A 144,179-nucleotide genomic window follows, 5' to 3' on the forward strand; every position below is an offset into this window, starting at 1 on the left:
ACACACACACACACACACACACACACACACACACACGTAAGGTATGTATGTATTTGTATGTACTTGACCATGGCCTCTTAAATACTTCAATAAATGTTTCAAATTCATTTAGTTGAAAGCAAATGGTGCGTAATCTGTGCTTTTCTCTTTTTGTAACATAACATAATAATTTCAACAATATTAACAATATTTAACACCAACAAAAGGATAAAATGATGCTGGACTTGCCTCTATAACTGAATAAAAACTCCTCAAATCCTTCTTGCAGTGTTTTTTTTCCCACTTAAGGATTTTGTCCAGACTTTTTCTGCAGTCTGTGAATATGTAGATACATACGCTGTCTGTTGGCCCAACCCAACATCTCCTGCTGGCTCCCTGAGAGCAGCTTGGCTCGGGCCGGTGGCTTCAACCTGCAGGCAGCCATAGGACAGCCCAAGCGGAGCTGTCTGCCACTCCTGTGCTTCATTAGGAAACAAAATATAAGGTTTCCACTCCATTAGGAATGACTTTAGGAGTGAAAGCACATAAGACGCCGACTCACCTCATCAACAATGCATTGCAATAACGGCTGAGGATGAATGAGAGCAAGCAGAGAGGGGAGAGGGGGGAAAACAGCATTAGCCTGTACGCAGTGTCTACAGCAGAGTGGAAGGGGAAGAAAAAAATCATTAATGCAATAAAATGTGGTCAGATTAATCAAACGCTTCAAACTCTTATGAAAATATTACAGGGAGAGAATTTTCTATTACATCTAATGGTATCTAATTTAATACTGGCGGTTAAGGGTTTGGGCATCTATTTATTGTGAAACACAATTTAGAAAGTTTCAAAGGGAAGCAGTGAAGCGTGCCAGCAGCATAGCCGTCAGGAACATAGGTAGAGATTTATTTTTTCCAGCCATTTTCTTTCTAACATCTCATAAAAGCTAACCATTACAAAATATGTTGGTTTTTTTTATGAAAAAGGACAAATACACAAACCAGAGAGCCAATATGTAATTAGTGTGTCATAATCAAAATGACCCACTCGGACACTTTATGATCACCAAGACAGAATGGCTGCACCAGCAGTGGGAATCTGTGGGTATGTGCTAACACCATTAGCATAATGAAAACACACAAATGTTAATAGCTCGCCTCTTGATGCGGACAAGGAGCTGAGACACAATGTTAATTTCACTGACTGCTCTTGTGCTAACCTGCAGGTTATTGTGTGCAAACATTCAGAAACAAGCGATACCTCTGTAGAAATGACTCAGAGGAAGAAGAAAAAAAGCTTTCTAGTCTTTTTAAAACAATCTGTGAAAAGTATCATTCCCCTGCCACACATCTCCTGCGAGAGAGACTCTATGGAAGATCTCATTTTCAATTAAAATCTCATTTGCCTCAAAGTTGAGATGAAATCATGTTGTGAATTAGCACATGAATTTACATACTGGGATGCCTGCCAGTGTGCAGGGGGACTAATTTACCTTAAAGATTGATTTTCTTTAAAAGATTTTAGCAATGGCGTGAGTGCAATGATGCATGTGTGAGATGTGAGGAAACACTTACCCCCCCAAAAAAAAAAAAAAATCCAGCTGCAGAAAAAATACTCGATGGTACAAAGCGGCGAGCGAGGAATAACAAACTCTGTGAGTTAGTGAAAAGTTAAAACAAGGACGAAAAAAATAATAATACAGAATTCAAACCTCCACAAGGACACAAATATTCGTGCCATTAGGAGTAAGTGTTTCTGTTAAAGGCACCGACAGAATAGATCACTTCAAATTTGGAAGGACGTGTTGAAATTACTTATTCTTTATTATCGATTTAAAAATATTCACACGTTTCAATAAAAAAGCCGCAAATGATCTTTATCATCTGGAGTGGAGAAAAAGACGGTGCTGCCACATTTTGGCTGCCACTCCTCATTGATGAAACTTGAATAGTAAGTCTTTGTGGTTCTGAAGTTTTTTTGAGATATCCACCTACATGAGGCTACAATTGATGTTCTTTCACCACGTGCACTCCCCTTCAATCAGCCTTCCATCTGGCCACAGATTGTCTACATTAAATCACTTGCTCATTTTGCAAGGCCTTCTCTGACAAAGCTGCTGCAGCTGTTATTGATTCATTCTCTCAATTAAATAAAGCTTCGCTCCCTCCACACCTTGTAAATACCCAGAGACCCCCTATCCGCCACAATATCCATTCTCCTTACAGCGCCGGCATTATCAGTCTGCACGGAAAATTAATTCCCCCACTACCGCCGAAATAACTATAATTGCAAACTACACAGAGAGAGAAATTGGAAAGACATTTTAATATGCATTTCCAGGTGTATTCTCCATTTGTTCAAGTCAATAACATTTTTCATTAACATTTGTAATAAAAAAAAACAAGTCCCGTCCCCCTGTTCATTTCCTTTTTAATTCAGGGATGAATCCACAACAGTCATTTCAAACTGCTATGAGCTGCACTTTCTCATTTAATTTGCTTTAAGTCCTCTAAATAAGATTATTACTGGCTATCAACTATAAAACATTTTCAATTTACATATTTATCAGCTGAACAAGGCACACCTCACAATAGGTAAGATGCATTAATATAATTGGATGTTGATGTTTTGATATAATGGAAAAACAATATGATGAGTGCTTGTTATTTTGTAAGTTCAAAGGATATTTTTGAATATTTTGTTTGGTGCTTCAACAGAGTGGAGAGTTTAGCTCTACTGAAGCAAAATAAAGAAAACATCAAGGACACTGAGACAAGAGGAAAGGCCCTCATTGTTATCCTGCTGACTATCCAGCAGGTGTGCAGAGATCCACGCCGAGCTGAGGTCAGATCTACGCTGGAATTATGGGCCAGCCTTTTGCCTCGTGGCGCACGGATTTAGCTGTGACCCTGAACACGGCCTCCCCCCCTAGAGGTGGACAAATTTTATCACCACATTTTCCCAACTTTGCTGAGAAAGGCTGCTCCACTCACCAACACACAGCCAATCCTGCCACGCCAGGAGCTTCCCCCAACCTCACATCTCATCTAAGACATAATGGGAAAACGAGACCTCTGTGAGCAGGAACTCCTTGGGATTCATGTGAAATGAGGGTAAGTGGTAGAACAAGTCAGGACAATGGCAGCACTCAGCCTTTTCTGCATTTAACTGGTGCAGAAACTCAAGCAGTTAGTAGAAAATTGACACTAGATTTATTTCGGAGGTGGACATACACTGTAAGAAATGAAACTTTGAATTTACTTAACATCAACTTAAAAAACATTTTTTAAATCTTATTCTGATTATAAGCGATCACTCAGAGTTTTTCATGCAGGCCGAACATGAAAATAGTCTCCTACACCTATCTCCTGCACTGGCTTCTGACAGAAAATAGACGGTGAAACTCAAGGATTTTAAAAGCCTGACAGATCTATGTCACACTCACTTAACATTCATGGACTCACCCATCTTGGCTCACGGTGGGGAATGCTGTTGTTGGTTTAGCCTCCAGGAAACGGTAGAGAACGTCTTGGCTATTAGAAGCTAACCATTAACATTAGCAATCCCACCTCACAGCAGAACTCCTCCAGGCTTGTGTTACTTTTGGAGATAAAACATCAAAGTTGCAGAGCAAACAGAGTCAGTGGTTGAGTCGTGTTGCTGTTAGCCAATCAGAGGCGAGACGGCCAGATATCAGGAAATGAGGCTCTATCCTGTCGTTTGAGTCTCAGCTATGCTGTGGCTCACTTCTAATTCCTGAAGATGGTGCACCAGTGTTTTGCTTCCCCAAAGTACGACTTGCAAGGCATTCAATCCTACTAGAGACTGATGTAAATGTGTTGATTAGAGTGTTCCACGCCTTTAAATGTAAAAAGTAATAGAAATTGTTGTTATGTTAAAAGTAAATGCAGTCTTCAGTGGAACCAGTTGACACAACTTGATTAAGTAAATCCAACATTTAATTTCTTAGTGCAAAGTGAAAAAGGCAGATGCATTCAAAAATTATTTGGAGATATCTGACAGAAGTTTTAGTGATAAAGAGAAATACTTTTTAAAGTGGAAGGCTTGTCTTTTGATTTGTGTATAAAGTACAGAAGTAAAACCAACATAAAAAGACTGCACCTTTCAGCTCTACCTGCCAATCTTTCTGCATCAGGACATTTCAGTCAGTGTTTGCATTCTTTTTTATCTCTCAAGTGTTTGAGAAACACACAGTCTTATCAAAGATGAGAAAGAAAAGAAGAAAAAAATGAGCCAACGTGAGCGATCTAATCAATCAGAAAGCTCTTTGCTAGCGGCTGCAAGCACATTAGACCACATCTTCACGATTTTCAGAGCAAACCATGGAGCAAAACTCCATTACCTCCTGACACAAAATGCAAATGAATCACAACATGGGGTGGGAGGGAATTAAAGACCCTTCTCTAATCAATGACAAACCAGGATGAAATCCTCTCTTCCATGGACCTGCCATAGGCAAACTCCAAGTCCCCCTGAAAACTTGCACACTCTGAAGCACACATGCATGCTCAAAGACAGACTGACAGACTCCCGTGTACACACACACACGTGCACGCACACTTGGCATGATCTCTTTGGCTATTTTCCAGCTTTCAAAATACAGATGGAGCTGTAAGTCTGCTGCATAAACAGAGGGACCTAACACCTAACAATGCTTTACTATATTTCAGCGTCTGATTTAATCGGGTGAACGGTGCTGGACTGTGGCCGTGAGGCGAAGGTAAGAGCTGTCTCGGTTCTCTTGTTGTGCTCTCTTCTGCTCAGACAGATGCACAAGCCTGTGTAAATGACAGCTTGAGCCCGAGGATGTCTTCTGGCTGCCGCGCGGCCTGCTACAGCCTGCAGGTGAAGTGTCTGTGGCGCCATATGGAGCGGGGAAAATTAACAGCGAGAGGAAATTCTCCACAACAGCAGGCGGTCTTGCTAGTCTCTCCTCCAAACAAAATTTAGAGACGTAGAGAAACAAGAGAGGGGGAGTGATAAAATTAATGGGGTTCAACGTTCTAACACAACACCGACGGCAATGTTTGCACAGAAAAACAAGAATTCCCTTTACAGTTTAGTCACATTGCTCTCCTGCATTATAAATCAGTGCCTGGCTGAAGTAGTTTGACCTGTTCTATAAATGTACATTAACCCTGCTGGCACTCCTTCCTCAGTTCTGGTCTGCTTCACAAGTCCAGCACGGTGGCTGTTAGCGCAGGTGAGCCGCCTCCGTCCCCCGGTGGCTCCTCGTGCTCGCTGCCATCAAAGCAGAGGTGCCTCCTGTGGAGCCTCTCCTGGTTTGGGTCATTGATTACAAAGAGCCTCCTGGTTTTGTCTGACAGATGTGAATCCATGCTATTTAATTTGGAGAGTTACCCTCAAAGGGACCACCATTAGCCATCCAATCTGACCACAAATAGAGTTCCATTAGGCTGAGGGTTTGAGAAGCTCTGGTGGTGGCGTCTCCTGACAGCATGGAGGAAGCCTCAGTATATTATGCTGAATGTTAAGTGCTCGGTTGTTTAAACAAAAGGGGGATCTTACTTTAAAGAACGTCTTTGTTTTAGAGAAGCATAAAGAGCCCCCCTCAGCGGGATTCCTCAGGCATATTAGAGCCAAAACTGTCCTTGTTTAGTGTCTAAAGAGGGTGGGGTTGGTAGTTAAAATGTTAATAAGTGCAATTCAGTTTTAATTTAACAGCCTTCTGCATTCCTAATTAGTCCACTAGCTGTGAATAATTGAGAATGCGAGCTCATCTCTTTGCCCTCTGCTTTCAACACAAAACACATTTTTGCCATCTCCAACGTAGAGCTAAAGAGGATTGCCAGGAAGTGATCCCAGCTCGTCCTCTCCTCATGAACAAAGCAGTTGGTGATCGCTGCTATTATTTTCTCACCAGGTAGAAGTCTCAAAGCCTTCATCGGGGCTTTTATGGACATTGCTGGGAAACAAATAGGAAGAAGTATGAACTGGTGCAGGAAAGTAAGAAGAATGTTCTTTAAAATGAAGAATAGTGATTTTAAAGATGTCTTTTCTAGAAACATTCAACAATAGGAGCACTCTTCTCTGATCAGCAACGAAACTGAAATGTGCATAAATTACTTTATGTAATCAAACCATGTAGATTAGCATGATAATGGTGGATGTTAATAGATGCCAGGAAGCAAGCAGTGACAGCACTTTGAAATGAGACATGCTTGGGGCAGTGGGCACACACACACACACACAAACACACACACACACACACACACACACACACACACACACACACAGGCTCTCTCTTTCTCATGCATACACACCACGTTGGGGAATTACATGTGAGGCTCTCGTGCCATTACGATGAACGTGAGTGACGGGTAAGAAAGCTACAGCTAGCTGGCTGCCTGAAGGCTGCTCTAGTATTTCCACAAGTCCATAGGCTTCTGATCTCACGGGGAACACCATTAATTGTGAGCAAAACGGTCCACCATTAGATCTAAAGCCTTTAGAGACCAGAGGAAATCAGCCACCAGGGCCAGATTGGAAAACCTTGCTGAAATAATGCTGCACCAGATCAGCCAAATATCCTCAGGTAGGTTTAAATATTTCCTGAGACAGAATTAAATCTAGAAGAAAGCTTCAGTAGCAGCTTCCTCTGAGGCTTTTTCTTTTACTGATGATATGAAGATGGAACACTGACTAAAGTAAAGCGAAGAGAATATTAGTGACATCAAAACACTGGCAGATCAGGTGGTTCCAAGTCTAATCTCATTGTGGAAAGTCACTGCAGCTAAGAGCAACTTACATGATGACATAGCTTTGAAGAGATCTCTCCAGCCTCCCCCGGAACCTTCATCTCCAACAGCACCACGGACATCTGGTAATCAGACTAAATTTGACCCCCTGCAGAGACCAAAAGAGGGTTAACACAAAACTAAGAACACCCACCTATAGGGCACTTCTTCAAAATAAACCCTCCTCAACACAGTTGGAGCATTCAACAAATATCCCAAATCCCACTTCCTTTTATCCACCAAAGCCCCAGCAGATCACCAAGCTCTGTGTGTGTGTGTGTGTGTGGGTGTGGGTGGGTGTGTGTGTGTGTGTGTGTGTGTGTGTGTGTGTGTGGGGGGGGGGGGGGGGGGTGCAGGTGGGAACATAAGAACCTGCCTGTTGTGACCAGTGTAGTAATCTAAATCAGAATTTAAGACAACAGCACTTTGATGAACTCTGATCCTGCTAATCCAAATTTACCCTCATGCATTAGAGGCCAGAAAGGCCCTAGGTCTTTTGCTCTGGAGCAGCAATTTCACATGTAAGAGATGATTGATTTAAAAATCATTATATTATTTGTTCATAAAACTAGGCTTGGAAAGCAAAACTACAGCATCAGGGTGGCACTTTGTGTTAAAAAAATACATGAATCACGCTTTGCTCTTTATTCATTATTTGTAAATTAAAACTTAAGCTCAGTTTTTAACATCAGAATGAATCATTTATGAGTGTAAAACATAAATATGGACTCAAATGAAGATATTCGCTCTGCCTCATGGGTTTGTTCCACACTTTTTGCTTATATTTTAAACAGGGTAAGTTTAAAATAAAAGCTGCAAAAATTGACTTTTAAATGTGGCTCAACATAAACCCTGAGATACAGGTGAATCTCAAAAATTCTGAAAATGGAGCAAAGGTCCATTTATGTCCATACTTTTACTTAGACTGGGAGACCATCTAAAGGCTCATGCATTTTCTGCAGGTGTTTTTGATTCATTAGCTGATTAGAGTGTGACACTCTGAGTCTAGAACATTGAACCTTTTCACAACCTTGTCTGAGACTTAAAATTTGGGGTTTTCATAAGCTGTAAGCCATAATCACCACAAATATAATAAATATGGGCTTAAAATATCTTGCTTTGCATGCAATGAGTCTGTTTCATATATTAGTTTCACTTTTTAACTTGAATTGCTTACATAAATGAACTTTTGCATCACATTCTAATTTTTCGAGTTTCACCTGTTGGTCTACTTTACTACTACTTTCAACTGTGTCAAAGGCAGCACTGAGATCTAACAAGACTAGAACAGACACACGATTCTTATCTGAGGCCATGAGAATATCATTTGTAACTCTCACTAATGCAGTTTCAGTGCTGTGATACTCTCTAAAACCAGACTGAAATTCCTCAAAAAGATCCTTAGTGTTTAAATGCTCACATACTTGGATGGCCACTATTTTCTCAAGGACTTTGGATAAAAATGGAAGGTTAGATATTGGTCTATAATTCATTGGGTCATCTGGATCCAGAGAAGGCTTCTTAAGTAAAGGTTTGATTACAGCAACCTTAAAATCCTGTGGTCCATATCCATTTACTAAGGATAGATTGATTATATCTAGAATGGGGTCAGTAACCAAAGGAAATGCTTCTTTAAATAATTTGGTTGGGATTGGATCTAAAATGCAAGTTGAAGGTTTAGACGAAGCTAATATTTTTGATAACTCTGAAAGCTCAACTGGATCAAAACGGTTCAAACACAGATGAGGTTCTACAGTCACCTCTGATGCTGCCTCACTTACTGAGGAAGACGAAATCGCATTAGGAGGATGCTAATGATTTTGTTTCAATTTTCAATTTTATTCAATTTTCTTCTAAATAGCCACCCTTTGCTCTGATTACTGTTTTGCACACTCTTGGCATTCTTGATGAGCTTCAAGAAGTAGTTACCTGAAAAGATTTTCCAACAGTCGAAGTTCCCAGAGGTATTTAGCACTTGTTGGCCCCTTTGTAAATGGTTGCGGTCATGAAAATAAAGAAAACTCATTGAATGAGAAGATGTGTGTCCAAACTTTTGGCCTGTACTGTACCTGGATAGATGCTACATGAAGTGTTGATTTTTGTTGTTTAGCTTGTTTTAGCACAACTTTAACTATGTCACCTGTTTTTAAACTCTCAGTAAGAACAATGGTGAAAACCTCACAATCACTTTGCTGCTGCTCAGGGAGTCAGCACCATCCTGACCTTCTGACAGCCTTCTCTATTTAAATTCAGGGGTCAGTGTCAAAACATAAACGCTAGCAAGGAGAGATGAGAGAAAATTAATTAAAACCACTCCTGTGCTGTGAATGACGGCCAGCTTTTGTTGCTTCGCTGCATTGATGGAGGCGACAGGACAGTCCCACGTCCCTGCTGCTGGCGAGCCCCCGGTGGCCTCTACCATTGTATCTCTGCCAGCCTCTTGTCTTATCAGCAGCAGCATTTCAATGAAGCTGGTGTCTCATTCGGGCGAATGGTAATTACAACATCCATATTTCTGTGCATTAAACCAATCACGTCTCAGTGAGGATCAGGGGAGTTTGGGGAAAATATTTATGCAGGTTTTCAGAGAAACAAAGACGGCTCTTCTTTGTTTTTACCAAGAAAATAAATGGTCTCACACACACACACACACACACACACACACACACACATATCCATGCACATGCACACACGTGCACACACGTACAGTTTGGGTGACATTCCAACAATCTCTCTGATAAATCTTGCCAGGTTTGTGCTCTTCCCTCTGTGATGTAGTAGGAAAGATTTAGAGTGTAGAAGCATTTAAGCAGGATGAAGCTGAGAGTTTTATGTGGTCCATCAATCCCATTCGCACAGGGCTCCTGCCTCTACATCTCTCCTGTGAGACCATCAGAGTAGTTTAGTGGCATGTTGCAGTTTAAAGGTGCAACAGAAGAGTCAGGTAACAAGGGACAAAATAGTCTCGCCAACTCTAAATTTTAACTACCCAGGCTCCCTTTTGGTCCACACTCATTAAATGCAGAATGCATTTGTCCTTGTAGCTTTTCACACGCACACGCACACACACACACACACACACACACACACACACACACACACACACACACACACACACACACACACACACACACACACACACACACACACACACACACACACACACACACACACACACACACACACACACACACACACACACACACACACACACACACACACACACACACACACACACACACACACACACACACACACACACGGAGCCAGTTGTTCACAACTCAACACATCCAAAGGCAGCAGCCATTAGGTGTAAATGGATGGCGTTCAGCCCAAGTCTCAGCTGAGCGAGTGTTTCAGGAGCAAAGCAAATGCAAAGGCCAGCGGATCCATTAAACTGTGTTTCAAAAAGAAAAAGAAAAAAAAACACGAGAACTGTCTCTGGCACAAAGAGCTATGCAGGCAAAAATAACACAGCTAAAATATCCTTGCAGAAATATGTGGAACATATTTGGTTTCCATCAAAAAGCATGAAGAGGAGGATGAGGAAAGGTGTGGATGAAGCAATCACAGCAGAATATTTAACTTTATTGTCATGGCAAATATTATTTTCCTAAATCTATTTTTATTTTACTTTTATTGTAAACTCAACCTGTTCTCGAGGTTGACCTCTTTCAAGGCAATATAAAAATACCGTCGTCGCCGTCGTCTTCCTCCGCTTATCCGGGTCCGGGTCGCGGGGGCAGCATCCCAACTAGGGAGCTCCAGACCGTCCTCTCCCCAGCCACCTCCACCAGCTCCTCCGGCAGGACCCCAAGGCGTTCCCGGACCAGATTGGAGATGTAACCTCTCCAATGTGGGTCGACCCGGGGGCCTCCTGCCGGCAGGACATGCCCGAAACACCTCCCCGGGGAGGCGTCCAGGAGGCATCCTGGCCAGATGCCCAAACCACCTCAACTGGCTCCTTTCGATCTGGAGGAGCAGCGGTTCTACTCCAAGTCCCTCCCGAATGTCCGAGCTCCTCACCCTATCTCTAAGGCTGAGCCCGGCCACCCTACGGAGGAAACTCATTTTGGCCGCTTGTGTCCGCGGTCTCGTTCTTTCGGTCATTACCCAAAGCTCATGACCATAGGTGAGGATTGGGACGTAGATCGACCGGTAAATCGAGAGCCTGGCTTTCTGGCTCGGCTCCCTCTTCACCACGACAGATGGGCTCAGCGTCCGCATCACTGCAGATGCCGAACAAATCCGCCTGTCGATTTCCCGATCCCTCCTACCCTCACTCGTGAACAAGACCCCGAGATACTTAAACTCCTCCACTTGAGGTAGGACCTCTCCCCCGACCCGGAATATAAAAATATGACAAATAAATTCATTCAATAAAAAGATCGGATAAAGACCACACAGAAAACTACAATATTAAGTTATTTATGTTGCCTCTTCCATACTGCATATATTCATCTATCTACGGCTAATAAAATGAGTTTCTCTCAAGTCTCGAGGTTTGGCGATTTTTTTAAACATTTTTTCCTCATTCAGCAGATAAATAAACATGAACAGGTATCAAAAAGTTCACGTGAAAGCTATTTCCCCCTATAAGATGCTAAAATTGAGAGATCTGTGAATAAGCAAAATGGGCCACAGCTTCAGCAACAATACAACTTTTATGATTTTATATGAAATATAAAATAAAATCTGCCTTCCCAACAGCTCAGTAGGATTACAGAAACAGAGCTGGGTATCTGTTCATATTTAAATGTTCCACGATATCACGGATTTATTCAAAAAAATCAGTAAATTCTGTTTTTGTTTATTAGAGAGCAACTGTTTGCCCAATAAAGAAAAAGCTATCTGTCGGTTAAAAAAGGGAAATAACAAAATACAAAAAGCAGATTAAAAGTCTAACGTAACAGAAACATATTCAAAATATCAAATGGGATGTTAATATTGTTTATGTGACACAAAGGTGAGAGGTTTCTCTGCATTAGAGTCTCAGGCTGCCGGGTCAGAGGAGGGGAGGGAAGCTCAACAGCCAAAGTCAAGTGACTCAATTACCACGTTTGCTCTTTGAGTTGACCCCTCAATTAGTGTGGAACTGTAACAATCTGCCCACCAAACACAGCCATTCATCACCGAGTGCCCAAACCACCAGCCGGCTTCAGCGAGCCACCTCACTGGAGAGGAGGGCAGGTGGAGGTCAAATTAAAGTCTGGCCTTTGCAACCGCCTTCCTTAATATCCTCTGTCCAACAGAATGAACTCTGATAGGTACACAGTCATTACACATGCAGCACAACACGCTTCATGCATTAAAGGTTAGATGGCTGCATGAGTTCACGTAGAGTCCTGTTTGTTAAGGCTGAGCGTTGCAGATGATTTAGTTTGTGTATGGTTGCTCCGGCAACAAGGAAGGGCTTCAGATGTGTCGTTTTCTGTCTGTGATTCTTACAAACATCTAGGCTTGTGACGAGCAAAGATAATTGCAAAAATCAACTGTGAAAAACATCCATCGTCCTTTTCATCAGGCCACATGACCTCCTCAAACACCTAGACAGGGATTATTGAAAAAACAAAAGCTCAGAGTCAGGAGGTTCTGAACAGATGTTTAAAGTTTCAGTGTCCAAAACAGAGATGGTAAATGGCCTGTATTTCAAATAGCGCCTTCTAGAGGCACTTTACAACACAATCGGTCATTCACCCATTCACACACATTCACACACTGGTGGGGGTGTGCTGTAGCCACAGCTGCCAGAACCAGAACCACAGAAAATGAGCATAATGACTTTAATTCAGAATAAAGAGACTGAATTAGCATCCGAAAATAGCTGGAAAAATAACTGAATTACATGGATTAGACTGAAATCGTGAAAAAAGAAAACTATTGAAAACACTAAATATGTTCTGCTGCAGATACATGCATGATTAAAAATACATTTCTGCAACTCTTTTATCCCATCTTAAGAACAACAAATGCACAAAAAGTAAATAGCTCTTGTTAATAGCTATTGTGTGTTTTAGCATCAGTATTTCAGCATTTCATGTTTCAACTGAATGTTGAGATATAGGATTTCATTGTCACCAGTAATGTGACACAAAGGCTGATTCAAAGAACAAGTTACTCCAAATCAACATTTTTTTTGCTGATAAACTATATAAATGAGTGTCTGACCGTGCTGCAGACACGTATAGTCAATAATTCTGCACTTTAGTGCATCTTAGTTAAAATTTAAATATTCTGCCTAAAACTGTCAGTGTTGCACCGTCGTCAGGTAAAAACTCAGCACTGCATTTGAATTTAAATCTGCTGTCGCTATTGGCTAAGAGGTACACTATGATGTTAGATGGTACATTATGATGTCACAATGTCGTGAGTGTGTGTATTTGTTAGCGGCTCCACCCTCTCGGTCTGCTAGGCAACAGCATTTGTTGCATTTTTCAAACCGGAAGTGGGAGTTGAGTAAGAATCTGGTAGGGGGTGACTTGCTCTTTAAAGAGATCGGCTTTGTTTGATGTTTGTCCAGCCGAGTCTTTCTTGCAAATAAATAAAAAATAATTAAATAAACATGAGTAGGGAAAAAAATTAAACTGCAAATTCGAACATGCCTAATGGTAAAAATAAGGGGACAAATTGATTAAAGAGGACAAGAGCATGGAACTGATGAAGGGAAGTAAGGCTGCAGCTTTTTGTTAATTTCAAGGTGTGTGTGTGTGTGTGTGTGTGTGTGTGTGTGTGTGTGTGTGTGTGTGTGTGTGTGTGTGTGTGTGTGTGTGTGTGTGTGTGTGTGTGTGTAGTGGTGGCTATTTGAGGTTATGGGATTAGAATTGAACGAGCCTTCTGCAGATTAATAACCACATTTCTACCTTGGCTCTCAGAGGTATTGAACAATGTTTAAAGGCCATACTGTAAGTAAAGGTGGTGTAGGAGTAACTAATAGGGGGACAGCACCGATGCCCAGATAAGGCCTAAGTGGGTGTTAGGTGGGTGTCTGCCGCCCCACCGGCTCCTGCCCCGTCGGACCGTTCAGTGAAACTGTGAGCCGTCAGCTCCTATCATCCTTCTCCTGCTGCGGATCTGGTTCCTGCAGAGTAAAATCGAAGCAGTGATGATTTAATTATGACACTGGTTCATTCAGTCACAGCGATTAGGTTTCCAGTCAAGGTTGAACCCATGTGAGGTAAGTTTGGTTTATGTTTACAGGATCCCAAACAAATAACATTTAATCTCCCAGGAAGTGGGGTCTCCTCTGGGACAAGGTCCCATCATGCAGCTCTGCAAGCACGGCCTGTCTCCCGGCTCTCGGAGGCCTAGTTTATTCATGATAGATAACTTCACTGTACGGCCGCCTAAACCGCCTCATCTCCTGCTTGGCAAAGTGAGTGACGCACCTTCTACTTTGGGGGGGTTCAGCTTCACAGGTCCCCGACTGACTGCTATGATTAATGGCTGAAGTCTGCAGCTGAGTAGTTGTGATCATAACTGACATTCATCTCAACCTCACGCTTACTTAACTCCTAATCAGTCTCATGTAACGTTGAGTAGCAAAGCCACCAGGAGAGTAGCTCTTCAGTTTCACCACCGTTGAGTATGTCGTGGCTCCAGGGTCCTCCCTTCTGGTCTCCCTTTGATAGCTGGTTCTTCCTTCAAACTCCAATCAATACCTTTTAAGCATCCTTTGCATTTCATAATTAAAGCAAGAGAGAGATATCAGTTTGGAGCCATTATACACCCGGCCTTATGGTGTCTGACGTTTAGTTGTGATTACACCAGTCCCTGTATACTGTCATAGAAGTCATTAGACTGCTGTCATCGCAACGTGTTTTCCTGGCCTCATTAACACAGCGCTAATGCTTTTGTGTGAACGTAGCACACAGTTTGTTTAAAATACTGTATAGATGCATAATCTATTAGATAAACTTCAATTTTTTTCACAGACAAGTCAGTCTTTTCTGTCATAATGGCATAGGCTTAATGCATTTTAGTGAATAATAAGAGGAACCAATGCAGATCGGTTCTGCTCAGAGGTTAGCCCAATCTCTTTTTCAAGGGAAACCTGGTCAGGACGACACAGCATTAAAAAAAAAAGGTTTTAGGTTTAAACTGGCATCAAAAAACATAAAAACTATGTGAACACACATCATAAACTCAAATTCTGACTAAAAATTGTAGAACTTACTTTAATTTCATTATATTAATGTATCATTGTTTTAATTCTTTTTTAAACGCAGCATACATTTGTTTGTACCTTTTTTGCTGACAGGTGTCGGCTAACACTAGCCTTCCTCAGAGCAATGCCGACGTTGGAGGCTTTATTTTCTTCTTCGTTTATCCCTCGGTAGCAGAAACTTGTCAGCAAAAAAAGGTAAAAACAAAATTCATTAAAAAAAAGAAATTAAACAATGGAAAGATTACACAGAATGAAAGTACAAAAGATGTTCAAAGTGAGCTCCTCAACTTGTTCGTTTTCTAATAGCATGCTGAGAGAATTTGAAAGACAACCGCAGATACCGCTCCATGACTGAGTTTTGTCAATGGGTCATGGACTATATGCATGTACACACACACACACACACACACACACACACACACACACACACACACACACACACACGCACGCACGCACGCACGCACGCACGCACACACACACACACACACACACACTGTAATATTTTGCTGGACCACCTTTAGTTTTGATCATGGCGCTCATTTGCTGTGGCATTGTTTCCATAAGCTTCTGCAATGTCAAAATGTTTTTCCATCCAGTGTTGCATTAGTGCTTCACCAAAATCTTGCATTGATGATGGTAGAGCCTGACCGCTGCACAATGGCTTCTCCAGCACATCCCAAAGATTCTCAATGGGGTTAAAGTCTGGACTCTCTGGTGGCCAATCCATGTGTGAAAATGATGTCTCATGGTCCCTGAAACACTTCACTATTAGAGCCCGATGAATCCTGGCATTGTCATCTTCGAATATGCCCGTGTCATCAGGCAAGATGGAATAACCTGGTTATACAGTATATTCAGGTAGTCAGCTGACCTCCTTCTTGGAGTACATCCTGTTGCTGAACCTAGACCTGACCAACTGCAGTAGAATCAGAATAAAAATCAACTTTATAGTCAATGCCCTAGTGTCCTGAAGCATAGAAATAGTCTCTGTGTTACAGCCTGACCTAAGTGAATGGAGGCAGACCACGAGATCAGCCGTCAAGGTGCTCATTTGCAGTTAGAGGATGGTTCCTTATGCTTTGCTGACCCAGTCGGCCGAACAAGACAGCTCGCTAGAACACCAGATCATAGCACTGCCCCCACAGGCTTGTACAGCAGGCACTAGGCATGATGGGTGCATCACTTCATCTGCCTCTCTTCTTACCCTGTTGCACCCATCCCTCTGGAACAGGATCCATCTGGACTCATCAGACCAGATTTTAATGACGCGTTGGACCCAATTTTAGTTGTTTCTGTAATCTTCTCAGATGTTTTCTCTGCTCCATGCATGCCTATGATCTGTCCCTTCTCAAATATATTTTCCATGACCATGAGATGTGTCTTTCCACATGGTTGTTTAGAAGCAACACATTCACTTTTCTTTAACTTTCCTTAGCTTTGAGGCATTCTTTGTCATCTTGGATTTAAAAAAAAATCTACTTCATCCATTTATTGGTGTGCACTCTGCTCTGCAGCAGAAACACACTCAGTGTGAGAAAAGTGTAATTTGTATTTAGCAGTGTGGTCTCTGAATAATGGGACATTCATTTTAAATGTTCAGTTGAAAGTAGCTTGTAAAATAACCAACAAATCAATTTTATCATCAGCCCATAAAGAAGCATACTCCTCTAGGTGTATATGTAATCCATCTACTGTGTGTAATCGTTACTGTAATTTAATAATAAAAAAAAATTGTGTTTATGGAAACAATTCTTTTTTGTGTAACTGCACGCAATCACGTCTGACAGCTACACAGAGAAATACCCAACAGACCACCTGGCAGAATTATTTTCTGGAAAAGCAATCTGATACAATATTCCCCATGACCAGCTCTACAGAAATAAGCCAAGTGTGGCGGTCGCCCTGGTTGGGCATTTCCTCTGCTTGTACATAACAGCACCAAACAAATTAGAAAGTAGGTAAATGGCCACAATGCACATAGAGTAAACCTCCTGAGCTGCATTTTTTGTTTGGAAGTTACTGGATGCCAAATGATAATGTTGGTTTTCACGATCAATTCTGTGGGATTAGTTAAAAGAGGAGGACCAAATAGCAACAAATCAGCTGGCTTCCTCTAAAACAGCACCATAAAGACAGAGCAGCAACGCGTATGGATTTTCCACAGGGCTCACTTGTGCGAGAAGTTGTTGGGCTTGCATTATTGACTTTCTCAGAATGGTGGAACCGTGGTAGTTAGGTGCCTTTCCTCAACTCTAATTACGGTGTCATAAACAGGAGAGACCATTAATGAAAACCACTCATGGCTCTAAAACCGCAGAAAGGATTTGGAGAGTGAAGAGGAGGGAGGGCCGGTTAGAGGCGTTAGAGGAGTTGCGGTATCAATCACAAGCAAAGTACTCCTGTGTGTTGTAACGAGCAACAGAGGCGGTCAATAAGTCAGCCAAAGAGTCAACAGACTGTAATAGAGACACAGCAGAGGATGGGAAGCAGAGGTGTTTGACCCCAGACTGCCTGTCATGTTCACGAGGCAGTGATTGTGCATCATCCTGGAGAAAAAGTCACTCTGCCGTGTGGTCGGATGCAAAAATCAATAACAGAAAATATTACGGAGTGTCAGGTATGTCCAACAATATCATGATAAAAAAGAGTGTTGACCCTTCCTGCTTTTAACATGTAAAAAACTGCTTGAAGCTGGGAAAACGTGTGGTGCCACAATCTGAACACATTATGGTTAGCATAAACGCTGATGACAATCTGACCATTTGGAGTGATTGCAAGTGTCTCTGTGCTGTCCAAACGTAGGACTGGAGACAAGACCAGGGTTATTCTAAATAAGATGATGCCAGCAAGTAAAATATAAGGAAAAGCAAGTTAAAAGGGACATTTTACAACTTTTTAAAATGTTATAATACTTCTATGGTTGATGCAAAACATGTTTATGAAGTTTTATTCTTGACAGTTTCAATATCTTCCAGAATGAGTCATTTCAGGGCTCTGTCACGCTGTTGCTGGCCACACCCATTCGTTCCCCCCATCAGGCTGGTGTAAGATGAGAAGTTCAGACATCCTGGTGCTCCGAGTAGAGCCGCTGCTCCTCCAGCCTGGAAAGGTGAGAGGTGGTTCTACTCTAATTTCCCCATTTGTGATAAACGTGGACTTTAGTAAGCAGCTTAGCTTTAAGTAGATTATTTCTAAAACCAAACACTGACAGAAAACGGATGGATGGGTGTTTCTCGTTTGGAGTGTTTACAAAGACAGTAGAGACCCATATGGCAGCACAAAAGGATGCAAATGTGAGTTTTGCCCAATGGGGAAACTCCACCTGCCAAAAGTGGAACCAATGCGGAAGTAACAAAAAATGCAGTTCCTGTCAACAAGCTCCATAAAGGAGCTAGTTTCCATAGACTCCCATGTTAAAAATGCAACCTTCACAGCAGGAGTAAGCATGTTTACAGTTTAGAGCAAAGAACATTTTCAGGGCTGCAAACTCACATCTGACCCTCTTCACACGCTCTCACGCCACACCTCCAATACCGCACACTGAAGAATCCCCCATCCCATCTCACTCTCACAGAGAACAAACGGTGATAAAACGATCCCACGCACAACCCCCACCAACCACCCACTGCTTTCACAGCCAACGTACGAAAGCCGAACAATCTGTGCGCACCCCCAGGAGTGACGAGATGCGTGACTCGCCCAAGACTGCAGTGGTGGCAAATGCCCACTGGACTCCAGTTCAACTCTTCAGAAACTGGAAGCAATTGCGCGGAGAGTCCACCCCTTGTAAAGAGTCAGTGGTTTTGTTTAATATGTTCCGTTAAAGCAAGAGAATAAACTTGTAAATGCCTAAATCTAACTTTCCTATCAGCAGTTTTGCACTTTTAATGATTTGCATGCGTGGAAAACTTGTAAAGGTGTAGACAGCAAAAGTGCACATTTTTTAGTCCAAAGTTCCTGAAAAGAGCTTTAAATAAAAGCTCAAATACAATACTTGTACATTTATTTACTGGAGTAGCATCTCATTCAGGCATTTCTAGTTTTACTAGTGTTTGAGTAGCTCTTCTGCTGATGGCGCGGCCCCACCGACATGCATTTACAATATGATGGCCGCAGTAAAGCCAATTTGATTTTTTTCCACAGTGAGAGGCAATAAAATGTAATTACAACATGTTTTACCATTAACTTCAAGACGGAGTCGCAACAACTAAAGCAATTTCATGCTGCCTGTAAAAACACGAAGGAGAGGCAGTCATGCTTGAGTGGCGGGAGAGCGTGAGTGAGGCGCTGATAGCCCTCGATGGGCTGGACGTCCGCCGGGGCCACAACACAAGCACCTCAGATATATCTCAGACACACATTAGATAAATATTTTTACGCAATAAACTGTATCAATAAATCCTCTGAGGAGGGGAAGCTATTCCACAGCATGTCAATAACTGATTTCACTAGCAGATAATCATTTTTCTCTCAATGGTTGGGCTTGATATGATGTCGATACGTGCTGTCAGAGTTCATTCTGGTCAGAGCGGTTAGAAAGAGCATTGCTGACAGGATATGGCACCCTTCTATTCAGCTCCATTGATTGGGTGGTTGTGCGTTAGCGGTGGGAGAGGAGATGGCTGTCATGTCTTGTGTTTTACGTTGTGTGCTGTATTAATCTGAAGGGATGCTATGGCCAGGGTGGAAGGTCTGTTTGACCTCAGTCTGCAAGAGTCAGATCCTTTAATTGTCTCACTGAGACAAGTAGCCTTGATACACGGGGGGTGGGGGGGTGGGGGGGTCTGAAATGGCAACAGTACTCTGATACGATGAACACATACAATCAGTCAGGATAAAGATCTCACCCTCGGAGGCCTGAAAAGGGGGAAGTGAGCAGTGCTCGGGAAAAATCAATAGGGAACCGCTCATTTTGGAGGGACATGTGTGTCACAGTCAATAGGAGTTAATAGGCTGGGTTGTTCGGCGAAGACAGGCGGCTTGGGAGAGAAGCCCCACTCTGACAGCTTAATACATACTGAATGGCAAGCTGGCTGCATGTACCAGTCACTGTGGACACATCAGGAGAGGAATGGAAGCTGATGGGCGCAGGCAAAAGTTAATTATAGAATAGAGCTGAAGGTCTTACACACAGAACTACAGAATTACCCGCCCAGTAATCAGAACAGACAGATGCAGCTGACCCTCAGTATGCAGACACACCAGTTATTACTCACAGAGACTAAAGCGAGGTTTGGTGAAAGATTCTGATCTGACAAATCAGAAACTGTGTTTCAATGTGACCACAATAGTGGGATTACCTTCTAAAATATTTGAATGAATCAATATCGATCAGATTAGATAAAATGAAATACCATTGGACTAAAAGTCAACATTTGTACCAACCCAGATTAGGGATTAGGAATTAATACAGCAATATATTTATTCAACTGAACCAAATCGACATTCAAAGAAACAAAAAAAGACTTAATTAATTGGGGTCTTCGGGTCATTCCCTTCAGTTCCATAATAAAGGATAGCTTTTAATTAGTCCCCTTCAAGACCCAGTTTTAATGATCGTAATCTCTTAATTTCATCCAGCTAATTAATAATTAAACTGCAATTTCAGTTTACAGTTATCTCTTAGTTTTACTTGACAAGTGACAAGAAAGACAAAAGTAGTGGATTTACACAAGAAAGACATCAGAAATCCTTCCGATGGTAAACGTTTTGTATCAGGATATTGCAACTGTTTGGGATTTTATCTTCTTTTCTAATTTTAATCCAACGTTTTTTGTGTGTAAACAATGCTTCAGCCACACACCCCTGCCCGGTCACTCCGCTCGGAGAATTTATGCTGCTCTTGGTCCCAAGATCGTGTCTAAAGACGCGTGGTGAAAGGGCCTTTGCCGTGGCAGGTCCTAAACTTTGGAACAAGCTTCCTCTCAGCATAAGGGGCTCCACCTCTGTGGCGGGTTTTAATGCAAAGCTGAAAACCTATTTTTATGATCTGTCTTTTAATCTTTCTAATTAGTTTTATTGTTTTTACTTAAAGGGTTTAGGTACATTTTTGTGTTTTTAGTATGTTTATCTGATCCATTGTTTTTTTTTCTTCTTTCATTTGACCCAGTGCTTTTTATGCTTCTATGTTTTATTGATCTGTGAAGCACCTTGGTGGCATGCTTTTTGCCTGTAAGGTGCTATATAAATAAAAGTTGAGTTGAGTTGAGAGTGTGGTTTTTGCTATACTGCCAGACCACCAATGATTTTGTTGGCCCACGACCAATATTGCAGCTATCCAACCACATTGCAGTGATGTCATATCTTCACAATTCCCCCAAAAGGGTGGGGAAATGGTAAATATTATTGCTGCTGGTAGCAATTCCCATGCTAATGTCTTTAAAGCAATATGCTTTGTGTTATTATTATTATTACTTAGACCTAATGCAGGCTGGGCTTTTGCCACATGCATATAAATGCAAACTGGTTAGCATTAATGCTAATGATCAAGATCTTGGCAAAATAGCAACAGATTGTGTGTTTAGCCATTAAAGGACTCAAGCTAACTGCACTGAGTATAAGGGAAGAAGTAAAAGGTTTTTTTTTGTTGCTCCAATTGACGTTTCAATAAGTGGAACAGAGCGTTAGCAATCCATTCCCAACTTTTCTGAAACAATTATTGAGATGGCACCTCCAGGCGATGTGCGTTCCCGGTCCCCGGAGTGCTGCCGGCTGAAACAGTAATTGACTAAATTGTAGAACACATCGGGGCCATTTACAAATTTGCCAAAAATGAATCGTTTAAAATGAAATGAGGGTGACTCTCAAATTAGCAAGGAGTATGATTGAGATGTGGCTCTGGGAATTAAGAAACATGATTTAGAGCTCTGCAGAAAGGAGCATCTGTGAATAGTCCGGCGTTACTCAAAAGCTCTGTTCTGACTCGTATTTAAACACCAGCGCACTTTAACAGGCTTTCATTAGAACAAGCGGTTTACACGTTATATAGATAGATAAAGTCTTCACTTTCTTCGGCTGTGTGGTGTGTGTACATCAAAAGTGTGATTGGCTACACAGTAAAAACACAAAGCAAAACAAACAATAAAAACCACTGAGCTGCAACACGGAGCCAAATAACTGTAAAAAATACAACATTTAACAATGCAGCGCATTAAAGAAGAAAGTCTGGAACACTTTCAGAGTTCAAAATACGAATTCATTTCTTCTGAGTGCGGTGTGATAAATCATACAACACAGAGCTCATTGGTTAAACATATTGTGCTGCAAGGTGTTTGAGAATGTGATCTTAGCTACATTTTACAAGGTGTACTCATTTCTGGAAAACACCGGCAAATTACTCTGACGGTTAAAGTCCTGACAGCCGTGATTGATTGTTGCGCAGACACTGTGTTGATTGTTGCCTGTTGTGCCGTTCCTGTGGCTCCCAGCAGCCACTGCTTTCATCTCACCCGGGCTAAACTCTCCCAACCAGTGATGAGTAATTACCAAGTTCATTAGCTGTGTTAGTGGCCCAGAGATTTATTAAAACTACATTTGTCATCGACTCTAAGAACTGACTGCATTTGGCATTAAAGTAGCCCGTTGTTATCAAAAGTGCAAATGACTTTTACAGGTGAAACACACAAGGTAAAAGACAGTTGCATTAAAGTGCAAAAGTAACTCAAATAGCTGTGTCTAAGATGATGAATATACTTTTAGAAAAATGTCTGATTTGAGATGTTTTTCTTCATTTCCACTTGACCTTGTAGTAGAAGACTAACTTATTGAATGACATAAGACCTTACACTCTGAATTATGGCTACAGCTGTTGAGGTGGTGAGGTAAACAAAAATATTTCTTTATGCTGTTGTTCACAATGCATGCTTGTTTATTCTCCCATTCTTGCTAATTTTAAACCGTTTCTATTTGGCCAAAACAGTGCTTTTTATTAAGTCATATGTAAAACTTCATTGAAAAATTGAGTTCACACGCTGGATAGAAAAAGTAAATAAAGCAAAATAAAATATACATTTTATTTAATTAAATTAAAGTTTCTCAGCCCAGTGAAATAACCCAAAAAATTGTAATTTTAAATAAAGCACAACTAAAAAATTTAAGGTAATAAAACTTAAAGGTGTTGAACACCTGATTTAATCAATCAAATTGCAGAGGTCTCTCGTAAGAATGGGGATGGGAGGGATGCAATGGTGTACCATTTCCAGGAACTAGAAGAGACCCACATCACAGCTGAGCTTCAGACGGTAGGTTTTGGTGTCTTATTTCCTGGTATTTGGACATCTCGCCCCAAATTGGATAACAGCAACGTGGATATTGTATCTAAACAAAAAACACAAGCATGGAGGAGTTCTGCTGCGTGGTGAAGTTGCTAATGCTAATGGTTAGCTTCTACTTGTCAAGATGTTCTCTGCTGTTTCCTGGACATTAAACCAACAGTCTTCTCCATCCCGAGTCAAGATGGGTGAGTGCGTGAATGTTAAGTGACCGTGTGACGTAGATCTGTCAGGCTTTTCAAATCCTGTATTTCAACATCTATTTTTTTTATCAGAAGCTAAAGCAGGAGATAGTAGTAGGAGACTTTTTCATGTTCAGCATGCATGAAAAACTCAGAGTGAAAAAATATAATCAGAAATAATATTTTAAAAATGTTTTGTCAGTGTTCCACACCTTTATTAAAAATCAATTTAAATAAAACATTACAAACACTTAAATGAGATGAATTTAGTGGAAATGACACTCAGGCTGGTGTTTGAAAAATGTTTAATACTTGTTAGTCAGACAAAAAAATCTTTGACATTTTGACTTAAATAAATATTTAGCAAAAAATAAAATAAAATAAATAAATTACAGAAAAATAATGCAATAATTTTGTAGAAAAACACAGAGAAAAAAATCCTATAATTTCCCAAGAATGTTTAAAAAGAATTCCAGGTGAAAATGAGAGCTTTCCATTAAGAGTTGAAGTAAAGAAGCCCTCCTTCATCAGGACCTTTGCCTCATGGCATCAGGTAAAAGAGCCAGGAGCTAACTTAGTACAATGTCCAAGTAATTTTTTCTTAATAGGAAAATTGTTACTTATTGATCGGCACTTTGTAAAGCCTTCCAGGGACGCTCCAATCAACACAGCTGTCAGAACCATGAAATACACTCTATTCCTTTGTGATTTGATGGGACACTGATTTCCATTACTGGCACATTTCCAACATTAATTACCTTCAACATCACACCATCTCACTCTGAAGAGTTTTGCACAGGCCAGTTGTGTCCCACCAGAGGACGGCTGGGGAGGTTAGGAGTGATGAAAGCGAGCATGGAGATACTGTGCTTTGCCTTTCTAGAGCTTCAGTTGAATCTGTGCATCGCTGAGTTTGGCCATTAGGTTGCATGATGGGCTTTTTCTTTTCCAGGCCATTTCACGTGGTCAAAACAGCATAAAAACACCATTTTGGTTCAATAGCAAAGACTTCAACTGAATAATCACGAGGGTGAAACTGTAACTATTACAGAGGCACCTCTGGGATAACCATATATAACTGGGGTGTCAAAAACAGTGTAGGGTTTCTGGAGGGCAAAGTGTTTAAAGTGTACGCTGTTGGCTTTTGCTTCAACATCTGCTTTTAATTACTCAATTAGCACAATCATTTAGTCTCCTTGACATTCATCCAAATGGCAAATCATAGCCGGAAGTTGTTCCGTTGAAACAGAGCGTTAAGAGGAGTCATGAAAAATGCATGCTTGATAATGTATATGGATACTTAACTAATTGAACCAATTAAAGAGGGGAAACTGGTTTGACTAAGAACAGCGACGACAATGCCCTCCGGGAAGAGGCTTTGACACCTCTGATCTACAGCCTCCCTGCTCCCTGTGCACAGACTCAGGCCTGGGGTCATATTTCAGCAGACAAAAGGCTTTTGACTTCAGTCATACAGCAACAATGAGCCGAGAAATTAAAAGCCGCTCACGTTGAAGGTTGTACAAAGCTATGCAAGACACACAGAAGTAAGAGAAAACTAACATCCTCAAAGCAAATCTTCCTGTTTGAGCACAATTTTCTATTTTTTAATGAATGGGGGGGGGGGGGGGATGCTATTTTTAGTACCTGTGTACCAAAGTCAGGCCTCTCAGAGCTTCATATGTCAGTTCAGACATACCAAAGCACCAATCTTGGGGTTAAATGAATATCTGCCCAGTTTTAGATGAGCTAGCCAAAGTTAAACCAATGCTACATCCCCACCACCAAACACACACAAAAAAGAATGATTGTACCCCTGCGGTGGTGATTTCTTGCATGCTATGGATGCATAAATAAACATAGGCATAAATACACAGAGGACACTGACTGGGACTAGCTGGCCAAGTGGGGCAGCTGTTATTAAAAGGGCTATTTATCACTGTCACCCCTCTCAGGTTCCATCCTTCTCTGCCCTCCAGCGATGTCACCAGGCCACGCAGGAACAATGTGGCTCATCCAACCAAACCCCCTCTATCATTCTCAAAAACATGCCCACAGAATATCCCTAGCTTCACTTGTGTATGTTTATTGCATGCTCTAGATTTTCCTTCATGTTTGAGGACTTAGCTGGAATTAAAAAAAAAAACTTCAAAAACAAGAACCTTGCTTGATTTCATTTCCAACAATCATCCACAGCACAGCTACGCTGCACACTGTTCATTTTCTGCTCTGTTACTTTATTGATCTTGGCCACAATTATCCACTTTTCTGAAGCACTGCATTAAGTGAATTCCCCCTTTGTTGGACAATAACTACAGAGGGCTGGCTAAGTCGTGCTATTCCCCCGCCTGAGGCGACAAACTATTTCTCCAGCACCCTCATCCTCATTAGCAGGTCCTGATAAAAAAAAAGTACACACCTCAATTAGTCCACCTCAAGTGCAGGAGTCCCATCAAGGAGGCTTCCAGCTTTCACTTACAGATGCTCCCTTCATGTCTGAAGTGATAACCAACAATCACAAATAACTGAGCGGTTTGTCATTCTGAAGGGGGATTTAATTAAAGGGAAAAGTCAAAATCAGGTCTGTGCGTTCAGATAAAAGTCGATTCCACAAAATGCTGAGAACAAGATACACCTACAGGCAAACAGCTTTAGTAGAGTAAATTTTAGTAAAAAAGAACTGAATTGAAAACAAAATTGTGGTATAGTTTATAGTGTTACTCTGTCATACCAGAGACTCAAATTAGATTGTTTAGATTTAATTGTTTATGATGTGGAACACTGAAAAAACATTTAAATGATTATTTCTGATTATAATCAGTCACTCTGAGTGATTCATGCAGGCTGAACATGAAAATAGTCTCCTACACCTGTCTTCTGCATTAGCTTCTGATAGACGTTTAAACACTAGGATTTGAAAAGCCTGGCAGATCTACACCACACTGTCACTTAAAGGGACTTTATGGAGTTTTGAATGTTTATGGTTGCAATTGCCCCCTCAGGCCAAAAGCGTAACGGCAGCTTCAATAGTAGGCTCGTGCACGAGGCGCGCATGCTGTACGTGCACACTCCTTAACGAAAATAACAGCTGAGACAGTCCTGTGTGTGTGTGTGTGTGTGTGTGTGTGTGTGTGTGTGTGTGTGTGTGTGTGTGTGTGTGTGTGTGTGTGTGTGTGTGTGTGTGTGTGTGTGGGGCCCGGAGGACAGAGGACAGGAGAACGCGCAGCTAATTAATTAAATAATTTGGTTCTGTACCTTTCTCTTCAGCACAGCCGACAAAGGTTTATGATGGGTCAGTCTTCCTGCATGCTCAGATCATTCCCTTCCCTTGCTTGAAAAATTGTTCCAAAATGAAAGTTGAACCCACATCTTTTTTATCTGTGAATTCAATGCCGTTCGGCAAGTCTCAAATAAAAATGTGGGCACTTACTGTAACAAAATATACCATTAAAGTAAAAAATAAACTCTAAATAAACTATGTTCACATCCAGAATCAAACCCAGGTATTTTGCATGAGAATCTGACGTCTTACTAGGTGAGCTAAAGCGCCAGCAACTTCCTTTGTATCTGTAACTTTTATATCCTTGATGACAGCTGAAACAATGTTCAAAGAACGGTTCGGAGCAAAATGGCAATTTTGTTGCTAATTTGCAGGAAATATCTAGAAGAAAGTTCTTCAGAAAGTAGCTAAGGGTCCTCAGAAATGTAGCTAGGTTCATCACTAGGCGTTAGGAACAGCGACAAAGTCGCTGAGTTGGCACTACCTCACTCTCTGCTGCTAAAGCTACGGATAGCAAATGCTACGGGCGATGCCTGAGCGTGAACGCGCATGAAGCAGCCTGCTCAACCCGAGCAACTCTCTTTTTCTGTGATTTTACAGAAAAACAGGCAATCACAGTAAAAATGCCAGGGCTCATTCTACAGGACCACGGCATTGCAGGAGAATGTATGAAGAAGAAATTCATTATTTCTATACATGTTTTGGCTGTCAAACTTCCATTATGCCCCTTTAAAGAGGATGTTTCTAAATTTCAGGAAAGAACCACCCCCTCCTCATTTTGGAAAAAAAAAATGCACATGAGAAAGAACGCCCAGTTATCCTCGTTACAAGTAGGTGCTGGCCTTGCGGCCAACTTCTTCTTCTAGCAGTAATCTAAAATGAATTTCTCCAAATAGTAAGCCGAACATTAGCTTGCCTGTCGAGCAGAAACCCGCCAACAGAGGCATCTGTGGGGAGCCCAACCTTCGCTTTGTGCATGCGCAGAAAGTGAAACCTACCCAGCAACGTATGACAACATACAACAACAGCCTTGTGTGAATGGTTAACCAAGATGATTGACATTTTAGCGGACCAGTGGTTCAGATGATTCACCCGGAAGAAAAAGACCCTTTGCTATACCTTTAACATTCATGGACTCACCCATCTTGACTCACTACAGGGAAGGCTGTTATTGGCTTAATGTCCAGGAAACAGCAGAGAACATCTCGACTAGCAGAAGCTAACCATTAGCATAAGCAACTGCACCACATGACAGAAGTTCCTCCATGCTTGTGTAATTTGTGGAGATAAAACGCCAATGTTGCAGAGCAAACTGAGTCTATGGTAGAGTTGTGTTGCTGTAAAATTTCAGGAAATAAGAATCCAAAGCCATGTTCTGCCACTCTCTACTCCAGTTGACTTCTCCATGTTGATACTGGTGCTTCTGTTTTTTTATTTTGTTTTTTTTTTGCCTCAAAGTACGACCTACAAGGCATTAATCGCACAAGAGACCACTGCAATTGTATTGATAAAAGAATGTTCAACACCTTGAAAGTCAAATCTTTAAACTAACATTACAGTATGTGCAACCTTGTACAATATTGCAAAGTCTCAAATGATCCATTAGCATTCAGAATGCATAATGAGAATGGCTCTTTATCCCAACTATATCAAATTGTTGCTGAATATTTTAAATTGCGTGGTATTGTCACTTTGTTGTTCGCTAATGTTGATTTGCTGTAGTTGATTGAATCAATCTGTTCGTTTTAGATATACATCCACAATTACCTTTTTAAAGTTATATTATAATCCAAGAATCTGGCAATACATTAAATATCAAATACTGGTGAGATAATATCGTGCTAAAAGCCTGAGGGTATTTGCAATTTTTAACTCTGAATATAACATGAAAACTCACACCAGACACACACGGAAATCCCCGGGCCCGGACGGTGTCTCCCCCGCTACCGTGAGACACTGCGCAGAGGTATTGTGTCCAATCTTCACGGACATCTTTAACATCTCCTTGGAGTCCTGCCATGTTCCAGCCTGCTTTAAGCTGTCCACCATTGTCCCTGTCCCTAAGAAACCCCGTATCACTGGACTGAATGATTACAGGCCTGTGGCGCTGACGTCTGTAGTCATGAAGTCTTTTGAGCGCCTGGTCCTCCCTTATCTCAAGTCCTTCACCTCCCCCCTCCTGGACCCTCTGCAGTTCGCATACAGAGCTAATAGGTCTGTAGACGACGCCATCAACCTGGCCCTCCACTTCATCCTGCAGCACCTGGACTCTCCGGGAACCTACGCTAGGATCCTGTTTGTGGACTTCAGCTCTGCGTTCAACACCATCCTCCCTGCTCTGCTCCAGGACAAGCTCTCCATGCTCAACGTACCCAACTCCACCTGCAGGTGGATCACTGACTTCCTGGCAGACCGTAGGCAGTGCGTGCGGCTGGGGAAGAATGTTTCCACCACTAAGACAATTAGCACAGGATCTCCACAGGAATGTGTACTTTCTCCTCTGCTCTTCTCCTTGTACACAAACTGCTGCACCTCAAGCCATGACTCCGTTAAACTGATCAAGTTTGCGGACGACACCACCCTCATCGGGCTCATCTCTGACGGTGATGAGTCCGCCTACAGGAGGGAGGTGGAACGGCTGGTGTACTGGTGCAGCAGCAACAACCTGGAGCTCAATGCTCAGAAGACAGTGGAGATAATTGTGGACTTCAGGAAAGTCACAGCCCCATCTCTCCCCCTCGTCCTGACGGACACCCCCGTCACCACTGTGGACTCCTTCCGCTTCCTCGGAACCACCATCACACATGACCTTAGGTGGGAGCCATCCTCAGCTCCCTGATCAAAAAGGCCCAGCAGAGGATGTACTTTCTGCGGCAGTTGAAAAAGGCCAAGCTGCCAGCCCAGATGATGGTGCAGTTTTACACGGCCATCATTGAGTCCATCCTCACCTCCTCCATCGCTGTGTGGTACGCTGGAGCCACAGTGAGGGACAAACATAGACTGCTGCGCATTGTGCGCTCTGCTGAGAAGGTGATTGGCTGCAGCCTTCCATCTCTCCAGGACCTGTACGTCTCCAGAACTCGGGGGCGTGCAGGTCAGATAGCAGCTGACCCTTCGCACCCGGGTCACAGACTTTTTGAGCCGCTTCCCTCAGGCAGGAGGTTACGGTCCATCCGGACCAGAACCTCCCGCCATAAGAACAGCTTCTTTCCATCTGCCGTTAGACTTGTGAATAGATTATAAACACACAACCATGCTCATCTTCTGTACTCGACACAACGTCACGTTATCCGCCATGTTACCATTACCTGCCATTTTTTATCGCTAAAAGTTTTATTCTAGTTTTTTTTAATTATATTTTATTCTATTTTTAATCTTATTATTCATTTTATATGTAGCACATTAGTACCGAAGCAAGTTCCTAGTTTGTGAATTGTTTGTTCACTGACAATGGCAATAAACCTATTCTGATTCTGACTTAGTGTAATTGCGAGATCCCTTTGTTCCATCAGAATGAAAGCAGTAAAAACTGCTGCCACCTAGCAGTCGGAGTTTGAATTGCAACACACAAAAGACATACAGTAAATGTTTGTATGTAAATCTTCAATAAAGACATTGATACAATGCCTAGAAATATCAATTCAGTCTCATATCATGAAATATCTTGATATCTTAGTGAATCAATATTTTCTTACATCCCTACTAACAGACAAGTAAACACACCAAGACACCTCACCTCTAATCCTCACAGGAGACAGAAGCCTTCACAACGAAACAAATACCTATCAACTTGTTTTATTATAATAATAAAATGGATTAATAACACCGATTTATCTTATGGATCAATGCATCAAAGACTTCGTCTTCGTCTTCGTCTTCCTCCGCTTATCTGGGTCCGGGTCGCGGGGGCAGCATCCCAACTAGGGAGCTCCAGGCCGTCCTCTCCCCGGCCTTGTCCACCAGCTCCTCCGGCAGGACCCCAAGGCGTTCCCGGACCAGATTGGAGATGTAACCTCTCCAACGTGTCCTGGGTCGACCCGGGGGCCTTCTGCCGGCAGGACATGCCCGAAACACCTCCCCGGGGAGGCGTCCAGGAGGCATCCTGACCAGATGCCCAAACCACCTCAACTGGCTCCTTTCGATCCGGAGGAGCAGCGGTTCTACTCCGAGCCCCTCCTGAATGTCCGAGCTCCTCACCCTATCTCTAAGGCTGAGCCCGGCCACCCTACGGAGGAAACTCATTTCGGCCGCTTGTATCCGCGATCTCGTTCTTTCGGTCATTACCCAAAGCTCATGACCATAGGTGAGGATTGGGACGTAGATCGACCGGTAGATCGAGAGCCTGGCTTTCTGGCTCAGCTCCCTCTTCCCCACGACAGATCGGCTCAGCGTCCGCATCACTGCAGATGCCGAACCAATCCGCCTGTCGATCTCCCGATCCCTCCTACCCTCACTCGTGAACAAGACCCCGAGATACTTAAACTCCTCCACTTGAGGTAGGACCTCTCCCCCGACCCGGAGGTGGCAAGCCACCCTTTTCCGGTCGAGAACCATGGTCTCAGATTTGGAGGTGCTGATCCTCATCATTTTGACTTAGGAGAAAAGAAAAGAGATCTCATGCATCAAAGACATCTATCCTAATGCTGTTTTAGCTTTCCATAGCACAAAAAGAAGCAGTAAATGCTTCCATTTAATGGAATCCATAAAATTAAACAAGTAATCAAAATGAAGACTTCAGTCCTGCCCATTGAACATTATAGAGATTATCATCCATATCACTTTTGTGCCTGTCCTGCTATTATATCAAACATCAGCCAACTTTCGCAACAGAGAACTCTTAGCATGACTCGCACCAACAGTCCACACATCCTCCGACATAAACCTCTCACACGCAGCAATCCACTCACGATTAATGAAGTGCTTACTTAACCAATTTAAACCCTTAATTCCTATTAATTCAACATAATAGCCACCCTCTCTAACAGAATTACAACACTCAAGCAGAAACCTGCAAATCTCCAAGGGCCCAGAAAGAGTCAACCCAGCAAATTCCACATTCTTTGATAAATATGTAACAGTATGTATATCACTGTGAAAATGCATAACCCTCGTGTAAGACCCCTATCAAGTCTGCTTTACACCTGTATTACATTTCTTCCTCAATCAGCAGCTTTTCTGAGACGCCAGCCTCCCGTGAGGAGCAGAAACCATTACAAGGCTCGGCAGCTCATTTGCAGAAAGATTGGAGATCACGCAGCATCAGAAAAGCATGTGAAACATTTTCTGAGAACAAAATTGATTTATTCCATTTTTGTGTTTGCATGCAGCATCAGGGCGAGTGTATTTAATGTAAATCCTCAATCTGGAGCTGATTTGGTGGGCAGGATGCTGCTTATTGTGCAAGTAAGGAACAGGGCGATCAAATAGCATAAAGGCAGGCAGGCAGGATGCAAAAAAGAACACTCTTTATGTATAAAATACAATCTGGCTTTCAAAAAAGCAGACATGCGAACATGAGATGTATATCATAAAAATGTTTGCAAATTATTAAAACCATTAAGAAGAAATTAATGCATTATGATAGATCATTTCTGATTGTGAATGCTCACACAAAGCTGACATTTAAACTGGGACAAAATATGAGTATTGTAATGTTGTGGGATAAAAACAATATGAAACAGAAAAAAAATCAAGTTTTATATATTTTTTAAAATCATTGTCAATGATATCAATGTGTTGCTACATCCTTGGATTAGTACAACACAATAAGATTTAATTATAATTTAGAATAAACATATTCCAATCCAGACTCTTTTAGAAGTAAGGTGCTGTTTATTTCAGCAAGACAATGTCAAACCAAATAAATATATATTATATAGTAAAAAAGAAAGGGGCCACTAAACTGGTCTGTGTGCAGTTCAAACCAGATAAAAACAAAAAATACACACAAATCAAAGATCTGAAACATTTTAATAACTGTTTTCAATTAAACATACAAGAATCTTCAATTATTAACTTATTTTTCTGGAAATTACTGATTTATTTAATGATATTATTTAATTACCCAGTCTTCAGCTATGATTAAAGCATACAGTATATGTAACACACCAAATTACCAAACCCAGGTTCCCTTTCTATGATCTGTTATGCTGCTTGTCTTGGACACAAAGAAATTGTGCTGTTCTTTTCTGAGCAAAAATATATCAACAAGTAAATAAATATTCCCCAATATTCCAATTTTGACTTAGGAGAAAAGAAAAGAGATCAAGTAAAGCCTGTGGCTAGAGGAGCCTGACTGCACGCTGGTGGGGGGTAAAAGACATCCTTCAGGGGTGTGGAGTGCGCCAGTTTGTTAATGAGCTGAAACTTTAAATACTGTATAATATATAATAAAAATGGATGCTACATTTCATTCTTTCAAAAAAAACTATTAAAATCCATTTTGATGTCAACAGAGTAAGCGTTAAGTATGAAGAGCATCATGGAGAAAGAAATGCAAAATAATAACCAGTTGGACATAAAGATAACTGTACAAGCTCAAGGACATTGGTTTAACACAATATGCTTAAAGATAGAAAAGCATAACTTTAATACTTGTCAGGAAAATGAGAGGTTCTTACATTTTTATTTAATGAGCTGTAAGGCGTGGGATTCCATAGGAAATATGAAATCCGCCTTACGGATCGGGGTTTATTCAAACCAGAAGATGGGATCTTTTTAATGCAGAGATTATGTAACCGGTATGTATTCACTCAGACAACAGAATAGAGAGTCAAGTTTAAAAGTTAAGAATTTTATTACTAACAAATTAAACTTGGCTGACTTCAGAACTAAGTGTATAGTGTAACTAAAAATGGATGAGATGGTGAATGGATGACGTATGATGTAATCAGAACCAGCAAATCTGAAGAAGCGATTAGTTCTGACGGGAACTGAAGATGTTTTGAAATAAGCTTTGGTTAGTTTCAGAACCGCATGAGACACCATCAAGCCGGGTCTACCTGCCTTGTGGAAGTCCTCTGTAGATCAGGAATGCCGAGGCCCAGCGGACCCTCTCTGGAAACCGAGCAAGTAGAAGAAGCCGCGGTTCCGACCAGACCCGCCTTGAGTTACCTCCGGCACACAACTCTTTTATTGGCATCTGTTCAGACCCAGCCTGGGTCGGTGGAGCTTTTATTCTGAAAGGAGCTGTTGTTGCCGATGGTTGTTATAGCGATTGGATTTTTCAGCTTGTCGTGGTTCTTTCGGTTGAAGAGTTAAAGGTCGGATTGGCCACTCCGACGCTTGCTCTGGAACGCTTTGAACTGGCGTGAGAGCTGACGTGGCATCTGTTTTATACCTCGGATGTTATGGTTTATTGTCAAATGAAAATGACCAAACACCGTCAGAAGCACCGTCAGATCCGTAAAGTTCTGATTGGATCAGTGAAAGAATGTGTTATGTCTTTTTAACACAACGTGAAATGAGTCCTGTTGGAATTCTTTAAAGTCATAGACTTATTTCCTAAGATCATAATAAAGTAATTAATATTTTAATTTCACAGGTCGGTCACATCTTATTATTGACTAACACTTTGATGGATTAGCTTTATTAAAATAGAGTTCTTTGATTAATTAAAAGAAAAGAGTTCATTCTTCGTTCTTCTTTCTTCATTGCTGGAACGTAAACAGTTTAGAAGTGAATGCATGACCTTGAGGCTGTTTCATGCACTCTGGGTCTGTGTCAAAAGGAAACAGCTGTTAGAGGGTGGAAATGGCTCCTTCATCACGTTACGTACTAATCAGTCCTAATTTGCTTACAAACTAAGATGTAAGAAAATTGATACACTGAAATATCACTATATTGAAACTCAATTGTTCAGATCATCAATTTATTTTTATTAGAGAATTTACATGCAGAAGTTTGCCTTGTTATTTTTTCTTGGAACGTGCAATTCAAATTCTGACTACTAGGTGGCAGTAGTTTTATCGCATTCCTTATGGTAGAGCATGTCTTGAATCTGGCCTGAGTTTTCCAATTAAATTTAGTCTAAAAATTGCAAATATGGTCTGGCTTTTAGTATCTAAATATATCATATTGCATCCCCTGTATTGTGTTTCATATCAGATTGCCAGATACTTGCCAATCCACACCTCTATTATAAACCGTTATCTGGAGTAATTTTTTTAAGTGTAAAGTTAAAACCAATACAAAGGGGGTTTGAAGAAAAATGAAAAATGGAGCCTGTTGTCATTCCTGGGGTGAACACATACACAAGAATGATTCATAAAGAGGAGGTCCACTAAGGAACGTACTTCTTCAATTTGAAATAGAACCAATCACTTTGAGATTCACAGGCTGAATGCAACAATAGTCTTCCAGCCCTGTGTTCAGCACCTATAGAGCTCCGGACCCCACGTGACTCTCAGTTAGTAGACGCCATATTGGCAGGAAAAAAGGTAAACAAACACGGATCGTAAACATGAACATGAACGGGATCAGCTTGGATTTTACTTCGTCGGAGTTTACTTCACACTTTAAAACCAAAGAAATTGTTTTATATAGTCAGAAGTTAAATAGACTAAACATCTCCGACCCTTACCGTGCCCCTGGGATACTTTTTAAAAAACGCCAGAAGCTGTCGGAGCGGACTTCTTACCGGACCTGGCCGGGGAACCCCTTGGGATTTCCCCGGAGGAGCTGGCCCAGGTGGCTGGGGAGAGGGAAGTCTGGGCCTCTCGACGCTACTGCCCCCGTAACCCGACTCCGGATAAGCGGATGAAAATGGATGGATGAACAAATAACAGATTTACATGTAAGTAGTTTAAATAGAGTGCTGTGCAGTTTGAATGTATAAACTGAACGCCAAGAGAAATCACTAGTCTGGTTTTTTTCCGTGAATAAAATAAATATGTCAGGCAGGAGCGTCTCAGGATCTGTCTGAGATCTGTCTCGGTGAGACAGATAATAGCAATCCAAAGTGCGTTTTATGTGTGATCTGACACTTGATCAACCATTGCTTAAAAATGAAATACAGCTTAGCCGGTTAATTGCTGTGATCATAACGGAAACGGCAGCACGCAGAATCACGAGGCACCGTTTTACGTGATGTTTACTTGTTACTATGAGTAATAAGACAGAAAAAGCCACGCCAAAATAAGCTTAGGAAGCCCACAAAGAATCGTAATAAAAGCATTTAAAATAAATACCATACACAGTTGAGGAAACGTTGGTTTAAGTACCTGATATGAAGCGGTCGCTGAATAAGTGAAAACCTTTACTCTCGGGATCCCACAGTTTCATTTTAGCCCGGTCACTAGCGTTTTATTACAATGATCCAACGTTTGCAGCGCTCCGGATCTTGGGGAATCCTGTAGATGGCTCATCCGTTATGTCGTCCGCGTCTGTAATGGCATCCTGGGGTACAACAGGAATCTACCATATTTCCCATTTGATTGAGTTTTCTGACAATAACAAATAGTCCAGCTGCGGGCTTCTGCATGCCAATATGGCACCGTTTCGATTTGAACTGTTGCATGCCGGGAGAAGTGACGTCAACTCCCGGAGCTCTATAGGAAATAGAGGGGAAAAGCTTGGATTAGAAAAGCCACTCAGATCTACATCACACTGTAAAATCTGCATTCATGGATTCACCCATCTTTGCTGCCAACCAGGGAAAACTGTTGTTAATTTAGCGACCAAAAGAGTAGATGCTAACTGTTAGCATTAGCAATGCCACAACATGGCAGAACATGTTCAGGGATATCATTATATGGTATATGTGGAGATAACACATCAATGCTGTAGAGCAGTGGTTCCCAACTTATTTAGCCGCGCACCCCCTTCTATGTCCCGACCATGTCGACGCACCCCTCAGCCCCCACATCAGGGCATGTATATATATATATATACAGTATATATATATATATATATCAGGCATCAAGCTAAACAGACAGGGTTAAAAAAAATATGATCGACCTTTTTCCCCATCACTTTCATTTTTTAAATAGTAATTAATAAACATTCAATACCATTACAATTTCCTTTGATTTAATTTTAAATAAATATTTAGAGTGCCCAGGCAGCACATCAATAATGCAATTTAACGGTTTTCTTAAAGTAGAAACGTTTAACCTGTGCAGCCAGGGCACTCTCCTTCCTTCTGCTCTGTGTAAACCTGAGCTGATCACCAACTTGTGCGTAATCAAATGTCTATAGGGGAAAAGATATTTTGCCTCAGACCGACTTATTGCTGTTTTATGGTGTGGCTGAATCTGCGATCCGCTGCCATGCGGACTGGAATAACAAATGCTGCAGTAACATGTAGTCAGGTTCGGAGTCACTGGCTGGAGCGGACCCGACTTTAATACGTCATCCAAAAATAGAAGCTAATATCTTAATTTGACCTGGAATGAAAAAGGTTGTTATAAAACCTCTTAAAAAATTTATCACAGAGGAGGCAGCGCTCATTTCTGTCTTCAGTCTGACGGCGCGCCGGAGTTTGCACAGCGTGCGTGCTTATTGAATCTGTGTGTGTGTGCGCGCGCGTGCGGCACAGCTCCATGAGCCGCTCAAGTCACCACGTCTCGTTATCGGCGCTATTTAAACCAATGTTGTAAAATTACTTGTGCCCAGCCCAGATGTGCTCACTTGTGCACCCGTGAGCCGTGGTTCCGCTGGAACGCGTCTGACCTCTGACAGACGCACTCTGAACTTCAGATCTTCAGCGCGCTGTTATAGCCTGAATGGGAATCATTTCTTCATTTATTTTGTTACATCAACAATGTTCTGTGTGTGAGGTTTACAATGTCAGAACACCTGCCTGAGACAGGGTCTTAAATCTGCCAGAATGACTCACCTTCAGATTCCTCCAACACCGTTAAAAATGATCAAATACGGAACATATCGGCGTGCACAGGCCAGAGTGCTGAAGCTCAGCACATTGTTATTATGAAGCTAGGGCACATGCGGAGGACATGCGCGCAAAAATATACTTGTTTTCAATTACATTTATTGGGCCCACTTACTTTTTCTTAGGCCCACCCACAAACGAGTTTCTGGCTACGCTAATGGTGACATATGACAGACTTCTCTGAGCTCCGCAGCCATTACACTTTTCACCTCGCGCACCCCCTAGCGGCAGCTCGCGCACCCCCGGGGGTGTGCGCACCACACGTTGGGAATCCCTGAGAGTGAATGAATGCACCGGAAGAATCATGTTGCTGTTAGCCAGTCAGAGAAGAGATTTTTGAATATCATAAATATTAATGAGTAAGACTCAAAATCCTGCCGTTTTACTGACACCCCCCCCCCTCCCCCCCGCAACTCCTCCAACTAACTTCTACTTCCTGAAACATGAACAGAAAATGACTCACATGGGCATTTATCAATACTACAGACTACAGCAAATCTATTACAATAAAAATATGCCCACTTTATTGTTTCTCCACTTGACACAAGAAAAAAAGGTAATGTTTAAATGCCAAAACAGGCCAGAAAATATTAAATACTGACTTTAAATTTTTCTCCAAATCACTAAAGGTTGTTATTTACCTTCTCAGTGGCTGAGCGGTAGAGGTTCCACCCTGGGACTGGGAGATTGGGGTTCAAATCCCAGTCTGGTCACACCAAAGACTTTAACAATGGGACCCAGTGCCTCCCTGCTTGTCACTCAGCTTTAAAGGGCTGGATTGGGGAGTTAAACCACCAAATAGTTCCCGAGCACAGCCACAGCTGCAGCACACTGCTCCCCATATGGGTGGGTCAAATGCAGAGATGAATTTCACCAGTGTGTGATGAGACTTTAACTTTTATGGGGCCTTCAAAGTAGATCAGACATCCAGAGGCATTCCTGGACCAGAAATAATGAGCTTTTTGTTTCGGTTGTCACATTATTGCCATTTGACAGTTAATATCGTGACAGTGTTGGCTGACACTTCAGCATCCACCAGTAATTCCAGTGTGATCCATAAAGTGAGCTGAGTGATGGCTCAGGTGTCCCCCGCTGCTCAAGGAGCAGGCGTCGAGACAATGCTGGTGGCCGATCCACAGGCTTTGTGATGATAACCTCACCAGCATTAGCTGCAGGGGTTGTTCAACACAATAATTGTTTCTGCCAAGCAATATGTCTGTATGACAGAGGAAACACTTCTGTGACTTTCCTGCTAAATAATTGATTCACAGAGGCCCCATCACCTGTTTGATTAACATGGTTTGTTTCTATTTTTGCTTTGTTTTCTTTTTTCCCTAGACAGTTTTAGACAGGAAAAAACTGAATTAGCTAATTAGAAAATAATTACAAGTCTCTGCAAGTTGATTAGCAATTTCACTGCTGAACATTAACAATTTACATTAGCACCACTCTCCGTCTGAGCACTTGTATTGCTTTACTTACCTAAACTCTAAACAGTACAAGTATTTAAAGATTTCACCTTGACAAAACTTATTACCAGCTCCAGCTCACAATTAAACGTTCCGAACTGGCATTAATTGTTTGCTCATTACCACGTTAGATGTGTGTAATTTAGACACTTCAATATGGGGCTAGACTATTAAAAAGCATCAATCTCACCTTAAACGCAGCCACAGTTTGTTAATTTACACAAGTTCATTTGCAGTCCGGTTAACTTATACCTGCAGTGGTGGTGACTAAGGCTCAATATGTAATGCTAAGCCTCCGTCCCAGCTCAAGGGGTGGCCTCCCCCGCAGTTTAGAGTGACTCAAAGGTGAAGCCCTGAAAACAAATACAACACACTCACATGCTCCTCAGTTTAGATTTCACATCATCCTGTAATAGCCGTAGACAAAGCTGCAGTCATCTGCAACCCCACGCTTTTGTGTCGGGCCGCAAGGCGGTATCAATGCAGCTCCAGGGGTCAAAGGGTCAATGAGTAATTAAGACATGGTTGCATGAGCATTCCCCATGCACACTTTAAGTCCTGATGAGAGGCGGCAAAGGAAAGCAGGGGGATTTAAGTGCAGCCTGATACGCGGGATCAAATTTCTGTAAGTGTGTCTAAATGTTCCTTGTTCAAGGCAATTAGTTTGATTAGAGTGATAGTCTAGTGTCATCACGCTGTTCAAGAAGATTTTGCACATGCATTCTTCATGAAGTTCGAGCAATTTGCATACAATCAGGGGGTGAAAAGATAGGGCCTTTTGAGTTTAGTTTGGTTTGCTAAACATCAGCTTTAATAATTAAACTACTGGCTATTTAATAAAGTTTCCTCTTTGTTCTTTTATTTAAATATTCATGCAGCAGAGGAACACGTTTTATAATACAGGCCGCTCCAAACCACCATGCAGGGTTAAATGATGTTGTAGCCCTCGTGTGAGCCAAAAAAGGTCAAAGGGTGCATTGATTTCCATGTACGACAAGAAATTATTCGTTCATTTTCACTAGGTTAAAAATGAAGAGGCCAAGGCCTGAAAATTGAGGTCGTTGATAAATGCTACTAGCAGGAGGTGCTGAGGGGAGAAATCAATATGGCAGTTTGTCAACCTGCCTCTCAGAGGGAGCAGAAGTGGGAAGCAGAGCTAAAGCCTGCCCCGTCAGCAGAGCACATTACCAGAAATCAAAGGCCGGAGACGGCCTCAAGGTAGAGATGTACACGTCTCTCTGCAAAAGGCCACATTTTGGTAATTAAAGCCTGCTTTATCAGAGCTGTCCTGCCACTGATTTTTCTGTAACACTATTGACTATCTGCTGCATGTAGGATGACCAGTAATTTAACTTTAAACAAATAGGCTCAGACTTGGGTTTTTGTCAAAGCAAAAGACAATAGTCCCGCATAAATAAAGCAGTAACAATCTGAACTTATCTTGGCAACATTTTCTCACCAATTTCTGGGGTTTAAGAGTAAATCTTTCTAAACGTATGAACTTTTCTACTCTAAAGTTTGTTACTGATGTGAAAGGAATTGTACCTTGTGTATTATTTTTATAACGGTAACAAAAATACAATAACTTACAATTACCTGCCTATAATTATGCTAGCTTTTGTAGCCGAGGATCAGATATAAGTGGCCGAAATGAGTTTTATCTGAAGGGTGCCTGAGCTCTCCCGTAGAGATAGGGTGAGAAGCTCGGTCATCCAGGAGGGGCTCGGAGAAGACCTGCTGCTCCTCCACATCGAGAGGAGCCAGTTGAGGTGGCTCAGGCATCTGGTCAGAATGTCTCCTGGACACCTCCCTGGTGAGGTTTTCCAAGCACGTCCAACTGGGAGGAGATCTAAAGGAAGACCCAGGACATGCTGGAGGGACTATGTATCTCGGCTAGTCAAGGAACACATTGGGATTCCCCGGAGGAGCTGGTCCAAGTAGCTGGGGAGAAGGAACTCTGGGCGTCTCGGCTTAGGCTGCTGCCCCCAAGAACCGACTCCAGATAAGCGGTTGAAAATGGATGGATGGATGGATAATCATGCTACCTTTGATACCAGATTCTTAAACTACATTCATTTTGTGTTGAGAAATGGAGTTTTGGTCTTTTTGAAAATATGTGTTGAACGTGAACATAATCATGCTGAATCAGGTTAGCTCCAAAAGTGAATCAGTTACAGATCACCAAATTGTGGTTCATAAGATATAGTTTGAATACTGCAGACAAACTAATGTATAGTAATATATTTTATCTACACTGACTATAGGCACATTTCAAGACTCTCACACACACATTACTGCCCATGTTTGACAGTGCTCAAAATAAAGTGAGCATTTTAAAGTAACAAAGTACAATATTTTTAGATTTAAAAAAAGCCTTTTGTTCTTCTTTAAATATTTAATTTACCACAAATAAACATGTGCATCACCGCACGTGATATGATGGCATTTGTGTCGATAGTTACAGCTGCAGGTTGTAAAAATCATAACATATCATAGATGTGGTTTTTTCCCTAGTATCGTGCACCTTCTTCTTCTTTGTAGGCAAAGTAGACCGTGACAGGTCCAACACTAGTGTGGACAGTTTCTGCAGCTCCTATCACCATCCAGCACCCGATCCCATAAGCCAAACAAGGGATTCCTGCAACAGCAGCACACATACATTATTGGCTTCCTGGGGTGCATACACTGAAACGATCTGAATAAACGTGGTAGATCAGAAATACTAACCCAGATTAATAACTTTCAACAGGGAGAAAAACGTGTCTTCAACGTCCAGGTTCTGTGGAGGTGCTTTGGTGCAGTGGTACTTGACGAAGGGGAAGCAGCCTGTTCTCAGGATGTGGTAGTTGGAGCCCTGAACCCTCCAGTTAAAGCTCGATAATCCAAACTGGTCATTGTGGACGGAGCTGTAGCGAACACAGAAGGAAGTCCAGGCTGGGAGTCTGCGCTGCTGCAGGTGGCAGGTTAACACCTCCGAGGCTGCTGGTCGCGGACCTGTTTGGGTCAGTGTGCTTGGAAACAGAGCTATCTTCAAAAGGGAGTTGTGGATTTTCCTCAAAAACTCCTTCATGACTGCTGCATTAACGGTCTGGGATACATGCAGAAGACTGAGCGGTGCATCGCTTCTTTAACAACGGAATGACTGCTGCAGGAGTCCTGAAGCTCTATTTAGGGATACAAAACTAACTAAAAGTAAAAAAAAAAAATAAAAAAATAAAAATTTTGTTTTCAGCGGCAGAGCCTCTTTAGAACGTACGCGTCAAAATCACACATCACTTTACCCGCAACAGCCAACAACAGAGAAAGATAAACGCAAGACTTGTTTACTAACCTGGTACTGCTTATAAAGAGGTCCGGGCAGAAACACCACAAAGCGTAAAGGTTCCTAGCAAACTGATCGGAGTTTCGTGCATTTTGGAAATGTTTGTTATAGGCTAGCTATATTATAATTAATTAGGATTTTTAAATAAAAATTTTATGATGTGATTGGTATTATTTGGTTTAAACAATTAAAATTTCGGATCAGGAATTCACACATGTATAATCTGAATATGTTTTCAAATGTAACATTAATTTTGCACAACATATATAAAAAATAAATAAAATAACTAGTTGAAAAATAATGAGTTAAAAATTCCGAATTTGTTCATTAACTGTATGACATGATAAATATGTGTAAAAAAGAAATATGTGGAAGGGAATATTCCCATGGAAACTGTTAAAAAGAAACTACATTAAATTCACCTGAAATCAAATCCAAGACTTAACTTAAAATTTAAAAAATTAAAATTAAAATCACTTGATGAAATAGTAAAACAACTTTTTTTGCAGACTCTTCCTGTTGCACATATTCATTTATTTAGACAAAATTAACACACAGATTTACAAGAAAATGGAAAATAATAAAGAAAACAGTAAAATAATACAACTGAATAAAATAGCCAATTGTTCTTATCACTTTTTATTGAATACTAAATAATGAATTGTCTTCTCTAATAGTTTAAACTACTTGTGATAGTCTTTTATGAAGTTTGTCTATTCTAATATTAAATTTGAGGTCTATAGTTTCTATTAAGAACTTTTTTGTGGAACCAAATATATTTTTAAGTGATTTCAGGCTGCCAAAATAAAGCATCAATACTTCTTACAACTTTACGACATAGTTAGAAAGCTATATTATTTTAGTGAGCATGCATCTCCATGGCCTACTTATTTATTGTTATTTTTTAATGAACATTCATTTGGCAATGATCTGGTAACTTTACTGAGGAAGCAACAGCCTACGCAGTGGTTTCATCATCCAGCTGGTTTTTGTTCTGATTTATAATCTGCAGCACATCTTCTATGTTCTTGATCAGCTCCTGCAATAAAACAAACATACACATTCTAGCTTACAACAGGTTGGTACACGTAATTTTCATTATATAGAAGAGAGGAAACGGTTAAATCATTAACACGGTACCTTGAAATTGTTTTCTCCTTCCATTGCAGAGGGTGATATTTCCTGATGAATGAATGACAGATTCTGAGCAAAGGTCACTAGAGCTCCCTGGAGATCCTCAGAGACGGTTCTATTAACAACATTCCAAACAAATGAGTTTACTAATGATCCCCTTGTTGCCCGCTAAGAAACAATCACCTTGTTCATTTGACACTAGTGGGTAAATGAAACTTTCAGCAAATAAAACTTTTCAATTGGGGGCTGAGCACAGCTTGATGTAACTGTTCCACCACCATGTAAGCTAAAGGATTTCTGTGATAAATATGTTAAGTAACCCTCAGCTTAACAACTTGTGGAGTTTTTAAAATGTACAAAACCAGAGGTGGCCTTTTAATCTAGTAAATAATTGTTTTTACTTTGTGTTGCAACACAACACCAATCTAATACTCTTACCGCTTTTCTGGTAAAATGTTGCTCTGAACATCTGGAGATCAACTCTTAATTAGATACTAACAAGGAGCACAGGAAAGCAGCTGAAATGAAAAATAACTGTTTTTGTCCTTTTTGGCACTTTCAAGATGTAGCAAATTTAAAACAGGAACTTCAGGAACTTTTAAAAAAATTCTAAGTTATAGACAATATTGTGCAGAAGTTTTAGGTGTGAAACTTGCTGTAAATGAAAATAATTTCAAAAAGGAAGTGTTAATATATGTTCATCCATCAACAAAGGGAATTAACAAGAGATATCAAATTAAGATCTGGTGTTCCAAACCTTTTCCTTCCAAACATCACTTCTTCTGGGTACACTTGCACTCAGTTTTTGAAGGACTTGCTCCAGACAGATCAGGGTTCTGTGGGGACCAGACCATCACTGCCAGGGCTTCTTGTTCTTTACACTGAATATAGTTCTTGATGACTTTGGATGTACTTTTGGGGTCACTCACTTTGCATTTTGTAAACTGATGAAAATAAACAATCTGTCTGAAAACATTCTTTGTTCACACCTGCCAAAAACATTTGCACAATACTGTAAATATAAATAAAAATAAAAAACATTGCCATATTACCCACCATGGGTGGTCTCATCTGGGCTGGCTTGTTATTTATAATGTTATTTAGAACGAGCCAGCCAAGTCCCTGTGGGACTTTCAGATCCAGAATGACAAAATGGTGATGGCGAACCAACCGAACATTGTTGTGGTGGGCAAACAACAAAGGACAGCCATTGTGGTTGATGTGGCAATACCAAGTGATGGCCACATCAGGAAGAAGGAACACGAGAATCTAGAGAAGTACCAGGGCCTCAAAGAAGAATATGAGAAATCCTGGGGAGTGATGACATCGGTGGTGCCCGTGGTCATTGGGGCAGTAACCCCCAAACTGGAGAAGAGGCTAAAGCAGATCCCAGGAAAAACATCAGACATCGCAGTCCAGAAACGTACAGTTTTAGGAACAGCTAAAATATTGTGCAGAACCCTCAAGCTTCCAGGCCTCTGAGAGAGGATCCGAGCTTGGAAGGATGTGACCACCAGCGGAGGGTGAGATGGGAATTTAGTTTTTCTATAAGAAGAAATAAGTAGTACTTACATCATACCAATGCGACATCGCTCATGGCTGTCATAAAAAGCAAAGACAGTGCCTTTTTTCTGCTGAAAAGTGATTAAAAAATATGTAAGTAGATCTCAGAACAGATCCACTGAGAACACAGACTCTAAATTAGGTTGCGTGTTTTAGGTTATTTTGTCACACATGTTCAAAAACATTAACCTTACCCCATTGTGTCTAATCATGGTCCCCGAGAGCTCCCATCCAGCATGATTTAGTTGTTTCTGTGCTCCAACACACCTGAATAAACAGCTGACTTACCTCTTCGACAAGTCATCAAGTTTCACAGAAGCTTTTTAATCACCCACTGATTTAAATCAGGTGTGTTGAAGAAGAGAAACCTCTTAAGTCACCCTTGAGAACAGGTGTTACAGCAAAATCTGTGACCTAACTTAATCTGTGGCTGTGGGGGGCGCTAATGAGTATTTCTCATTTTCTGGGTCTTACAAAGACAGAAGAAGAAGAGCGCTTATGTAAACTGAGTAACAATTGTTCCAGCAGAGATTTTGGGATTCATGGTTTCTTCTAGCCTTTAATTGACGTTGCAGTGACTGAAAATGTAATTTATTTTGAATACAAAAATATCTGATGAACTTTCTAATGGATTGCGGGTGTTTTTGGACGTTCCAAAGGTTTTTTCTTTTCTTTTTTTTTTATTCTGCGTCCTTACAGCAGCCTGCACTCACTGTTCATTTTTTATAGGTAGAAAAGTTTGTCACCATGGTGTAAATCCACAATATTCATATGAGTTTAATTAAACTGTTTAATTTGGTTCTTCTACCTCTTAAATATAATTTGGACTCAGTTGACTTTACTTATGACTAGGGCTGCACAATATAACGCAAATATATCGTTATCGCGATATCAGCATGCACAATATGCATATCGCAAAGAACAGATAAATATCACAATGAATGGTCAGCTCAAATGTTTGCTACACATAATGTACTGTCAATCAAACAGAAACATGATGTTTTTTTAACAAATCAAATAGAGCTCTTCACCCATTTTGCCAATTGGGTGGGTTCTCATAGGTTAGATGCCCGCTCCCGAGGTGGACGGCACTTAATTTTGATGGTTAGCAAACACCTGAGTTCGCTTTGTTCTGCTCTTTCTGCTGATTCTGGTTTTTCCGGGATCCACTGATTGCCTTTTCTTGTTCATTTTCTGCTCCCCTTTCCTCACATCTTTTGCTTTTCTCATTTTTAGGATTTTTTGTCGTTTTTGATTATTTTTGTTCCCGAGTAAAGTTTTTACTTATCGCAAGTAATATCGTCATCGCAATATTTATCACTATTATTGCATATCGCAGGTTGTCCTAATATCGTGCAGCCCTATTTACGACCCTCAAACAACAAGCTGGTCACCCTTTTTATAGGTAGAAAATTCTGTGACCTTGGTTTAAATCCATATTATTCATATACAAGTTTAATAAAACTGTTTCATTTGGGTCTTTTACCTTCTAAAAATAGTCTGGACTCATTTGACTCTACTTAAGACCCAGAAAATGAGAAATACTTATTAGCGCCCCCCACAGTCACAGATTATGCTAGGTCACAGATTTTGCTATAACACCTGTGTTGGGCACCACTGCCTTGGCCCAAACACAACTTTTACGTAAAACTAGCATGTAAGTACAAACATAATCTGTGTTTCTGCAGACAGCACACAATGCACCTGACCTATTTTATACCCAAATAAACATTTTCTAGTTCTATGTAACATTGCATTTATTCAAGTTATTAGCAACTAATCTGATTCAAAAGCAATTAGATGCACTCATATAAAGTCCCTAAATTATTCATTACACACTGGTGAGAAATTACATCTCCGCATTTGACCCAACCCCATGGGGAGTGGTGAGCTGCAGCAGTAGCAGCGCTCGGGAACTATTTGGTGGTTTAACCCATCAATCCAACCCCTCCCTGATCTCCCAGTCCCAGGGTGGATGCTCTGCCACTAGGCCACTGAGAAGGTTACCCTTTATTCAGCTAAAAGGTGAAAAAAATGTGAAGCATGAATGGAGATCCTAGACTTTTACCTCCTTGTTGAATCCAGTGCCATGATGGTTGCACATCTGGAGAAAGACACGGTGGTAGAGCATGGAGAGGTTGGAATGAAACAAGTGGGTCCCAATTACTGCGAAACAACTGGCCCCAGGATTCTGTTAACATAGGAAAGACACTCAATCCTGTTTTCAGGAGGTGAAAAATATAACATATAATTTGTTGCATTACCATAGTTGAGGGTGAAGTGTAAAAGGTTGGAAAAATGTCACTGTTAAGTTTTTCTGTGATCACAGAACATAGTGAGCATAATACTTAGTTCTTTGAGAGGTCTTTCACTCATATTTTTAATCCATTTGCAGTGGTATCTAGTAGGAATCAATGCATTTTACTTGTGTTTGTAATTAGCTCAATTGTGCCTGTTTGAGCACGGAGAATTCAGCTGGAGAATGCAGCTTCAGACGGCAGAGTTTGGAGTCTTTTTTCTCTATATTTGGACATCTTGTCTCAGACTGGCTAACACCAACGTGACTCTGTTTGCTCTGCAGCATTGATGTTTTATCTCCACAAATAACACAAGCCCGGAGAAGTTCTGTCATGTCGTTGAGTTGCTAACGCTAATGCTAATGGTTAGCTACTAGCTCTTTGCTGTTTCTTGGATGCTAAACCAACAACAGCCTTCCCCATCGCGAGTCAGGTGAGTCCTAGTGACAGTAGACGTAGATCTGCCAGGATTTTCAAATCCTAGAGTTTCACCGTCTATTTTCTATCAGAAGCTAATGCAGGAGATATGTGTAGGAGACTATGTTCATGTTCAGCCTGCATGTGAAACTCAGAGTGACTGATCAAAAATAATAAGTAAAAATGGTTTCCCAGTGAGAGAACTCTTAAATTAACCAAAGGGAGTACACTTTAATGCTGCAAGGAAGACCTAGTGTGATTTTTAAATGCATGTTTTTTGTTTTTTTTTAATTTAAGGGAAAATGCATAAGGGCAACACTGTGACTCTTACATTCTCTGAAGAGGGATACGGAGCAAGCAACACTATAGGTTGATTAGTTAAAAGTGTCCGAGCTTAAGAGGATGAAAATGTAGCTTGCCCTCTCTCCTGTGGGAGATGAAGAAAGCAGGCCGAAGCTGCAGCGAGCCCAGGAGACAGCCCATAACTCGCCATGAAGGCTGTGTGTTTGCACTTGTCAGATACGGGGCCCTTACACATCAATGAAAGTGTCCAACAGGGACTTAATTGTGTTTGTAATATGCAAGCCCCTAATGATGGCCACTGCTGAAGCCATTAAAAACTGCAGCGGCTAAAGCTGCAGCGGCGAAGCGCCAAGCCACCAGCCAAATGAATGTTTGATAAAATAATACAAGTCGCAGATTAACAAGCGTAAACTCCGGCATACTGCTAATAAAAGAACTCTATTGTTTATAGACTGACACCAGGTTGATGAAGTATTCAAGCATACACAATGAAGAGTGTATGAATTATTAATGTGTTGATTATTTAGGCTCGTCTATCAACATGATAATGAAATCTGGACCTGAACACCGATTGAATTCAGTGCTTTACAGTTTTTAGTTGTATTTACTAAAAACTAATAATCTTTGTCACCACTACTCATAATTGAGAGCAGGTGGTTTATTTCCTGATTAAGACAAGCAATTATAAAAACGTACTTTGACTGCACAGCTTGTCTTTCTGATTGACATTTGAACTTCTAAACTGCCTGCGTGACAATTCAGCGTTCCTCCAGTTGTCATCAGCATCATCTGGGTCATAGCCAGCTGGTCACTGTAAGCAACGTCCAGATCAATACCCAAAACCTGCCAACCAGATATGAGAAACTGTGTGAGAGCAGGGAAATGTGACATTTTAAATAAAATAATTACAGTTTAGTATTAATTTATTTTTTCCTTTGCACCTTGGGAGGGAAAGAGGTAAAAGTTAAAAGCGTTGGACATCTTTTTGGTGATTCAACCGTATAAATGACTCAAGTACAACATGGATCCCTCTGTGTGCTTGCCTGAGTCTGCCCTGGGCAAGTCTGCTTGGTTCAGGTCTGATGAGAAGTAAAGTTCAGAAATGTATGGTAAATGGCATCATTATAAGTATATTAAGGGGTCAGGTATGGACGTAGCCTTCTACTTAAACAGGGCTAATTTTGCAGATAATAACCTAATAGCTATGCCCTCATTTCAAAAGTGACAAATAAATCATCAGTGAAGGAGTTGTTAATAACTAAGTGGCAGTCGGCTGCCTCCTTTAGCTGTTCCTATTTGTCAAAGTAAACGCTCCTGCCACTGAATGCAAATTGCCGCCTGTCTGAACCTACAGTCTCGGTAAAGTGAGCACTTTGTCTCCACCAGAACACGACCATCTGAGCAGACGTATCTGTTTGGTTTGTTAAATTTAAATATACCATAAAACACAGAATCTAAGCCTAAAGCCAACACTTTTCTAATTTAATGACTCTGTCAGTGTGACTCTGTGTGGTCTTTTCACTGAAGACTAAGAAAATACTAGCGTGTAATTTTGTCACATGTTGTCTAATTCTCAAGACAAAATATTATAAAATGAGCCAAGTTGCTTACAGATTAGTGCACTTATGTGGAAAAATAATAAAAAGGGAATTATAGTTGTTGACATATTTTTTTGCTGGTTAAATAACTGAATAATTCAAATACTCAACAAAATTATAACATTAAATTTACAGGAATATATTCACAGAATAACTACAGTAAATCACATCTTTTCTAATAAAACAAATTCCAAATGATCATAAAGACAACATATGAGTCATTAAGACTCTACGATAAGATGCAATTTAAAATGATTTTGCATGAAACCAACAGTAATGTCATAATATGTGCTGCACACCAGAATGAAATAAGTCAGCCACCTCTGCTGTAGAAGACACACCACAACTTGGCAGATTTGCGTCAGCAGAGACAGACTGCACTGAGCCCTTCACTTAACTCCCCAAAACTCATACTCCCATGTCCCATTGTCGCTCTTCACAAAGCAACGGGAAATGTAAGCCTGGATTGTACCCGTTTTCTATTGCCTTGCATTTTCATTAAAACCCTCGATGCTGCAGCTGTGGCCCCGCTGTTCCACAATGTGAGCAGACACTGCAAGGGCAAACATATGTGACCCACTTCTCCCCATCAAATAAAGTAGGCAGCTTTTAGCAACAGGTTTGAATCTAAATTGATGTTTAAATCCAGACAGGTTTGCCCATGTGGCTGTCGTCCGTCTGAGCTTTGTGTGTGTCAGGAGGCGGTTAGGAATCTGGCTTTAAAGTTCCTGTCTTCATTCAAGCACGTGCTGTATTATAGTCCATTGTTAATGCTGTCAGTAGATCTGCTTCAATTTAGGGTCAACATTAAAGATGAAAATCCATTTTAAAGTTGCTGTTTGTTTATTTTAAGCTGTCTGGCTAAAAAAGCAGCTCGTGTCCTGTATCTACAGAGGAAGTATCTTTTATAAAGTCAAATGATTTAAATGAAAATAAATAGTTAGTTTTTTATATATTTTTATACATAGATTTTTTTAATTAGATTTTTTTATTAGAAAACAGAAAGTTTAACAAATGTAGTCATAACAATATTATTGTCTGGGTTTTGAATTCATATTTTTTAAAATATACATAAATACAACTTGAAGACATTTTTTAATCAGAATGTGTATTATCTTATTCAGAATATACCACCCTCTAGTGGTGACCATGTCTGTAGCCTAATCCGGATCTTTCAAGCTAAATGGGGTTTACTATAAATACCATATTTCACATTATGAGGTAATCATTTATTTTTAATTGTTCTGAATATAACCCATCACAAGCAGCTGGCATATTTATATTTTATTTCTGATTATTTCTATAAAGTTCTGTCTCTTTTTGTTTAGGATCACTGAAGTAAGGTCAGTGTTGTTGCCACCATAATGATTTTTGCCAAGGACTTGTGGGTCATATTACAAAAGGAGCATTGCATTTTTACAGCTGTGGATCAATAGGCGGTCAATATAGCCACATGTTGGGAGCAGAGGTTAAACCATCATAAACAAGTCTATTTCAAATACCATAAATCAGGAAGCTTTCAACAGAACGTAATCCTGATGAATGAGACAAGGCTTCAGTGGTGTCTGCAGACCACTGCAGGTGACCAGCCAGGGGTTAAACACTGACAGGGTACCCTTGAGAATCTGTCATATCACTTTCTGATGACCTATTGTCAGGACAAACATAGGTGCTTCTGAGTTTTCCTGTATTGTAAGGTCAAAGAGCAAGCTTTTACTGGTGGAATCAGAGTATTGACGCGATGGGAGCTGACAGTTTATTAGATGGCCTTGTGACACATTTGTTCCCTGTGCCCACAGTTTCCGCGTCTTGTTTTCTAGATCCCCAGGGGGCAGTGTAATGTAGGATGCACCTTTCTGGTCCTATAGATCCTCAATCCAGTTAAAAATCGATCTTTTTCACCAACGTGGTGAAGGCGAAAGCTTTAACAAGATGGACCGCAACAGTTCATGTTTATTGTGGCAGCAGCCTAAGCCAGTTTCTTTCCCTGTGTGTGTCTCACCTTCTGCTCTGCAGTGTGGCGGTCCACAAAGGTAGCTAGACCCACAGAGACATAACCCACAATAAGATGCTGCAGACAAGCCTGACCCACACTCATACAGATGGAGTGTAAGGTCTCTGGGTGTACACACGTCTGAGGAACAATGGCACCAATGGCCTTCAGTTGACAGGAGCCTGGGAGCTGGTCTCCACAGGACAGCATGGTCACCTCACCCCCTGGTTCTAGTAACAGATCTACTGTCAGATGGGTGACACTCTGTGAAGGGGGACATGCCTCCACCACGCCACCTGGACAGAGCGAGAAGAGAAAAATGGCTCCACATACATGCAGACCACACAACACATGACTTTTGACAGAGCAGCAAAATACGGTACTGTTAGCAGCAGGTCAACAACTACTGAGACTGAGATGAAAATTATTCAGTTTGACAGTTCATAACACACACACACACACACACACACACACACACACACACACACACACACACACACACACACACACACATATTTATATATATGTATGTATATATTCCGCATGGCTGTACTTGTAGAAGAATGGTATTCGGTGCTTGTAGAAGACAGTGCCTAACCTTGCCTGAGGAAGGTCTTCAGGAAGCAGGACCAACTGGGATAAGAGGAGGTTTTAGCAGGCTGGGCATACTGGGCCAGCCATTCTGGGATCTCATTTAAATATCTCGACAGCACAAACTCCTACAGATGGAAACACTTATATATCAAATACATCAAAGTGGGCACAAATCTACAGATATTTAGTAGCATTCTGAATTCATGTAAAAACACGAGTTATTTTATTAGACTTTTAACCCAGCAATTATGATTTTGGCTACATTACTAGAACCTCATGTGTTATCTGGATGACTCCAGTGACGGCTTGTTATCTGTGAGATTTTAATGTTCACTTCAATTTCTGTGCGAGTGTGTGATGGAAACTGCGGAGTGTCTATGTGTGAGTGACAGCCTATTATCAGAAGGCTTCAGGAGTCTAATAGCTTTAACTCACAGCCTGAAACCACCTGCCCTCAATAACAACTCTCTCCACTGGGCAGCTGATGAATACTTAAGCAAACCCCATCTATCTGGGGATCAATCAGGGCTTGACTGGGATCGATATCACTTTTGTTTCGGTAACTACGAAATACCATTATGGTTTCACCACTTAATTATGCTGTTAATTTTAAGCCTGGGCTCCTGGTGTCCCTCAGAGTTTAGAAACTTCTTTGAGAAAGTTACCTCATCACACCCTTCCTCAGTTTTTCAAAACCATAAAACTTCAACTGAAGTCAACTGTAAAAAAAATAAAAACTGCCTTTTTTAAATACAGAGTTCTGTATATAACAGTTTCCATCATTATACAAGAATCACATTTGCCCAAAGAAAATAAAAATGTGTGAAATCTGCGTGAAAGATGAATAAATTCTGAATGGAGATAATGTCTTTGTTCTTCTCTCGTACTATCTGGAGCGTTACTTTGTTTTGAGTACATGCTGTCTGGCTTCACTGGAGACAGGACCAGAGATTATGCTGTTTATATTCCAGTCATGTAACAGCCATCATCATATTCAACTACTGTAAGAGGCGAGGTCAAACGCTGCACAGTGATTCCCCCTATACAAACCATAAAGCAGACAATGGTGCGGCAAAAAGTGTAAGGGAACGGTTGTCATTCTCAACGGAAGAGCAAGCTCACCCCGGGACGTTGCCTATGCAGTTCACAGAAACAGCAGGGCGGCGAGAAAAAAAGGAGAGGTATTCCACTATAAATTATTTGGACTTAAAGCGCGTACGGGACTCTGATAGGATTCCATTTTTGCTAGGTGCCCTCATAAAGCTGAAATAATCTGGTCATAAATAAAATAGACGTTTCCCTTTTCTGATTGCTCCTTCATCTCTGCTTCACAGTGGAGCAAATTGATGTGATGAACTTAGATGATCTTTTCAAACAAGTTATGCATTTTCCATGTACATGTATGTCCCTGTCCTATCCAATCTTCATCAACACCTCACGATTAATGTAGATGTTTTAGAGCGACAAAGGCAACATTTCATCCTGATGTCATAAAAAAGGTGTCAAAAAAGTCACTAAAGATGTTTTAATTTCAAGTGAACTATATAAAGTAAGATAATTAGATAGTTAAACTCCTTCATGCTAGCACAGATTGCAGTGTTTAGACAGAAAACATCTGTATGAAATGTCCCTCTACCTCTTCAGTGGTAGTGATTGTCAAATGACCCATTCCGTTGACAAACTTAACCTAAATAAGGTTTTCCTTAAGATCTGTTTGTACACAGCATGCAGGAAAAACACTCCATCTGTTGAAGCTATTAGGTGTAATTTTTACCCTCTTGTGCCTAATGATCCATATGCAAGCTGTGTGAGCGCTTAAGTGTGTGTGTATGGCCCCCTTCAGGCATTGCATGGTTGAAGATCTACATGTCTTTAACCTCTCTCTGTGTAAATGCTAAAAGAGGCCTGGGGCCTTTCTGCAGGCTGAAACGTTCTGCTGGAAGCTGTGGCCCCCCTGATATATAGAAACGCATGTTCTCCTCTGTGGAAGCTTCTATTAGCGTGGATGCAATGGCTCCTCCTCCGGTTTGTATCCTTTTAGTCTTTGTTTCCCAAAGCCAGAAGCCATTGCATACTCTGAGAGACCACGTGGCATCTTGGTGAATGAAGATTTTTTCATACTGAGCCTTTCAGAACAAGCAATAATTAAAATATTAAACACATAGATACTAATTTTAACTTTGTTATTTAGTCTCTTTTCTATTTTAGCGTGCACGAACAAAGTTACATGGCATTTGCATTAAAGGGGAACTAGGCAGTTTTGGCTTCCTTTTAGCACCCCCAAGTGTCCAGTTGCAGAACCGAAAGCATAATCTATCTCTTCGCTGTGCGTTTGTCCTTTAAACACCTTAATCTAACAGCTGAAATGTCTGCCCAGCCGTCATTAGCGTCTACAAAAGTTATTTGTCACTAAATTAAACAAATCAGCTGTGTTCATGATCTAAAACATGCAGAAAACATGCTGGAATCAGGCTGCAGCGTCAGGTATGTCAGCTCAGTTATTGTCCCAACAAAACGGTTCGCCTGTCTGATGTTGCAAGTGGAATATTCTGACCACAGGGGGCGATAGGGGCTGGGCGGCCTTTCATTAGCCCTGGAAAGGGTCTTTTTAGCACATACTGGCTCAAGAAAACGATTTAAAGATGTGAAAAAGTTTCAACGTATCCCTTTGAGCATTTACTTTAGTAATTCAACATTTGTTAGTCACTGGTAAATAATCTTAAATGTTGAATATAGTACAATTTAATAAAAGGCTATACTTTGTTTTTTAAATAATACCTCCACGGGCGTTTAGCGGTGTGCAGAATGAAGGTACAGTATTTCAGTCTGTTCAACACAGTGAGGGTGGAACTGTGGAAAATGGCGGACTCAGCAAGTCAAGCAGCTGCTTCTGAGCCCAGAAGATATTGTTGTCCATCTTAGAAGAGGAGCAACCCCTAAAGATCTAAAGGTGAGTTTAAGTGAAGCCTACAACAGATGGACCCAAATAAAAAATGTCACGTATCAGCAACAAACCTGGTATCATGACAACTGGAAACCTTGTTCTATTGTTGCAACTACAACCTCCACACACTAGATGTCACTTTGGTGCTCATGTTCCATATTCCACCCTTAATAAATGACTGAATATTAAATACATCAATAAAAAAGCTTATTTTTTTAGGTTATGTATTTGATAAATAAATGTCACATCTTTTGCAAACATATTGAGCTCCTATTAACCTTAGAAACCTTTAGCAGTGTGACTACAGTTGTTTATTGTTGTACTTATTAACAAAGTGCATTATTATGATGGTGTGTTAAAAGAAAAATGAAGCTCCTATCTGTAGTTTCTGATAGGACAAAAACATGTTTTGATGTAACAGCAATAAAAGGACTGACGCGGCTGAAACTGATCAATGTGAGAAGCAAAAGATCATGAAATGAGGAGCACAGGATGTGGGCTTTGCTTTGATTAAGAGAGCAAGGTGTAGAATAAAGGCCAGTTAAAGTGTTGTGACCATATGGCCCAGAAGCCCCGAGGCTGTCGGCCTACACTGGGGGGCCTCGGCACTCTTTCCTCTCCATGGGACCCCAGCTGGTGAAAGAACCCCCCATTTACTTTTCCTCTGCAGCCTCAGCCACCATTATAGACCTTGGCTGTGCTTCAGCTACTCTCTGCCATAATTAACAGCACCGACGCCACAACAATTACAGCCCTGCACCATGCATACCCTATGAATCAAAGAACAAGCTAATAGGAATAAAACAGAGCGAGCTGCAAGAAACTCGAGATGACTGCTGCTCTTTCGAATGGAATAAAAAGTAAAATCGTTGTGCTCCAAGCCCACAATCATTAGCCTGTAATTAGTTTACACAAAGCTCCCAGTTAAATGGCAAAATACGGTAATTAACACATGACAGAAAATCAAAGGCTACTTTGTAAGCATATGAGAAATAAGAGCCAGGGGCTCAGAAACGGTGCACAAATCCCATCTAAAGGAAATGAATGGTTTAGCACTGATTAAATGCCGATATTTATACTGAATATGACAGATCATAAAATAATATGAATAATTTCTGGAGAGTGGAATGGTTATGGATAACAGATTCCCGCTTACTTCATGGCTATAATAAAAACAGTACTGCTTTTTGTGTTTAATGTAGAACAACAAAAAATTACTTATAGATGTATTACATCCATAAGAAATCCTTTGTTGATTTTTAGTCATTGATTGTAAAAATAAAAAAGGAGCATAAATGCAGAAGCTCAAACAAAGTGCTATAAAAAAGATCAAATATTTTCCATGTCTAGAAGTGACAGACATAAACATCTAAGTCCCGTTTTTACCTGCATCCATTCTGAGCTCCAAAGATCAGGACCAAAGTAACGATAGCGCTGCAGGGCCCATTTATAGCAGCTAAGATGGCAAACATCACAGTAAGCTGTGACATGGTCGCCACGCTGCTGGTTCATTCTGAAGTGCCACCGCTCCACGGTGATATTAAGAGTCATCAGCTCTCCAAGCTTTTCATGAAGCTAAACCAACAGAAAGAGGGAAAATGTAAAATACAAATGAAAAATGCTATGTATTACTAAAAGATGGGTACTGGAAATGTGTTGTCATTGTCCTGCCTGTGCTAAGGAGTAGATGTCTCCTTGACCGGGCGGTGCATCAACTTTTGCTGCAGCGAAGATCCTCCTCCCTCCAGACTTTGTGCTGTAGAGTTGTTGAACAGCCGGCTCTGGACCTAAGATCGGCACATCCAACTCATCGGCCACTGCCAGGTCATCCATGTGGCCAACTCCACCCACTATATAGGCCTGCTTCCCCTGGATGAGGTTTTTAATACGCCTCAGGGTGCGTGGACTGTACTTCAGCAGTGTAGACAGACACATGTTATGGGTCTGAAAAAAAAAACAGACAACTGTCAAAGTTACACATTCAAAGTCTATTCCATGGGAAGTTTCTTGACCTGATATAGCACAATGTACACACAACAGATCTATTATTCATATAGCCAGCAGGCTTTTGACCTCTCCTGTAGTCTAGCAGGTTGAATTGATAAAATCTGCCTGTGGGAGGCCTCCCCTATCCTTCACTTCTTTAATGTGTGCTACCAACGAGCTCCTTGGGAATACAACTAATTACTTCACATCTGTATTTATTTGATCCACGTGGAATTATCCCTTCTGTCACTGGCAGAATGCGCTGCCAGCCATGAATCGTGGTGATCTATCTCAGCAACACGACTGGCACAGTTTAACCACTAAACAGCAGGAAAATCAATAAAAAGAAATGAAGAAGACCATACCGTATTATATAATCAATCTAGAACAAAAAGAAAACACGTGATAAAGATATTGAATGGATCAAATATCACCATATGAACAGACACATAGAACACGTCTTTGAGATTATTATAAAAAAAACAACACAATTCTAGGGAGGCAGCACTTAAATGTGATGAACACTTAAATAAACCAGCCCTGCAGCGCATTACAAATGTTTTAATTAAGTACAATGATACAGCTTTACTGTGTTTACACAAAAATAACACAGAAGTAATAGTAAGAAGCACAGAGAAGTGTTCTGCTCTCTTCGGATGTCTGTTTATTAACAACCCGCTCTAGTACCCTCTAGAGGACATTTCATAAACTACAACTCCCCATAGCTTCCTGGGCCCATTAGACTTCAGCCTAACAGTAAACCATATGAACTCTATGGAAAGACCAAATAAATAATTAAAGGTTTCCATTTGTAAATAAATAAATGAATACAATTAGCCTTACAGGGAAATGATCCACAGCCTCAGGAGTTAGGATGACAAAGTGTCTGTTGCCGGGTGAAGCCTGAGTGGTACTGGTGTCAGCTCCTTCTACGGTTTCATCACATGTCAAGAGGCTGTTGTAATACTGCAAGACGTCCTCCCCAAGACGCAAGGGGCATATGTAGATCACCTCAACATTTTCATCTACGATAAACAAAGAGGGCTTTAAAATGAACATTTTACAAGAAAAACAAACAAAGTGAGCTGTGAAAAAAGAAATAAAACCCAACCTCTAACATCAAAAATTCTGCCTATTTGGATGTTCTGAAGGATGTCGAACCTCCTCAAGTGCAGCCGCTGGCTCAGAGAGAACCCTGTCAGAAAAAGGTCATATAGTCCTCTCTAATTAAATCAAATGTTTTAGGATAATTTCACACAAACATCACCAGACACGGGAATAGGGGAGTAAAACTCTAATCAGGGTGTATAACAATCCTATGATTAATTCAGTCTAATAACTAGCAGGTGCAGAGCCTGTCGTGTGCTGGGAGTCCTTTTTGCACCGTGTCCTGCCATAGCGAAACTACATCCTGCGATACCGCCAGGATTTTAGCTCGAGCCGGTCTAGATTTCTGCCTGAGAGGGAATCCTCAGCTGAATCAAGGTAATTAAATGATTGGATTCATGCTAATTAACAACAATGGGGTTCAACTTTCTAATTATCCTTGCTCACACAGCACTCTCTGTAGCCACCCCAAGTGCAAATAAAGCATTCCATCTGCTAGTAATTAGGCTTAATAATTTTAGACAATCACTAAATGATTTACAATGTAAAAGCCTGATTACAGTCTGAATGTGGGTGCAGTGCAGAAATTAGAACACAGCTTATAACCATGTTTAGCATAAAAACACAGCGGCTTTTTTCCATGTATTTTTTTTTACATAGCAATAAAATAAGACCTTTTGCAGCTCTTGTAAATTTTCACCATAATGGTTTTTCATTTGCTTAATCTGCAAATTAAATGGCAATTGAGACTGAATTGTTCAGTTCCTTGGCAGAGGGACTGTCATCATCCACTGAATGCTTTCCTGCAGAGAGTCATTTGAACGAGACAGAGTGGCTGCACCGGGGCCACAGACTGGGGCAGCAGAGTGGTGAGAGTGGAGATGATTTAAATAAAAATGTGTGTGTTTTGTGTGTACGCCACCTAATGAAGGGATGTGGATGATGGTCCTCTTGGACAACTTGATATGTTTCCAGTTGGCTGCCAGATGCTGGGGACAAAAAGGGAGTGATCAGAGAGGAGACAGGATGAGCGCGCGCGCGCACACACACACACACACACACACACACACACACACACACACACACACACACACACACACACACACACACACACACACACACACACACACACACACAAATCATCTCATCACTGCATAGATAAACACACCGAGCTAATCTCTCTCTCGGCTCGCCGAAGCAAACCAAGCATGAAATACCACCATAATTAAATGAAGCGTTGACTTTAGAAACGTCTTCTTACAATTAATTCAATCATCAAGGTACATGATGCTACTGCCAGGGGAAGATTAGCAGGCTTAATTAACAGGGTGTGAATGTTTAAAGAGTGAGAACATACATTTATTGCATATATACACACACAACAATGTTCAAACTAAATGAACTTGTAGGCACTAATTGAAATTGTGTCAGCGATCCAGAAGATGTTCAGTCCAGATGACAGCATGCAGCAGGATTTCACATTATTACAGATCGAAGACAACTGTGCTGTCAAACCTGCTTGCCATATTGAGAAATTATACTTTTAGGTGTCAAAATTATACACTTAAAAAATCTCTTAATTTTATCACAGTGACATTTATTAATATCAGGAAAATCTATAAATGCATTGAAGCCCAGCGAAACACTAAACAAAATGACAGTAATTTAGTGAATCTCTTTTTAGTTAAATCCTTTAAACACTTATGCTTACTTTTTTCTTGCCACTATGTTAAATGTAACTGAGTAGATGTACAAATGTACATGATGTAACTGAAACAATCATTGTCATGCTTAATCAGCTAAGAAATTAGATTTTAGCTTCAAAACAGGAAGTTTGATATTTTAATCACTTTACATTTTATGGCCAAATATCACATTTTAGATTTGACTCATAAAATATATATGTATATGTGCATTTAATAATTTGTACTTGAAAGCTTGTACACTGAAGTAAAAAAAATGACAATGATTTGAAAATCATAATAATTTCTATATTTACTTAAAGTGACAGTCTGTATTTTTTCTGGCAATAGGGGGCAGTACATGCCTAAATCACTGCAAGCAAGTGATATTTTTATGTTGCAGTAAGACATTACCAACAGATGGCCATAGGGTCAGAAACCCCTCGGAGAGCAATCCCCAGCAAAATGACAAGAACATCAGACTCACTTTTATTACTGACAACAAGTGAAGAGGTAAAGGTAGGTAGAGTGTGCTGTCCAGTTATCAGAAGGTTGCAGGTTCAATCCCGCCTCCAACCAGAGGAGTGTTCGGCAGGCTTCGCCTCCGTTAGTGCGCCCCAGAACAGCTGTGGCTACATCATATCTCATCCCCACCAGCGGTGAATGTGCGTGTGTGAATGACTGGTTGTGTTGTAATGTACCTTGGGGGGTTTTTAGAACCCTACAAAGCCGCTACACAACTACAGGTCATTTACTATCATTTAATTTTATTATTAAAGTTTTATGTTGTTTGAGATTAATGATAAAAACTACACATAAACAGCTAAATATGTAATGACTGGATAGATTTTGATGGCGGATTTAGTAGAAAATCTCAATCCAATTAAAATCTTTTATTCATTTTTTAACAGTGAAGCTTATGTTATGTTAATCTATGGTTTTTGTTGAAAATCATTTTTCTGCTTATTTTACACAATAATTTATCCTAAAATTAGTTCCCCCTGCACAATATGGATTATATGCAAACAAAAAGAAAATGAAACACAGTTGATATTAATTATCAAAAGAAATAAATATAAACAACCTGTGATCTTCTGCGACAATTCTCTAAGTGACTTAAGCGCCTGGCCTGAAGGGCCTTCTTGATGTGAGTCATCTGAAGATGTTTCCACCATGATGCTGCAATGACAGCAGTGCTGGCCCTGTGGCGCCTCCAGCAGGACTGGATGGCAACAGCCTCAGTGCCTCCTTCTCTCCAGTTGCACAGGGAACTTGATTCTGTCAGAGAAAATATTTTATATTAGAGACTGACTCATGGATAATATCCAGAATACATTTCAAGTCAGATTTCAGTGTTTTTGTGCCATCAACAAAATCAGCAAGATATTTTAAACCTGATAGTAAAAACAACAGGACCAACCAGGTAGTCTGACTAAAGAAACATAATTTTTGTCTCCAGGCTTCTGGACAAACCTCAAAGGTTTGCTTTAAACATCTGACAATATTTCATGGTTTCATAAAGTTAGAAAATTGTCTACAATTGTCTTTCAAACTGACTCTACACATAATTGGACAATGCTAGAACTAATCAGAGCCACAAGCAGTGGGGCAAATTCAGAGCGACAGAAATCAGTCAACAGGGCAGTGCGCCATAGGGAACCTAAGTCACACCCAGTATTGGTAGTAATGAGCTTAAATAATAAATAGGTAAGAGCCTCCTATTGGATAATTACTGCACAGGCAATTCTTTCAGCTGCAACAAGTTATTTAACCCCAACTGGTGCAATGAGTTGCTTCTCATTTCTTAAACAATCATGTTTAAAGACACACCTGCTGGTCGTGGAAAAGCTATTGGTGTGTTTGAGAAGGGTCAGATCATTGTTATGCATCAAGCAGAGAAAACATCTGAGGAGATTGCAGAAATGACTAAAATTGGGTTAAGAACTGTCCATCGCATCAATAAAAACTGGTCTGATTAGCGCAGATTGACCCTGTTCCAGTTATTCCCTCACTGGATGTTTTCTTCCCTGATGGCATGGGCAGATTTCAAGGTGACAATGCCAGGATTCATCGGGCTCAAATTGTGAAGAAGAAAAAAATATTTATTTTTATTTTGTGCCTCTCAAGATAAAAACCACAAAGCACTTCACAAGAAGAACAAAAAAATTAATTAAAATGTATTTATTCTTACGAAAGTAAGAGCAAAGAGCAGCCCCCCCCCCCCCCCCCCCCCCCCCCAATATTAGTCTAGAACCTCCCCTGATTACGAGGACGTACCTGTTTTAGAGGAAGACTTGTGCTGAACTGAGAGAGAAAGCAAGCCCGGCTGTAGCGCTGGGGGTAGATTTAAAAGATAGAAATAATTAATAAAAATACTGCAAATAAGTAAATGAGAACTAAAATGTTATTCAAACTTGTGCTGAAATCAAGCACCCATCAGCTGTTTAATTGGAGTGTAACAGAAACGTCACTCAACCTTTCTCTTTGTTGTCTTCAGGCAGAGACGACACGCCTTTTGTTTTGGTTAACGGGACACTCTCTGCAGTCACGTTTCCTGAATGTTTGACCTAAAAACCATTTTATGATTACAGCATTTATACACAGTGATGCAGTACTAGTTTTATTTCACAGTTTTTGCCCTTGCTTCACGATATTATGAGTTTGTATCTGGTGACAGACTATTTACTTATTCAATTCAATTCAATTCAAAAATACTTTATTAATCCCAGAGGGAAATTGATTGCTGTAGTAGCTCATAATAATAATAATAATAATCAAGTCATCAAAGAGTTGTTGTATATTACGACGGCTGTTGGCAGGAAGGATCTCCAGTAGCGGTCAGTGTTGCAGCGAAACTGAAGAAGCCTCTGACTGAAGACACTCTTCCGTTGTCGGACAGTCTTGTGAAGAAAATGCTCAGGGTTGTCCATAATTTTCTTGATTCTCTGGAGAATCCTTCTTTGCATCATCTCCTCCAGTGGTTCCACAGTCTGCCTCAGAACAGAACCAGCCTTTTTTATCAGGCTGTTGAGCCTTTTCAGGTCCCTGCTTCTGATGCTACTACCCCAACAGACGATGGCTGAAGAGATTACACTCTCAACAACAGACTTGTAGAAGATCTGCAGCATCTTGCTACAGACATTGAAGGACCTAAGCATCCTCAAGAAGTGCAGTTTGCTGTGTCCTTTCTTGTAAACGGCTTCGCTGTTCGTTTTCCAGTCCAGTCTGTTGTCCAAGTGAACTCCAAGGTATTTCTATTCCTCAACCACCTCCACTTCTTCTACCATGATGGAAGTGGAGGTGGTTGAGGAATACATTTATTCAATTGGTTTCCCTAATTATTTCACTGCTGTTGAAGAACTCTAACTCTATTTTACAAATACACATAACCCGTTGGTTCAGACAAAATTGGAATTTTCTATATTTTAATTAAACAAATAAAATTTCACCTTGACATATTTTAATTGTTAATTGCAATTTAGCCCGAAAGTGACAACAGGTGTGTCGTGTGTATTCTGTTTATTTGTTTTTCTTTTCAGAATTATAAAAATGTATTTTCTAAACTGCTTAACATCATAAGTTGTCAGTCAGGCTGACCTTTATATTAAATCATGTCATTTTTAATAGGAATCTTAAAAAATATGAAAGTCATGGTCAGAAATTTTTATTTTAACTTGTGTTTTGCCGCAATAAATAATTAATAAAAAGTATAAAGCTTGAATTTAAACATTTACCATGATCTTTGCAGTTATTTGCAATCCTCAGAATCGTGCAACTGAAATCTTTTTGAACTCAGTGACAAAATAATAATAATAATAATTCAAAACAGATTTATTAATCTTGTTTAAGATAAACATGAAGGCATTTGTACAATAGTCCTAGCTTTTAGCCATAACTAGACTTAGAACAACTCAAAGTTTGCAGTCCTCCATACTGATTTTCTAATGTCCTCATGTTGTCGCTTTCATTCTCCCCAGACCACTGAGCACCATGACAGACCATGGGTAGTAGCCAGGTGCTGGAATATTCTCCCCTCACAGGCACACATCTGTTTCACGTGGGGCTCAGAAAAGGTGCCACCTTTTGGAAAATTGCTAAAATGGAAAAAGCTTATTCCTTGGCAACGGGCATGAAGCAGAAAAGAGCTGCACTGGGCTGCAGAAGGCGACAGCAGGCAGAGAGCCAGTGGTTAGCAGTTGGGGAAGCTACGGCTGTCTTATTGGCATGCTGGAACAGGTAGTCAAATCTGTCTTGAGACAGCTGTAAACCAGTAGCCCATAGCACAACAATAAGGTGCCTGTTTCTTTAGAAGAATGCTGATGTGCTGCAATCTGCTGTTTTTCACTCTGTAGCCAGCACTTCCATCTCTCCTGTATCAGAGTGACAGTCTAGGCCTCTATTTCCCATGTCAGGAACAGATTACCTAAAACATATTGGCACTGGCAAAGAAAGTGAGTAAAATAAATCTAAGACTAATGCCGACCTTTGAAAAGATTAATTTGTTTGCTGTGACAGGGCCTGCGGATATCATCACAAAGCCAAGTGACCTTTGTGTCAGTGTCTGACCGTGAACTTATTAAAATGGACTTCACTCTTCAATCCACCAAAAGGTGTTTTAGGATTAAGAGGAAAGCATTTTGGAAAAACAACAATGACATGCCTCCCAAAAATAAAACAAAGTAGTTTCCAAGTCAAAATTATTTATATATTATTATTTATATATATTTGATTCCAGTTTTTCCTCAAAATAACTCAACTAGTTTCTCAGTTCATTCAAAATCTTTTAACATTAAAACAAAACAAAAAAAGCCTTACATGTGCTGATGTCAGCATAAAGTATAAACTATTTTTCTGACAATAGCATTCTAACTATTTAAGAAGTTGATTTTCAGCCTTCGATGCTAAAATTGTAAACAGCATTTTCTACGTGCAATTTATTTGACATTCCTTTCATGTTCACCATTTTAATATACAGCACGTCCCCTTGCCAGTTTAGCTCATTTGTAGTAATAATGAAACTAAATTAGCCCTCTGGAGGCAGGCGTTGCAGATTTGCAACAGTTAAAACCTACTTGCTTACTCCACATACGTATTTCATGAGCATTTTTTAACTCAGACATACCCCTGAAGGACTTAGTTGTTCGTCCCTTTATCCAAACTTATTTTGAGCCTGAGAGGGTCAAAAAATAAGCTTGGTCATCCAGGAGGGGCACGGAGTAGATTAGCTGCTTCTCCACATGGAGAAGAGCCAGTTGAGGTGGCTCAGGCATCTAAAGGATAATGATAAATTACTGTTGCACCTTTCAGAGTCAGAGGACTCCAAAGCAATTTACACTAGATCCATTCACACCCGGGTGGTGGTGATGAGCAACAATGTAGCCACAGCTAATCTGGGGCACACCGACAGAGGCGAGGCTTTCCAAGCACAGGTGCCACCAGTCCTTTCGACTATCACCAGCAAGCAAGGTGAGTTAAATGTCTTGCCAAAGGACACAACAGCACAATTCTCTGGCTGGAGCCAGGTTCGAACCTGCAACCTCTTCCTCCTGAGCTACTGCTGCCCAATCTATTTAGGATACCTCCTGGGCGCCTCCATGGTGAGGTTTTCTGGGCATGTCCAACAGGGAGGTGAACCAAATGTCTCTCGGCTCAGCTGGCAAGGGAACCCCTTGGGATTCCCCAAAATGAGCTGTCCAAAGAGGCTTGGGAGAGGAAAGACTGAACCTCTCTGCTTAGGCTGCTGCCCCCTCGACCCGACTCCGGATAAGCGGAAGAGAATGGATGGATGGATGGATGGATGGATGGATGGATTGATTGATGGATGGATGGATGGATGGATGGATGGATGGATGGATGGATGGATGGATGGATGGATTGATGGATGGATGGATGGATGGATGGGCGTTTTTTAATTCAATTTTTTTTGCATAGTAAAGCTACGCCCTGCCGGGAGTAACTCTGGTATATATTTTTTCTCCTCCCCCAATTTATCCTCATGTAATTCCCTTTTCATCTATTAAGGTAGCGCAACTCGTGTTGCGAATGACCACAGTCACCAATTCTTGTCATGTGTCTTGCCCATGTATGTCTGATCTCTGAATTGTGTGTAATGAAACTCTAATTTCCCTCTGGGATTAATAAAGTTTTGATTGATTGATTGATTGATTGATTGATTGATTGATTGATTGATTGATTGATAAAAAAGAAAATCCTACCTTTTTTCCAGGTAATGCTCCTGGAATCTTCTTCCTTTGGGGATGCACTTCAAAGAAATTTTCAAGAGGATTCCTGCATGAAGTTGATTCACAAACTTCATGATAAAAATGTATGACACTATAAACACAACTCAGTCATTCATCACTTACCAAATAGGTATTGTATGTTTTTGTTCATCTTCAATGGGTGGAAGTACTAGTGGCTGCTTGTTCACTGTTTTCAGATAATCCTCAGCATGCTTTATTTACACAGAAACACGTGTTAAATGCATGGGCTTGAATGCCCAATGTTTTGCCTCATCACTGACAATATTATTTGAATTTAGTCAAGTTAAAATTAACCTTTATTACAAAATATAAAAGTTTAATGGGAGACTGGAGACTGATAACACTAATTCAATTTCTAAGCAAATTTACTTTATTGTTATTATTTTAACACAACAATATATATAAAAACATTTTTAAAGGTTTTTAGTGATAAAGGTGCTATGTTCGTCCAAACAAGTACTTTGCCTTAAAGTTTTACGATAACTTCCAATGAGTTGAAAACCTAAATTAGCAAAAAATAAAGAATGACATGGACCTACCTTAAATGTATCAGCACCCAATTTATCTTTGTTCTCGTGTGTGTCAGACATTCTCCAGAGAAGGTCTGACAACTGAAATTTACACTTATATCATAAATACAAGAGTTTATGAAGTTTAACCAGCGTCTGTGCTAAGCTACTGAAACCAGTGCTTGTAACCATGACTACAGCTACAGTGGGCTTTTTCATCCACAGGCTGACTGTGAGGTTCACAGCTATCTGCCCTCCAAAAATAATAACAATAATAATAATAATAATCTAAAACAGTCTTAAGTCCTATAAGAAAGGAATATCATATATTTTACCATCTCGTAAGGTAATCCAACAAATGTTCATTATGGTCTTCCTATTACAAAATATATACATATATTTTTTGCAGTCTGCCCTAACAGACATAGAAAGGGCTAAATTTCACACTCAGGTCATCTAAGATTTTAGTTTTTTTTGTACAATTTACTATATAAACAATCAGTGTCAACACAGCTTCAATAATTTGATGTAATTTAATTACGGACTTTTTTTTGTGATTTTTTTTTACTTGTCGAATTAACGTTTCACCAGAAGCGGAATTTGCGTCAGAGTTGAAAGGTCGCCTACGTTGCTACACCGGAAACTAGCAGCTCAGAAACAAGCAAATGTCAGAAATGTCAGCAACAGAAGAAAACATAGAAATGACTCTTCCGTGTGTGCTTGTCACTAGTTGTGACAGTGAATTTAAAGAAGAAGAGCTGATTAAACGTAAGTTATTTAAGACATAACGTGTACCATGTAGCAAGTAAGCTAAACGTAGCTAGCACAGCAGGTATTTAGAGGTGCTTTGTGTGGTTGCAGCTTTGCTTAATGTAACATACCGTGTGCTATTTTCACCCCCTCAGAAATCCTTGGTTCAGAGACTTTGCCTCAGCCATCCGTACAAGACGAAACGGTCTCCTGGTATCCTTGGACCATCAACAACAAATATTATACAGCTGATGTCCGATTGTGTGCTGTACCTAGCATTTATGACATGTCATCTGAGATTGCCCAGTCTATGCAGGCTTTTATTGCTTACTTTGACAGTAAAACGGTTTGTACCCCATGAATCACGTTATAATAAAATGATATAATCTGAGTTTTTATTTCCATCACGTTTGGTTGATGTTTACAGAAAGATGGGCTGGAAAAGTTGAAGCCTTGGATTTCAGTGGTGGAAGATCTTGCTCCAGAAGTGCTCATTCTGGTTTGTGACAGAGTTTGTGAAAACGGTTAGTAAATAGTGTCCATCAGTTAGCAGGAAAAACAGTAATACAATTTGCACATCATTGCTACATTAAGTGTGTGTTTTTTAAGGTGTTACAAGACATCAAGCACAACAATGGTGTTTAGCTCATGCTTTTGAGCTTGTGGAGCTCAATCCACAGGAGCTTCCAGATGAGGATGGTGAGTTCAACTTGCAGAAGAAATTACAATCATAGTTATCTTTAACAAATACTCAGTTTGGTTTGTTTATTTATTCAATCAATCATTATTTCTTTTGTAATTTTTAGATGACTTTCCAGAATCCACAGGAGTGAAGAGAGTTGTTCAGGCGCTTAATGCCAACGTGTGGTCCAGTGTGGAGATGAAGGATGGTGAATTGATGAATTGATATTAGCTGCATATTTTGTAGACTTGTATAATTTTTTTGTGTGTATATATTATTCATGTGACTTTTTTTTTATTTCCAACAGGGCACAATCAGGGTTTTGGTTTAATGAGCAGTTTAGTGGCTTCCAGACATAACAACCCACGTTACTGCCAGGATCCAGCAGTGAGTAGATTTTTATTGTAAACATTTTCATTTTTGTGCCAATATGTAATATTCCTTGTTTTTACATCCAAAATAATTTGGTTTGAATACAATTTTTATTGAAAAATTAATTTTAAATCAATAAAGCCGTTTTTAAGGTCTGTTATTAATGCTGGTTCTGTGACAGTCCTCCAGCATACCAGCAGAGAGCACAGTCATCAATGAAGAGGTCAACCAGAGAGAAAACAGCTCAAGCACAGAATCGCAGGAGGATTCAGTAGTGGGCACGTTTTTCCCCTTTGTTTTTTATTCATGCAATTTCCAACCAAACCCTTCTGTTGACGTAAGCTGTGTTGATCCTTGCAGATGCCATGACTGATTTAGACATTCAGGAGCTTGCCCATCTCACAGCTGGAGATGCAGATGTGGATAATTTTGAACGTCTCTTTACAAAATTAAAGGAGATGAAAGGTAAACAAGAAAATAAGTTTACAATGTGAAGTTAATATTTTTTTTTGTGGCATGAAGGTCGAGTATTTGCATTAAAGGTCATATATTTTTTCCCCTTTAGATAAAGCTTGTTCATTACCTCATGAGCAGAGAAAAGTTCATGCAGAAAAGGTTTGTAGGTTAGTTTATTTCAACACAAACGAGAAGCTTGTATGGAATATTGACAATAAATTAAATTTTCAGGTGGCTAAAGCATTCTGGACAGCCATTGGTGGTGATGGCGATGAGATAGATGGGTTATCATCAGGTGAGGAGAGTCAAAGCTAATCAGCTGGGAATCCTTCTCCCTCCTGCTGACCCTCCCACCAGTCCTGGAGCTCACAAAAGCATCACTGCCCCAAGACGTCCTGATCACACCCTCGAAAGTGGAGATGCTTACAGGTGAAACTGTAGGCATAGTTGAATTTAGAAACTTTTGATTCTGAAATAAATTGTGTTCTTAAAAAAAATGATGGAAGTCCTGTTTGGAGAAGAAACCACAAGTGTTCCAGATCAGTGAGTTATTTCAAAGTTTTTAACTCAAGTGAGCCTTGGTGCTGCAGGTGGAAAACTACTAACGTGGACTTTGATTTCTTCTTTGATTTCATCTTTAGGTATTGTTGACAGGTGTCTTGTTACAAATGTGCCTTATCCCCACAAAGGCTGTAAAAGATGTACAGTCAGGTCCATAAATATTGGGACATCGACACAATGCTAACATTTTTGGCTCTATACACCACCACAATGGATATCAAATAAAACAAACAAGATGCGCTTTAACTGCAGACTGTCAGCTTTTATTTAAAGGTATTTACATCCAAATCAGGTGAACGGTGCAGGAATTACAACAGTTTGCATATGTGCCTCCCTCTTGTTAAGGGACCAAAAGTAATGGGACAGAATAAGAACCATAAATCAAACTTATACATTTCAATACCTGGTTGCAAATCCTTTGCAGTCAATTACAGCCTGAAGTCTGGAACACAGACATCACCAGACGTTGGGTTTCATCCCTGGTGATGCTCCGCCAGGCCTCTACTGCAACAGTCTTCAGTTCCTGCTTGTTCCTGGGGCATTTTCCCTTCAGTTTTGTCTTCAGCAAGTGAAATGCATGCTTAATCGGATTCAGGTCAGGTGACTGACTTGGCCATAGCAAAACAGTCCACTTCTTTCCCTTCAAAAACTCTCTGGTTGCTTTTGCAGTATGCTTTGGGTCATTGTCCATCTGCACTGTGAAGCGCCATCCAATGAGTTCTGAGGCTTTTGGCTGAATATGAGCAGATAAAATTGCCCGAAACACTTCAGAATTCATCGTGCTGCTTTTGTCAGCAGTCGCATCATCAATAACTACAAGAGAACCAGTTCCACTGAAAGCCATACATGCCCACATCATGACACTTCCAGCACCATGCTTCACTGATGAGGTGTTATGCTTAGGATCATGAGCAGTTCCTTTCCATCTGCATACTCTTCTCTTCCCATCACTCTGGTACAAGTTGATCTTGGTCTCATCTGTCCATAGGATGTTGTTCCAGAACTCTGAAGGCTTTTTTAGATGTTGTTTGGCAAACTAATCTGGCCTTCCTGTTTTTGGGGCTCACCAATGGTTTACATCTTGTGGTGAACCCTCTGTATTCACACTGGTGGAGTCTTCTCTTGATTGTTGACTTTGACACAGATACACCTACCTCCTGGAGTGTTCTTGATCTGGCCAACTGTTGTGAAGGGTGTTCTCCTCACCAGGGAAAGGATTCTTCGGTCATCCACCGCAGTTGTTTTCCGTGGTCTTCCGGGTCTTTTGGTGTTGCTGAGGTCACCGGTGCGTTCCTTCTTTTTGAGAATGTTCCAAACTGTTATTTTGGCCACGTCTAATGTTTTTGCTATCTCTCTGATAGTTTCTTTTGTTTTTTCAGCCTAATGATGGCTTGCTTCACCGATAGTGACAGCTCTTTGGCTCTCATCTTGACAGTTGACAGCAACAGATTCCAAATGCAAATAGCAGTCTTGAAATGAACTCTGGACCTTTTATCTGCTCATTGTAATTGGGATAATGAGGGAATAACACACACCTGACCATGGAACAGCTGAGAAGCCTATTGTCCCATTACTTTTGGTCCCTTAACAAGAGGGAGGCACATATGCAAACTGTTGTAATTCCTGCACCGTTCACCTGATTTGGATGTAAAGACCCTCAAATAAAAGCTGACAGTCTGCAGTTAAAGCACATCTTGTTCGTTTCATTTGATATCCATTGTGGTGTATAGAGCCAAAAATGTTAGCATTGTGTCGATGTCCCAATATTTATGGACCTGACTGTAGATTCAGATGAATCAACATGAAACTGTTGTTTTTATGAGTGTAGCGTATTTGCGAGCACTATTTAGCAACATGATTGTTGTAGCCCCATTTATTTCAAACCTATAATCAAACTTTAAAACCATTAAATCGATTACTTGGTCCTGCTTTGGGGGTAATTTTTTATATCAGTTAAAAAAACAAATGGATGAGAAAAATAGGTTCAGGAATTAAGGCTGAAGAATTCTAAACACAAAGTTATTGTCTGCTGCATTTTATTAAAATGTCATTTCAAACAATTTGATCAACAAATGCTTAAAACAGAAAACTACCTAAAAAATATCAAGCACAATAACTGAAACAAATCTACCTAATGCAGTGTAGTACACAGCATTTCAGGAAAGCACTGTTAAGAGTTTTACAGCAGCTCAGTTTGGTGTACTGTAAGTGCACAATTTACAAGGTTGCAGTAGAAACAGGGACTTAGGACAGTGAGCAGTATTATACATGCTTGTATCGATTTATCTGGGATATAAAGAGTATGGGGACTACAAAGTTATCACGACAGCTTTACACTTAGTAACACAGTAAACCAGAAGTGCATAATTTACCCACAAGGAGCAGTCATGGGCAAACAAATGGACACCTGGATGTTTGTGTGCACGCCACATTTGATGAAGCACAGCCTTTGAAGTCACACATCTAAAGTCAGTCATTTCCTCCTAAGAACTAATACTGTACATGTCACGAAAATAAAATGATACAATAATCCTGTGTTTCTGTGGAATCAGCTGACCCAGTGTGGGAAAACTTACTGTAGTTTGATGGGTTTATATTTAAGTCATAATAGTCAGGTTCACTATTTTAAGCAATCCATCAACTTGAAATTACAAGTTATAAATATTTATGTACAGCCATATTAGGCAATAATAAAAAAATATATTCCCATGCAGAATAATGTGCAAAAATAACTTATACACTGTCTCTTATTAAAGAAAAATAGTTTTGTTACAAATATTTTTTCACACTGGTGCATTATTTTACTTTTCTTACAGATAAATCCGGTGATCAGTTTCATCTTTTAATTTATGCAAACAAAATCTGTAAAGAAAAAGCAGTTTTTTACTTAAAATAATAAATATAGATTTAAAAATAGCATTTTTAACCATATTTATTATGTTTCAGTTGATAAATGAACTCTCCCATTTAGTAAGTACAAAGTCCAGACCTAGGACCCTGATTAGGGTAATGAATACTATTAACTTTTAATTCACAGAATCAAAAAAGTACAAAACGTGATGAGCTAAATCTATATAATAAAATGGAGGGGTAAACATGCCACTATTTTCTATCAAATCTATATTCTAAATAAAGATGTATCAGAATGTTTAATCAGAAATAATTAGTTTTTCTTCTGAAACATAGTTATTAAGTGGCTGTTTCTGATAAACAATTTCTACAAAAGGATTTGACTGATGCTAAATTTGTTCAAGTTTTAAAATAATAAAAAAGTGAATCATGTGGGAGAGCAGTTGTTTGAATAGTGAAATCACCGACAGATGCTTTTTTTCTATATGGGTTTGCATGGTTGTGTGTCTGGGACTGCTCTTTTTAAGACGTGCTGGAGCAGTGGATGTCAGGAGAGCCCATTTGTATGAGGACCTTGTCCAGCCACTGCAAAGGACCATTCAGATGTAGTTCGATCCAGCAGGGGGTGCTGGTCACCGTCTGGCGTCTGCAGGACACAGAAAACCAGGAGATTATAAATGTGAAGTCCATCTAACACATTATGTAATTATAGTCGTAAATATAAACCCAGCCTATTATTTTTAATTGATTTAAAGCCGCTAAGGTAAATCTACAGAACAAGATAGGTTTTGAATGCAAACACGGTTACGAAACACTCACCCCTCCCCTTAAGTATCTTCCTGAGACGCTTCTGCCAGAACCGGAAACCCATGTTGCCGGAGGAAACGAGATAGTCCTTAACACCACTCACTATTTTCTAGGTCCAAACGTCTTATATTGTCTGTGACTTCAAACATTTTCATTCTTTTTGGGTGTTCTTTTACAAAACACGCGAGTGCATAATGAATGGAGAACCCATGGGAGTGCAGCGGTTCAGCGAGACCAACAACCGGATCGTCCAATACTCGTTTTAAATCTGAGGTGTGTTATTGGCCGAGGTATTTAAACAAATGCAAGATAACAACTTTGATTTTTTAACTTTTTTCTTATGTTAGAACGTTGTTAACTCATTAACTGCCAATGACGACTAAAGTCGTCATTTGCATTTTTATTTACTGTGTGGGCGTCGAAACGAGCCCCCGCACCGTGTGAACAAACATCCCAGCTCTAAAGCCAATCTCCATCCACATACATCGCACGTCACGTGATCAGGAAGCAGAAAATCCATGTGTTAGGAGATCATTTTGGGCCGCTGCTGTAAAAAAAAGTGAGGTGCGAACCGGAAAAGCTTCTTCTGATCACAGTTTAACAACGGATTATGAAAGAACGGATAACGCTCGAAATGCGCGGATTCTTCCTGATGCAAGAAGTGAGTCTCCTCTTTGTTTTGTTACTTTTGGCGTGAACATCATAGAGCGCAACGTTCTATGACTTAAAAACCAGTAAAAACGCTGAAAATTGCTGGCAGCAAAGAGCTTTTCTGAGCAGGAAATGGCTGGCAGTGAATGAGTTAAGAGGCATGGGCAAATGTTTTAGGTTAATTTGTTTTCCAAATTTGCCATGGCACCTTTAACATCAACTCTAGAGGCTATTTCTGAAGTCATTCAAGACTTTACGAAGGATGTTTCCCTCCAAGGTGTTTGGTGCCAGAAATACAACACGCTCAGCTCATGATCCAGAAGACCCCCCTCCACATGTCCTCTTCCATGTCCCTCTACACCCATGCATGCCTGCTGAATTCTTCTACTTCTCCTGCAGACTCACAGCTACACCCTCTCCAACATCCTCCTCATTTTCCTTAATAAATGCTCTGATAGGATTTTTAATAAGAGTACATAGAGCTGGTTAGAGATAGTTACAATTACAAATACAACTATGTCAATTAAAAATCCCCAAACTACATACATTACTTTTACGTCTGTTCATCCTCTAGTATTCTGTACCACTAATTTTAAATCTTGTAAAGATTACAGGACTTCTGAACTACAGAACCTGAATGTGTCCCAGAAACTTGGAAGAATCTGACAGATGATGAATTTAGTTCAGTTAATCTAGCTATTTAGCATTTTTTTTAAACATCTCAAATATATTTTAATACCTCTAATGTCTTTATTAATGCCAAACATCTTAGGGCTTATTGTTATAAAAACTAATTATTAATTAAAGCAATTTTAGTTACTGAAACTATGTTTACATGTGCATCTAAAGCCTGATATATACTTCTCCGTCAGCTCCAAAAGGGAGACACGCACGTACGGAGACATTTTGCCCTCATACTTCTCCGTCTCCAGGGGAGTGTTGCAAAGCAATTCCCCGCCAGGACAACAGAGGGCGTAGCGCTGTTCTGTGGTATCCTGTTATGTATCTGGTCCAAGATAGTGTGTTTATATTGTGGTTTTTTTTTTTTGTGTATACGAGGCTTTTTAACACAGACAAATTGTCAGTCATCCTCCTCCACCTCTTCGTGCGCTCGCCACCTCTAAACCCACGTTTCCTGTCATTTCCGTCCACAAATAAAACGCTTGCTGCGTATCTTTTCACTCCTCCAGTCATGGGGGAATTAAACGTTCATATTTTTAGAGTTTTTTCGCTAGGTATTCTTCAAGCTGCTCCGTGTCTGCTGCTAGTTATCCTTGGCTCTCTTTGTTTTTGAGGGCGCAATGACGGCGGTGTAGACGACAGCGGTGCCCTGACCAATCACAAGCTTGCGTTCTCTGTCTCGACGGGCGGATGTTTAGAAAAGAGAGCTCGACTCCGTCCTTGCAAGCCTGCTGGAGAATCCTTGCAAGGACAGATAATGGCGTTGTGGCATCCATCATGGAGCAGACAGAGAAGTATAATTTAGGTTTTAGTCGATCTAAAGTAATAAACTGGGAGCGTTTATCCTAGTTTACGTGTACATTAGAAAACCGACCTCTCAAATGAAGTTCATTACACTCTGGAACAGTAGGTGGCGACATGCACCCTTTTGTGTTGGCATTCATACAGTTAGCTTGTAGCAACACAAACAGTAAACAAACGCTTGTTAAAACAGGATGTGCACAATGGACGAAAGAATGGAAAACAGCAATGCTGCAGCACAGCGTACTTGTTACAAACTGTACTGTTTGATAGTGTTACACATGTTTAAACCAGAAGAGCGCTCCGCTGTCTCGTCACTTCCGGAAGTTACCGGTATCAGCCCGACTGAGCCGTTTACATGCAGATGCAGTCTGGTTCCTACCGCATTATCTCAATGCTTCAGCACGATTAGAACCAGTTCACCTTCAGCAAGAGTAACGTGTTTACATGCATTTAAAAGTAAATAAATAAGTAAAAAAACAATGTCAGTCTATTTAGGGCAATGGTTTGGTTTTCTGATGTGCATGTAAACACACTGAATGTCAAACGGATTAAATAAGCAAAAGGTTTTGGGATATATTTACCTGTACTCTGCTCCCCAGCCCTTCACAAAACTCATGCGAATGGTGCACATCCTGGTGAGCTGGTAAACGGCCTCAAAGCCCTGGTTGACTGACTGGGCGAGAAGGGCTGCAAATTCTTGGTTGTTGAAAATCTTAAGATTGCAACCTGACAAAATAGTGCACAGAACACATTACCTCAAGTCCATGTTGCATTACAGCGGAGTTATTTTGTAGATCAAATTCTGGTGTGTTTAAATTTTAATCCCAAGCTGACCTGAAGGTATTTTGCACACAGTGGCTGGATGCCAACCATAACGTTGGTTACAGTTTGGACTTTGGACAAAGATGGCACTGTCGCTGAGACACTCTGCAAACACTTCCCCTCCGATGTAATACAATCTCACACCTTGGCCTGAAAAGAGAACAGAAAACACAAATGGCTGAGCACATTTTTCAAAGTCCAATTATTTTAAAAGCTTCAAAACGAAAAATTTGTACCAATATGTCTTCGAGTGACCTCTACTGCTGTGTTGCGGTTGACGTTGGACAGCAAGCCCAGACAGAAGCGTTCAGAGTTGGAGGGGTCCGTGAATCCATCTACTGTCAGAGACGGCTGGGACGCATGGAAGGTCTCTCCAACACGCTGGTTCAGCTCATAGTAGGAGATGGAGCACCAGAACGCAGACTCACAGTACGTCACGGGCTGTAAGTCTGGATCGGTGGAGAGATGAAGACATATTTACAGATAAAAGCTAAAGCTACGTCACTGAAAGTAAAATTTTTATAAGAAAGCTCTATTCTACGTACACAAGACGGCTGATAAAACACAAAAAACTTTGATGACAAATCTACAAAAGCAAATCCAAACTAACACATGACAAATGTAGTCCGCTTACCAATACAACGCCCAGTTTTATCAGTTTTGTTTGGTCTAAATATCACCTAAAACAAACTGGTAATCTATCAAACAAGCCACAATAACTTTAGATTGAGCTAAGGGAGAACACTTTAAATATCAATGTCCTGCAATACAGTAAAGACCATAAAAGCAGGATATTTTAAATGTATTAGCAACAAACTACAATGCTGCAAATGATTTGACCGCATGCTTGAGTGAAAGGCAGCAGAATTTTAGAGATGCAAAATCAAGAAACTCAGGAACAAAAAAAATCTTTTTCTGGGTGAGGTGATCATATGTGGCTTACCTGCAGATATGCATCTAAATATATGTGAGTACCATCACTCTTACAATATTTCTTTAATGAGATTTTAACATTGCAAATTGGAAATAAAAAAACAAATAGAATTTCAAAAGTTTTTATCATAAAGCAAAGCAAGAGAGCAGTACAGCAGGAAATGAGCTAATCTGACTCAAAAACAGAATAATGGCAAACTCAGACTCCTATTTTGTATTAATGATCTAGAAAACTCAAAATGGCAAAAACAGGATTATATGAGTGGATGGTGAAGTGCTGGGAAGATTTACACTAAACCGGAGAACAGCGTTAACTACTGTTGATATATTTATTGTACACTAATAAATTACACAGAAAACATTTAAAACTTTAACTTCTAACAGCTCAGTTTTACTTTATAACCCCAGCTTTCCACTGAAAACAAATGGTAGCCTAACATCCGCAGTAGCAGAATATGTAGCCATTATGGTGGATGGGTGTGTTTCCACCGGTCACAAAGTGTGTTTTGGAGGATTCCCAGGAGCGTCACTTCACCAATTTATGCTTCAGGTGTATTTTTTACAGGTCACACTTCCAGAACACATCTAGCTCAACAGCTCAGAAAGAGGCCAGACAGGCGGTCAAACACCAGGGTGCTGTAAAACATCTGGCACCTTTCAAAATAAAAGACACGGGCAAGATTTCCAGTTGCTTAACTAGTCAATAAAAATCCATCTTTTCTTGTGAAACCTCCATGGTCGACCGTGATAAAAAGAACAGAAAATAAACCAGACCTTTTGGATAAATTATGCCGTTTTTCTCCTAGCTCGTTTTTACGAGAACTACTGAAATCACGCGTGATCTTGTAATTCTCCAATCATTTCAGGACCAGCTGCGTGGAAAGCATTCGCTGCTGATTTGCATGTGAAACGCTCCCGTAAAGAACACTATCTCATTATTACGTTACATGCTGCTTACGCATCCGGTAGAAAGCACGGGTATGGCAAGCCAAATGAGCATTTATTCTGATATCAGGATATCAGCCAGAATTGTCATGAACATGTAAGCCATTTCTGTCCACTAGTTAACTAGTTAGCCATGTTTGTGTCAACTAGTTAAATAGTGACAGCCTAAATGTCAACTAGTTAACTAGTAAGGCCTAAATTCTCTCTAGTTAACTAGTTAAAATGTTTCATATCTTACTAGTTAACTAGTATTGCTCAGTGTGTTCACTAGTTAACTAGTGGACAGATCAATGTCCACTAGTTAACTAGTTAAAACACATTTAGTTTTTACTAGTCAACTAGTAAGGTACAAAAACTCGTACTAGCTGACTACTGAATGTAAAAATCCCACTTGTTAACTTTGCCCAATTTGGCCAGCCGCTTGAGCATTAATTCTGATATCTTGTCAACAGGTCAACTAGTTAACTAGTGAGGGTCAAACTGTACACGCTAGTTAACTAGTGAACACATTTTGACCTTCACTAGTTAACTAGTTGACACAAAAATGGCTCATTAGTTAACTAGTAAAGGCCAAAATGCATACCAGTCAGCTAGTTGAAGGTATTTGTGTCTCACTAGTTAACTAGTCAGGGTCAAAATGAGCCCACCAGTTAACTAGTGGGAGACGGAAATGTTCACTAGTTAACTAGTGAACACATTTTGGCTTCACTAGTTAACTAGGTGACACAAAATGGCTCACTAGTTAACTAGTAAAGGCCAAAATGCATACCAGTCAGCTAGTTGAAGGTTTTTGTGTCTCACTAGTTAACTAGTGATGGCCAAAATGTGCACACCAGTTAACTAGTGACAGAAGAAATGCCCACTAGTTGACTAGTGAACACATTTTGGCTTCCTAGTTAACTAGGTGACACAAAAATGGCTCACTAGTTAACTAGTAAGGGCTAAAATGCATACCAGTCAGCTAGTTGAAGGTTTTGTGTCTCACTAGTTAACTAGTGACAGTTCAAAGTGTCCACATGTTCACTAGTGAAGGCAAAACTCCTAACTAGTTAAGTAGTTGGAGTAGGGCAGTGCCACTAGTTAACTAGTGAACCATTAATGACTCACTAGCTAGCTAGTTGATTGTAGCAGGCTCACTAGTTACCTAGTTGATGCATCCATTGTCCAAACTAGTTAACTAGTGAGGACATAAATGTATACTAGTAAACTAGTTCAAGCCTACATTCACACTAGCTAGCTAGTTGCACAGAATTCTAATTAGGAGGCAGAGAATTTCTCAAATTGAGGCTTTCTATTGGCTCACTATGTTAAAATAAAATATGACAACCAATCACAGTGCGGAATTTTGCAAAATCCCACCCCAAACATTTGCATGCGGCACACAAGTTAACATGCTGGCCAGAGGAACCTCAGCTAGTAAACTAGTAGTGGCTTCAGTGTGACACTTACATGTAAACTTGTGAAGGCGGAACTGCTCACTAGTTAACTAGAGAGGGTACAAATGTCCACTAGTTAACTAGTGAGGTGCAAAATAAGTGTCACTAGTTCACTAGTGGGCCCCAAAACGCCCACAAGTTAACTAGTAAGGTGTGGATATGCTCACTAGTTAACTAGTGAGGTGCAGATTTGCTCACTAGTTAACTAGTGCACCCTTAAGCGCCCACTAGTTAACTAGTAAGGTGCAACAAAGCATCACTAGTTAACTAGTAAGGTGCAGATATGCTCACTAGTTAACTAGTGGGCCCCAAAACGCCAACTAGTTAACTAGTAGGGTGCAGATTTGCTCACTAGTTAACTAGTGAGGCACAGATATGCTCACTAGTTAACTAGTGACGTGCAGATTTGCTTACTAGTTAACTAGTGAGGCGCAGATATGCTCACTAGTTAACTAGTGAGGTGCGGATTTGCTCACTAGTTAACTAGTGAGGTGCGGATTTGCTCACTAGTTAACTAGTGAGGTGCAGATTTGCTCACTAGTTAACTAGTGAGGTGCGGATTTGCTCACTAGTTAACTAGTGAGGTGCGGATTTGCTCACTAGTTAACTAGTGAGGTGCAGATATGCTCACTAGTTAACTAGTGAGCATATCTGCACCTCACTAGTACCTCACTAGTTAACTAGTGAGCATATCTGCACCTCACTAGTTAACTAGTGAGGTGCGGATTTGCTCACTAGTTAACTAGTTGCATCTAAAAACACATACAAGCTGACCATTTTTGTCCACTAGTTAACTAGTGGAACAATAGAAATTTCACCAGTTTACATGTGTGGCAGTGCAGCAGCTCACTAGTTAACTAGTGCCTGAAACACAAATTATGCATATTCTAATGAGAAGGCGGGCAGAAGACTCCTGTTGGGTATAAGAATCCCACCCAGTCTAAAACGTATGTGCTGTGGCCTCACAATCTGATGGGTGTCCCTGAGCGCCAAGGCTTGCACTCATTAGTCATGGTTTGACACCTACTGGTTGGTCGTTGCGGCGGGTTCGAATCCCGCAGATGGCATTCCGCAATTGCTGTAACATTATTTATTTTCTCTTTGTGTTGTAATGTTCAAAGTTTTATTGTTTTAATGCTTTTATTCCCCCCTCCCAAATCAAGTAAAGCACCTCGTTTGGTGTCGTGTAAGGGAGATCAGTTGGCGAGTTCAAGTCCCATTGAGGAGAATTGGAATTTAGTGTGCCAGTAATTTTATTGTAGTTCATTTTTGTTTGGTATTGAAAGTTTGGTATTGAAAAAGGCTATATTAAAAATAATTATTGATATATATATATATATATATATCCATCCATCCATCCATCTTCCCAAGAAATAGATCAAATGACACTGAGGGAAAAAACTGTGGTTATTTTGGAGAGGGTGCTGGCTGCAAAACCACAAAGGCGGAGCTGCACCCCGCCCATTCACGCAAACTCAGCCTAGCCCACTGACTTCCGTTTTTGTTTTCAACTTTATCGCAAACTGACCTGACCCACATGAATTACGGCTGTTACTAGTTTACAGTCGTTAATGCTATGTTCTATACTCCAATTAAACAAGATAAATATAACTTGCTACATGACAAAGACTGAATATATCTCGAAATGAAAAGGTTTCTTTTAGCGAATATCTGCCTACAGCTGGTCTAATAAAAGTGGTTTACAACAGCACTTCAATCTATTGAACGGCCTCTGGTAGTCTAGTGGTAAAATCGTCTGAGTTGGTTTTTGCTTTCCCCTCAGCTGATGCTGGTTCGATTCTCGGTGGGGTCATCAGCAGTCTATTTAGCCACATTCAATTTGTTTATATTTTAGTTGTAATGTTTCTTTTCAGCAAAATATTTATGTCGCTAAAAGTTCTTTGAATTTGGTCGTTCCTAAACAGCATTTTAGTTGAAACTCTGCTCACAAATGGACTCACACTGGCTAAATAAACGAATAAATAAATAAATAAACACATTATATGTTAAACGGTATACCAGTAAATTGTTGTAAACATAGTACTGGCAAGTGTAGCTAGAAATGAAGAAAAGAGGTTGTAAACTACCTAAAACTTACACTACTGGGAGGCGAAACAGCATGTCAACCTGACTCCATAACCACTACACCACCACATCTGTTATAAATCAAGTGGCGTTACATGTAATTGTGCTGCCCAGTGTGTCTCTGAGATGGGATGTATGGTTTATTGGCGGTGTCTCAGTAGAAGTCATTTCAGAAATAATTTGTCAGAAAATTCACAGAATATCCAGATTTGAGAACCAAGACCAGACCCGCTTCGGGGGAGGAGACCAAATTGAAGCTGAGATGGGAGGAAAATGCATGAATGAGGCTAAAAATGGCTTTGGCGTGTTTCTTATGAGGAAATGACAATATAACATGATTAAAAGTTCCAAAAGTTAGATTTTTAATTATATGGAACCTTTACAAAAACTGTTCAATTAACTTCTCAACTCCGTCCTCAATCTCGCATTTTTTAGCTACAACACCCTCTTTGGTTCCAGAATGCTATCAAGTCTGACAACTGGAAGGAATTAGACTGACTCTAATGGAATGGGCGGGGCTGATTCTGGAATGGGCGGGGCTGACTCTGGTGCAGCTCCACCTTCTGGTGCAGCTCCGCCTTTGTGGTTCTGCAGCAAGCACCACTTGTTATTTTGAGCTAGTACCAGAAGACAGTGTAACCTTTTTTAGTTCTCTCCAGTCAAAACAAAACTTTAGACTTTTTTCTTTTTTAAATTTAACAGGGAACAGCAATCAATTGAACAGGGAACTGCAACCAGTAGTCACACAACAAAATAAAATCACACAAACAAAATAAAGTTACTCTCCTTTTTTCTTGGTGTCTGAAAAGGGCAGGGAAAACCATCAGACTCCAGTCACCCATCGAATGGACTCTTCACCCTCCTGCCCTCTGGGAAGCGCTACAGGAGCCTATGGACTAAGACTACCAGGTCCCGAAACAGTTTCTTCCCCACAGCTGTCAGACTCCTAAACTCTGCCTGCTGACATAACACCCCAAACCAGCAGCACCCTACATAAACTCTGTAGAAACAAGAAAGCCCTGGAAATTGATGCAGAGCGTCGCGGGATATGCCTGACTGGTCATATATATTACCTCTCATGACACTGACCTCTGACCCTATGAACTTGTGTATGTGATGAGTTTATTTACCTTTGATAGGGAGTTATGACCTCTGATTTTGTCAAAATCCTTCAACCCGTTCAGGAGATATTGCACACAAAAGCCAAATTTTCATATATACGGCCTCACACAACCTTGACCTTTGACCCTATGAGGTTTTGTACCTCATGAGTTTATTTACCTTAGATAGGGAGTTCTCACCTGCGATTTGGTCAAAGTATTTCAACCTGTTCAGAAGATATTGCACACAAAAACCAATTTTTCATATATACGGCCTCACACGACCTTTACCTTTGACCCTATGAGGTTGTGACCTGATCAGTTTATCTACCTTTGATAGGGAGCTATCACCTCTGATTTGGTCAAAATCATTCAACCCGTTCAGGCAATTTTTGATATATATATGACCTCACACAACCTTGACCTTTGACCCTATGACATTGTGTTCCTAATCAGTTCATGTACCCTTCATAGTAATAAAATACACAGGCGAGGGTCCGACTCTCTGGAGGACGCCATGTTGGATTCTATGTTTATTTAGCTGTATTTATGGTTTTGCTGGTGGTTTTTGACTCCTTTGAAAACTGTGCAACAACACTCTTCTTCTTCTTTTTCTCGTGTGTTATTTGGCGGATGGCACTCAACATAAAAAGATGCATTTCTCAAACAATTAATGTATTGGAGCGTGAACCTGAGTCATTAATCTCATATCCTAATTTGAGAGTTACAGCTAGAGTCCAGAGGGTTTTGTTGGCTTTATGAGCATTAGTTAGTAAGGTCCTCACTTGAACAAAAAATACAGCTTGTTTGCAGTGACTTTGGTATTTACTACCCCCTATTGCCAGAAATCTACACACTTTCCCTTTAAGCACGTTGTCTCTTTAAGACTGGTCCTGGGTGACATTGGAGTTTACAGCGAGGCCGTAGAAATTCTCTGTCTGGATATTTATTGTGGAGATTAATGGACTAAAATGGGTTGCTGCACCGTGACTGTCTTCTCCTTTTTTTGGAGAGTAAAAACTATATTTTGGTTTTTAAATGCTGCCGCTGCACCGTGTTAAGAAATCATATTACTGGTTGGTTCGAAATGGGTTGAAATGTTCACATTTCTTCTTTGCTTTACATGCTGATCACTAAAGCGTGCTTTAATTAATATTGCATTTTCGTAAAACGTAAGAGCAAACAAGGGGGATTTTAATTGACAAAAATAATAAAATCAGCACATTTCCAAGCCAACTGCGGTTAACATTGGCACGTCGGCTTGAAAAATATCTCCTTTTTGCCGTAAATAACACACATTTCATAGCTGTTGTGGGTTATGTATGTGTTCATCAGTGCTTGAGAACTGTAACTTTGGGGAGCGGGTCGTAATTGTGGGCTTTTAATGCGGTGCTGTCTGTGGCGAGGTGTTGGTAGGGTCTGATCGGAGCTGCAGCCAGAGCGTTTCTCCCGACCAGCGGCTGCTGGGAGCTGGTCCACGGTGAAGCAGCCCACGCAGCCGAACGAGGGCTTCCCGGCTAAGAGCTGACCGCAGCGGCCCCGACGACCGCGGGCCAGCGACCCGAGAAATAACATGGGGAGTCTTGCTGCTGCCTGCTGTTGTTTGTTTTCCGTAGTAAATACCTGAATATGCAGAGACTCAACAGGTCATTCAGTTGTGTGGTATCATTCAGATGATCAAATGAAATGTTGCAACATTAATATCAGTTTACCTGATCTTGATCAATAATCACATTGATGAATTGGTGCATGAATAACTACAGACCCTGCTTCCTGCAGCAGCTTTTTCTGCTCTAGATTTATGATCTGCTATTTGTATATTTCAACGAAAAAGACGGAAATGGCATTAATTATTTAGATTTATTTGTGGATTTTTTTGTCGATGTTAACCCTGTTGTGTCTCAGTTCATGAAGCTGTTTTCAATGTTTCCCGCGATGCGAGCAGCTGATTGTGCAGCAGATGGCCGCGGACATGATCAATTTCGAAGTGCTAGTTCTGGATCAAGAGAAAGCCTGCTGTGCTGTGCCGATGATTTTATTTTGCGAGGATGGATTGAGGAAGGGGGACACACATGCTTAAATATCGACTGTCGGCAATAATCAGATTCATACTCATAAAATACTTGTTTACATGTTTGTGTGTGTGTGTGTGTGTGTGTGTGTGTGTGTGTGTGTGTGTGTGTGTGTGTGTGTGTGTGTGTGTGTGTGTGTGTGTGTGTGTGTGTGTGTGACTCTGCCCACTAATCCGTTACGTATTTTGTTTCTTGTTGACATAAATACAAAAATTATGCAAAAGAAAAGAAGTGAAATAATGTACAAAACTAAAGTGTATGATCGAGTATCGAACCCGCGACCTTCACCATTGCAGGCGAACGCGTTAGTCACTAGACCACCAACACTAGGTGCTACATCTCCTCGCAAATTTATACCTTTAAAACACTATGAGTGCTGGCAGGCTTTACAGCAACGTATGTAAAATAGAGCCTTTTTTATTATTATAAACTTGTCGCTTCCGTACAAATGTGAAACAATATATCTGACGGAGATTTCTGCGGAGTTTCTGCACTTTCCTGTCAACAGAAACAGACATGCTGTCTGCCGCTGCCTTCCGCCTCCAGGCTTTTTCAGACTAATAACTGAAAACTAAAGACTGCACACGTTAACTGAACAAAGATTACAGCAATACACCACAACTTTCTCGCTACAAATATCGTCAAAACATATTTATGTGCTCAAACGATCTTAGTTTATCAAATTTTCTCTTAGAACAGCCTGAACAGAGTCCGCCATACTTTCTCTGTTTCTCAGTCCTACATGGACCAATCACATAGCTGTTCTGCATTTCTTCATTTGCATGTAAAGGCCGGATTTGCTCACTAGCTAACTAGTGAGCAGTACAGCGGTCGAACTAGTTAACATGTTACACAGAATGCCAGCCAAGTGTGTATTTATTCAAATTCCACAAATTTACTAGTTTTAGGGGCATTTTTCTGCAGCTAGTTAACTAGTGACAGTGTTTTGTGTTCACTACTTAACATGTAAGGCTCAGTTTGCCCTCTATAAGCTAGTGAGAAAAAATTATAATGCAGATATGCTCACTAGTTAACTAGTGAGTGCTTCCTGTCCCATTACAAGTGAACTAGAAAGGCCAAATATGTCAACTAGTTAACTAGTGAAGGTAAATTTGTCACTAGTTAACTAGTAAGAACACATTTTTACATAACAAGTAAACTAGATTGCTCCAAAAACAGCAACTAGTGTGCGTCTTGTGCGCACTAGTTAACTAGTGAGCATATCTGCACCTCACTAGTTAACTAGTGAGCATATCTGCACCTCACTAGTTAACTAGTGAGCAAATCCGCACCTCACTAGTTAACTAGTGAGCAAATCCGCACCTCACTAGTTAACTAGTGAGCAAATCCGCACTTCACTAGTTAACTAGTGAGCATATCTGTGCCTCACTAGTTAACTAGTGAGCAAATCCGCACATCACTAGTTAACTAGTGAGCATATCTGTGCCTCACTAGTTAACTAGTGAGCAAATCCGCACCCTACTAGTTAACTTGTTGACATTTTGGGGCCCACTAGTTAACTAGTGAGCATATCTGCACTTTACAAGTTAACTAGTGATGCTTTTTTGCACCTTACTAGTTAACTAGTGGGCGCTTTAGGGCGCACTAGTTAACTAGTGAGCAAATCTGCACCTCACTTGTTAACTAGTGAGCATATCCGCACCTTACTAGTTAACTTGTGGGCGATTTGGGGCCCACTAGTGAACTAGTGACACTTATTTTGCACCTCACTAGTTAACTAGTGGACATTTGTACCCTCTCTAGTTAACTAGTGAGCAGTTCTGCCTTCACAAGTTTACATGTAAGTGTCACACTGAAGCCACTACTAGTTCACTAGCTGAGGTTCCTCTGGCCAGCATGTTAACTTGTGTGCCGCATGCAAATGTTTGGGGTGGGATTTTACGAAATTCCGCACTGTGATTGGTTGTCATATTTTATTTTGACACAGGGAGCCAATAGAGAGTCTTAATTTGAGAAATTCTCCACCTCCTAATTAGAATTCTGCGCAACTAGCTAGCTAGTGTGAATGTAGACTTGAACTAGTTTACTAGTATACATTTATGTCCTCACTAGTTAACTAGTTTGGACAATGGATGCATCAACTAGGTAACTAGTGAGCCTGCTGCCATCAACTAGCTAGCTAGTGAGCCATTAATGGTTCACTAGTTAACTAGTGGCACTGACCTACTCCAACTAGTTAACTAGTTAGGAGTTAAGCCTTCACTAGTTAACTAGTGTGCACATTTTGGCCATCAATAGTTAACTAGTGAGACACAAAAAACCTTCAACTAGCTGACTGGTATGCACTTTGGCCTTTACTAGTTAACTAGTGAGCCATTTATGTGACAACTAGTTAACTAGTGAAGCCAAAATGTGTTCACTAGTTAACTAGTGCACATTTATGTCTACCACAAGTTAACTAGTGTGCACATTTTGGCCATCACTAGTTAACTAGTGAGACACAAAAACCTTCAACTAGCTGACTGGTATGCATTTTGGTCTTTACTAGTTAACTAGTGAGCCATTTATGTGTCAACTAGTTAACTAGTGAAGCCAAAATATGTTCACTAGTTAACTAGTGCGCATTTATGTCTACCACAAGTTAACTAGTGTGCACATTTTGACCCTCACTAGTTAACTAGTGAGACAAATACCTTCAAGTAGCTGACTGCTATGCATTTCTGCTTTTACTAGTTAACTAGTGAGCAGTTTTTGTGTCAACTAGTTAACTACTGAAGCCTAAATGTGTTCACTAGTTAACTAGTGCGCATTTCTGCTGTCACTAGTTAACTAGTGGGCACATTTTCACCCTCAATATTTAACTAGTTGACACAAACATGTCTAACTAGTTAACTAGTGGACAGAAATGGCTTACATGTTCATGACAATTCTGGCTGATATCCTGATATCAGAATAAATGCTCATTTGGCTTGCCATACACGGGTCAAGCAAAATATGAAAAAAATAAAAATATGTATAAATGCGCCCTGTGTTGTATCGTTGTTCCTACGTGCGCAGGTTGTTGAACAAGAAAAGCTGAGCCTTTTGAATTTTCTTACCAAGATGACCGTTTGTGGGGGACACAGGATTGGGCGACAGGCTCGGTGAACCTGAAAAACAGCATTTACTGAAGGTTAGTTCACAGGCATAATGTCTGTTTGACTTGTGCGTGTTGTCATGTGACTCACTTGTGTCCATACTGTGATTGAGTTGGGGATCGTTTGTTTCACCATCCTCACTCAGATAGCCTGGTGGGGGTGTTTCTGCAACATTCAAATACTGATGATGATTATGTTCAGATTATGCAGATACTGTTATCAAAACAGCACAACTTAGTTCCTTTTGTTAATTTGAACTTAAATCCAAGAGACACAGTATATCTCACCAGCAATATAGTTATTCTGAGGCTCAATGCCAGCTGGGAAATTTATATTTTCAGGGATGGATGAGCTGTAGTCGTCCAGTGGTGGAAACTCAGTAGGAATATCGGTGTGGCGTGGCACGAGGACAGGAGGCAGAACTGGATACACACAAAAGGCAAACCTCAGTTCAGCTCCTGGATTGTTAGAAGTATTCAATAAAATATGTCACTTAGCACGGGCTTCACTCACTTGGCGTCTCCACCCTCTGGTAATGGTAGGGGTTGACACACACCTCATCCTTCTTTGTGTGAAAAGCAAACTCACAGTGGTCGACGGCCCGCAGCTCATGATGGGACTGCAGGTCTGGCCAGCGCCACAAGCGGCAGTAGATCACGTGAGGAAGACCTTTTTTGTGTGAAACTTGCAGACGTCCATCTAAAGACCTGTACAAAACCAACGCCATGGAATCACTATTCATTACCTTGTCTGATGTTTTTAAATATTAGGACAAAATAATTACTGGATGGCTGACTAGCTTTTACAGTTGCTTTGTTACCATTTGAAGAGGTCATAATCCTTAATGCCTAATCCCGAAACACAGACTGGTACAAAACTTGATTAAGGATAAGACAGGCGTGGACAGTTTAAGAGCAGCTAAATTGTTTATCTATATACAAATAAAATTTTCTTCAAATTGCGTATTTTATGTGCCATTAGAGTCCATGACCTCTTTGATTTCTAAAGGTAAACTAGGCCGTTTTGGTTTGCTAGAGTTTTGTGTGTAGGGAGGGGCGGGCGCTCTATGTGACTGGCCAATCACAGAGCGTGAAGACAGTCAGTTACCCAATGAGGATTTTCCTTCAGCACGATTACAGATATTTGCGAGGTTTACTCGTTTCATGCTCGTATTCGTCAAAAATGCTTTATCCGTACCGGATACTCGTCTGAAACGAGTATCCGGCTCATCCCTAGTCCTAGTTTACATGTGTTGAAAAAAATAATAATAAAGGGTTTGACTTGAAAGTTTTGTTTCTTGCAGGTCCCTCAGAAACACACTAGAATATTTAAAACAAGTGTAATATTTTCCCACTAATTTCCAATAAATGAGATGAAAGTACACCAATAGAGTAACAAAATCACCACACGCCGTCCCGGTGACAAATAAAACAGCTGTTGTTCAGGGAAATGGCAGGCTCAGAATCTACTGAGATTGAACTCTAATCCAAACAGTGGCCCACACCCTTCTTAAAGCCTGCAGCACATTCCAAAGAACTGAGAAAATGTTTTTAAATCTGGGTTATTACCCATGTTCTGACCTCTACACTAGAACGGGGACTTCCAGTTGTGTTTTAGGGCCCTGAACTTAAAGGCTTTCTAGAAATGACAAACACACACACACACACTGATCCCCTCTGTACTATAAAGACCAAGATGGAGTCCAACTGTAAGCAATAGAAACGTGTTTCCTACTTTTACTATCTTAATTACAACAGATAACGTATGCTGGTGAAGATTCTCAGTCATCCAGGTCTCGGTAATCCAAAAGGATTCAAATGAAGGCAACTGGACTTCTGTGGTTTCTTGAAGACGTTTCGCTTCTCTTCTGATGAGCTTTGTCAATTCTGACTGGAAAATGAGAGGGTCAAGCTTATAAACTGTAGCTGTCTGTTGTTGCTTAACAAGCAGAAACTACCTTAGAATACCCCTCCTCCCTACCTCCTGATGTTGGTGTTGTTAGCATCCATTGTGTGGAAACCATTGTGCTGATTAAATGTGAGAGGGTGTGGATTAGACTAAACATCTTCAAGAAACCAAAGAAGCCCAGTTGTTTTCATTCAAACCCCATTTGGATTAACAGATAATTTAAGATTTCAATTATGCAATCTAATATATCTACTCCCAATTTATTCTTTCAGATTTCATGCTTTTTTATGTCAACACAAGCCTTTATGTCAGCATATGAGATCACCTCAAACTATTGTCTATTCTCTCTCTCTCTCTCTCTCTCTCTCTCTCTCTCTCTCTCTCTCTCTCTCTCTCTCTCTCTCTCTCTCTCTCTCTCTCTCTCTCTCTCTCTCTCTCTCTCTCTCTCTCTCTCTCTCTCTCTCTCTCTCTCTCTCTCTCTCTCTCTCTCTCTCTCTCTCTCTCTCTCTCTCTCTCACACACACACACACACACACACACACACACACACACACACACACACACACACACACACACGAACTGTGGATATGCAGCGATGGATGAGCAGCAGATACCACTTCAGGAGGTGCTTATAGACACCGAACAACTGCTCAGACACGAGACAAACATTAACTACTCCTGTTCACAGGATTAAATCTTTGGTCCAAAGGTTACGTGAAGCATACGTAAAGAAATAATTGTGATTCATTTTGATGTATAAATAGCTAATGACTGTGCCATTAGCTGAAAGATATAACTATATAAGCTATTGTATTTTTTACACAATTATGTAATTTGCAAATGTTTGGTAATTGTTTTGTCGATGTATGTTTTCATCAAGGGGGCTAACGCTAATGCTAATTACCACCATATATGAGCTTTGGAATAACCTGTTCGGACACCACATACTCTGTTACGTTGAACAGTTAATAATTTTTTCTATTTATATGACAGCTTAGGCTAAAACTGCTTTTAAAAATCCTTTAAGAGATAACGTTGGCTTGATGCAACTAGCAGGCTAAGCTGGTAGTTCTGTGGCTAACCTTAGCTGTCATTAGCATTTGCATGGTTAGCTTCCCCCACCAAAGCCCTGTTTGTGCTGTTTATTTACCTGGGTATGGTTAAGCATTTGGTGTTGACATTCTGCGTTGTGATGGCTTTTTCCAGCTCGTCTAACTGTCCCGTTCTCTTCAACTTCTTCACGAGGCTTTTGACAGCCTTCTCGCACCATTTCTCCTCCTGTCCGATCTGTTCTCCTTTCTTCCAGCCGAGAAGCCTCTTAACAATCGGAGGAGTGAACGGTAGTATAGACATGTTGAAACGTCAGCTAACTTCAGATGTTCTGATCTAATTTGTGGTCCAGGGTTGCACAAAGAATGGTTCCTGGAATGAAACAGCTTCTTGAACTGAACTCCCAGGTTGCTACCTGGAACTCAGCAGCAGCAGCAGCGGCTCGTGTCGCAAGTCTCTCCGGCTCAGATTGGCTGTGGGTCGGTGTGGAAGAGCAGCACCACCCCGGCCAGCCAGGCGGACTCCCCGCCTCCTCCTACACCACTCAGCTGGTCTGACGGTTTTGGCTTGCCTTAAATTTACGACGTCTTGACACACCAAACGGCGTTTTTTCGCCTTCTCTTAATTAGACTGGTTCGGAAAGTGGCGTATTGTGGTTGTTTTGGCTTGCCTTAGATACCCCCACCTGACCATCTGTACGCGATCACTGCTAGAAGGGTGAACTAAATCATTACTTTTCATTCACAAAATAAATAAAAATACTAATAAAAACAACCAAATGAACTTTTATTCTACCAAATAATCCACAATAGGTCATTTTGAATTGTCTTGTCTGAACTCAATCTTCTTTTGTGTTATACTGTAGGTCTACCTGTAAAACAAATGTTTATCCCTGTTAAACCTTTAAACATTTTCTTCTACATCATCAGGCTCAAAGAAATGGAAAAAAATGTTCTCATCAGACAGGTGTCAACACTGAAACGTGATCCAACTCTTGAATTTACTGCGTCCATGAATAGAAGGCCCCTAAAAGAAATCTCTCTTTGATCCTCTCATAAAAATGATTTCATTTCACTTGAGATGCATCTCTCCAGCAGGGCGGTAACAGACTTCAGGGGTATTTGAGATATGGTTTTATTAACAAGTGAGACCCCAGTAAACAGCAGTGTGTGCACCAATGCCATTAATAACCTCCTCCAATAACTAACCCTTCTTCATTTGGCCTATTTATAGTTACCATAAATGAATGCTGTCTATTTTAAACACATATTTGGCACAGTGTCTTACTTCCTTCCTAAATAAATAATTATCAGGGCTATTTTAGCAGTCTCATGGGAAAAGTAATCCTAAACACACCTTTATAACTTTTCCTGAACAGTCAGTGAGTATTTTTTTCTGACAAAGGCAATCGTCGTAAGATGAATATCCATCAAACATCAAGTGTTTGCCAAGGAAGCTGAAGATTTATACAGCTTTTATTGTTGTACAGATTTGCTCCAGGCCAGCTAGTTGTACTGCGATGGGAGGAAAGCTAGACAGCTGGTGTTGAGATCTTTTGTATGTGTGTGTGTGTTTGTTTGTTTGTGTGAGAAAGACGTGTAGGTCCTGTGCAGTGTGTGTGTATGTGTGTCAGACGGGGGGGGCAGATGGGCCACAGCGAGCAGGAGGGAGGTCTCAGGAACAGGGAGCAGACTGATTACGGACAAAAGGCCCGGCAGCTATCTGAATGAGCAACAACTGCAGACAATCTGATGGATAACAATGGCACTTAAAGAAGCACTCACAGACGGGTGTGGGAAACAAGTACGATGTGTCCGAAGGGCCAGATTATCTGAGCTGCTGTCACATCATCATCATATGCCTGTATAGCATCAGAGTAAATAATCTTTTGAGTGTCCATAGGGAGAGACTGCAGTGCCAGCTCCTATTTGTTACTGTAAAATTAAAAATGACTCATCTTTTACCAGTTGCAATTAAGGCTCTGCTCCAAGCAGAGTCTGTGTGATGAATGTCAGCTTCCTGTATATTATATGAGTTAGAAAAGTGTGCATAGGTAACATTTGCCCACCACTAACATGTAGTTACTGAACAGCTGATTGCAGTGTGTTGGAACTGCATGGTGTTTTACCACTGCCACATGTGGGTGGGGTTCAGCTCCCACTACAATCTCTGCCCCCTTTTTAATCCCCTTTTACTCTGCAAGCCGTTATCTGGTGCCATCAGTCCCTCCCCAGACAGTGGCACCTCCAAATCTGGGGTGGTAGTAACATTCCCTCGCATTCTCCCTCCCTCTGGTCCCAACCAAGATAAGATCAAATCTTTCCTGTGGAAAATCACACCCTCCTCTAAAGCTGAAGGCTCCTTTTCAATAAAGCCTTTTAAAATTAGCATATTTTACTGATTAATGGGTATGTGTTTTACACGGTCAATAAAACCTTAACAAGAAAGCAAGAACGCAATCAGCATTTACTTAATAAATTATTATCATCTGCCTCCATCAGTAAAAAATTACGTTTTTACAGCTCAATAAAATTAAACAGAATCGTCAAATAAAACAAATTATTATTTCATATTTATGCTGCAAAATGTGAATCGAGATCTTTAAACTTCAGCTCTAAACCTACTCATTTTTTTATTTTACCACCATAAACTGATATTAATCTGCTCATACTGGCAATTATTTCATTCTTGCATGATCACAAGCTTTATGCCACTATTGCATTATTTATTTCAGTTTTTTTTCAGCTACTGTTTCTTATCTTTATGCAACAGCCAAGGCTAAATATTCCAATGTTCATCATTTTAAAGTTATTTTCACTTTTGAAGAGCTTCTCATAACCTTGTGTTTTATAGTCCTGACCCAAACTTTGGAAATCCATTAATAATGTATTATGCACCCTAATAATGATATAAAAACAAATAAAACAATAACATTAAAACACTGTATGCGATGAGAGTTTACCCTACAAGTTGTTTTATTTGCAGAAATATAAAGCAGATTATATTTAGATGTTCTGTGGTGTACCACCCCCTAGTGGCCAAACCATATTTCTGCAGCAGCTAATCCCATGTACACAGGTATGTACACAGACCGACACAGACCGTTTGCTGAATCTCAGCTCTTTGAGGAACATCAGAGACTTACCAGTGCCGACCTTTGTCCACACATTAATCTGTTAATGGAATTCTTATTAACCTGCTGGACTTTCTTTACTTAAAATAAAACATCTTTTAATTGTGCACCACTGTTGCTGTACAACATTGTTTTATTGTATTTCAGTAGATAACACATTTTTACTTGTTAGCTTCCCCCCAGTATGATCTTTGACACTGGCTTATTGTTTAGCTGGGCTTCATTTTGCGTTGCTTTTGCTCTTACTTGATGTTTTTAAATAGTGTTCAGCACCTTGGGCTTCCTTTAAGGTTGTTGAAAGTGCTAAACAAAAAGATTTGATTGATTGATTGATTGATTAGAGCCATGAATAATGTTATTGTTGCATCTGTGTTTATGATCTGAAAATATAAAATGGTCAGTTCATTTGTAAACATAATAATAATAATAAAAACTTTATTATTATTATCATTGTTATTATTATTAATAATAATGATTATGCTTCTTATTATAATAATAATAATAATAATTATTAGTAGTAGTAGTATTGTCCTCGTCATCATCATCATCATCATCATCATCGTTTATTTAACATCATGAGTGTTTTCTGTTTAGTTCCATACAGTTCATGTCCCCAGCACACTTTAATTATAATTTATTAGTGAATCAGTGCCATTACCCCTTGACTTATATGGTTTTCCCCTGAACACAATTTACATGTTTATTGTGAACAATGGGCCGTGATAGCATTACATTGATTCTGAGGCTTTAGCAAAATATCTCCTTGTTATACATATGGAAAACATGCAGCACTCGGCCATGAATCATTAACTTTACCTTGAGGCTTTCTGTTTGGCCTGAATTCAGATTTTGTTTGCAAAAGACCTCACCCTTAGTTTAAAGATTTGCCCTTGTAAGCTACAGAAGTGAGAATGATAACATTGTCTATTATTTCATTTCATTTCTGTTTTGGATTGGGATTATTTTATAACACATACATTGTCTTTGCTTTACAATCTGCTCCGCACAACAGAGTTCCACATCAGGATTCTGTCACAGCAGTACTACAATACAACTCGCTATAATCCAAAATTTGCTAAAAACACTGTGTCACTCACATCACCACCAAAACTAATGATTGTGAAATTAGTTTCAGAGCAATCAGCAGCTCCCCTGCTAAGACCCACTGTATCCATATGCATGAAATTGCTTGTGTTAATACGTGCTATGAATCGTGGGTAATGCAGTGAATAATTCTGACTGCATGCAGTAATACTTTCGTCTAATAGACATGAGATTGTTGTGAAGTTGAAGCCCTGTGGCAATATGCTTTTAAATGGCCATGTATGGGTAATTAAGCATTACTCTTGAACATGAAAACTTGCTCATTTGAAAGAGCTGCAGGCAGTGAAAAGCTCTTATTGAACTCATCACTATTTTAGGTGTTTCCTTGTAAAGTACTCTCATTAGAACGAGGTGCAGGTGGTTTACATTGCTCTTACTGTATCCCGGAAATTGTGTTATTTAATTTATTTTTCATGTTAACTCATTACATTTATAACTTTCACTCTCCTGTTGCAAAATCAGTCCACTCTCTTTTTTCAGTACAGCAGCATGTAAATAAACATGTCAAGCAGTGAGACCAGAAAATGTTGGATAATGAGATATCACTGGATTGGCTGCAGCATTGGGTTGGGATAACAGGAACAGCCCTCCAGTGGGTGAGCTTATATTGAACTGACAGAAGCGTATGTGTTAGGCTGGGTGAATTTTCGTCCTTCTGGGTGGTTCTGAAGGGAGGTGTTCCACAGGGTTCCATTCATGGACCTCTATTTTCACTGCATCTCATCTTGTTAGATGTGCCTTTTAAAACGCATAATAAATTTCACCTTTCTGCAGACGTCTGCCAGATAAATATTTTACTACGATGGAAGTCTACAGGTTCAATCCAAGTATTGATGGATCGTGAAGATGATGGGAGATCCTGGATGTCGTCAAACCTTTTGAGGTTTAACAAGAGAAAACAATAGGTAATAGTTTTCAATCCAAGAGGAAGGCAGAATGGCTATCATGTGTAGAACTGGCTGGCTGGTCATACTGTAGCGTTGTGGTTTATGCTCTTTTATGAAAGAGGAACCATTCTACATTGTAATTTGTGATATTAATTTTATTAAATTAATAACCAAATTGTATAGTTTTAAGAAGACTCAAAGGTTGTTTTCATCGATAAACTGTCAATAATATCCGTGGGTCTGTGTTTCAGTTCAATGAAGAAGCATGTTTGAGAATCAAAAGTTTTAAGTCTTCAAATTAAACTAATGATTCTGAAATTGACAAACAGGAAATAACAATCAACATTGGCAACTTTGTGGGACAATCTTTAACAGTTGATATGCTGTTCTTGATCAAATAGACCTTCTGTTGGAGGTGCTGAAGGTTGAGAGTGATATGATGTGATTATGGATGCGTGTGTGTGCAAAGTGTAGTGAGAATTGAACATGAGGTGAGATGAATGCGTGTGCGCATCTGATTTTGCTTCAGGAAGAAACAGGTGTCTGAGTGAAAAGTGATGGTTTGAATAAACTTAGGTTTAGTTGGAAAAGATGCATCAAAACGCTATCTGTCGTGTTCGGTCTCACCGAAAATCGGACCCTCCTCTTGGATCCGGGACACCAGAGGATGTTCATCCAGGTGACACCAGCGGCTGGCAGAGGAGACGGAGGTGTCCGCGGCCCGGTCCAGAGATGCCCGTGGTACACGTCGATGGAAAAGCGTTTTGTCAATGCGTTTGTTAAGTTTAGTTCACTCAGAAATCAAGAGACTCGGTATGAGTCTGCGTTAGAAGTTGCGATTCAGCTATTCTGTCTGGCTTGGCAGGAACAGCGTGGGGGTGGGGGGGGGTGGGGGGGGGGGGGCGAAACGAGCCGACCGGCTCTGTCCCCCCTTTAGCGTTTATTCAGGTCTTCTCTCTTTCGTTGTCAAGCACGAACTGCACTCATAAGACTGAAACTTACCAAAAGCCTTTCTCTTCTCAAAACAAACGTGTGCGTCAGCATATGTGTTTTGGAGTTTACTGTGAGAATCTGTGTGTGGATGTGTGTGAGTGTGTGTGTGCTTGAGTGTGTGTGAAGGTTAACAAACATCCTCAAACATTATCTAATTAAGTATGGATTCATTAATCCATTATAATTACCCAAAGCATAAGAATCATTCACTTGATTAAAACACATTTATAATGAGCAAAATGATAATGGTTATTCTTTAACATTAAAATCAAGAAAGGAAGTTTTAAGACTTGTTATGACTACATTTATGGGAACAACATCTTCTGTGGGAACAACATCTTCTGTGGGAACAACATCTTCTGGCACGAAGCTGCAGGTGGCAGATGTTATGGTTTTCTCCCAGACTCGCTGGCGTTCAGGTCTTAATCTGTGGGTGAAAGTTCTCAGCGACCCAGCTTTGACCCAGCTGAGTCCAACACCACCTTTGTGACAGAAAACCCATATTTCCTCACGTTACACGTGGTATTGATCTTGCAACTTGTGACTTTTCAGAAAGAAGCTGTCACAAATCTGGGGGTGAAGCTGTGCTTCCCTTAAGATAGAAGCATAAATTGTACAGTGGTAAGGACGTGTTCTTTTCATCTTTGCTAGTTAGCTACAGTTCCATTGTCAAGGCGCACCTTGAAACCCTGACACATGCCTTTATAAAATCTAGGTTAGAATTTTGTAATTCCTTACATTGTGGATTTACATAGAACTCAACTGCCTGCCTGCAAATGGTTCAGAAGGCTACAGGTCAGATTTATTGGGAGCAAATAAAAGGGACAATATTGATCCCATTCTTGTGATTCTGGTGAGTTTCAAATCTGTAACCTTCTTGCTGCGAGGCAACAGTGCCAACAATTGCGCCCCCAGGGTTATTCTACTGAAACTCCAAATATATAAATATATTTAATGTCATTCATATCATATTTGCTACATGAGTTTCTGAGACCTCTATCATGTTGACATGATAGCCTGCTGTATTTAACCTGATACTGTCGGAGGGACTGGTGGCGCCAGTGCTCGGCAGCCTCGCCTCTGTCAGTGTGCCCCAGGGCAGCTGTGGCTACATTGTAGCTCATCCCCACCAGTGTGTGAATGTGTGTGTGAATGGGTGAATGACTGATTGTGTTGTAAAGCGCCTTGGGGTGGTTCCAGGACTCTAGAAGGTGCTATATCAAATGCAGGCCATTTACCATGCTGGAAGGCAGTTTTCTGACCCAAGACATGCAGAATCAATACACGGAAAACAGGTAAGTGCAAAACAAAAAATTTATTATCGATAAGGAACTAAAGGAGTAGAGACGGGAACTGAAGATTCCAAGGTGGGGTTCTGAGGAAGGAGACAGAGTGAAGATTGATGGAGATGCTGGCTGAGAGGGGGCTTACTGTTTTCCAGTAGTGGTAAGAAACAAGGAGGGGGCTTGGTCAGGTCTGGAAGAGCTGAAGGGGTCCAGAGAGTGAAGCACAGTTTGTCCAAAGGAGATGTTGGTGAGGATGCTGGTGAAGACAGGTGAGCGGCTGAGAGCGGACGGCCAGGGGAACAGCAGTGTGAGCTGGAGTGCAGGAATCCGGGCTGGTTATGTAGAAGAGGGGAGATGGAGTGGGAAACCTGGAGGAGAACAGGGGAGATTAGTCAGAGGCTTTCAGGTGACAGGTTTTCTCAAATATACAAACTTGAGGCAGGTCAAGTGGCTAGAGATACCCAAAACAGAATAATCATCCGGCAAGGTGTTCTTCTTCTTCATTGGATAAAGCAGGCGGGACGCCTCGCGACGTATTGCTGCCACAGCAACAGTATGCTCACAGCCAAACCTGGCTATATCCTGTCATAGACACCGACCGCCCACAGAAAACGTAACAACACCTCCACCCTGCGCCACTCCCCCACCTCCAGCAAAGTCATCAGACTGAACACAGTCACCCCCAATGCACCCAAAGCCCCAAATAAAGTCTGCTGCTCCACCGTGTATCGGCCACACCTCAGAAGAACGTGCCCTCTCCAGATCCCCACACTCACACCTACCATTTGGGTGCCTACCAACCAGAAACTTGCCTTTTTCAGGTAAATCATTACTAATTTTAGAGAAGTTATGGTGAGAATAACATCAAAAGTCTAAGTAATTTACATCATTGGTAGTTGTACTATTTAAAGAGTGCATTTTTATTTAGTAACTCATTATTTATATTACAATTAAATCATATTAAATTATCTGTATCAAATCTGATACTGCAGGTATAAAATGTACTTTTCCTCAAATTGTCATTTTGTAATTTAATCTACACAATGCTTATGAAAATACAAACACATGCTATTTTGATGACCTAATTATTGTAATTATTCATTGAAATCCTTTTCCGAATCAAGGATTTCAGCGAATAATTAATAAAAATTCTGGGTCAGGGATGAGGTCCTGCCACAAGTGGGGGAATTTAAGTATCTCAGGGTCTTGTTCACGAGGAGGGAAAGCTGGAGTGCGAGATCGATAGGCTGAATGGTGCTACATCTGCAGTGATGCGGGCGTTGTACCGGTGTCGTGGTGAAGAGAGAGCTGAGTCAGGAGGCAAAACTCTCGATTTACCGGTCGATCTACGTTCCTACCCTGACCTATGGTCATGAGCTTTGGTTAGTGACCAAAAGAACGAGATCGAAATGAATTTTCTCCACAAAGTGGCTGGGCTATCCCTTAGAGATAGGATGAGAAGCTCTGTCATCTGGGAGGGGCTCGGAGTAGATTCGCTGCTCCTCCACACCGAGAGGAGCCAGTTGAGGTAGCTCTAGCATCTGGTCAGGATGCCTCCTGGATGCCTTCCCGATGAGGTTTTCCGGGCACGTCCAATTGGGAGGAGGCCTAAAGGTAGACCCAGGACACGTTGGAGGGACTCTGCCTCTCACCAGACCAGGGAACGTCTTGGGATTCCCCCAGAGGAACTGGCCCAAGTGGCTGGGGAGAGGGAAGTTTAGGCCTCTCAACTTAGGCTACTGCCCCTGCGACCCGACTCCAGATAGTGGATGAAAATGGATAGACAGATATTCACTGAAATGCCATCTTCAAATACATTATGAATATTTCCACAAAAACACTTAATCTGAAATAGCAATGCCTATGCTATATTTACATCTATATCTAGTTTTAGATGTAAAAATGTTGCAATATTTGAGGTTCAGATCTTGAATCTATATATAAAAGCTGTGTATAGATTTTTTATAGAGAATTTACATGAAAAAAATTTATTTTATTTCTCTTTTGTTGTGCAATTCAAGTCCAGCTGCTAGGTCACAGGTTTTGAAGGTTGTAAAAAGTGTTATGTGAAAACAAATAAAAGAGGAAAAGCTTTAAAACACGTCTTATAAATTCCAAATGTTACAGAAAAAAACGATTTTTTCTAAAATGAACATTGTTAACAAAAAGTAGCCAAAGACGCCTAATGTATCAAATGTGATATCATAAACAATATGATATAGGGGGAAAAAGGAGTGGATTTTGTTATGAGGGTTCATAATCATCCCAGTTCTAAAATATCAGAATTTTCTGGCTATTTTTGGATGGGTTGGGTCTTACAGGGAAAACACAAAGGTAAAAACATTTAGATGTTTTTGTTTGCAGCACAGACCGCAAGGACTTATTCTCTGCCGTGCTAGATCAGATTGTGTGGTTGTTTCCAAAACCATGGCTGATGGGAACATGATAGTGCTGGGGCTCTCATGCTACCAGTGCTCCTGCCATGTCTGAAAAATGACTGTTATTGTTTCAGTAGACTGAGGAACAGTGTTTACTACTTTTATCTATACATCATCCAACACTGTCCTGAAACAGACCCGCTGTATTTGTCACGAGATTTGATAAAGATTTTCAGGACAGGGCAGTAAGCCGGCACAGATGGTTGCACTGCTGCCTCGCAGCGAGAAGGCCGCACGCCAGTGTTCATAAAGGAACTTTTACTTTTCCATCGTTCAGTAAGCAAAAGTAATCTTGGTGAGAACAAGGTAGAGCAACCCCAAATCACAAGAACTCAGACCTTGAACAGGATCAAAAGTACAAACGATATTATTTCTAATGTGATTTATTTCATGTTTCAAAAATGACTTTAGCTTTATATTCCATCACTTTTGATTGTATGATTGACCTTTTATTATCTTATTAGTTCTGTTTTTGTGAAACAGAACATGGGTTTGCTCTTTAACTATACAAAAATTCAAACATGCTTTATAAATGAAATGATCCTGACAACATGGTGTGTAAATCAGAACCATGATTATGCGTTTATTAAAATTTTTTAAATATACTCTGACTTTTACCAAGAAAACATATTTGAGTTTTTTTTTATTTTTATTATTTTCACTCGAGTGTCTGAAGACATCTTTCTTGATTTCAACAACATTCAATCTTGCTTTTCATGGTTCAAGATCAGAATGCAGATATAGAGAATTATGATTAAATTCTAACTTGTAGTAAAGAAGAAAATCCGTTGGACACACCGCTCTGTCTGTGAACACAAACTGATGGCTGAATTACATTTTAACAGGCATGATTGCCCACATTTACAGGCTGGAGAAGTTGGGTGTTAGAATAAAGCCACAGGTTTTAGTTTTCCCTCTCAATTACACATATTAACTGTAAATGATGCGGCTGAATGATCCTTTTTCCCAGTACCACCTACAGTATTACTCATTAAAACTGCAATCTTATTATCTTTGTAATGGGAATAGAGTTTAATGTGGCTTAGAAGGTGATTCAACGTGGCTTGAGGAAAAGAAAGCAATCAGACTTCTTGTAATCTTAAGCAGAATTCTGCTTTTATCATTAATTGTAGCCTCCGGAAATACAAAGCATTTATTGAACTTTAGCAGTTTAGCACAGAGGAAAAACATTTTAAAAAAGGATCTCAGATTATAAATTTTGAAACTGGTGGGGATTAGGGTTAGAGGTTTTTTGGGGGGCTAAGAAAAACCAAAAATTAAATTTTTATTAGAACACAGCAATAAATAATTCTGCTCAGTGACTTCTTTGTAATAATTTAAAGGTGTGAGACACTCGTTTAATCAATACATTTGCAGTGGCCACTAGTAGGAATGAATGGGGGTGTACAACGGTGCACTATTTCCAGGAACTAGCAGTGACCCACATCACAACTGAGCTTCAGACGGCAGGTTTTGGAGTCTCATTTCCTGATATTTTGGACATCTATCCTCGGATTGGATATTAGCAACGAGTCTCTAACACTGGCTTCCAACGTGGATGTTTTATCTCCACAAAAAGCACAAGCCTGGAGGAGCTTCCATGGTGAAGTTGCTAATGCTAATGGTTAGCTTCTGCCAGTCGGGACGTTGTCTGCTGTTTCCTGGATGCTAAACCAACAACAGCCTTCCTGTCGCGAGTCAAGATGGGTGAGTCCATATATGTTTACTTTTAGTGTGATGGTTATGTAGATCTATCAAGCTTTTCAAATCGTAGCGTTTCACTGTCCATTTTCTATCAGAAGCTAATGCAGGAGATATGTGTAGGAGACTATTTTCATGTCCATCTTGCATGAAAAACTCAGAGTGACCATTTAAAATCAGAAATAAGATTTAAAAAGTGGGGTTTCAGTGTCCCACACCTTTAACTTTATGCAAGAGAAATTACTTACCTCACCTAAAGAAAAGATAGATTTAGACTAAACCAAACCGAGAACCAGCACAGAAGAGAGGAATGTTCGCCAGGATCACTTTGATTCATGTCATCGACCGCCACATAGCTGTGATGCACGTGCTCTTTCAAATCCATATGTAAACCATTTCCTCGCGCCCCTCGCCCTCTCCTAAAACCTCCGGCTCATTAGTGCTGCCTTTACGACATGGCTTTACCCAAATGCCGTGGATTTTTCCATTCTCTTTCTGACTTGTTCTCAGATTCACACTCAGCTCGGAGTTTTAAAGTTAGAGCAGCAAGGTCTTTTCAAGACTCATGTTGCTTTTTTCAACTTGCAAACATAAGCTACCTAATCCTGATGAACATGACAAATATAAAAAACACAAAGTATGCGTTGTACTTGTGACCATTTGAAGAAAAAATTGATTAAGCGAAAAAATTAAGACTTTCAAACTTTAAATTTCAAATAAAATATGAATTCTACTTTAGTTTATTATGTAGGAAAAATATTGAGCTCTTCAGGATTTCCTGCTTTAACCAATAGATAAATATTGTATAAAATAATTATTACAAAAGGCAATAAATGCATAAATAGCATTGCCAATAAACTTATGTTTGCTTTTGTTTTTCTTTATGTGAATTTGGGAAATTTTACTGCTGGATTGTGCCATTTTACTACAGATGAAACATGGTCAGAATTTAATTTACAAGTCAGCTTAATATTTTAGAAAACCATGTTGGAGAAAATTGATTTGATATTGTTTGACACATTTTTCTGCTTTTCCACATCCATCCATCCGCTGGTTCATGGGGGCCACGGCCTAGCATGGAGGCCCTGACTTCCCTCTCCCCAGCCACTTGGACCAGCTCCGTCTTGGGAATCCCAAGGTGTTCCCTGACCAGCCAAGAGACAGTGGGTCCTGGGTCTTCCTTTGGGTCTCCTCCTGGTTGGATGTGCCCAGAAAACCTCACCAGGGAGAAGCAGCAGCTCTACTCCGAGCCCCTCCCTGATGACCGAGCATCCAGCCCTATCTTTAAAGGGAGAGCCCAGACACCCTGCGGAGAAAATTAGTATCCGCCATCTCATTCTTTCAGTCATTACCCAAAGCTCATGACTTTAAAATTTGTAGATGTTACAAAATATTTTGATATTTCTCGCTGAAAACTATTTTTCTGAAGTCATTGAACTCATATCATTTGCACACCTTTAAATAATTAAAAATATATTCATAGTTTTAAAAGCCCCCGTTGGCAGCTCATCTTGTATCCCACAAAAAGACAACATTTTATAAAATAAGCTGTTAATGACTACGTTTACATGCAGCCAATATCCGGGTTATGATCGGGTTAAGGTCGGTATTCGGGTTTCTGAGTTGATCAGAATAACCCGTTTACAAGCATAAATAGAAAGAGTTACCCCTAACTTGCATAACCCGATGTAAATGCAGACGTTGGGGTAGCGTCAGGACGTGTGGACTACGTCCAGACACAATATGCGTCATTTCCGGTTCTTCTTGTTCCAGTATCCGTGAAAACAACAACATTTTTCCCAGTTCGGAAGAGATAGCGACCGCGTTTGTTTGCGCTTTAGTTTCCTCGTCACTCCGAAAGTGTGGTGCTGTGCTGCGACTCGCCATGTTGCTCCCAACTTGTTGTTTACTTCCGGAGTTCTGGCGCATACAAGACGTCTCGCTACTCAAAAGACCAAGATTCCTTGCGAACAGAGCATGCACAGAACACACGCTTTGATGGGGATATCCCGGTATGCGTTTACACGACCAAACATTTGGGTTAGAAAAGGGTTACCCCAGGTGTAGTAACCGGGTTTTTAAAAACCCGGTTATGAGCATATCCGGGTTTCTGGCGGTGTTTACATGGACCTGCGGAACCGGGTTATTGTGAATATTCGGGTTTTAAAAGGGTTACTGGCTGCATGTAAACGCACTGAATGTACGCTATAAACATTAAAGGTGGAATATGGAGCATTTTAATAAAAAGCTATATTTTAAAGAAATAATACCTCCCCGGGGCCTTTAGAGGTGTGCAGAATGAATGTTTATACAGTTTTTCCTTTAAAAGCAATTTAAAAAAAAATTATCAATTAAAAATTTTGTCAGGCACAACGCTGGGTTTACGTTTACATCTACCAGCCACTAGAAGGCGCCATTGCACTAAAAAGTCCAGTCAGCAAGGCAAGGATGAGACTGAGTAAAATGGCAGACTGATTCTGAGCCCACAAGATGTTAAATATGGTAAACACTGTTGTAAAATAAACTTATTATTAGACATTAGTCCTTACCCTGTATGATTTATCACTGGACATGGTGCTGGCTGGTCACTTAACGTGTCAGCAGTGAACCAACATCCCGACAGCTGGCAAATGTTTTCTGTTGTTGCAGCCTCCTCTACCCACTAGATGTCGTCTAAGTGTCTGCGTTCCTTCTTCAACCTTTAACTGAATCTGGTACATATGAATGAAATAGTTATTTTTTTTACATTTTTATACTAAGCTTCACCCCTATTGTCTGTTATTATTTTGGGAAATGATTTATGGGTTAAAATCATGGACACACCGTTGTGATGTAGCAGCTGTTTTGGACATAGAATGAATCAAAGACACTGAATTTAGAAACTTCCTCATTCTCTTGTTCAGGGAATAAAAAAGATTTGTGCCAGTTTTGGAAGCCTGAGACATTACGATTAGAGTCCACAGGGTGGCAATGCAACATCTGTTTGTTCACTCACCATATCAATTAATTCAAAGTGAAGAAGCACCTCTGGTGGGTACTTTTACACATTCACACTTAATGACTCTATAACACACTCACAAACACACCTTTAACATCAAACAACAGACCTGGTAACATATTCTACCTTTGCATGTTAATTTTTATTTTAAAAACTAGTTTAATAGATTTTTCAAGAGTGTTTTTTATCGTCTAAAATGCCCTCATGTTTTGAAGCCAAACAATTGCACAATGAGTCAGGCAGAAACCATGAAAAAAAAACCACAAGCTAAAAGCCAAACAGGGATTCTGTTTCCTCCTAGTTTGTGGAGCTTTGCTCAAAGGGTGAGAAGTTTTTTTTTTCCCGTTTCTGTCTCTCTTTTTATCCATTCAGTGGAAAATAATATCCTGCAATAAGTTTCTGTCTTTGAACTCACTGAGAGTTTTTCTCCCCCACTGGCTCTGGCTCTTTGGGAGAAACGAGGGCGAGCAGCTTGACGAAGGGCTTCCCACCGGTCGCCTCCAAACCTCCACACATGTTTCTGATAGACCTCCTCAAGTCCCAGTAATCCTAGGGCAGCTGATGGAGAGATAAAAAGGGATAGGGTGGGTAAGAAAGAAGAGAAGGAGTTGCAGAAGGGAGAGATGGGCTAAAAAGCAAAGTGGAAGCGGGTCAAAGGGGAAGGATGATGGACAGTTAGCTGGTTTCTTAAGGCCAAATCCTTTGTGTCTTCAAACATCTGAAGCAGACTTTAGTATGTATTTCCAATATAAATCTCAAATCTCTTAGTTTTTCATATTCTGAAGACTTAGAGATTTGAGATGAATACATGTGTATGTCCTTCAGGGAGAGAGAAAAGCCCGTGGAAGCACGCCTGTTGTGATGCACTTTGCATGGTGATGGCAAAAGGCGGGTGTGGTGGGTGAGACTAGATGCTTTCTGGAAGAGAGAACCATAGATGGACTGTGAAATCAAAAACAGCAGGTCATCAACAAGTGTAGGACAAACTCATTCACGTACTGCTTCTCTCCTGAATGCAGGCACATTAGAGCATCCCCCCAAAAACATCAAACTTTTTGACCAGCTGCAAGAAAGACAGCTGGGACAAACACACTGAGGGTGACGAAGCAAAGAACTGCATTCCCTTAAATGAAAAATGAATGAACTGGGGGTCTGGAGGAAAAAAATATTAATTCAAGAAACAAAGGACTTTGTCCAAATTTACACATGAAGATGAACAAGAAAATTCCTCAAATGTGCAGACAAGATCCCATTTAGGCAGTCAAGACAAAGATCGCATTTTGTAATCCATCAGTGTAAACGTATGCTGCATTTATGCTGTGTTTCAACATTCTCCGAGTTGAAGCTAATCTAGTAATCATGTAATACGCCCTAACACAATGTAAACACATGTTTATTGCTGCATGCGACAGCCATAGAAATTTTATTAGATGAGATACAAAACTAAAACACAACTTTGCACCTGTTGTACCTCTCCACACAAAACTCACAAAGCAAAATGTGCATAAAAATAAATAATTTCACATTTCCAGATGCATCTGCTCCATTTTTCTTAAGACAACTGTGAACCTGGTTGTTTTTTCTTCATTATTTCCCCCTGAGATGCAAACACCATTAGCTCTCAGGAGATTGTGGATTTCTCAAAATAAATACATTTAGCATCTAAAGCAGCTCTTTGACACAACATACTTTCAATACTTCCATATATTTTTTTAAATGTGAGTAACTGTCCCCACTGATGGTGAATTAGATACAATGTTCTTTTGCAAAGGCTTTGAAACACATGCAAAGCCCCAAATATTAGCTTTTTTTCTACAGTAGACACTCACAAAGTCATGTTAACTTTCAGTTCAGTGCATCCTAGAGGCTCTTTGCTAACTAAATATCAGTACAAGTGCTGTAAATAAAGATTTGATGTGGAGACCCAACTTGAGCAGTTCTTCCACTCCCCAGGAGTTGGAGAAGGAGGTCATTGACTGCAGGACAGAATGACACTGCAAACACAGACACAGACAACACAAACAAGAGGCTGACACTGTTGCCCAAGGTAGGAGGGGTAAAAGTAAGTTAGAGGTTCTGAGGATGGAGAAGTGTGTGTGCACATGGCTCTGTTTAGGGCCTAGAGGCTTGTTTAGCTGACCTCAGTGAAAGCAAACCTCATGACAGAAGGTCTGGCATTGTCTGTGTGCCTGGGCTGCTCTGGAGCCAGACCGTCTGCCGGCCGCCAGCTTTGCTTGCTTATAACGGCTGAGAACATCCGATCCCCTTGGGGAGGACAGGAGGGGAGGAGGGGGATATGCTGCACCATTCGTCGCTTCCCTCTCCGTCTTTATCTCTTCTCTTTAGGCAAAGAACAAGCATTAGCCAGGTCATCGACTAGCATGTTTGTTATGCATTCTCGTGAGAGAAGAAGACAACATAAAGGCAGAGAGGAAGACAGGAAAAGTTTGGACAAGGACACAAGATCCTAGTGGTGTGTTTCCATGGTAAATGTCTTTTTATTCAGTTCAACATACTTTTCTTAATTTATCTATCACACACAGAGAGAAAAAGCTGAACTGTGTGGTCTGACAGATACAAATAGTCTCTAATCACTTCCAGACGCCCATCTTCAGCCATGACAGAACACTTCCACTCCTACTGAGCTGTTTTATATCCGCAGACTCCCCACATGGACGATAAAAGGAACATTTTAACCCTCTGGAGGCAGGCGTTGCAGATTTGCAACAATTAAAACCTACCTACCTGGCTACTCCACATACGTGAGCATTTTTTAACTCAGACGTACCCCTGAAGGACTTAGTTGTTCGTCCTTATATCAAAACTTATTTTGAGCCTGAGGTTAAAGATTCTTTTTTCACATCCTGGCAAGAGGATTTACTATGGCGTTTAAAGCGTGCCACAACCCGTGCACGCGCATTGGGTCCACAGCGCGCGTGTGAACGGGACTCGCGAGCGGAAATATACATGGCGAGAGGTCATTTGTGCACTGAGAGGGAGCAAACTGTGTCTGTGAGCGCACAAGGATGTGCAAAAGTGACAAACCTGCGTGCGCGCGTTGTCAACGAGCACACGGCAGAGGAAAACGTGCGCGCGCGGCAGCCTCTGTGCGCGCTCGGCAGCCTCTGTGCGCGCTCGGTTTCTGACTCCTGCTCGCTCGGCTGTAAGGGCTTTTGGCACTCTGGAGGCGCGGCCTGTGGCAGATCTTCTCTGTCCTCTGATTGGTTAGTTTACCCCGCACTTTATCCTCTATCTATATAAAAAAGTCTGACATTCAGTAGTTGCTGGCATAGCTCAGCTGGGAGAGCGGGTGACTCTCGCCCTGGAGGATCCAGGTTTGAGTCGGGGCAAGGAAAATGCAGTAGATGTCATGTTAATTTTTCTTAATTTCAGGTATTTTACAGTTGTGACCGTTCAACTGTCATTAAACGTCCGAATGTTTGCTGAGCAGTGTTTTAAAAAGTGCACATAAGCTAGATGGTTTTAACCATATAAAATTACATTTTTTGTGATACTGGAAAAATACATACTGAAATAAAACTACTGATTGAAAACTTTATGACTGTGGTTGTACAATATATGACTCACTAATACACTGCAAACTCCCTTAGAGTGGGGCTCCCAGAGAGAGAGAGAGAGAGAGAGAGAGAGAGAGAGAGAGAGAGAGAGAGAGAGAGAGAAAAGTTCTTGCCTCTTTAATGAATTGTTTATTTTTTTCAGTATTTAATTGACAAATTATCCTTTCAAATAATTAATTGATGAGTTACATAATTGTCCATTTAGAATTGTTGAATGGACTGAGTCAAGTTTGGTGCACTTTATATATTTCAAAACATGGTTTTATTTTATTTTAATGATGCATATAAATAATTTAAATGTTAATTTAATGAAATATTTCTATTTTTTCATTACCTCACCCTCGTTTTGACAAAAACGGGACCTTGCTGGATAATATCATGGAGAAACTATTTGTTCACAGTACATGGCTCAGTGAGTATCTGTGTACCAAAGGAGGAGGAGATACTCAGAAATCTGTCTGCAGATTGTTACAACCCAGACTGGAAGTGGTGGGCTGTAATAAGAAAGGAGACCAAACAGAGGAGTGGGGGTTCAACAATTGATTTATTTAACAAAAGTAAGGATTTACTAAAGCAAGTTAGTGAACAGAAAATGGCCAGTGAGGACTCTCCACCACACAGGAGAGACCCAGTGAAAGCAGAAAAACAGTAGGCTTTGTAGGCAGCACCACACCCTGAGCCCAGGTGCCTCCAAGGCTGCTTAACGAGCTGCCTACAACAGAAGAAAAACACAATTAAACACAAATGAAAACCCAATGAGACGGTGGGGGCATCACAACACGTTCAGGACTACCCAAACACCAGTAATTCTTGACTGCACTGATCTGAGGTGTCAATGGCCATATTCCCCTCTCTTCCAGAGTCATATATTTTCCTCAAGTTCAACTGCACTCTGAAGAGGCTCATTTGGATTGTGCCACATAGGCCAGTGACCTTTGTCTCAGCACTGTATGCTGGAACTATCAGCGACCAACCTGGGAATCTGGTGTGTTGAAAATGCTACAACTAGAGATGGTCATCATGGTAGACAGGGGTTTCTTCATTGATGACATTGTGCCCTGCAAAGTGTACAGGCCAGCTTTTCTTTCTGGCAAACCTCAAATGTCTGCATGTGAAGTTATAGAAACAGAAGCCATAACATCTCTGAGTGCATGTGGAGCGCTCCATTCATCTGGTCCAAGAACACAAGCTTTTTGATTGTTATTCCCCTCCTTGCATTTGTAAACAATCAGCTATATGCTGTGATTTTTCTCCTTACCAACTTTTAAAATAGCCCACTAGTGAAGGCCTGGGCAAAGAAGCCTGATGTCTGAGAACCTCAACATATGTACGGCAACCACACTGTATATTTACACACTTTCATAAAGAAACTGCATATCAAGCTTTCATTCAGATGACCTTCAACAGTGCTGCACCCTGCTGAGGGACATCCGAGTAAAACCTTGAGATGGCCATTTTCTGTTCACTAACTTGCTTTAGTAAATCCTTACTTTTGTTAAATAAATCAGTTGTTGAACCCCCACTCCTCTGTTTGGTCTCCTTTCTTATTACAGCCCACCACTTCCAGTCTGGGTTGTAACAATCTGCAGACAGATTTCTGAGTATCTCCTCCTCCTTTGGTACACAGATCCTCACTGAGCCATGTACTGTGAAAAAATAGTTTCTCCATGATATTATCCAGCAAGGTCCCGTTTTTGTCAAAACAAGGGTGAGGTAATGAAAAAATAGAAATATTTCATTAAATTAACATTTAAATTATTTATATACATCATTAAAATAAAAACAACATGTTTTGAAATATATAAAGTGCACCAAACTTGACTCAGTCCATTCAACAATTCTAAATGGACAATTATGTAACTCATCAATTAATTATTTGAAAGGATAATTTGTCAATTAAATACTGAAAAAAATAAACAATTCATTAATGAGGCAAGAACTTTTCTCTCTCTCTCTCTCTCTCTCTCTCTCTCTCTCTCTCTCTCTCTCTCTCTCTCTCTCTCTCTCTCTCTCTCTCTCTCTCTCTCTCTGGAAGCCCCACTCTAAGGGAGTTTGCAGTGTATTAGTGAGTCATATATTGTACAACCACAGTCATAAAGTTTTCAATCAGTAGTTTTATTTCAGTATGTATTTTTCCAGTATCACAAAAAATGTAATTTTATATGGTTAAAACCATCTAGCTTATGTGCACTTTTTAAAACACTGCTCAGCAAACATTCGGACGTTTAATGACAGTTGAACGGTCACAACTGTAAAATACCTGAAATTAAGAAAAATTAACATGACATCTACTGCATTTTCCTTGCCCGGACTCAAACCTGGATCCTCCGGGGCAAGAGTCACCCGCTCTCCCAGCTGAGCTATGCCAGCAACTACTGAATGTCAGACTTTTTTATTTAGATAGAGGATAAAGTGCGGGGTAAACTAACCAATCAGAGGACAGAGAAGATCTGCCACAGGCCACGCCTCCAGAGTGCCAAAAGCCCTTACAGCCGAGCGAGCAGGAGTCAGAAACCGAGCGCGCACAGAGGCTGCCGCGCGCGCACGTTTTCCTCTGCCGTGTGCTCGTTGACAACGCGCGCACGCAGGTTTGTCACTTGTGCACATCCTTGTGCGCTCACAGACACAGTTTGCTCCCTCTCAGTGCACAAATGACCTCTCGCCATGTATATTTGCGCTCGCGAGTCCCGTTCACACGCGCGCTGTGGACCCAATGCGCGTGCACGGGTTGTGGCACGCTTTAAACACCATAATTTACCCCTGAAACATCACATGACCAAGGGCGCCCCCAAGGGGTGGCCAGGGGTGGCCATGGCCACCCCTAAAAAAGTGCCCCCCCCCCAAAAAAAGTCAGTGTTAAGAAATCATTTGTTTAGTAAAATTCAATTCAATTCAATTTTATTTATATAGCGCCAAATCACGACAAAATTCATCTCAAGGCACTTCACATAATTAACATTCCAAATCAGGTCAGTTCATTAAGCCAATCAGAAAAATGTTTCCTATACAAGGAACCCAGCAAATTGCATCAAGTCACCAACTAGTGTCAGTGACTTTACAGCAATCTTCATACTAAGCAAGCATATAGCAACAATGGAGAGGGAAAACTCCCTTTTAACTGGAAGAAACCCCAGAGGCACACACACACACACACACACACACACACACACACACACACACACACACACACACACACACACACACACACACACATTCTTGACCCCCCCCCCCACACACACACACACACACAATTTCTCTCTCCCCCTCTCACTCCCCCTCTCTATAAATAAACTCTGTGACCGGATGTTCGGTGCATTATGCTTCGTGCATCTTGCCACAGTTATAACTGTTTGACTTGTCTGATCATTGTCTCCTTCTCTCTCCAACTGCAGGAAATGGGTTATTGATAAACATATTGATAAAATCCATGACAGGTTAATTTGCCTGTATTGCTGTGTTTGCAAAAGAAAAGAAAAAAACTATGGAGATAAAAACTTTTTTAAATGGTGAGCAGCAGAAACATATTCTGATTATTTCTTTACTTATTAATTGTATTATTTTTATTTTGTTTTACAAATGTGTCTTGAATAAACAAGACCAATATATGGTTTTGTATATAGACAAATATCCAACCTTCCATTTTTATCCAAAGTCCTGGAGAAAATAGTGGCCATCCAAGTATATGAGCATTTTAACACTACTGATCTGTTTGAGGAATTTCAGCCTGGTTTTAGAGAGTATCACAGCACTGAAACTGCATTAGTGAGAGTTACAAATGATATTCTCATGGCCTCAGATAAGAATCTTGTGTCTGTTCTAGTCTTGTTAGATCTCAGTGCTGCCTTTGACACAGTTGATCACAATGTTCTTGTAGAAAGGCTTGAACATGTTGTAGGGGTCAAAGGAACAGCGCTAGGCTGGTTTAAATCCTACCTGTCTGACAGATTTCATTTTGTAAATGTGCATGACAAATCTTCTCCATACTCCAGGGTTACTTGTGGAGTACCACAGGGTTCAGTGCTTGGACCAATTCTTTTTACTATATATATGCTCCCAATTGGTAAAATCATTAGACAGCATGGGATAAACTTTCACTCTTATGCTGACGATACTCAGTTATATTTATCCATTAACCCTGATGAACCTAATCAGTTAGTTAGATTACAGGCTTGTCTTGAGGACATCAAAAATTGGATGACTCTAAACTTTTTGCTTTTAAATCAAGACAAGACGGAAGTTCTAATCTTTGGACCAGAAATCCAGAAAAGGAAATTGCTTAGTCAATCACCTGACCTGAATGGCATTAAATTAGTCTCCGAGAACAAAGTAAGGAACCTTGGTGTTATCTTTGACCAGGACATGTCATTCAAATCTCACGTTAAACAGGTTTGTAGGATTTCCTTTTTCCACCTTCGGAATGTTGCTAAGATTAGAAGCATCCTTTACAGGAGTGATGCTGAAAAACTAGTTCATGCATTTATTACATCAAGACTGGATTACTGTAATTCATTACTCTCAGGAAGTCCACAGAATGTAGTTAAAAGTCTTCAGCTTGTCCAAAATGCTGCAGCTAGAGTTCTGATGAGAATTAAAAAGAGAGATCATATCTCTCCTGTCTTAGCTTCCCTACATTGGCTACCTGTTAAATTCAGAATAGATTTTAAGATCCTCCATCTCACATATAAAGCTCTAAATAATCAAGCTCCATCATACATCAGTGATCTGATTGTTCCATACGTTCCTAACTGAGCGCTTTGCTCCCAGACTGCAGGTTTACTGGTGGTTCCCAGAATATCTAAAATTACGACGAGAGGCAGATCTTTTAGTTATCAGGCTCCTTTCCTGTGGAACCAGCTCCCAGTCTTAGTCCGTGAGGCAGACACCTTGTCTACTTTTAAGAATAGGCTCAAAACATTTTTATTTGATAGGACTTATAGTGAAAATCTGATGTTAGCTTAGATCTGAACAAGTGGGGGAGTAGAGGGAGGTGGAGTGCACAGTCGGTAAAGACGGCTCTCCCTTGCCCTGCCTCCAACATGCCTCCATCTAAAAAGGCTAGGTTATCCAGAGTTATCTCTGTAATTATGCTGCTATAGGCTTAGACTGCTGGAGGATACACTGATCACTTTTCCCACTCTACTACTTTCTTCTACAATCTGCTCTTTAACTGTATTATTTCCTATTACTTCAGCTATTAACTTTATTTTTTCTCTAAGTGTTTTTCTCCCCAGAGGAAGCTACGGTGATGTTCTGCTGAGCTGTGGTGGTCTCATGGAGGGGGCCATCGTCTAGCACACTGCTGCTAACCACTTAAACTTTCTCCCTCTCCTGATAATAACTTTTTGTTTCCTTGACGTTGGATGTGCTACTGCTAGTTTACCCGTTTAACAATAGATTCACTAGGATAAATACAATAAAGTTTATCTCTCGCCAAATAGAATATTTACTAAGCAATCACAGTGTAACCATGGACACATTGCTTGGTGTGTGTGTGTGTGTGTGTGTGTGTGTGTGTGTGTGTGTGTGTGTGTGTGTGTGTGTGTGTGTGTGTGTGTGTGTGTGTGTGTGTGTGTGTGTGTGTGAGTGGCTTGTGTGTGTGTGTGTGTCTGAATGAGTGAGCATGATCAAAGAGGCATAGGGCAATACATTTACATTCAGTTGACTGAGTCAATGATCAAGAATTAACAAACATAAATGTTTCCATAGTTTCCATAGTTTAATAGCTTAATGTTTCCATTAAAAATAATTTTAAATTAAATTTGGAAGAATATTTTAAATAACAAATGTATTTTTCTGAAATGTTTGTGTTTGTAAAATTTAAGTTAAATGTTTTGGATACGTACTGCTTTTTTAAATAAAAATGAATAAAGGAGCAATGCAATACATTGCTACAGGCTAAACTCTCTCAGAGTTGCCACAAGGACCAATTTGTTGTGCCACCTCGAAAATGTATTTGGCCCCATCTGGCCACCCCATCAAAATTTTCTGGAGGCACCCCTGCACATGACGTGTCTTTTTCTGTAACACAAGGTGGAAAGCAAACAAGTCAGTGGAAAGGTGGAGAAATGTCACTTATTCCTGCAGCTTCATGTTTTCAAGTCTGTGTGGGAACAGGCAGAAGTATCTATGAGTGCATGGAAAAAAAAGAGGCAATATGAGGACCTAACTTTCCCATGGTGCAGCTCCACGCAGTGGAAGTTGGAAAACAGCGTATTGTATGAGATGAACATTAATTAGCAAAATTGGTTTGACAAAAACGAGCAAACAGGTGATTTTATAAAGTGGAGAAACAAGAAAAAAGCTTACAAAAGTTTAAAGATATGAAAAATGTTGAATCATTTATCAAGACAGTGATGAAAAAAGAAAATTATTAGTGATCACATGCATTTCCTTTTAAAGCACTAAATTTTGAGTGTTTCTTTTTTTATTCAGTATGTTTTGGGTTTCAGTATTCTATTGAGTCTCTAATAGAAAAAATAACGATGTTGGTGGCCAGCATCACTCAAGCCTTCATGTTAGTGAACTGTGGAAGAAAGCAATAAACAAGCATATAGAAGAACATGCAAACATTAAAAAAAAAACATTTTAAACAGTCAAGATTCTTAATAGACTCTATTGCTGCTCCCGAAAATAGAAAAAAAAAGCATTTCTCAAATGTTATTTTTTCTTTCATTTGGCTGAGAGGTATTTTAAAAATTCCTAGTCAGAAAATGTCATTTATATTTACATGAAAGTGGTGGGATTTGAAAGCTTTACTGGAACCAGCCACTAGGGAGCTTGTTTTGTTTTGGCTTCAACTTTCACATTAAAATCTTGCATGTCGATATTATTCCGCACATCAAGAATGGATTTAAACAAAGTAATGTTGGATATAATCAAATGTGGTGCAGTGGTTAGTGGTTAGTCCTGGTCCAAATCCCGGCCTGGGGTCTTTCTGCAAGTGCTTTGCATGTTCTCCCTGTGCATGCATAGGTTCTTTCCAGGTACTCTGGCTTCCTCCCACAGTCCAAAAGTGCAACTGGCTGATTGGTTTCCCAAAATTTTCCAAATGGTGTGAGTGTGTGCATGCACGGTTGTTTGTCCTGCGTGTCTTTGTGTTGCCCTGAGATGGACTGGCAACCTGTCCACTGTGTACCCTGCCTGCTTGCCTGAAGACTGCTGGAGATAGGCAACAGCTGCCCACAACCCTGTGTAAACAAGTGGGTACAAAGAATGGATAATCAAATGAAACCAAAACTGACCCAAAAGGAGACTTTTTCCTATTTTTGACATTGATGTATTGCTTTGTTACAATTATTATTTCTTAATAATTCCATTGGATCATTAATAGCTTAACAGTTTTTCTGCATGGTTCCAGTGAACATCCATCTGCTGTCCAGATCCCTCAGTGTATGTCCAGTAGCTGCTCCTTGTTGCTCACTTACAACACAGAACAAGGCCCAAACATGGCTTCACATCTGGGGCCCAAGCTGGCCACCAGCCATGAGCCCTCCCTTGTCTTCCTCCCTCCCATCTGTGTACATTACAGCTCGCTGTAAACACACATTTTCTTACCAGCAGCCTGAAACACCACTCAGGTGGACATTCTTCTTTGCGTAGGGTCAAGCAAAGTTTAAATGCAGCTGATGAAAAATGCATTTTATGCAGCACATCTCATTATTTTATATGTAACATGGCTAATTCTATCACAGGGTGGGAGCATGGTGATGTTTGGTGGGTCATTGAGAGCAGCTATTAAAACTCCAGTGATCACTTGCTCACAGCTCTGACTTTATTGGTGCTTGCATGGTGGTGCAGTTGTTAGCACTGTTGCCTCATAGCAAGAAGGTTGCAGGTTCAAAACCCGACTGCAGTCTTTCTGAATGGAGTTGCATGTTCTCCCCATGCATGCATGGGTTTCCTCCATGTACTCCAGGTTCCCCCAAAGATCACAACATGCCCTAGAGGTCAACAATTGTACGTCGCTTTGGATGAAAGCGTCTGCCAAATAAATAAATAAATATAAACATAAAAAGCAGCAGGTCGAAAATCTGCATCGGTATCTTTGTGGGGCGGCACATCAAAGCTGCAGAAGAATGAAAGCGCTGTAGCAAAGAAAGCTGAGGGCTTTTTCCCCCTGTTTTATCAGTCTGCAAGCACATTCTTTGGAAGATTGTATCAAGTTAATTTTTAACATTTGTGTTTTTAAAGGGACATTGATGCTATTTTAAAATGCGTTTCTGGGCAAAAGTTAATTACTTAGGGAAAGAGCTGGATTGGGTTGGGAAAAATAGAGGTTAACTCTGGCTAAGAAAGTTTCTGCTGATAATGATGTCAGGATTTTATCAGTCCAGGAAATGAAATTGCAAACATGTCTTACTTAGCCATCCTTCCAGGCATAGTTTCCAACCCATTTCATGTTGTAGCAATGGAGACAGAAGCACATGAGCAGGAAGGAACTCAGAGACTTACAGATGTCGTGTTACTTGTTTGGTCATTTGTAATCAGTCCTTAAGATTCAAAGATCCAGTTGATGCACATAAAATAAACGTTAGCAATGTTAGCATGTTGACACACTACGACAATTACAAAAGCTTCAAATATGAGCACATTATATTCATGCATACACTGTGGAGCTGTCTTTCTGCATGTTTTTTCCCATGTACTGATGGGTTTTCTCCAGATACTACGATCCAAACACATGAATGTTCGTTCATTCTCAGAAGGGAAAATAAGGGAAAAGGGGATTAAAATGAGTCCTTCTTGCAAAATGTTTTAGTTATTTCAAAGATATTTATATTGGGAAACATATTCCCAAGTCTGTCAGATAGGCAAACACTGTCAGATCATGTTTGGAAACACTTCACAATAAGGGTCCCTTTATTAACATTACTCAGTGCATTATTAAGCATTAATAAACAAAGTTTCCCTTTGTTAATGTTCCAGATATTGTTTACTATTAAGTGTTCTTAGAGTTTGGACAATGGCCTGTGGGGTGTGTGTGTGTGTGTGTGTGTGTGTGTGTGTGTGTGTGTGTGTGTGTGTGTGTGTGTGTGTGTGTGTGTCTGCTTAGCAAATGATTACATAATATGGCTAAACAGTTCTTAATACTTTACTTAATAGTTTATTAGTGCTTAATAATCCAGTAAATAATGTTAATAAAGGGACCCTTACTGTAAAGTGTTACCCATTTTTTCAAGCTGTTTGACACTTTGGTGGGCCACTTTACCTGTCAGATCATCATACACATTTTTAACAACCGTATGACACCCTGACTTGTCAATTTGATATATTTTAAAGCTTTATTTTCTAAAAGGTTATTAGAAATAGAAGGTGGTAAATAAACATTTTTCATACCCATTCATCTGTAGATTTTTGTGGATGGTAAAACATTGCAAACACAACTGTGAATAAACTGCAAAACATATTAATGAATGTGTAGCCACACAATTATCATTAAACATATAAATTAATTATTTACCTTTTCTCATACTGAGCCATCTGTGTGCTGAACTGATGGCTCCTCTAACGCTAGCAGAGGTTTAGATAAATGCGCATAATGTGCATAAACTGCATGTATGTTGCACTGACATGTAACACCACCATCGTGCAAGGTTTGATGAGCTTCTCCTACATCTTACCTGCTTTCAATCAACAGAACAGGTAATTCAGCCACTGAATCAGGTGTGCTGGAGCAGATAAATAAAACATGGAGGTTATTGCTCTGAGGAGAAGCATCAGACAGCACTGCTTTAAATGTTAACAAAGGAATATCACGATTTGTCACATTTCAGTTTTCCATCTAAATGTGTAAATCTGCAGTAGGTAACAAGTAAAGTAGACGTACTGGGTCAGTTCCTTGCCACGGCGCAGTGTCTAATGACATCATCTATGGACGATGTATTGTATAAATTATATAAAATCATCTGATCTTTGCGTTTCTGTTTTCTTACAACCTCCTCCAACAGAGAAAGTCCCTTTTATGTATAATAATATCTAAATTTACCAGGAGTTTGGAAAATGAAAAGTGTTTTGATATCTATGATATGTCTGCTACTTAACAAGCTGCAAGTAAGTGATTAGGTTTCATAGCCACTGAGAAACACCTAAATAAACATTTTTATGCCATAGAAGGGTCTGTCCCGACCCTTTTCACCTCTCTTCATCTTCTTTTGCAACCAAAAATGGGTTGACAAGTTCTTGTCATTCCTGGCCGGTTGGAGGGGAACCCCCCCCCCCCCCCCCCCCCTCAACAAAAGACCTCTTGTTTGAGACGTACCCCTGTCAGACTGCGCACTTTGATATTAAAAACTCTGCTGAGGATGGAGGAGGGGGTGAGGGCGGGAGGGGGGGGTAGCATAGATGAAACGGATGAAAACAAACTCCTACTGTCTCCTAAGCCGCTGTCTGTAGGTGTAACCTCATAATGGACACACAAATATTTGTCCAGTAAAATAAAAAAATAAGACATCCCTTTGACTCCTCGCGTGAGTCAGATTGGCCTCCACCAGCATGGCTCCGGCTTGCAACAACCACCTGCCTTTTCTTTTGTGTTCTCACACAGCGATGGCATTGACATGCGGAGCCTCTCTCTTTAGATGTGAACAGGGATCTTATAGGCTGGGCCAGAGACATTGCCAGGGAAAGAAATCCCCTGACACTGTTTCTCTCTGACTGAGGTCTTGCCAGAGAAATACAATCAAATGCCTGGTTGTGCCTAAAAGCGTGTGAGTGCCAGCAAAAATAAACCAAATTTACCTTGCCCCCAGTTCAAGCCTACACCTAGGATTTAAAGCTTGGCATGGAAGCTCAGGACTGAAGTCCAACTTCCCAAAGAAGTAAAAATTCACCAGAGCATTATGGGACATAAAAAACCACACATTTTATTACATCCTTCTAAAAACAAACAGATCCAGGCCTCATCCTTTGATTCGGAGCCCATTCTGGGCTTGACAGACAGCAACACAGACGTATTTGTACACTTTGCAGGGAAAGGTGACAAGCTGCAGCATGTTGGCCATTCAGGAAGAATGCAGGAGCAAGTGTAATGAGGATTTTCTTTTTTTTTCTGCTTGCAAGACGCCTGCTATTATCACAATTTTGAGCAGCCCTGAGGGTGGTTATTACAGCATTTATATTAATTCCTATGGATTGCTTCATTTTGTTCATACGGGTAAAAGAGGAAAAAAGACAGATATGATTAGAAGAGCAAAGAAGAGGCTCTAGAGCGAGGACTAATCTGGGTATAGCTCCATGTTGAACACAATTTTCTAACAATTTGTAGTGTCTGGATCTATGACGTCTCATTGTACTGAAGTTGACCTGGCTCCTCACGCTCAGGGCTAATTCCTATTAGCAATTGCTCACCATGTTAATGGCTGTAAGAACATCATTGAGCCTGTAGGCTCTGACAGCCTGCCGCCACTCGTACCTGCCGCCACAGGCAAAGGGATGGGCGTTCACATAAATCTGCAGAGGAATCTCTGAGAACCATCCCATCATGCACTGCAGCGTTCTGCCAAGAGAAGCATAGATAATTATATAATTGTAACCCAGCTTGCATGTGTCTTTGTGCTGGGTCTTAACAAGTACAAGTCAGAGAGATGACGCCACAGAGGAAGCTTTGGCTCAACCAAGCTGCAAGTTCAAATGAATGAGAAAGATGAAAAATGTGCACAATTTAATTATAGATTGTATAAAATGGATAAAAAACAGCTGTCTAAAGATGATGTTTTTCAGCCACTGTTCATTTGAAAGGCTAGCATGAAAAAAATACTTTGGGTAACAGATCCAGCAGAAACTCTGATATTTGTGCCAATTTCATTGAAATTCATTAACTGGAGGGTTGCAGGTTTGAGCCCCATCTGTCGCAGTCCTTGTGTCCTTGAGCAAGACACTTAACCCTCCTTGTCTGCTGGTGGTGGCCGGAGGGACCGTTGGCGCCAGTGTAAGGCAGCCTTGCTTCTGTCAGTGAGCCCCCGAGCAGCTGTGGCTACCATGTTTCTCATCACCACCAGCATGTGAATGTTTGTGTGAATGGGTGAATGACTGGTTGTGGTGTAAAGCGCCTTGGGGGGCTGGTTGCTACATCAAATACAAGCCATTTTCTATCAAATAGGAAGGTGTTGTTGACATGAGTATTCTCAAAGCAAGTACTGACAAATAAATGATAAATGACCTTGTGCTTGTATAGCGCCCCTCAGAGTAAGGACTCCAAAGTGCTTTACACTACAGTGTATCATTCATCCATTCACACACACATTCACACACTGATGGAGATGTAGCCACAGCTGCCCTGGGGCGCACTGACAGAGGCGACAACTAAACATTATCTGTGTAAAAGTCTCTGTTGCATCACTTGGATTGAAAGAAAACCACATTTGAAGGTTGAAAAGCCAAGAGAGTGTAAGTGTCCGTGCATTACTCAATATATTCAAGACCAAGTTCACTCATTTCACAAAACATTCTCACACCCAAAGTGCCGAAAACTGACGATGGGTGACCAAGCATTTGTTTCCAGTGTGTTGGAAGCCCCAACACGCTGTGCCAGAGCGCCGTTTTCCGACTGCTGCGGAAAAACAGAGATTTCACTGAATTCTGACCTTTACCCTCATGCTATTTAACCTCACCCCCACCCTAACCTTAACCCTCTTGCACTTTCTAAACTTTGTTTCTAGTTGTAACATCCCACTCAAACACGGTTAACGGGAAGTTTAGAATGAGAAACTGGGTTAAGGTTAGGATGTGGGTGAGGGGAAGGCTAAATAGCAAGAGGTTAGAGGTTAAGTGTCGGTGAAATGTGCGTTTTAATGCGGGCATCCAAAACTGACGCTCTGGTGATGTTGCCAATGCTAACGGTTAGCTTCTGCTAGCCAAGACACGCTTTGCTCTCTCCTGGACGCTAAGTCAACGACAGCCTTCCTCCGTCATGAGCCAAGATGGATGAGTCCATGAATGTCAGTCTTTAGTATGATGTGGCTTTTCCTAGCGTATCGGCGGCTAATGCAGGAAATAGGGGTAGGAGTCTGTTTTCACATTCAGCCTGCATGTGAAACTCAGAGTGACAGATTATTTTAAAAATAACAAGTAAAAAAATGATTTCTCAGTTAACTTGATTTTTAATTAGAATATTTAAAATGAACTGATTTATTGGTCATATTGTGAGTGTTTTGGCCTTTCTCCTCTCACTATTCTTGTGCACTGACTTAAATATAAAAACAAGTTAAAAAAACTTTGAATTTGTCCTCCACCAGTGAGCAGATGTGCACAACGCTCCACGCTACTTCCCTACATGTCTCCCCTCCATCTACTCTTCTCCGTCCCTCCACCTCCCCCCCTGCTCTTACAGTGAGGTGCTGACAGAAGTTAGCATTCACAATCTTTCTGTTAAGGCTTTAACAGGAGCCAGATGAAAGACAGCAGCAGATTAAGATGTTAAACTGCCTCACATGAGATGCCACAGTGTGAGTGGAGCAGCTGGGGTCGAAGCAAAATGGAGACGAACCAAAAGCCCAGGAATTTCAGACGAAGACCACATTGCAGAGTCCTCAAGGAATAAAATGAGGTATTAACACTAGCTACAGTTTTTAGTTCGGGAAGCCCCAGGGGGACACTTTTGTTCTCAGAGCGCCGTCTGGCAGCTGAACATTCAGAGATTTCTGTTTTTCTTTTGATGATTTCTAAAACCAGCTGACACATTTTTGCATGAAGGTTCTGTTTTTGGAATATTGAGGTTCCTCTTCTTCTGCATCAACACAGATGAAAGGTTTTTGATTTAATGCTTCTGAAACCCAAGACTTGTAAACTAAAATAGTTTAAAGGTTTATATATTTTAAAAAAGTCCAGAATTTTGTACGTGCACAATCTGTACCAATGTGGGCATTTCAAAAATTTAATAAGAGATCAATTTCCTGGTTTTGATGACACAAATGCAATAATTTGTTTTTACCACATGTGTCTGGTCATATTCTAATGATCACTGTTCTCCACTAATCCCACTCTGCAGCTCTGATGAAGTTGATGTCTTCATGTAACCGATAAGCTCCCTGAACTTGTATAAATATGTCCTCTGACGTTCTGAAGGAAGACATATCCCACAGCTTGGACTCATCCCACCCCTGGGATCATCTGCTTGACATTTCTTTGTATTGAGTTTGTAAAAATCAACAAGCTGGGTCTTCCTGTCTCGTTTTTATTTCTGCCACAACGCCGCTCATGTTACTCTTACAGGCCCAGTTCAAAGACAATGAAATAAACACTATTGTTAAACTAATGAAAGCCATTGTCCGCAGCATAACTGGGCTTTGCATCCCCCATCCATTAAAATCCCAACAAAATGAACAATTACAAAAGCAAGTGGGTTTAGGCTTTTAGGTTGAAATGAAATGTTGCGACAGAGATGACCAACGACGCCATGAGAAGTTCAAAGGCTTCTCTAGTTTCATCAAAGTTTCTGCAGCACCAGTTATTCTCTAGAAACATGGGGAGAAACCTTTTCATTCCATTATCGCCCATTTGCCCATTCCCAAGAGGATAAACAAGAGCATAAGGTTTTTGCATAGTGTGTGTTATGGGAATAAAATGGTAAATGGTCTGTAAACGCCTTCTTAGGGTTCCACATCCCCCCAAGGTGCTTCACAACATAATCAGTCATCACCCATTCACACACATTCACACTAGCTTCATTAGTTTCTGCATTCTTGCAAGTTATTTAAGTACTGTGCATTTTGTCTCCAGTTTTTAACACAATTGAAGTAAATTGCAATCGAATGTTGTTTTATTTATATGTATTTTTTAATAGATATCTTTTAGAGCAACTTATTGCTTAATTTATGTTTCTTTATAAAGTAAGCAAGCTCTGTCATAAAGGTGTGAAACACTCATTTCATTAATACATTTGCAGTGGTCTCTATGAATGAATGCCTTGTAAGTCGTATTCTGGGGAAGAAAAAGCTCCGGTGCGCCAGACTCAGGAACTAGAAGTGAGCCACATCAGAGCTGAACTTCAGGCGACAGGATTTGGACTCTTATTTTCTGATGTTTGGGCATCTCACCTCTGATTGGATAACAGCAGAGCAACTCTACCATGGCCTTAATTTGCTCTGTAACATTGATGTTTTAAATAACACAAGCATGAAGGAGTTCTGCCCTGTAGTCAGGTTGCTAAAGCTAACGGTTAGCTTCTAAAAGCCGAGACGTTCTCTGCTGTTTCCTGGAAGCTAAACCAACAACAGCATTCCCCGTTATGAGCCAAGATGGGTGAGTCCATGAATGTTAAGTGACAGTGTGACATAGCAGCAGCAGATAGGTGTAGGAGACTATTTTCAAGTTCAAGCTGCATGAAAAAGTTAGAGTGACCAATTATTATAAAAAAGTATCATAAAAATGGGTTTTCAGTGTTGCACACCTTTGATGCTCTATTTTTGCACCTTTCATTAGAAAAAAAGGACCAGTACATTTTTATATTGTTTTTTTTAAGTATTGCATTCACGATTAGCTTAAAAAACTATGTTTTTACTTCAACTTGAGCAAATGTTTCACCCAAGTGATAAAGATCAAAATCTGTAGCACTACTCACCCTAACCTTAAAAATTAACACCAGAGAAGATCAGATTAATAGAAGATTGTTGTAAAGTGTCCTTTGGTGAAAGTCACTTTTTAAAGAAAATGTATTATTATTAAGAAGCACATATGTGTATTTAAAAAATGTGTATAAACCCATGCCCTAACCCTATCCTTGACCATTGGGGGTTTATTCCTAACCCTAACCTAATCTAAACGTTAATTTACACCATACCTCTAAAACCAAGTCTGCCCAGAGAGTGGAAATGTCCTCACGTTACAGGGTTAAAGCTAAAATGTGTCCTCTTAAACATATAAAGACAAGTACACACACACACACACACACACACACACACACACACACACACACACACACACACACACACACATAATACTATTTAACAGTTCCTATTCCATTGATTCTTTTCTTTTTCTTATGTTTTCTCATGATGATATTCCTCTCTTTCCCTGTTTTGTTGTATGTCTCTTCTCCCCGCCTGTCCAAAAAATAAATAAATAAATAAATAAATAAATAAATAAATAAATAAAGCAGTGCACAAATTCAAGGAATGTTAAGCATGTATTATTTTCCATGTTTTGGACCTCCAAGCAGATCATCAGAGGTGTGTGTGTGAATCAAACTCCTCTTTATATCACCGTCTTTGTCCTTCAAGCCACAAACAAGATACTGAACCTGTTTTTTGTAAACTTTGATGAGTTTCTGTTTAATATGATGGATGAGACAGATTTTATGTTTCATTTTGACATATTGGTTTGAAAGAAGACGTATCCACTCAGGCAACAACATTCCTAGCCTCTTGCTGGCCAACGTACACTCAGCAGGTATGTCAGCGTGGAGACAGACTGTTGGTGTTTCCCCCAGGAATGCGAAACATGAACTATGGGGCTGGAATCTGAGCCTCTTCGCTCATCTTTACTCCTCTAAGAGATATAAGCTCCAAGAGGCAGCCTCACGCTGTCCAGCAGGCTCCAACAGCTAAAACGAGTCCAGCCCTGACACCCGCTTTAATGAAAATCACACAAGATGAAGTGTGGTTGCCATTAGGAGGTTTTTGTGCAATGTGTCACTTTTCAGTTTCAGATTTCAGATTTCAGATTTATTGGCCAAGTAAAATTACATTTACAAGGAATTTAGCTTCGGTAGATGTTTTCTAAACATTTTACGGAGAGAACATTATGATGTAGGAGATTTTGAAGCATTTTACGAAGAGCGAGCTGAGATGTTTGGCCTGTTTACTCACGCTGAACTAACTGGCTGTAACTTTATATTCATATCCAAATCAGTTACATCAGCCTTTCCCTTGCTGTCAAACGTAGAAAAATCTGTTTTTTGAGAAACAACCATGAAAGTTGGATCGACATTTGGCTCCTCAGCAAGCAAAGAAACAAAACTGCGAGAGTGACGCGGACATCCAGGCTCCTGAAGGGGAGGAAGAGGAGGAGGAGAAGCCCACAGAAAAGAAAGTTAGACCGGGTCTAAGTGGTGTTTCGGCAGCTCCCGCCACCCAATCAGCCCAAATCCGCACAACCACCATCTACGCGAGCCAAACCCCAAGCTGGAAGCTTGGAAGGTGAAGCAGTGTGACTGCATTTCCTGAGTCCACCCCATTTAAACTCACAATATGGAACATATTAGGAGGCCTGCAGAGAGAAAAGAAGGGGGGCAGCATTTCGAGACGTTCTCTTCAACTTGGGGAACAAAAAACAACGAATCAGGCTTCATTTTTACAAATTGTATCTGCAGAGAATAATAATAAGCATAATCTAGGATTTCTAATCTCTTTCATAATAGTTTTATATGAATTACTCAAAGTATAAATGTAAGTTTAGATTCTTTCAGAGCCACATTGCACAGAAGGGACAACCACAACCATGCAGGCCCAAAAATATGCACGAGTGTTGCTTCACAGTGGAGACTGGTAAAACAACTCTACTAACATTACAAAGATTATTTTATTTATGCTTCAGCTAAGACGCTTTTGTTGGCTTTTAGGGATTTTAGTAACATCCTAGTAAAAAACTTAGTTTAGTCTAGAGAATCCAAAAAGCGCCACTCTCAAGAGTCAGGATGAGTGTGTAGCTGGAAATTTAGAGTGAGTCTCCTCTCTGTTTGACCCCTCCTGTAAGACATCAGAAGCAAAATGCAAACAAATGACAACCCCCCCCCCCTCCCCCATGCACATACAAACACACATGCACAGACACACACACAAGCCCATTTGAAGTAACATTCTCCATCCAATAGGTTCAGAACGCTCATTCAGGTTTTAAAACATTTAATAAATCTGCCACAATGAGAACCACATTGCTCTTATGATTTGAGTTGGAGGCGGCAACGGTTGAGCCTAAGGGTGTGTTAGTGTGTGTGCTCACACTGTGGCATTCTTTTAACCTCTGTGGAAACTCACTAAAATAAATCCTTTTCATACGTCAGAGAGGCCCCCGTGCACCCTGTAATTACAGGCGGGAGGGTGGGATCAGCAGAGGAGCATCAGGACTGGGTTGCTTTTGGCTTCTGAAAAACCACCTAAATGCTTACCCCGTGGTCTAATCCAGGCTCAGAGTCCTGCAGCACAGAAGCAGAATCACACTGTGTGCCGCTCCAGAGGCACAGCCAGAGTGTGCCTTAGGAGGCCAGACTTCAGAAGATCCTTCTCATGATGGCTGTGGATGGACAACACACACACCTGTGAGAGCCTAGACACCAAAACGCCGTCTTAAAATCAGCCCATTAGAAGTGGAAAAGTACCTAAAAGAATAAGCCTCTCTATCCCCATCTTGCACTGCATGTTAGCCCATAATCCCCTCTGAGAGCGTAGATCCCCTGTGCACTTGCATGTGCTTGCACGCCCAATAAGTGGTGAGCATGGCAGCTGCAAGGAGCCATAATTAACACCCTCGGCCGAGGTGAGAGGACTTCCGCGGGTCGACATTCATGAGAGACAAGAAGCACAAAAGCATTTGGGCACTTGGTGTAATCTCTCTCTCTCCTAGTTTCAAAAAGGTGCTATTAGCTCACTGTGCATTCACGCGAGGGCCAGATGTGCACCAGTAGCTGAAAGCTGCAGGGTGTCCACGTCTGCATGGCTCGGATGACCTGCTAACTCTATTAGTGTCTGCAAAATTAAATATTTCCCAAATGTTTTCGCTTCTACATAAATTATTTTGTTGAGTTTTTGCATTTGATTGTGACCAAGGAGGACCAGAAAGTTTAACAGACAAACATCTACAGCCTGAAGAATGTACCGAGGCTTTGGCAGGATGCAAGCCATAATAACAGGGTTTCTGAATTCAGAGCTTAAAAAAGCATTTGTCCGTTCAGCTGCATGTCCTTCCATTGCAGCTCTCTCTCTCCCTGATACTCACTGATGCATCTTCAACAGTGGAATAAAGCGGTGCTTTGTGTGTGTTTTTAAGGAGGCCTGGGAGAAGCAAAGTGTTCTCCAGAAAACTGCCGCTAATCAATCCCATTCCTGAGCTCATGAAGCACACAAAGCTGCTTACATGGCTGTTCCTTCTTCTCTCCGTTCTGCCCAGAGTTACAGTCTTCCTGCCACAACTATTCCAGCTCAGGAACAGCGCGGAGCAGGCGCCGTGCAGGAGATGTAGCCAGGGGTGGATGTTACATTTTCACTTGGCCTCTCCCCAGCGTCATCTAATTGGACCACCTCTTGTTCGCTCTGCGGTGGCTCGTGTGATCTGCTTGCTATGAGTCCTAAACTCCTCACCGCCCGATATAATGGCGTGTCAGTTCCTCTCCAGTGGTGATGTGGGCCCTTTTCCCATAACAGAGACACAAAGGAGCAGGATAATGGCCCCCAGTTGTAAGGAAGAGAGTGTAGGCAGAGACAAGAGGCGGAGTGGAGCCACTCCTCTCTGGTGTTTGAACCCCGTAGTCTTGGCTCCAGACAGGCAGCAGGCCTGAAGGAGGCTGTCAGAACCTTTATGGACGAGGAGGTGCAGGTCAGAGACGCACACTCAGCATCACACACAATCAGAGGAGTGTTTTCAACAATAACTACGACCTGATATCTGCAAAACTCCAAACACAAATGACGGGTTCTCACAGGGATCAGAGCATTGCTGAATGCCTCCATTGCTGAATGCTGGCAGAGACTTCTACACCCCTCCTCTCACCACCAACCTGACAACCCAACACCAGCAATTATGAAGGAAGCCAGCTAAACCACATCCAGTTTGGCTGTAGTTTTTAAGATTCCAGCAGGCTTGTAAAACTTCCCGGTTTTCTCTGCACACATTCCAGTATCACTGTGGTGGTTTTTAAGGGGGCCGTGTCCTCGCTCAACTACAACAAGACCCATTGTGAGACAAATGGGCCATTCCCATCTGTACCAGGTCGGCCCGGGCCGGGTAGCATAGGTTGTTTACATATCTGTGTGGCCTGGTATTTTTCCAGGCCAACCAAGGCTCATTCTCAGCCCTCTTCTCGAGGGGGTCTGCTTCAGGCCGACCTGACCCAACACGCCCACTCTCCACCGATTGGTCAAGTCATGTGTCCCCCCCCCCCCCACACACACACACACACTTTAATAAAATCTTCTGATTGGCCCTGCGGTGTTATTTGTAGTGATGTCACGGAATCGCGCCAAACTCAATCTTGAGCATCCATTTTTTGATTGTGTTATCCAGCGTCGACATCATGTCTTCTCCCTGCTCTCAAGACCTCATCTTCTAACCCCTGGAGCAATGAAGAGGTTAAATTCTTCCTCTCCTTGCTCGCTGATGAAAGAATCCAGCGTGAACTGGACGGTTCAGTGCGGAATGAAAAGATTTTTCAGGGGCTCGCACTGGCAATGTCCACCCACGGCTTTGAACGCACCTCTAAGCAGTGCCGCGAAAAAGTAAAAAAACTAAAAGCTGAGTACATGTCCGTGACTGAGAGTCACGTCCGCATTCGAGAGCAGGGACGTGACGAAAGTGAGGAATCACTCGGGCTGGGCTGGGGCCGGCCGGGGCAGCCCGGCCCGGGCCGACCAGGTACAGATGGGAATGGCCCTAAAGATGTTCAACAATGACATGCCGAATTAGGAGTAAGACTGGAACCAAGTCCTGACTGCTGCAATGGAGTCATTTTATCATTTCCTCCTACACTGTCCTCTACTTTCCAACCTCCTCATAGTCATTACTGGGGCTCCTCAGGACCTCAAGGACATCTGGATCAGCTAAGCTAAAACTTGCTAAAGTATAATTATAAACCTGGCATTGGTTATTTGCTGCATCTTCTCATTAACTCCTCGATGCACACAGCCAACTCTTCATAATGACTAAACCCTGCTGGGTTCTGCACTCAATGGTAGCAGGACTGGATTTTTAAAGAATTGGGATGGTTTCTTTTATGACAAATCAAATGGAGGTGTAGTTCTCAGCCATCCTGGACATGATCATCCTGAGAGTTTTAGCTGAAAACAGCTGGACGCTTCTGGATATGTTGGAGGCATTTATCCTCTCATCCCAGAGGCTTCTTCCAGACTTTGGTTGTGGTCAGAAACAAACACACTGGTTGTGCTGCAAGTCTTTTTCTTTTTTTCACCAGAACATGTTTTTGTCTAAATGAAGGTGATGTTATTGTTCATAGAATTAAAATTTATGTTGAAGTTAAGATTGTTTCAACAAGTAGGACCTGTGGTTAGCTGGCTCATGTAAAGCATGTAATGTCTTAAGAATCTGATTTGGGAATCGATAGGAACCAGAATCGAAACGAGGAATCGGAATTGTTCAAAATCAAACGATGCCCAACCCTAAATATGACAGAAGGTGTCTGACTCCCAATTGTGTCATTACACATTGGGAGGGGTAGCAAATATTTTGGGAGATATATATTCACCCTAAACAACTATAGATGCAGACCAAACTCATTCAATATGCAAATACTTTATTATCAATGTGTGAATGGTGTTAGCTTTTTCTCTGGATATTAATAGTATATGAAAACTATACACCAAATCCAGGCTCATCCTAATTTTGCTGTATAATTCAAGTTTATATATACATATATATATATATATATATATATATATATATATATATATATATATATATATATATATATATATATATATGTATATATATATATATATATATATGTATATATATATATATATATATATGTATATATATATATATATATATATATATATATATATATATATATATATATATATATATATATATATATATATATATATATATATATATATATATATATATATATATATATATATATATATATGCCAAAGTGCTTTTTCCATTTTTTGTCCTCTTGTCCATATACACATTGCACCATACATAAATAATTACATTGTAAAAATGACTCATTATTTACAGGTATAATATATATTTCATATAATATATAAAACTTTATATTAAATCTAGGTAGATGATATTTGGGATAGTTTGTGAGTGTTATCTATGGTTGTTGAGGAGAATCTCCAGCCAGCAGGGGCAGGAGGTGATGAACTGTCTTGAGTAACAGGGGCCCCAGCCCTTAGCAAAGCTGATGCGCACACTGTTGGGGTCATAGGGTCCATCCAGGAAGTCCGTTTCCGTGGAGTGCCTCAGGAGGCACGAGCGCTCATAGTCAAACACCTTGATTGAATATCCTGGCATCACTTTCCGCACTACCAAAGTCCTGCTGTTTGGCATGTCCAGTGTCGGCGAGTTGACAAATATGGGGTGCTCGCTGCGGTTGTACGCCCAAACACCGTCTGGTTCTTTGCTGAGAAGGATCCCATAGCCGATTTTGCCTCGCGTGCGCTGAACGGTGCTGCTGCGGTGATCCAGGTTGAGCTGGCCCAGACAGAAGCCTGTGCCCTGAGGTAGATCGTAGAAGATACTGACAGAGTGCTCGTACACTGTGTAGAGGCGGCCCACTCGAGTCCGGTGCTCCCAGTACGCCACATTACACCAGTGGCTCTGCTTTGGGGCATCGGGCGACATGCTGGCATCTGGAGGAGACACAAAAACAGCCCTTAAATAAAACATAAACAAAAGCAAACAGAGCTGGTAAAGAAGAAGGGTTGGGTTTGAAGAGATCAACTATCTCTTTTTATTGTTTGGAGCAGATGTCCATTCTATAAAAATGCTAAAGGGGGTACTGTGTTGCAACCTAATCCTTGTATGAATACCATTTCATGCATGTCTGGCCAACACACACACACACACACACACACACACACACACACACACACACACACACACACACACACACACACACACACACACACACACACACACACACACACACACACACACGAGGCTATTCATATCCAGAGGGTGTAGTGAGGTCAATCCTATATAGACATGCCCTGCCATGCTCTGTCCCAAGAGGGCGCTGTTAGGCTCACACACTGACCACCCAGCAGAGTCAGCCTCTCACTCAGGTGGTTTCATGTTTGGTCAAAAGAAATGTGGACTACAATAGAACCTGGGGTCACCTGGGACCAAAGCCCTGAGAGGCTGGAATAAAAAGAGAGAGTTAAATGTAATAAATACATACAAATCTGGTACTTTTCTTTTTATTTTCTTTATTTTCTTTTTTTTTGTTGTTGCTGTAGAACAAAGCTGGCATGTTGCTCCTATGCATCTCTGCCCAGTAAATCAGCTCCTTAATTCAGTGTTCATGGCTGCAGACTGTGAATTCTTTTCAGTGACAGCCCTCAGCACTCCAAAGTGAGTTACTGCTCCCAAGGTGGACTTCGATCTTCATTGTACAACACACACACACACACACACACACACACACACACACACACACACACACACACACACACACACACACACACACACACACACACACACGGTGGTGGCTACTCTCAGCGACTTCTATCTTCATTCATACACTGCAGCTCGTAAAATCAGTGCTACGGAGAGAAAGAAACAGCCGGTGTGGGAGGAAGAGAAGAACTGAAATGCAAAGCGAATTCCATGATCTCACATCCGTTTCTTTACCCTCCACTCCTGGAGAGTAAAGAACCCCCTTTTTCGTCTTCCTTGCATTCCAGGAGTGGGGGGTGATGGGAGAGGGCCAGGCAGGGGGTCCCCCTCCCCCTCTGCCCTGCTCTTCCCCCTGCTGCGGGCCCAGGGACGGCATTCAGCTCCCTGACAACTTAGCACAAGCCTGTGACCTGCTGACCCCCCAGCCTTCATGCTATCAGCTCCCATTAACTCACACACAGAGTGATGCCATTATTTTGCTTCAGAGAGTCTATTGGCACAGAGGATTTAAAGCTTGGGCCTGTGGCCCCATTCCTTTCAGTCTCTCTGCTCTCAGGGCTTAATGACCGCCTGCCCCATTAACAAACGCCTTTAAGGTGCAGAACTGTGGATCCACACAGCAACAAAACGCCTCGCTCACCTCCCACCCAACCAAACCTTTCTGCTGAGTGACCCACACTAGTAGAGTTTATACAAAGATTAGCAAAAACTTTGACCAGACTTGCACAGACAAAACGCCTGCTGATTCAAGGCACTCTGTGATGGAGGGGAGGGGAGGAAAGGAGCGACTGAGTGAGTGGGGAGGAGGAGTAGAGGTGAGGTGGGGGAGCTACAGACAGGCTCTCTGTGTGTTTGCGCACACACTGATGGCTGGATTGACCCCCTCTCTTCAGGGGCCCCAACATGCATGTGCCATTAGTGAATTCCACACTCCAGCTCCTCCAGTTGGAGCTCAGCTTTTACTGCAGCCCAGCTCGGCCCGGCCTGGCTGCACAGACCCTAGACCCAACCCGTTTATGGCCCGCTGTTGTCTCAAATCAAACAGAGCCCACACATCAAGGTAAACTCACGTTGAAACAGTGAACACAAACACAAATGGTTAACTTCTTTGTTCTGGATGAAAAGAATGACGCTGTCAGTTGTATCTGGTTTACAAACATAACCAGAGCCACAGCAGACTGGGAGGACTGGGAGGCAGCATAAGCAGGACAAAAGGCTGAAATATATTTTACGTTAAAACAAGGACAATGAGCTCACCGGCATCATGCGCAACTTCCGTGTGGACTGAGGGAATAAACAGGCTAGCACATTTGTTGCTTTGGGGTCAGGTTTTGAATTTTAGCTGAAAAAACATCTGAAGTGAGGAAACTTCAAATAAAACAACATCACCATTCCATTCAGTAGCTCCAACTCACAAGTTACATCACAAGTGTAGCACCATAATCTGATACAGATGAAAGCTGGAGCAAAGCTCAGAGCTGAACTTACCCAAGTTCAGACACGAGACAAAGAAACAGAGGGTGTGTCTTCCTCCCCTCGACCACAACACGGACGCCAAACTCAGACTCCGTCTCCTACTTTAAGAAGATCTTCTCAGGGTGGAGCGATGACGGCTGGGAGCAATTACTGGAGCGCTGCATCCATTTAACCCTGCCACCTTTTAACAGCTCAGTTTACCCATTAGAAAAGTAGTGCATGTTATTATTGTTATTTTATTCTCAAAAGCCTCTCCTCTTAGTGTCAGTCTCAGTTGTTGGACTCTGCAACAGTACGGGATGCTGCTTTTCCTGTTGGTGTGACCGGAGCACACAGAGGAGCTTATGAAGCCTAATGTCTGACAGAGTCAAACTCAGCTGTTAGATGTCTTTGTTAATAACAAGAACCAACATATTTAATGAGTTTGTAGGACACAAACTTCATCTTAAAGCAGCATATTGGTGTATTAATATGACTAAAAGTTCTTTATTGGTTTAATATGATGGAATTATGTTAGAAATATTACAACACAAAGTCAGGACGACAGAGTCTAACAAGGAGTGAGGACAACAAGGGGTTATAGCTACTGATGTCATTATAGCTCTAAAAAACATCATAACTTCATGTTTTTATAATATTGTGCAGCTTTGTGTATTCTATGTAGAAAGATAAAGGTTAATTACCAACGATTACCAATGAAAATGAGGAATTTGGACTTTATAGCAGGACACCTTTGTGTAGCCACTTCTCCCATTTGATAAAGTTTGAATTAGGGACATTAAATACATTAAAAATGTACTTTTCATTGTTTGATCAACCCTTCTTGGACACAGCAAACACACATAAATAAAAGAGGTCCAAGTTGAACTTGAAAAATGATGAAAACACAGGAAGCAACAGCATTAAAATGGGTAAAATGTTCTCGCTTCTTCACCTCGCCCATAATAAATATCACACTAGGTCCAGTAAATATATTCAGTTCATCATCCCCTCTCTAGTCATCACCTCTACAGTCTTTGGCCGCAAATCCTTCCGCTTTGCAGCAGCATACGACTGGAGCAATTTACAAAACACCCTTAAACATGTAACTTTGACACCTATTACAACCTTTAGATCTAAACTTCTCCAGATTATAACTGACTGCTGCTCTTGTTGATCACCCAGATCACACTTATTTACACACACACACACACACACACACACACACACACACACACACACACACACACACACACACGCACGCACGCATGCACGTACGTACGCACACACACACACACACACACACACACACCCATTCAATTCCCTGTATGATGTAATGATTCTCCTGCATGCATGTGTATATGTTCTTTTATTTGTCAGACCCAGATTCAAATTTTCTAATGCCTGTTGATAACCCATTACGTCTGATCTGTTATGTGTTTATCCATTTTTTGTTGCAGTATTTTTATTTATTTATTTAATAATCATAATTTGTTTTGCACTTCCTTCCAAAACCTCTTGGCAAGGTCAGGTTTGTAAATGAGAACATATTCTCAAACATTTTAAATGGTAAAATAAAGGTTGAAATTAAAAAGAAAATAACAATAATAATAGTGGAGGGAAGCTCCTGAAAATATGTCTAGTGAAACTTTTAACTTCCAGTTATTTTTAAGTATAGCATTTAGTATTTGCTTAAAAAACTATGTTTTTACTTCAACTTGAGCGAATGTTTGCATCATCCAAGTGATTCAATGATCAAAGTCTGCAGCACTGCTCACCCTAACCCGGGGGTCGGCAACCCGCGGCTCTGGAGCCGCATCCGGCTCTTCCATCCATCTGATGCGGCTCTCTGTGCTTGTAAAATAATGAATGGATATTTAAATAAAATGCTTTATATTTTACTGCATTAATTTTACATCTGTATGCCAATTCTAAATGTAAAGATTGTCTGCGTAAACCTGAACAGTTCCAACCCGGTCTTACTGTGAGACCGGGTTGACGCGTCACGCTTGTGCGTAATCATATCGGCGCTTTCTGAGCTGACGAGGATGTGAGATTCTGGGATTCTCCTCAGACGGCTCCTGGATGTGTCGCCACATTGGAGACAGGAACAAGCGCTATTCAGCCAAAGTTTCATAATCAGGGAACACTTTCTAAGTGACAAGACTCGCTTCAGTCGGAGGAATCTTCCCGCATGCGCTCTGGTTCTATGACGCGCTCCAAGCCCCTCTCCATATCTTCAGCTCGCTGTGAACCGTACGTACGCGCTGACAGCGAGCTGCGCTGAGCAGTGTCCAGCTCAGATGTTCAGATGGGAATCTTTTCTTGAGTGATTTAGCTACATCTGCGATGTGTGAAACGAATAAAATGTCAGTTCGTCTGCATGCGTCGGGGTAATTCTTTCTATTCTTTCTCCGTCAAAATAAACGGTTAAATACGGGAACTATCCGGTCAACACAAGCCCTGCTTTTAACTGTTCTGTTTTCTTGTGAAAATTGTTGCAAAGAGATATAATTTAACTTGATCAACACCAGAGCCAGGCGCACTGCACCGTTATCTCCGTCACTATAAATGAGGGAAAAACAAATTGATCGGATCCTTTTCTGACCTTCCCCACCTACAAAGTTTAATTACAACGATCAAACGTGACAGAGCCTGGATTTGTATTCTGAACAGTCTAAACATGTTTTAAAAAGAAACGTATGACAAAAGTGGCACCTGCTCAGTAAAACCACCAACAGGGTGAAAAATATCAACATATTGTAGGCAGAGACGGGCTACAACTTCTGGATCCATTTTATATAAATCGTTTTATTGATTATCGTCTTATGAAAGATAACTTTGACGTACACGAGCGACTGGTACTGGTTGCTGTCACCTGTTGTGATTGGGTAAAGCAGCTCTCTGCTGTCTGAGGGTAGGCCCCGCCCACAACGCCACAGCTGCTGTAGCTCCCAGTGTTTTCTTTATTGTGGGAAACGGGTAATAATGGCTCTTTGATGGGAACAGGTTGCCGACCCCTGGGCCCTAACCTTAAAAATTAACACCAGAGAAGATCAGATCAATGGAAGATTGTTGTACAGTGCCCTCGAGTGTCATGAAATGCACTTTTTGAAATAAAATGTGTTATTTTTACGCATATGTGTATTTATAAAGATCTTTAAAAGGTTATACTGTGTTAACCCTTACCCTAACCCTATCCTTAACCTATTCCTAACCTAAAACTAACCTAAGCCAAAAGTTAATTCCCACTATACCTCTAAAACCATTAACACAATCAACAAAAAAAAAAAAACCTTACTCATTTGTGAATACATATACATAATTTAAACACACCAAAACACAATAAGTCCTAACTTCTTTCCACATTTCACAAGAGAACAAATGATACACGCCACATAAAAATGTTCCTGCTATGGGTTTCTATCACTTACAGGCAATTCCACATAATTACTGTTTAGTACACCAAAATGGGGTTTGAACATTTCAATGGCAACTCTTGACGGTCATCCAGTAATGCTTTTAAAGACAGCATGAAAAGCAAGAGGAGGTGGGTGGCTGCAGAGAGAGAATCAGGAGAGAGCTGCCCCAGGGTAAACACAGCTCTGCAGCCTTGGAGTGAGATGAATGGGAGGCCGAGTGTCAGGGACAGGCAGACAAACAACAGCTTCCCCTCCGTGCTAACATCTCTCCACCAGGCTTGGGGGGCCACCCCCGTTAGACTTCATCTTCCTGAAGCACAAGAGAGGGGGTAAAGATTTGCAGCCATTCCCAAGATTCCTTATGGAATAATCTCTCTGACACAGGGGAAAGGAGCACAGAAGTCTGTCATGACGTGCCAGGGACAGACTCTCCTCCAGCTTTTAGACTGCACCAACCAGGTGGGCCTGAAGCCTCCTGTTCTGAGGACAGTATGGGTTTAATTCAGTAGACAGCAGCTCCCACGAGCTTGCGGAGCAGGACGCATTTAGGCTGGCGTCTGGACTATCGCTGGCATCAAAGTCGGCTTTATCAGACAGCCGTGCTCGCTGGAGCTGCTGTTACATGTCTATGGATTTTTCTTCCTCAGGTCTCTGGCCTTTCTCTGGCTGAGACGGAGCAAAAGATACACAGAGATATAGGCTGAGAGAAACACTGTGGGAGCACCAAGAAACCGAAACCAGTCACCAAACCTTTCTGGTCACAATGGGAAAGCTTTACATTGTCATCCACTTCCTCCTCACTTTTCCTTCTGTTTCTGTTTTGGGATGACCCAGTGAGGGGGGGGGAATGTGCTATGACCCAGATTGCAGATAACTAACAGAATCCATAAATTAAATCAATAAACAACAGAGGGTGTAAAAAGCACAGGAAGCTAAGGAAGGTATTATGGCAGTGGAGCCTTGACACGTGACAGAGACCTCTGGTTTTATGCTACAAGTCTCCTTTTTTTTCCAGGGAAGAAAACACGCTGCAGATTTCCTTCAAGTTTCCTCCAAAGCGCTGCGGTGTGTCAGAGACACAGAGCACAAGTGATGTCGGTGATCCAAGTGAGGCCTGCAAGACTCTTCCAGAGCGAGTTAAAAGTTCTGTGAAACCTGCAGGGGTTTGTTCGTGGATGTGTCATATCTACAGGCAGCCTCACAGGCTGGCCGAGTCAGAATGAGCACTGAAAGCAAAACACTCAGTGAACATCCTGCTGGGTGGCTGCGCTCTTTCACCTCCTCACACAACCTATCGTTTTGTGTGTTTTGTGCGTGTGAGTGTGAACGTGTGTGTTGAGGGAAGCTTGAGCCAAGTAGGCTGGAGCACTAGAGTAGAGGAGACCCTGTACATTCCTGAACCCCTCCCTCCCTGTGCCGCCAAACTTCCTACTCGTGTTAGCGATGTGCAGGGCAGCAAGAGGGCTGCTTTCCGTCTTCTATTTTTTTTAACCAAAACGTAACCTGTTTATTCAACAAAACGAAAATAAGCACAAGGTAAAGAAAATTACCTAAATCGATAGTTAAAATCTCTTAAAGAGGGGGGTCTGTCATTAGACTATGAAATGTTAACATTGCACTTGTAAGGGTAAGGGTTAGGAGAAAAGGATATTATTTATATCTAATTACAACAGGGCCAGTTGCAAGGTGGATCAGTGATGTCTTAAAACAACTCTAATTTAAAAACGTCTCAAAGTATTTACCTAAACCTTTCAGGTTGACCCTCAGACGTTAATTGGAGAAGTTTCAAGATGGTTCACATGTAGGTTAAAGGTTTAAAATGAGCTTTTGCATTTTTCACATAACAGTAATACACTTTCAAACAGAATCAACTAGTAGTTAGCTTGTCACTCTTTTCAAATGGAGTTTGTTCCACTCCAAAGCAGTAGGTGGTGACATATGCCCTTTCATGTTGGCATTTCTGGTTAGTTTAGAGAAACACAAATAGTAAACAAACGCTGGTGGGAGTGAAGCAGACGCAGTTGAAACAGGATAGGTACAATGGCCAAAGGACTGGACAACAACAACAACGTTAAAGCACGATTTATTTGGTACATACTGTGCTGTTTGATGGTGTTGCACGTATCGCTTTGTGGCAATGATATCAACAGAAGGCCGCTTACACAATCTCGTCACTTCCGAAAGGCGAGCATCCAACCGGTTCGGTGTGGCTGACCCGTTTACTAAGGAATTCATTTCCTAACGCATTATCTGGGTGCTTCAGCTTGATTAGAACCAGTTCACCTTCAGCCAGACTAATGCATTTACATGCATTAAAAACGACTAGTCATTTTAGGGCAATACTTTGGTTTTCTGATGTGCATGTAAACGCACTGACTGACATAGGCCAGGCTGCCACACAGTTAGTGCCACTGGTCCTTCCAACCACCACTAGATGGCAAGGAGGGTGATGTGCCTTGCCCAAGGACACCAAGTACGGACAGAGCCTGAGTTTGAACCAACTACCTAATCATTACAGAGCAAACTCCTGACCTTTGAGCCACATTGGCTCTGGGCACATTGTGACTAGCAGTCAACTTATCCGTCTGATCAGAACTAATTTCTACTTTTTCAAACTGAGGGTGTTCAAAGAGCCATCTACAACAGGTAAGATTCATTCTTTCATCAGAAACCCACGTTGAAAGATCTAAGCCTTCTGTTTAGGCTAGCTTCTATTTCAAAAGTACACTGAAGGTTTGGTTTGAAATTAAAAACAACATGACACTTTATTATTACAATTTATATTAGTCAGGCTAATTTAAGGTGAGAGGTTTAGGTGTTTTGTTTCCACTGGGGGGCAGCCATGATGGACAGGGCTGCCCTTCATACAATGGTTTTCTATTGATTGGCCCAGTGGATCAGAGTCAGTGAGAAGAATGTGTTCTGTCAGGATAATGTGGCACCAGAGTTTCTGTTTCAATCACAACACTTGCTCCAACTGTAACCCATACCACCGCGAGCATCCAGGCACCAGCTCCCCAAACAAAGACAACTGTTTCCTCCATCACCGACAAGTCAGCCCGTTCACAACAAGAAAGACATTCAATAAAAATGCAGGAGTGAACACTACCAATTATTCATAAAGCCCTTCACTGTCAACATCTGCAAAAAAAAAAAAAAAAATCTGAGGCAAAAGGGAGGCAGGATTTCATTAGGTCAATTATGTGTTGGCAGGCACAGACAGGCGAAGAGGGGAAAGCTTTAGCCAGACCTCTAATCTAAACCGTACCCTGAAATGCGACAGCCAGACTGCACGTACAAAACCACACTGCCTAGACTTTAGAAAATGTACACAAATAACAGATAAGCAAAGCACACATGACAAAAGTAGATATACTTTCCCCAGAGGAACACCGTTCAGCATGTTTATAACTTGTAAGAACTACTAAGAGAGAGAAAAAAAACAGAACAAGGTTTCCTTTGTCAAGATGAACTTAGATAAATGATTTCTAGTTGGGTTTAAAATGCATTATGTTCAGATCAAGCCTCTGAATGATGTCTTTCATATTTGGCCCCATGTTAGGAAACAGAAAGGACCTAAAGCTTAAAGGCAAGTACCGGTAGATGATGTTCATGAGTGGAAAAAAGTGAAAAAAAATACAAATAAAAGTTTCCGCATCAGAAATTAACCATCCAGGGAGATCACCAATCAGCTGAGAGCTGTAAAAGGTTTGTGTAGAGATGTCAAACGTCATCCGGATTCTGCTGTTAATCCACACGCAGCATTCTGCAGGCTCAAAGAATGCACTAGCTATTCAGAGTTTTAAAAATACTGACCACCATAGGCTTAGCCACAACTGTCAATGCTCCTCTGGGGAGGAGGGGAAAAAACTTTAATCTATTTTTGCCACCAATCGGGCCACAAGACTAAATCATAGCTGGCCAAGGCCAAGTATCTGGATTAATAATTGAGGGTGAAATGGTCAGAAAATAAAAAGTGCATCCACAACTGGCACCACCTACACGTGTCCACGCCAGGCGACACCAGGCGAACACATTTACAGGAGGCTGGACTCAAACGGAGCATTGTTCCCTCACTCGGCTTTGAGGGGAGGTGCACGAAAATGCTAAACTAACAGTTGGACATTCCATACATATTTAATGGCATTGCACGCTCTTTATTTGTTGCTGTAACCCTGTGCCCTGAGCTGAATGAATGGCTCTATTGGTGGAGGCGAGTGGTGCTCTGCAGCGGGAAGAGGAGGAGGAGGAGTAGGAGGTGGAGAAGATGGCAGCAACTCAAGTCAAGATTAGCTCCTTCATTTTATTTACTAAGGTTTGAATATAGGGCAAAAACACTAGCTCACTTCCTGTTATTTCTACCAACTTGACATTTACTTCATGTGGTGAAATGAAAATCTGTCTTGCCTTTTTTCCCTTCCAAACTGAGAACACGTATGAGTCTGGTCATGTATGAGGATTTGTCCTTATCTGTGAGCCCTTGAGATGTTAGCCAAACACCTACCAGCTCTGGCACTGCTCTGGCTTGCCAAGCACAAACAGATAAATACCCAGCTCAGGAAGGCTAGTTTCTGTTGACATGTGAGGGGGTTTTGGGCCTCTCCAAAGACTGCTTTAGATTAGTACAGCTTTCATGCTGCACGTAGAGCAACGCGGACCTGCGTTGGCAGCTCTGACTGAGAATGTATTCTCAAAACATATCAGCGTGAACACAGAGACAAGTGGACTCTCCTCTTCATGTAAGTGACTTTTAGATCAGAAAAAGTCATTTTTTCACTGTAATACTCTGCAGCATGACTTTGTAACATGAAACTAGGTTACAGCTCATAAAACAAAGCTAACAAAACAATAATAATAAACAATATTCATGAAAGTATCAAACCATAAGACGTCTACTGAGGTTCCTTCCTAATCAAGCCAGAAAAAACAGCACACAATACAGTGTAACAATGCTGAGAAAGGGAAAATGAAAAATGGCCTTATCACTCTTATCAATGGCTCTTTTTTTGTGTGTGTGCTTGCATTACGTAAGGGGAAACGGAAGCTAGCCTCCCAGTACAGGAACGGATACTTGAGACGAGGACTGTGGGTACAAGCCAACATCACCACAGGGCGAATACGGTGCAAGACCCTCCAGGATGTGCTGTTAGAACCCAGTTTGAACAGAACTCTGCAAACTGGACATGACAAATGGGTGAGGAGCGTCCCCCTCGAATCCCCCGAGATGCTGGCCTTCTCTTTAACATTCCTTGCTCTCTCCCCGCTGTCAAAGGGGCAATTCACCGCCTTGCACTGCTACAAAACCCAGGCAGCCTTTTAAAACAGGATGTTTGTCTGAGGCCTTCTTCCCCTCAAATAAACAATCCGCAAAACCTGATTTCAGGAGGCAGAGTGGAAGCACTCGAGTCACATTATTTCCACATCCCGTATCCTGGAGCATTCGGGCTCCTGAGGGAGTGTGGGCGGCCAGGCGCTGGGAAGGCTTGGGGCTGTGGTAGAAACCTGAGGCCCTGTGCCAGGTTTCAGGGGTGATATGAGTCCGTTCAAGATCACTCAGGAGTCTGTTGGGTGGAGAAAGGGGTTCCAGCCTAGAGGATGGAGGGGGACTGCACAGTTGATGCATGAGCAGCAGGATTATTAAAGGTATGTGTCTTCATAAAGCTATCCACAAAATTAAAAAAGGGAATGACAATTACTTGCACTATTCAGATACATTTTAAGGGTATTATCTTTTGCAAATCTAACAACTGATGTCTACAGTAGATTTGCTTTGCAGTTAGATCTCAGCAGAACAAGAATCACATGCTTTCAGACTCAGATCAGCGAGCACTGCCCTAGTCTAATCTGTTATAATCAGAAGAAACATCACATGCCTTGATTGGCTGTTTAATTATTCTGTGCATTTCCACTGTCTGTGACACTCGGGAAACAACGTGAAGTGCGGTCATTGCCTCTTCCTGACAGATGGCCAACTGTGATTAGTATTGACTGCACAACTTAATTTGTTTACGGCGTGTAAATGTATGCATCAGGATTTGTATGAAGTTATTGAGGGAGATAAATAAGTCTTAAAGACACAAACAAAAGCATTCATGATGCAGTGCAATACTTGAGCAATTTCTTGTTTGATTTTTTAAAAGTTTTCTTAATGTTACTGGATATTGTCATGTTCTAGAGAAGGGGTATGGAACCCTGGTCTTGGAGAGCCACTATCCAGCACGTTTTAGAGGTTTCCCTGCTTCCACACACCGGGTATTAATAAGCAGGTGATTAAATGGCTTCTGCAGAGCCCGAGGAGCTGCCGAACAGGTGAATCAACTGTGTTACAGCGTCAAGGCATACATTAACCCACTAACTCATCTTGAAGCATCTCCAGTTAATGTATGAGGGTCAAACAAGAATGACTAATGTGATAAAACCATGCAAGGGGTTGGTGATCGGAAAGAAAAAATAATTGAAAAAGAAAAGGGGAAAATTGCTAACAAATTGAGATGTAACTGAACAATTTAGTGGCTAAATTGCAACACAATTGACCCCAATATACTAGCAATCACTCTATGGCTTAAGTGACCCACGCAAATGTCAAATGTTGCAAAAGTGTAAGAGTGAAATGCGCATTTTTCTCATTCTAAGACATTATGGAATTGCCAAAATATTAATGACAGCACTTTACATTTGCACATCAGCTGTTGTGTTTTTTCATCTTCATAGTCACATAACTCTCCATATGCTGGCTGTTGTTCAATACTGACTTTGCACACATCTACATTTGTCTCCAAAATTTTGCAGCCCAGTGAGATACTGGCTTTAGCAAACCTGCCAACATCTGCAAGGGGAAAATGGTAGGCAATTCCCGTGGGAGTCTAAGTTGTGTATTAAGCAACAAACACGCCATTCATGTCTAGAAACATTAAATCTACTTTTTCTCTGCAAAAATGTGAACATTGAGTCACATCGCCCTGCATGCCATCTTGTTTCTTGACCTAACAAATCAGATTCCCACCTGTGATCTCAGCTCGCACCGATGGCTCGATGGCCATTAGGGTCAAAAATCCCTGATAGCACAACCTCTGGAAAAATAAAAAGCACATCAGACTCCC

At 40.9% G+C, this 144,179-nt stretch overlaps 5 protein-coding genes across 11 annotated transcripts in view; 1 reads left to right on the top strand and 4 right to left on the bottom strand.

Moving 5' to 3' along the window:
- Positions 1-31,420: 31,420 nt before the first annotated feature.
- c4h15orf61 (chromosome 4 C15orf61 homolog) lies at positions 31,421-42,385 on the bottom strand. Of its 5 annotated transcripts, none has more exons than XR_008559549.2 (4): positions 41,742-42,382; positions 41,539-41,652; positions 39,267-39,367; positions 31,421-36,202 (listed from the first exon to the last, which is right to left on the bottom strand). XR_008559549.2 is itself a non-coding variant. In XM_054733020.2 (3 exons), exons 1-3 carry the CDS (start codon positions 42,082-42,084, stop codon positions 36,069-36,071), a joined length of 591 nt encoding a protein of 196 aa, XP_054588995.1. In that variant the 5' UTR covers positions 42,085-42,385; the 3' UTR covers positions 31,422-36,068. The 5 variants fall into 5 exon arrangements, 3 of the variants coding, with proteins under 3 accessions (XP_054588995.1, XP_054588996.1, XP_015819865.1); XR_008559548.2 differs by lacking the exon at positions 39,267-39,367 and having other exon boundaries at positions 31,424-34,371; positions 35,876-36,202; positions 41,742-42,385; XM_054733020.2 differs by lacking the exon at positions 39,267-39,367 and having other exon boundaries at positions 31,422-36,202; positions 41,742-42,385.
- Positions 42,386-42,640: 255 nt separating this feature from the next.
- iqch (IQ motif containing H) lies at positions 42,641-67,340 on the bottom strand. 3 transcript variants are annotated; one of them, XM_054733018.2, is made up of 18 exons: positions 66,757-67,340; positions 66,320-66,408; positions 66,170-66,242; positions 62,431-62,521; positions 62,232-62,288; positions 61,039-61,232; positions 59,195-59,261; positions 58,277-58,360; positions 58,009-58,190; positions 56,851-57,123; positions 56,566-56,754; positions 52,240-52,360; positions 51,651-51,937; positions 48,747-48,893; positions 47,102-47,224; positions 45,043-45,101; positions 43,477-43,585; positions 42,641-43,375 (listed from the first exon to the last, which is right to left on the bottom strand). In XM_054733018.2, the coding sequence occupies exons 1-18, from the start codon at positions 66,805-66,807 to the stop codon at positions 43,295-43,297; spliced, it is 2,277 nt and encodes a 758-aa protein (XP_054588993.1). In that variant the 5' UTR covers positions 66,808-67,340; the 3' UTR covers positions 42,641-43,294. The 3 variants fall into 3 exon arrangements, with proteins under 3 accessions (XP_054588993.1, XP_015819867.1, XP_054588994.1); XM_015964381.3 differs by having other exon boundaries at positions 45,043-45,104; XM_054733019.2 differs by lacking the exon at positions 42,641-43,375 and adding an exon at positions 43,909-43,988 and having other exon boundaries at positions 45,043-45,104.
- Positions 67,341-67,353: 13 nt separating this feature from the next.
- Positions 67,354-69,483, top strand: aagab (alpha and gamma adaptin binding protein). Its single transcript, XM_015964380.3, has 10 exons — positions 67,354-67,494; positions 67,632-67,822; positions 67,904-68,000; positions 68,086-68,175; positions 68,283-68,366; positions 68,466-68,545; positions 68,712-68,808; positions 68,891-68,995; positions 69,096-69,145; positions 69,218-69,483. Exons 1-10 carry the CDS (start codon positions 67,392-67,394, stop codon positions 69,299-69,301), a joined length of 981 nt encoding a protein of 326 aa, XP_015819866.1. The 5' UTR covers positions 67,354-67,391; the 3' UTR covers positions 69,302-69,483.
- A 2,083-nt stretch (positions 69,484-71,566) lies between these two features.
- Positions 71,567-91,626, bottom strand: smad3b (SMAD family member 3b). The gene is made up of 9 exons (XM_015964383.3): positions 90,890-91,626; positions 88,345-88,538; positions 88,119-88,253; positions 87,922-87,996; positions 87,793-87,843; positions 76,399-76,611; positions 76,175-76,312; positions 75,922-76,066; positions 71,567-73,043 (listed from the first exon to the last, which is right to left on the bottom strand). The coding sequence occupies exons 1-9, from the start codon at positions 91,090-91,092 to the stop codon at positions 72,920-72,922; spliced, it is 1,278 nt and encodes a 425-aa protein (XP_015819869.1). The 5' UTR covers positions 91,093-91,626; the 3' UTR covers positions 71,567-72,919.
- A 39,098-nt stretch (positions 91,627-130,724) lies between these two features.
- The window catches only part of smad6b (SMAD family member 6b), a 21,954-nt gene continuing 8,499 nt past the window's right edge, over positions 130,725-144,179 (bottom strand). Inside the window, exon 4 of the mRNA XM_015964382.3 lies at positions 130,725-131,433. Coding sequence (XP_015819868.1) covers positions 130,892-131,433 — 542 coding nt within the window. The 3' untranslated portion in view covers positions 130,725-130,891. The remainder of the gene's footprint in view (positions 131,434-144,179) is intronic.

The sequence above is a fragment of the Nothobranchius furzeri genome, chromosome 4, assembly GCF_043380555.1.
Source record: "Nothobranchius furzeri strain GRZ-AD chromosome 4, NfurGRZ-RIMD1, whole genome shotgun sequence".
Classification (NCBI taxonomy): domain Eukaryota; kingdom Metazoa; phylum Chordata; class Actinopteri; order Cyprinodontiformes; family Nothobranchiidae; genus Nothobranchius; species Nothobranchius furzeri.

Excerpts from the sequence above, each read along its gene's own strand:
- c4h15orf61 (XM_054733020.2), bottom strand. The coding sequence starts at position 42,084 with ATGAAGGAGTTTTTGAGGAAAATCCACAACTCCCTTTTGAAGATAGCT. Across the intron at positions 41,653-41,741 it reads GTTGAAAGTTATTAATCTGG|GAATCCCTTGTTTGGCTTAT; the intron begins GTTAGTATTTCT and ends CTGCTGTTGCAG. Across the intron at positions 36,203-41,538 it reads TGCCTACAAAGAAGAAGAAG|AGCTCCGGGAGTTGACGTCA; the intron begins GTGCACGATACT and ends TATTTCCTATAG.
- iqch (XM_015964381.3), bottom strand. The coding sequence starts at position 66,807 with ATGTCTGACACACACGAGAACAAAGATAAATTGGGTGCTGATACATTT. Across the intron at positions 58,361-59,194 it reads CATCCACATCCCTTCATTAG|GGTTCTCTCTGAGCCAGCGG; the intron begins GTGGCGTACACA and ends TTTTTCTGACAG. Across the intron at positions 48,894-51,650 it reads GCCACACTGCAGAGCAGAAG|GTTTTGGGTATTGATCTGGA; the intron begins GTGAGACACACA and ends TCTGGTTGGCAG.
- aagab (XM_015964380.3), top strand. The coding sequence starts at position 67,392 with ATGTCAGAAATGTCAGCAACAGAAGAAAACATAGAAATGACTCTTCCG. Across the intron at positions 67,495-67,631 it reads AGAAGAAGAGCTGATTAAAC|AAATCCTTGGTTCAGAGACT; the intron begins GTAAGTTATTTA and ends TCACCCCCTCAG. Across the intron at positions 68,367-68,465 it reads CAGTGTGGAGATGAAGGATG|GGCACAATCAGGGTTTTGGT; the intron begins GTGAATTGATGA and ends TATTTCCAACAG.
- smad3b (XM_015964383.3), bottom strand. The coding sequence starts at position 91,092 with ATGTCTATACTACCGTTCACTCCTCCGATTGTTAAGAGGCTTCTCGGC. Across the intron at positions 76,612-87,792 it reads CCCCACAAACGGTCATCTTG|ACTTACAGCCCGTGACGTAC; the intron begins GTAAGAAAATTC and ends CCACCGATCCAG. Across the intron at positions 76,313-76,398 it reads GGTCACTCGAAGACATATTG|GCCAAGGTGTGAGATTGTAT; the intron begins GTACAAATTTTT and ends TTCTCTTTTCAG.